General features: G+C 42.3%; 1 protein-coding gene across 1 annotated transcript; it reads left to right on the top strand.

Moving 5' to 3' along the window:
- Positions 1 to 58618: 58618 nt before the first annotated feature.
- Positions 58619 to 138181, top strand: slc8a2b (solute carrier family 8 member 2b; the record flags this gene model as incomplete). The annotated part of the gene is made up of 15 exons (XM_080429499.1): positions 58619 to 58716; positions 59347 to 59509; positions 66291 to 66428; positions 68663 to 68890; positions 73722 to 74060; positions 88004 to 88129; positions 91215 to 91410; positions 94692 to 94822; positions 101944 to 102314; positions 120342 to 120445; positions 122896 to 122913; positions 129382 to 129506; positions 134075 to 134174; positions 137373 to 137651; positions 137805 to 138181. The coding sequence occupies exons 1-15, from the start codon at positions 58643 to 58645 to the stop codon at positions 138179 to 138181; spliced, it is 2769 nt and encodes a 922-aa protein (XP_080285625.1). The 5' UTR covers positions 58619 to 58642.
- Between the last annotated feature and the right edge of the window lie 5998 nt (positions 138182 to 144179).

Here is a 144179-nt window from a genome sequence, read left to right as displayed (position 1 = left end):
TGACATAAAAAGAAAAGTAATTTGCTCACTCTGTAGCTTTGCCTCAAAAGAAGCATGAACAATTTTCTTCACCCTGCGGCTCCACATTCTCGAGTAAATCAAGTTGAGCACACTGGACCGTTCTCTCAAAGTGAGAGAATGGTCTCTCACTTTCCTTTATGGTTGAACTCTATCTGTGAATTTACAGCATCTCTCTCTCTCTCTCTCTCTTTGCCAGTCCATTCCTTATTTGATCTAGTCTGCTTTTATAGAATCCTGGTCATACCTCTATGATTTCATAATAAGCCTTGCAGTAAAGCAGTGTCCCAATACTTGACTTCATTGGGTTCTGCTTTAAATGCAGAGCTAATTAATCTGTGTTTAATCTGTGTTTCTATCCATTATGTGATGGTCTCTCTGACCACAACTTGGGGCCTTTTTAGACATAGTAGCCTAGTTGAGAACTTAAATTGCTTTGATATAAAAGAGCCTTTAAGACCTAGTTAAATGTATTAGGGGAACTCATGAGAGCACTTTACCAGGGACCGGGATGGTTTTGAGTTTTTGTGTTTGTTGTTGTTGGGGTATTTGCCCAAGTACTGAGGATAGTACTGTAAGTGGCTTAACAATCTTGTATTGAGGTTGTTTAGCATCTCAGTGTCAGACTTGATGATGCCACATTTAGCCATCATGGTTTTCATTATTGTTCGATATAGAGTAGATGGGTGCCTCCATTTCACCGTCTACAGAACTCTGCACGAAGTGCCTAGCTTACTGTATCTCGAACCTGATTAGTCAGGATTATGGTAGTGGCTTAATTATCAGCATAACCCAATTTTTGTTAATTTATATAAATTAAGATGCCGTGATTGCACGTCTTATAAACATACACGGATGTCTCTAAAATGAAGTGCCTTTGATAAATACATCAATTTTATGAACAAATGTATGAGCTGTATCAATGATTAAGCTGTATGTGCTCTAAATTACACTCGGGTGTCTTTGCCCAAACAGGCCTGATGATGATACCATTAGTTGTTGATGACACCATTAGTAGATATGTAAATAAGCGTATATTGTACATTCACGCACCCGGAGGATTTTAGTTTAGCTTGTTATTACATTTATGTTTCATTTGGTGATGTAGAGGCCACTTATTTAAATGTATTTATTGAGCTTGACGACTCATACTGTCGCAGTAAAAGGCCCAGAGGCTGGACTCACGGTTATGAAATTCAGTGAAAGAAACCAGACAGTGAAATCAATAGAGATTTAGGCTTGTCACAAGTATTACATAATTGCCTTCTCATCTCACTTCTCATTTCAATTGAACTAATTAGACTAGAGGGAACACGTCCTGACACCCCCACAAAAAACATAACCATCATCCAGACTGAATGGAACATGCTGTCTGATCTCTTTAAACACATGAAGTGAAACACAAGGTTCTTGTCTGAGGGATCAGGTGAAGACCACACACTTTACACTGTGATGGGTTATTCTGGGTTTGAGTTGTATTGTGATTTTGCTCACATATCCTTTTACCAAAATCAAATCAAATCAAAGAGAGAAACTTAATTTCTTGTACAATACGTTCCAGTACAACCATTTCTAGTATGATCAGTTATAGTACAATCATTTATAGTACAGTACAATCATTTATAGTATGATCAGTTATAGTACAATCATTTATAGTACAGTACAATCATTTCTAGTATGATCAGTTTATAGTACAATCATTTATAGTACAGTACAATCATTTATAGTATGATCAGTTATAGTACAATCATTTATAGTACAGTACAATCATTTATAGTATGATCAGTTATATTATAGTACAATCATTTATAGTACAGTACGATCATTTATAGTATGATCAGTTATAGTACAATCATGTATAGTACAGTACGATCATTTATAGTATGATCAGTTATAGTACAATCATTTATAGTACAGTACGATCATTTATAGTATGATCAGTTATAGTACAATCATTTATAGTACAGTACAATCATTTATAGTATGATCAGTTATAGTACAATCATTTATAGTACAATCATTTTTGGGGAGTGCACAAGTGGAACCAAGTGGATCTGCAAGGGTCCATTTGGTTCTTCTCGTACACTCCCAGAGTTAACAGACATGTAAAAGGGTCAACTTGGAGCCCACTCAAGGTCCCTGGATATGGACTCTTAGGACATGCTGCTTGAGAGCACCAAGTGTGGGTGGAAGCTTATCCCCTCCTGCAATGTGTTTGCAGAATAGATGTCATCTCAGCTCCTAAGCAAGCTTAGCTACTGTAGTTAGCAGATCCTCTGTCACATCACTGGTTTGAGTCCTATGCAGACCACACTTTGAGAACCACTGTGCTAGGGTGTTATAGACGTAAATGTCCCTGCTCTGAAATGGTTGTGTATAGCAGAGTCTGAACGCCAAGATCAAATATAATAGTCACACTTGTATTTACATTTTATAAATTAAAATGTTCTCAGGCTATTATTGGTCTCAATCTATTTGTGAGTTATCTGACTGAACTAATAGCATTGCTCATGTTTGTCTTGTAAAACAGTTAAGTTAATTGGGAACCATTTCTCAATAACACCATATGTCTCATTTCTCATCCCTGTTGTTGTTGTTGTTGTTGTTGAGCTGGTCCCTAGGAGACACAGATGTGCAAATAGCGACCTCTCGCCCACCATCCATGACCCACTCGAATTTACGGCTGACGGTCCCGGGCTCACATTAACAGAGCATCATGGCAAAATAACAGTGTCTGGAGAGAGAGAGGGAGACGGATGAGGAGGGAGATGGGGAACAAGAGAAAGGAGAAGGGAGAGAAAGATGTATGGGGAAATAAAAGTAGGGAGAGGGGAGAGGGACAGAGGTTGGAAAGAGATGGAGTAGGAGGGTTTCAAGGAGAGGTTTATATGTTGGGGAACCTTAATGTCTTCCTATAGGGTTTGATGAATGTCTCTGTAATTAACACGTGAAAGTGTTGGCGAAAGTGTTGGCGAAAGTGTTGGCGTCAACCTTTAGCAGGGATAGCAGGGATCTAAGACAAGGCCACTGCAACTTACACATACACACTGCAATAGTGTGCATCAAAGAGTATGTGTTTACCTCTGCGTGCACAAATCCCATTCTTTATACAGACTGTTACCCTACTGTGTGTATCAATGTAATCTTTTTATTGAGGACAAATCTCTCATCATAGGCAACATTACACGATCACACACAATGAAACTGCAGAACTGTGCCCACTGCTAAACTTTAAAGGGATATTTCACTTTCAAATGTTGGGTCATTTTATCATCTACTCAGGCTTTTGTGAGCCCCCCGGGCAGTTTTTAAGTTGCTTGATTCCGTATTGGGGTGTGTGTGTGTGTGTGTGTGTGTGTGTGTGTGTGTGTGTGTGTGTGTGTGTGTGTGTGTGTGTGTGTGTGTGTGTGTGTGTGTGTGTGTGTGTGTGTGTGTGTGTGTGTGTGTGTGTGTGTCCGTGTGCGTGTGTGTGCGTGTGCGTGCAGTGTATGTGCCTTCAGGTCACCATGTCATATCGTTGCTGTAAGGAGGAAGGTGACAGGCCATTCGCTGCTAGGGCTCCATTTCTGTGGAACCAACGTCCGCTGCAAATTAGACAGGCCACTTCAGTGTCCACTTTTAAAAGTCTTTTAATATCTCATTACTATAGATTGGCTTTTAGCTAGAAGGAATGGTCAGCTAGTTTTCTGCTTTCACTCTTATTTGTGGTCTTATTATTTTTGTATTGTTCCTTTGTTTTTAAATTTCCATCATTGAATTGCCTTTATATTTCCTGTTTAATTTATTGTAAGTGAAGCACTTTGTAAACCTGTTTTTAAAAAGTGCTATATAAATAAAGTTTACATATAACCGTTATTTCTACAAGCTCGAGCTTGTAGATCTGCTATATTCATATATTTTTGTGCGAAGCTCTTGTATAATGAAGTGGGCATTAATTTGCAAAAAATCATAAAAAAATATGGAGCTACAAGGTTTCTGCCCGACCTGCCTGTGGTGTAAAGTAACTAAGTACATTTACTTAAGTACTGTACTTAAGTACAATTATGAGGTATTTGTACTTAACTTGAGTATTTCCAAATTTCAATACTTATATAATATTGTACTTTTGCGCCACTACAATTATTTGAAAACTTAAGTTACTAGTTACTTTTCAGATATAAATTATCATATTATAAAACATACATTAACCACTTTAGCCCTATTTAATACATAGGCTATTTGAAAATAGCCGATCTACAAGCTCACAATGCGTCGCATCGTGATGCGTTGTGAGCTTGTAGATCTGCTATTTTCAAACATTTTAGTACTTTTACTTTTGGTACTTTAAGTATATTTTGATGGCAATACTTTTTATTCTGGACTTTTACTTGTAACAGAGTATTTCTATTGTGCAGTTTTGGTACTTTTACTTAAGTAAAGAATTTGTGTACTTTTTCCACCACTGTTAACGATATCAAAGGTGTTGATCTGCCAGGTCTCTCCATCTCGCTCCTCCATCTCTCCTCTCCCCCATCCCTCCATCACAATGATAAAGAGATGTTGATGGAAAGAGAGAGAGTGAGAGAGTGAGAGAGAAAGAGAGTAGAGAGTGAGAGAGAGAGATGTGCTCTTCAGGATGTTAATAGAGGTCAGGACCTTATAGAAGAACAGAGCAATCACACCATCTCTCTCTCGCTCTCTCTCTGTCTCTCTGTGTCACCTTCCTGTCTCTCTCCGTCTCCTTTCCAATAGATTACTTTCTATCACTCTCTATTTGCCTACATCTCTCTCCTTTGTGTATGTACGTGTGTGTGTGTGTGTGTGTGTGTGTGTGTGTGTGTGTGTGTGTGTGTGTGTGTGTGTGTGTGTGTCTTACTATGTGGGTTGAACTCTCCCTCTCACACACACACACACACACACACACACACACACACACACACACACACACACACACACACACACACACACACACACACACACACACACACACACACACACACAATGTGTGCGCCATTAGTAAGAGAGTTCATCTTCCGTGACTCATCGCACAGGATGATTGCTTGTGTAATTAACGGATAACTATACGAATGAGATATGACTACTGACCCACATCCCACCTTCTTCCCTTCTCTCTTTCACATCCTCCCTTTCCCACTCTCTCTCCTTCATCTTCTCTCTCTCTCTCTCTTTTCCAGTGGTGTAAAGTAAATAAGTACATTTACTCAAGTACTGTACTTGAGTACAATTTTGAGGTATTTTTTTGTAAAATGTTACTTTAAGTACATTTTGATGCCAACACTTTTGTACTTTTACTCAAGCACATTTTTTAATTCCGGACTTTCACTTGTAACAGAGTATTTCTACATTGCAGTATTGATACTTTTACTTGAGTAAAAAATTTGCTGCTCTTTTCTCTCTCTCTCCGTTGCAGTCTGCAGTTTGCCTGTGAGGCCGGGCGTTCTCTATGTGGATGCAGAGTTGAAGCAACAGCACCTGAGACAGGTGGTGAGTTGACCTTCTGCCCTCTGTCTCTGACTGGGCTTTCCTTGTTATCGCCTTCACACATGGCAACCACATGAATCCTATAGGTTAACACATTAAGACCGGGAACGCATCTCTGTCATTTTAAGATTTATTTGGCTATTCAAAAATAGCAGATCTAAAAGCGCTACGAGCTTGTGCTACGAGCACAAATCTAGCAAGATTTGTGCAAATCGTTTCCGAACTGTGCTTCTGGGGGCGGGGGGGGGGTCCCTGGAACAACCTATTTTTAGATGGGGGTCCAAATACATATACTTTTGGGTGGTCCTTGACGTGGAAAAGTTGGAGCACCACTGATATTGGTACTGATACTGTTAGGATTTAGAAAACATTTTTAGATATGTATTTGGCCGCGAACCCCCATCTCAAAATGTTTTGTTCCGGGGACCCCCATGAAGCAAAGATTTGAGTTAAACATTTTCTCTCGTTAAAAAATATATATTCAAAGATTTGCAAAAAAAACTCACTTTTTCAAAAATAGCAGATCCGCGCTATGAGCTTGTAGATCTGCTATTTTTGAATAGCCAAAGAAATCTGAAAATGACACAGATGCGTTCCCAGCAACGTCTGCCCAGAGATAGTGGAGCAATGAAGACCCTCCCCTCTATAAGCAACCAATCGTTGACAAACGATGACAATCAGGATGTGTAGAGTCCTGAGTGGTAATTACATTTTGTGTGTCAAAATGCAGTGTTCATTTATCCATTTGTAACTCAAGAGTTAAATTAACACTCGGGAGGAGAGTGTGCCCCCTTGGGCGCTTACACAAGACGTGCACTGATACTCAACCAGCTCCTGGAACCGAGAGAGAGGAAGACATCCGTCTAATTCTGTCATGGAGGGAGCAGTATGTTCCTTTTTTCTCGGGCCATTCATACTCACGTTACATTACTTATGGTCTTCAGCTTGGGGGTGCTTGGCCTCACCATATAGGGCTAGGACAGGATATTGGAAAGGTCACAAATGACTGGTCAAAAATGCAAGAAAATTTTAAGTATGTATTTGTTAGCAAAATGCCCGAATTTGGGCCATTGAACAACAGTGGATTTGTCTAGGACCTAACCCTAACCCTCAACGCTGTTTCTTTAATATGTACCTGAATTAAACAAAGCTTGGTATCTTCATGGTATCTGTATATTTAACATACTTCATGGTAATCCCATGGACCTCTCATCATGTATGTACATACTGTAATATACCTGTGCTTAAAATGCCTTTTATTTTCATAAAGAAAGTGAATAACGTAACTTATTTTGGATGATGAATAGAGTACCAGACACAGCCACAAATGTATCGAAGTACTGGAGCCGTGTGGCTTTTGTTCATTTACGCTGCTGACTGACAACTGCGTCCTAAACAGCTTGGATGGTCGAGTGGGAGTCTCTGTGACTACCTGTATGCAGCCTTCTGTTTTCATAGAATAGATATTCAGCCAAATTGTAGTTTATGATGCACTGTTGACTGAAGAAACATTATTTGAAGAGCGAACCGGAGGAAGCCACGACGCAAAATGCGTTGTTTGCACCATTATACAACGTTATACAACTAAAACGTTAATTTGAGCACTCTGGTGTGCAATGGATTACTTTGCTCTTGAAAGTTGTATTGTTCCTGCTCAAGCTGCACCCTGGATGATTACCACGACTGTGTAACTGTAGATTAATCATGTTCACATTATTGTACTCGAGAACCAATATGCACATACTTTATGCATGCATGCATGCATGAGCTTGTGGGCCTGTACAGTACATGCATGTACTGTAGTACTAGGTACATACACATACAGTGTGCGCACGCACGCACGCACGCACGCACGCACGCACGCACGCACGCACGCACGCACGCACGCACGCACGCACGCACGCACGCACACACGCACGCACGCACGCACGCACGCACGCACGCACGCACGCACGCACGCACGCACGCACGCACGCACACACACACACACACACACACACAGATAGAATTGAAAATGTACTGCCCTGTAATTTATCTAGCTTGCTGCTGTTTCATTGCAATTTTAACACCGACAGAAACCCATAATTAGCATATGTCGGCTTTAATGACTGCTTATACGTGTGTGTGTGTGTGTGTGTGTTTGTGTGCGTGTGCGCGTGCGTGCGTGTGCGTGTGCGTGTGTGCATGCGTGTGTGTGTGCATGTGTGACTGTGTGTGTGCAGTGAGAAATAAAGCATTAAGAGAATCAAACAATGAAAATGTGAAATGATGGAAAGGCCTTTCGATAAAAGCTCGTTTTTATGATGTAACATAAAAGAAGACAAGCCTGAGCTTCCAAACTTACGATTTCTCAGATATGATGTAAACCATATCAAAGCAGTTATAAATATGCCAACGCACTCCTGTAATCTATTGATAAGAATATTATGATCAATGGTACATGTCAAATGCTGCACTCAAGTTGAACAAAGCAAGTATGGAACTATGATAAGAGTCTTTCTGTACTGTGGTGCTGATGAAATCCGGACTGAAATCTTTCAAAAAAGATCATTGTCTTTCATGGTTGCCTGAAGTTGTAATGAGACATTCCCAATTTAGAAATCGGCCTATAAATTGTTACAAATGGCTTGGTGAAGAACATGTTTTTTTGAGAAGAGGCTGAACACATAATCAGGGACAGATATAGAAGATACAGTAGGGAGCTATTGGAAATGGAAAGCAAGCATGGGGCAACTACCACATCTACAATACATCTGGAGGGTGTAACATCAACAGTGCAAGAGGGCATGAGATCACTTGCAAGGATTGGCCTAAGCTGCCTTAAAGACATTAACTCATTCACTGCCAGAATAAATGCATAAATAAGGGCATGGTACGTACCACGGGCGTCGTTAGGGGTGGGCTTTATGTATAGCCCCGAATGCCATCTATCATTACAATCATGCCTTAAAACCCTCAAAAATGTTGATATTGTTGATCAAAAAGTATGCTTTGAGCCCTCCTCGCTGTCATTCAAGTAGCAGATCAAAGACGCTTGACTGTTACTTGTATGTGAGCGAGAGAGAGAGAGAGAGAGAGAGAGAGAGAGAGAGAGAGAGAGAGAGAGAGAGAGAGAGAGAGAGGGGGAGAGGGAGAGAGGGACAGAGGGACAGAGACAGAGACAGAGAGAGAGCAAGCATGCACTGTTTACAGGTGTCTTGTCTTTGTTGTCATCTGCAAACTAATTCACTATGGATATCGTCTCTGTTGGGTGGAAACCTTGTATGTCCAAAAGCGTAGCTTTTTTATTATAATTATTTTCAAAACATTTTAAAATGGTGAAAATAGACGATTTACGATCTCACAACGCCTCGCACCGTGAGGCGTTGTGTACACACTCTCTAGCTGCTAGAGAGAGTGTACTGAATTACCAGCAGGGTGCAAATGACATGTTGTAGCATGCAGATCTCTGCAGTGAAAATTAATGCAGGTTTGATTTAACATTCAGTCTTGCCTCTGTCTCTAATTGTATGTGTGAGTGAGCGCACGTGTTCCTTCATCTGTGCGTGTGTGTTTGTGTGTGTGTGTGTCTGTCTGTCTGTCTGTCTGTCTGTCTGTCTGTCTGTCTGTCTGTCTGTCTGTCTGTCTGTCTGTCTGTCTGTCTGTCTGTCTGTCTGTCTGTCTGTCTGTCTGTCTGTCTGTCTGTCTGTCTGTCTGTCTGTCTGTCTGTCTGTCTGTCTGTCTGTCTGTCTGTCTGTCACACTGACAATTCATCAGTGAATGCATGCGTGCAACATTTTTTAAGTAGGATTTTAATGGTTATAAATATACTATTTTGACGCGTAACTTTATATAATAGCCTAATAACTATTATTAGAATATCAGAACGGGGACGCTGTGGGCGCTGGAGGCGTGTCCTCTCCTCCGTGTCATCAGTGCCCATACCCTAGGTGGGGTTGGAGAAAGGGCCTTTCTGTGTGGAGTTTGCATGTTCTCCCCGTGTCCCCTAGGGCAGCATTTCCCAACCGCCGTTCCGCGGCCCTTTAGCGTGCCGTCTGAGATGCCTTGGTGTTCCGTTTAAAACTTTGAAAAAAAATGTTATAAAAATAATAATAATTAACCCGCAAAAAAGAAATTTCAACTGCCCCTAGCGGCCTAACGGTAAGGCCGACGTAAATGGCAGTGGATGTATTGTATGTAGGTACCCTCACAAAAACATGCAGTAATCCTGGTCTCTATACTGCCTCCCCCTGGTCAGCCGGGGTGCCTGATGGAGGAGAAAGGAACTGGTTGGAAAAATGTGTTCCTTCCATGCCCTACGTCCAACCGGGGAAACTCCCCCCTGTCGGGTGATAAGAAGGCTAGTTAGCTCTCATGCATTGAAGGAGGCATGAGCCCGGCTCTGGGCTCTTCCTAGGCTGGCAGAGGGAGTGTAGCGCCCAGGATTACTTAGACAATTGGCACTGGGTGAAAAAAAAATGGGGTTGCAAAATAGTGGGATAAAAAATGTATAGATATAAATATATATATATATATCAGAAATATTAAGATAATTAAGATTCTGTTTGGCCAGAAACCGTGGCTGGTGCCAGCTGCCCGGGTTGGTGTTGTCGGGTCTTCTGACCTTGTTCACGCTGATCTTTGAAGAGTTGCCGCCTCACCTGGCTGGTCGTTATGATCAGGGGCGAGGAGGGAGGGGTGTTTGGTTGTCTCTCCTGTGGTAAGAGGAGGACTGAAGGAGAACAGAGTACGCCTTCCTGATGGAACTTCATCATTGGTTCTGCTGTCTCAGCGGCAGTGGTGTAAAGTAAGTAAGTAAGTACATTTACTCAAGTACTGTACTTAAGTAAAATGTTTAGGTACTTTTACTTTCCTGGACTATTTCCAATTGTCTATACTTTTACTTCTACTCCACTACATCTCAGAGGCAAATATTGTACTTTTTACTCCACTACAATTATTTGAACATTTTACTTACTAGTTACTTTTCAGATATCAATTATTACATTATAAAACATACATTAACCACTTTAGCCCTATTTTATACCTAGGCTATTTGAAAATAGCCGATCTACAAGCTCACAACGCGTCGCATCGCGACGCGTTGTGAGCTTGTAGATCTGCTATTTTCTAACATTTTAGTACTTTAAGTACATTTTGATACCAATACTTTTGTACTTTTACTAATGTAAATTTTGAATTCCGGCATTTTTACTTATAACAGAGTACTTCTTCTACATTGCAGTATTGATACTTTTACTTAAGTAAAACATTTGAGTACTTTTTCCACCACTACTCAGCGGGCAGATAAGGAACATTACTCTTGACGACATACTGTAGGGTCACATCCAGCCAAAAAGATTAGTTCATGTCATCCCTCATGATCTCCCCTGTTGTGCCTGGATTCTGCTTCTCTCTGCTGTCATATCCATCTCTCATATTTCTGTCTAATGAAGCAGTACTGGCCTAAGATAATCCTTTAAAAAAAATGAATAGCATATGGCTTGATGTAATGAGCCTGTGTCACCATGGGAGAGTCCGTCTGTGTGGACTGTGACCAGAGCTGTTAGAATGAAGGAAACTCTGTGACTGATGGTTTAATCCTGCTTTTGACCACTGCTGTGTCTTCATTTACACTTGCTGCACCCGTGGGTACATGCTCTCTCTCTCTCTCTATCTCTCTCTCTCTCTCTCTCTCTCTCTCTCTCTCTCTCTCTCTCTTACACACACACACACACACACACACACCCACACACATACACCACCACACCCCCCCCCCCACACACACATACTGTACACCCCCACACACACCCCCCCCCCCACACACACACACACACACACACACACACACACACACACACACACACACACAGACACACACACATACACACACACACACACACACACACACACACACACACACACACACACACACACACACACACACACACACACACACACACACACACACACACACACACACACACACACACACAGAGTACATGGAGACAGAGTGGGTAACCACATACTGCACTATACGCGCACACGCACACCGACACGCACACAGACACGCACTCACAGACACACAGTAAACATGTGTGTACATACACATGCACACACGGACATACTGACCATACTGTACACACCGAGACCAAGAGGTTCAAGGCTAGAAAGGAAAAAGCAATGCATTCTGGGAATGAGCATCAGTGACGGCTCATTAGTTTTATCCCACGGCAACCCAACCAAGCAGTGATTAATGGCTTCTGTTGTGTGTGTCCGTGTGTATGTGTGTCCGTGTGTGTGTGTGTGTGTGTGTGTGTGTGTGTGTGTGTGTGTGTGTGTGTGTGTGTGTGTGTGTGTGTGTGTGTGTGTGTGTGCGTGTGTCTGTGTGTGTGTGCGTGTGTGTGTTTGCATTTGTGTATGACCAGAGGTATGCGTGCCAGTTAACGTTCCTGTGTGAGTGTGTGAAACTGGAACAGGACTTGAACCAGTGTCGCTGTTGGATGTTGGTCTCCAACGCACCAGTCCTGATCCCTGACCCTGCATGCGTCTCACTTTTTTCTCCTTTTATTTTTTTATTCAACCACTTAAACCCCATACGTTGTTGAGCGAAGTCCCTCATAGGGCTCTACACCACGTGACTTCTCTGTTTTCCCTCTACAATAAAATACATCTAAATGTTTGCTGAAAATAGCCGATCGACAAGCTTACAGCTTGTTGTGATCTTGTCGATCGTCTATTTTCTGCAAAAGTTTTCCCAGAATACGGATGCTGGGTTAATGCAGTCTTCTCTGCTCTCCCTTTCTATCTCTGTCTCCCTGGGTTGCGTGGTAGACGGGTGCAGGAGTAGTAGTGTGGTACGCATGTGTATTAGTGTTGCACAGTGGTGAGAGAAGTGCTCTGATTCTTTACTTAAGTATAAGAGTACTGTAGCAATAGCACAATGGAGAAATACTCCCTGTTACAAGTAAAAGTAGTGGTATACAAAGTATTACTCGAGTAAAAAATACAGAAGTATTGGCATCAAAATATACTTAACTCATTCACTGCCAGAGTTAAAACATCGTCTACCGTCCCCTCGCCAGCGAAAACGGCGATTTTACTCTGACCTCTTTCCTCACAGACATCGGCTCGTTACACGCACGGTCGGGGAAAAAAAAATTCAGACCTATGGCTGTTTGAATGTGGCTTGTTTTTTGAAAAACAAGCACAGAAAACTACAGAAATCCAAGAAAAATGTACTTTAACATGGAAGATGCCTAGATTTTGTTTGTTGTGTTCGTGTGATTTCTGGGTGTACTCTTCTTCGGTGGTGCTTGGATCATTCACAGGCTGCGGAGCAGCGCCCCGCACCCCCCCTCCACCAAAAAAACATAAAGTCGTCTTAAGTCGTTCTTGGCAGTGTGGGCGTTAGGACGACGTCTGAGTTAAAGTACTGAATTTTGAAAGTTTTCAAAATCTGTCAAAATCATTAAAAAATTGCAGATCTGCAAGCTCACAACGCGTCACATTGCAAGCTTGTAGATCGGCTATTTTTGAATAGCTGATCTTAAGTATAAAATAAAGCTTAATTGGTAAAGTGTGTTTTGTAATCTAAATCTGCAAAGTAATAACTGGTAGCTAAAATTTTCACATAATTATAGTCGAGTAAAAAGTACAACATTTGCCTCTGAAATGTAGCTGAGTAGAAGTATAAAGTATTGAAAAATGGAAACAGGTACATTTTACATTAAAGTAAAAGTACCTCAAAATTGTTTCTTAAGTACAGTACTTGAGTAAATTTTCTTTTCCATCCCTGGGGTTACATGGTAGACCAGTTCCAGTGTAGTATTGTGGTGCTGTATGCGTGCACATGGACTAGTGCCAGCGTAGGAGCACAGAAAGTTAAGATTTCCGTAGCTAAAACCTTTTACGTGGCAGGGTTGCTGGCCCTGCGAACAACCCTCAGCCCATTGCTGGCCTTTGGGAGGTGGAGGTGGAGTTGGTTTGTTAGTGCTCTGCCTCAATCCTCTTCCAGGCAATGGATTACAGACTCACACCACATGAGACCAGACATGTTTTAGGTTGTGTACAAGCTGCCACGGCTCGTCAAGCCCAACCAACTCCTTGCCAAATGTGGTATTTTGTTTGGTGCAGAATTCCCACTACTGGCAATGTGAGAGGAGCATGGTATGCATGTATATTAGCTTAGTGCCAGGGTAGGAGCATAGTATGCATGCTTGATTCTGATTGGTCAATCATCGCTCATTATTTCTCGATTATGACCGATGAGCTCTATAACGGACCGCTGTCTAATCAGAGACTCAGAACACCTGCTCATGTCAACCCGCGCTGCTTGGCTTTATGCTTTATCCAACATGACGGCCATGTAAACAAACAAACAATGTAATTTACAACTAAACGTTGCTCTCAAGAATGTTTTTGAAAACATTTGAATTGAGAAATAGACGATGCAATAACCGAAAAGTGATTCTATTTGATCCTCTACACTTCCTTGTTTATCGTGGCGCAACAACGCGGGAATACCAAAACGCTCGCCCCAAAACACAGTCGCCCCGGGGCAAATCCGGTGGTATTACAGGCAAATCGGCGGTACAGTATATAGAATAGGGGTGAGTGTGTTACCAAATGGACTACTGTCATTTGTTTTCCGAGGCGAACTTGTCCGCCCAGCCCAATACTTATGGAATACTTTCATTGCCGTAAGCAAGGAAATACTTTGTGTTGTTGTTACTTTTGGGTCAATTTATTTATTCAGAGTGGTTATGCACCTCCGCTCCGCGTCGGTGCATAATCACCCCGTCGGGCTTTAAATTTCAATAATGACCACCTCCTCATACATTATCCCTTGCATATTAGCCTAGTGCCAGGGTAGGAGCATAGTATGCATGTATATTAGGGTTGCACAGTAGACCAGTGCCAGGGTATCTGTATATTAGGGTTGCATGGTAGACCGGTGTTGTGTGAAGACACTTTCTGGAATTGACCCCCTCATGCATACATGGATGTATACACACAGCATAACGCCAGAAGGATTCGTTGACCTCTAAATCACAAACCATATCCCGGTACACTTCCGTCTGGGAATCTGTGTTGCATGTCTTTCCCCCTATTTGCCCTGGCTCAGTTCACTTTGTTTCTCCACACTGCAGTATCCTGTCTAAAGAAAAAAACACAATAAAAACGGATAACAATGTGCATGGCATGCATAATACAACAGAATAAGACAGCTACTGGAAGTTAGTCACTATGTAGGCCTACAGGATTGCATATAAACTTACAGTAAATACAGCATAGCTGGAGGTCAGGTGAGGGCAGTGAGAGGGAAGGCTCACTGAATGCCATATAGTGTGTAAGGACAACCGAGAGAAGAGATGGATGGAGAGGAGGCCGGTGCTAGAGAAGACAGATGCATCTGTCTGGAGATATTGCTCTCTCTGCATAAGAGATAGAGGAGAGGAGAGGAGAGGAGAGGACACAAATTGAGACAAGAGACGATGAGGAAAGGAGAGGAGAGAAGCGACGAGAGATAAGGGGTGATTACAGAAGGATTTGCAAGCTTTTGGACATTGATTGAGTACTTCTACATTGCAGTATTGATACTTTTACTTAAGTAAAACATTTGAGTACTTTTCCCACCACTGGTTTTCAGACATAGACAGTCTCTGTTGGCGTGATCAAACTCAGCGTCTAACGGGGGAGAGGGGAGTCCCAGAACAGCGCTGCCAGCAGCCTAATGAGGCAACAAACAGGAGACTTTACAGAAACCCTCTGCTTTTCACAATGAACTCAATTCACCCTTCTGTTACAGTATGGAAGAATTCCCCCTTAAGGGATCAGTAAAGTATTCATCATCATCTTCAAAGCACATAGAAGATGAAATGCAAAAACAATAGTCAAGTCGTTCACTTTCTTTTGAAAACTATTGCATGTAAGAATCCAGTGGTGGAAAAAAATGTTTACTTAAGTAAAAGTGTCAATACTGCAATGTAGAAATACTCTGTTAGGGCGCGCTCCCACCGCACTTTTATTTTACCTCTGGGGCAGAATCTGCCAATGCTTTGTCAATGTAAATGCGTGGATTCACGCAAGAGTGGATCTTTCCGCATGTCGCGCAGACCTTGCGTTTATCTGCTCTACACGACTCCATTTGAAGCATAAAACTGCTGGAGGCAGGAGCTGATTTTCCCCCTCTGTCCAATCGGGTGAGTGGAAGGCGGAGCGTCCCAAGACTCAGGAAGCACCATGGTGCTCAAGGCAGCAGGCGGTGCGGGCTACGGGGAGGGTCCTGAAAGTGAGTGACAGGTGCGTCACTCCCGTTTTTTTTAATCCGCTGGCTGCAAAAAACTGTGGCCGCGCACAACCTGCGTTTAACGCTAGCCGACCATGTTTTGGTGGGAGCGCGCCCTTACAAGTAAAACTCAAAATGTCAAAATGTACTTTAGTAAAAGTGCAAAAGTATTGGTATCAAAACTAACTTAAGTACCAAAAGTAGAAAGTACTCATTATGCAGAATGTTCCATTTCACAAGTTTTCAAATGTATAAAATGTATACAAATCTTTTGAAAATAGCAGATCTACAAGCTCACAATGCGTCGCATCGCGACACATTGTGAGCTTGTAGATTGGCTATTTTCAAATGGCCGAAATGTATATAGGTCTGAAGTGTTTAATGTATGTTTTGTAATAATAATCAAAATATACAAAGTAACTAGTAACTAAAGTTTTCAAATAATTGTAGTGGAGTAAAAGTATAATATTTGCCTCTGAGATGTAGTGGAGTAAAAGTAAAAGTACTGAAAATTACAGTACTTGAGTAAATGTAGTTACTTTACACCACTGTAAGAATCTGTCACAAATAGTTTGAGGGACCTTATTTCTGGTTATGTGGATGTGGAAATGATGTTCTCATTTAACCTGTATTCAACCCAGTCATCTCAGCAACATGAAAAAGGGAAAATAGTGTTTTCATCGAGACCTGACTAAATCTTCGGTTAAATATTTAGACAGTAATAGTATGGAAAAGTTGGGATTTCTCAGTGATATACTGTAAGCTGAAGGTATTCCCCTCTCCCTTAGTCTTCATACAGTGTGAACAGCTTCAGCTAAGATGTTTAAGTGTTAAGATGTCCTGATTGGCTGTGTGTGTGTGTGTGCGTGTGCGTGTGCGTGTGCGTGTGCGTGTGCGCGCGTGTGTGTGTGCGCGTGTGTGTGTGTGCGTGTGTGTGTGTGTGTTGGTCCATCACTGGGCCTTCAGCTTGTGGCACAACCAGCTCAGTTGTTCAGCCAGGGAATAGAATTGAAAATATTTACTCATCTAAATTGCATACTGTAGTTTCTGATTCTCTAGAATCTGAGAATAGCATGGGTATTGTTTTGCACTACCAGTGTAAGGTGTATTTTGTAAAATATGTGCAGCTGAAAGGGTGATCTCCGCTGCCTCCGTCCTGGCGGAGATAATAACTGATGATATGAGAGAACTGAGAGAAATGAGAAATGAGAACAGTAGTACAACTACATTTCTAAATGTATTTGCTTCACAAAAAGAGGTTGGGGTAAGACGTAATGACCTCTCTTCGATTTCTGACCGTGACAAGAAAGTGAGATGAGTCAATTCGACATGCATTCGCACGCACGCGCACACACACACACACACACACACACACACACACACACACACACACACACACACACACACACACACACACACACACACACACACACACACACACACACACACACACACACACACACACACACACACACACACACACACACACACACACACACAGTGAACAGAATTGTGTGAAAGTCTATTTGGCTGCTGCCTGAAGTCTAGACGGGTATTAGAACAGAACATAATGTTACAGCACCTTGCTGTGTCCCCCTCTATTTCACTCTCTACCTCTTCTCCCTTCTGTCATATCCTCCCTTATGTCTGCGTCTCTCAATCTCTTTCCCTGACATTTTCCATTCCCTTTCACTTACTGTACCCCTTTGTTCACAGAACATTACTTTTGTAGATAGTGGAAAGTCACGCTGTGATGCGTTGTGAGCTTGTAGATCTGCTATTTCAAGTGCACGACGCGATGCGCAACCAAGTATAAGAAATAACAGTGGAGACTGGAGAGTGACGACATGTGTGACATGGGTTAGTGACTGTTCAATTCAAGTATGCTACATTATATAGAAATATGCACATGCGTTCACACATGCACGCACACAAGTTTGACCCCCATCTTGTTCCTCTGAGCACAGGTCTTTGCCAGGCTGGGTGACCTACCCAGGGCTGTGTCAGTCCCGGCCACAAATCTCTGAAGACAATTACAGGCAAACAGTATGGAACATAAAAACCTTGTGTACTGAATTTAGTGCCATTTGTAGAGTTTGTGGCGCCCCTAAGGGTGGACAACAATGGAGGAGTTCAGCAGTGCAGTTATATAGCTAAAAGACAATGTGGAATACCTTTGCTACATTGAAAAAGTATAGTATCACTTCCACAGCCAATGCTAACAGCACACAAGCCCTACCACCCTCTACTGTCTGTGTTACCCTGATCCCTCTACATAGTTAAGTTCATGCACGTTGTCACGGAATGTTGGTTTCTGTTGTTAAATAGAAGAACCCACAAAGAAGAAACCAACTGAGCCCTCTATAGAAATAGACGCATTCAAATATGTGTGTGTGGGTGTCTGGATGTTTGAGCTTATCTGTGCGCGTGTTTATTAATATGCACTATACCCAAGACACCTTCATGTGTTCGCTTTCACTCCTCTGTTCTTACACCTTTCCCAGGTGTTTACTTACAGTACCATCTTTCTGTGTGATTCTCTCCATTTGTACAGTACAGTCTCTTCTTCAAGTCAGATGCATTATTTCCACCAGATGAAGATGACCTGCTGTTATTGCTCAGGGAGCCTAAAGTCTCAAAGCCCTAGAAATTGCTCGCGCGTACGTACGTGTGTGCGTGCTCGCGTGCGTGCGCTCGTGCGTACAGTACTGTACGTGTGTGTGGGGGATATGCTTCAATGTACTGTTCAGAGTAAGTTTCTAATGCATAACTGTGTGGTTACATTGCATGCATTACATCCAAGAATGTGTTTACAAACGTGTGTGCCACGTTCTTTTTCTTTTTTGGTGGTGTGTGTGTGTGTGTGTGTTTCGGGGGGACAAATGTAAGGGTGGAGGCATGCACACATTGATTTTTCAATACATATTAGATTTTTCAATACGTATTATGAATACTTGAAGTGGCTTCAATACTACTGTATTAATGTGCGCGTCTTGCCACGGTGGTTGCTAGAGATGACAAGTGAAGAGCCTCTTGTGACTATGCTTTGATCAATACATACAGTATGGGTTGGGGGAGCATTCTGGACAAAAGTCACAACAAATTGCCTGACAGAGGAAGCCGCTGACATCCTCTTTCAGTCTCTTGCAGAGTTTGGCTGGACTTATTTTTTAAATTTCAAATTCAAGATTCAAGAGATTAATGTGTCATGCTAAAAAATATATATAATAATCACAGTATTATACCAATGCAATGAAGTGATAAAGTATCTATAGCGTATCAAGGGTAAAGTGTGTTCACGTTTGCAAAGTGTAGAGCATTTTGAACAACCGAATGACCTTACAGGGTGTGTATAAACAATATCAGACGCTAGAATTGTCTACAGAATATAAAAACAGGACATCCATACATGCAGCAGAAAGGCTGGCCAGGTTATATACAGTATATAGTGCAAGTTTTTATGTTGAACTGCAACAATTCTGAGCAAGATACAGTCCAAAATCCTACTATTATGTGCAAGAGAATTGTCTATCCGGTGCCCCAGTAGCATTCCCTCCAACAGTCAAACCAGCTGGCTCATCAAACGAATTGCGCCCCCAACAGACAACTAGCCTGAGCTTCATTGATGTCCATTTAAACACCCCAAGGCCTCACCAGGTGTGAACATGCTGTGGTCAGGGTGCTGCCCGCTGGGTCCAGTCTGGTCGAGTCATTCTGTCACGTACCGGTGTGGTGAGGACCCAAAAGCAGGACAGCGAGGCATGTAGTGATCAAAACCCATGGTTGGGTGTTTTAATAAACAGTAGGTGAACAGAACTGACATTGCAAATACAAACTAACTAATGCAGTGACAAACAATGAGTCGACAAAGACTGACTGTACTGGGGAACAAGACTAATATACAGGGGTGATTACAAATCAGATACAGCTGGGGCAAACAGAAACTTAGAACCGAGAATACTAGACCAGGGAACAAAACATAGACATACAGTACAAGACCTAGACAAGACAGGCAAAGTCTGTGACTGTGGCAGGAGGAGATTTCCCGATCATGTTGAGCCCGTCTGCTCCAGAAAGACCGATTTCAAGGTATGTTGTTGTTGAAGACTTGTCATGATTCTTGTCATCTACTACTTTTCATCATAGTGAGCTACAATAGAAGAAAGTTCAGAGTTGTCGTTTTGTGTGCCAAAAAAAAATATTGAAGCAAAAAAAGTAACAAAAAAATACCTACAGTAGTAACGTAACTAGTTACTTTTATAATACAGTAACTAGTAAAGTAATACTGTTACTTTTTGAGAGCAGTAACTTGTAAAGTAATTAAGTTACTATTTAAAGTAAGTTGCCCAACACTGAAAATGGGTGAAGTGGTCCTTTAAGTCTTGTAGACAAACACGTCGCCTTCTGTTAGTTATGTTACATCTGTACCTCTGCTCTGGCTTCATGAAGGGATGGTGGCATACATGAATATTTCAGCAGGTACAGCCAAGGATGCTTTGGCTTATTTTAGAGTCTCTGTACTTTAGTTGAATCCCTTTCCTCCTGCTCCTCATTAGGAGTGGGACATAAAATCCATTCTGCGATACAGTATGTCGTCGTACTTCCTCTCGCGACACTTTATCCATACGCTGGTGCCAAGTATTGATATTTTATTACAACGCGCAAGTGCTCTGCATTAGATTCCCCTGGTGAATAAAGTGAAAACTCGCAGCACAAGACCACTGCATGAGAGCTGCCTGCTGTACTGTAGCTACTGATCATCCTCTCAGTCAGGTACAACTTGCAAACACGCTGTACTACTTTAAGAGTAAACACAGCAGAAAGAGATGGGGAAACAGACATTCCCTCGTACAACCAACCCAACCCATGCCCATTGGTTCTCAAAGTGTGGTCCGGGGACCCCCAGGGGTCCTTTGAGGGGTACCATTTAGTTAATAAGGTGTCACAATCATTTTAGCCACTTTAACCATATTTTATAGTTTGGCTATTCAAAAATAGCAGATCTACAAGCTCATATGAACTTGAGCTTGTAGATCTGTGGGGGGGGGGGGGGGGTGGGTCCCTGGAACAAAAATATTTTGAGATGGGGGTCCGCGACCAAAAACATATCATTTTGGGGGTCCTTGACATGCACACAACAGCAGAGATTCATTATAAGCCTTGCAATCTCCTTTCCATTTCCTCGCATCTCCGTTCTTGTAACATTGCTCACCAAAACATTGCTCTGCGCTCCATAGTTAATGTTATGGATATGATTTGGAAAGTGGTGTAAGAAAAGATAATGTTAAACAGAACATGATACTGTGATATTGCCGCACCAAGCACAGACACAGACTTTTAAAAGGGAGCCGTTGTAGGGGAGACAACAGAGGAGACGACACAACTCACAGCTCGCCCCGAACCCTCGCCCCGCCGGTGTGGAATGCTCGCCCATAATTTATATCATATAGGATCCATGGTTGTGCACACAACAACATTAATCTAAAATGTGTCTTACCCCTGGGACCAAAATGGGATGGGACCATTCCACCTGGAATGTTTGTCGTTTACCATACGAAGACCTGTGCATCTGCTCCAGGAAGGCTGTGAAATGATTCTCTGTACTTTAATGTTATCACAGATCGGCCGATGGAATGCTGTCTGACTGGTGTCGCTGCAACATGGACTTGTGCCGGCTTATTTGCATGTCTGCGATTGGCTAGTACTGGTACATCCCATAACGAGGCAGGAGCTAGTTAATAGTATAGATAGTATAGATCCCATAAGCTGGAAGGATAGGCGCCCAATTTGCTAATTCCAGTCTAAAGCCTCATGGGATGTGTATCCTGTAGCCCGGATGGCCGATTGCTCTGCAATTATGAATTCACAAAAATGACCGATTTGAGAAATATTCAGAAATTGATGTTGTTGGCCTGCTGGACATGAGCACAACAAGAAATGTGACACTGCTCAGTCTACTGTTGTAGATTAGCTAGTATTACATATGTAGCTGCAGACAGACACACACAAGAGTAAATGCATGAATCCCTAGACAGAAATGAAAAAGTCAGTAGTCAGGTAACTTTGGGTTAACGTTAAAGGTGAAGCAGACAGAGAAGAAATGCTTATTGAATTGTTGGGCAATAGATAAAGAGATGTGTGTGTGTGTGTGTGTGTGTGTGTGTGTCTGAGCTGTTGTTAAGCAACTTGTTATCCAAGTCCTGCTTGCGCTGCCGTCATGGAGATTTCCCTGGAGCGAGGAAGAAAATGGTGGAGAGAAAGAGAACGATAGTGAGAAATTGGGTGACAGAAAGAGAGAGACAGACAGGAAGACAGAGAGATTGGGGGAGGACAGGTGACAGCGATAGTGAGTGATAGAGATAGACAGAGACTAAGAGACAGAACAGAGAGAGAGAATGAGTAATGGATAGATGGTAAAGGAGGGGAGAGAAGAGAGAAAACAGGACAGAAAGACCTTGAGGTCCCAGGGGCTAAATGCTTCATATTTTCCAATGATGTTGCATCTGTAACATGCGCAAACATGCATGCATGCGCGCAAGCATGCACACACACAAACACACGCACACACACACACACACACGCACACGCACACGCACACGCACACGCACACACACACACACACACACACACACACAGCGCCAAGCTGGGTTTATATTGTCTCAAAATGAGCTTGAAGAGTATTTCACATCTGATTGGTTAGCTCTGGATGAAAAACAATAACAGCTCACATAGTCACCTGACTAGCAACAGGGACTACCGGTGCATGCACACACACATACTGTACACACACACACACACGCGCGCGCACACACACACACACACACACACACACACACACACACACACACACACACACACACACACACACACACACACACACACACACACACACACACACACACACACACACACACACACACACACATTTTACATGCAGACAGTTTATGAGCAATCAGTGAGGCTGTGAGCCCTGGAGTCATTAATGCAGCCTTAATAACTTTCAGGGTGAGAGAGACATCTTAGTAGTGCTGCAGATTGTGGGCTATAGGGATGTCAGTAACGGATAGATTTGCATCATTATTTGGTTAATTAACTACTATTAAAACTAGAAAAAGTGCTCCTCGGAGCACAGGTCTCCGCCAAGTTAGGTAGGTTATTGTGGCCTCCTGGTGGCGCTATAATAGGCCAATGTTTAAAGGGTTACATTTGTTCTTAGGCCTTGCACGGCAATCGGACACAGCATTCATGGTTTGAGGCATTTTGTGCAAAAAAAAAAGTTTGCTAAATTAGACCTGCTGGTGGCGCTATAACAGGCCAATGTTAAAAGGGTGGCATTTGCTCCTCAACATAGTGTGAATGTGCGTGCAAAGCTTGACCGCAATCAGACGCGTTCATGATTTGCGGAATTTTGTTCAAAACAAGCCACTACTGCAAACTTAAGATGTCAATCTTAGCCAATGAGGATGGAATATGAAAAATCAAACACATCCGTCTTGATCACATGACTATGGAGATCATGTGTACCGATTTGCGTGAAATTTGGATAAAATCGGAAGTAGTAATATAAAAAAATGTGTTTTACTTAAGTCGGCCTCCTGGTGGCGCTATAAAAGGCAAATGTAAAAAATGCAGGGCAAAGGTTTTTCCTTGACCTCTAGGGAGTGCGCATAAAAAGTTTTACACAGATCGGTGCAGTTATAGGTAAAAACACAAATCGGCCTGTTATAGCGCCACCATGAGGCTGATTTGAACATTTTCAAGTGGCATTTCTTCCTCTGCATAGTGGAAATATGCGTGCAAAATTTCAAGGAAATTGCATGCTGTGTTCATGATTTGAGGCTTTTTGTTGAAAACGAAGCACTCCTGCAAACTTTGGAAGCCATTTTTAGCCAATCAGGATAGAATATAAAAAATCTGAAAGACCCGTTTCGTTAAATGACTTTTTTTGATTTTTGGACAAAATCTGTAGGAGTAATGTCAAAAAATATGTTTTGCACAAATCGGCCTCCTGGTGGCGCTATAAAAGGCCCATGTGAAAAATTTGGGGCAGAAGTTCGGAATTGGCATCCAGGGAGTCTGTGTGCACAGTTTCGCTGCGATCAAGCCAACGGTGGCGGAGATTAGCTGCTCACAGACGGACGGACGGACGGACACAAGGACACACGGACGGACGGACGGGGTGGAAAACATACTCTCTCGCCATGCCTTTCGGCCTGGCGGAGACAATAACCAGTGGTGTAAAGTAACTAAGTATATTTACTCAAGTACTGTACTTTAAGTATACTTTTGAGGAATCTTGACTTTACTGGAGTATTTCCCATTTTCAGTACTTTTACTTCTACTCCACTACATCTCAGAGGCAAATATTGCACTTTTACTCCACTACAATTATTTGAAAACTTGAGTTACTAGTTACTTTGCAGATATAAATTATGATATTATGAAACATACATTAACCACTTTAGCCCTATTTTATACCTAGGCTATTTGAAAATAGACGATCTACAAGCTCACAACGATGAGCTTGTATATCTGCTATTTTCTAACATTTTAGTACTTTTCCTTTTGGTACTTTAAGTACATGTTGAAGCCAATACTTTTGTACTTTTACTCAAATACATTTTTAATTCTGGACTTTTACTAGTATTTCTATATTGCAGTATTGGTACTTTTACTTTAAGTAAAGAATTGTAGTACTTTTTCCACCACTGAATTTTTTTATTTTTATTTACTTAGGATAAATACAGTTGACACATATACCCAACCCTACATTTTTAAATGCATATACACAGAATAGACGACATTCATTTACGCTCCTTTAATAATTGCTTTTCCAGTGGTGGGGGGGGCATCCTCTTTGAAGTAGATCTCCACTAAACCTGGCCCATTTTCCCCAGTTTTGTCCGAGGAGCAGATCCATTCCGTTTCGTTTTTGTTGCTCGTGCTTCTGTTGTATTTGAACACCGTTTCACAAAGTTTACATGCAACTTTGTCATCGTCCTTCTTTGTGAAATGGTCCGAAACCAAGCTACACTAGTACGTTTCATTTTATTTCACTCTCGCTCTCTCTCTCTCTCTGAAACAGTAGACCACCTGGTGTTGTTATGGTGTGTTGTATATAGGACCCAAAAGTAGAACAGCCGAACCAGGTTTACAAGCAAAACGTCTTTATTAACGTTGAATTCAAAAATCCAAAATAATAATAATAATAATAATAACTTATTCCATGGCAGGCAGGCGGTAGGCGTGGAGGTACAGGATCTGAGACAGGGAGACAAGGAGTTAGAGATTTGCCGAATACAGGAAAAAACTGAGGAGCTGAGGCACAGGTCGTTACCGGTCGACAACTGAATAATCTGGCAAGGGCTGGAGTCCAGAGCCAGGGCTTTTATCTGCTGGGCTTGATGAGCAGATCACTCCCAGGTGAGCAGGCAGCTCCACAGCCCGATGATGGAATTGGAAGGTAACGCCCAGGCAGACCATCCCCACGCTCACACCGCACACACCAGACACATAGGAAACTAGAAAATGTGCTCCTCGGAGCACAAGTCTCCGCCAGCAGACTATAGCAATTATATTATCATAGCAATAACTAATGAGATACAGTAGAGTAAAAGATATATACTGTAGTTAAATAAAAAGGTGTATGTTAAAGAAATATTTATTTAAAAAAAAATGATTTAAAAATCAAAATCATATATTGTAAGCATTCATGGCTAGTCTTCGTCTTTTGTCATTTAGCGATTTTTTGTCTCTGATTAATTTCATTCTTTCTTTATGATTCTTAGCTCTGTTTAATTGAAGCAATGCTCTGTTTACATTGAAGCAATCTATCATATGGGAGTCGTCATAATTGACTGGTTTGTTCAAATACTTGTCTGTCTTCTTCATCTTCATTGTCTTGAACAGTTTCAGCAGTTGATTGGTGTGTTTGATCAGCTTTGGCCTTCTGCGCCTTTGTTTGACCAATGTTAGGTGTTCTCAGAGGGACACACACACGCACGGACGGGTGATTTGGACTAGAAGATACTGTTCCAATCAAGACTGATTGATCCTGTCTTACCTCGCTTCAAAAACGTAAACGGTTTTTTGAAGTGACACACCTATTTATAGAATTGTATTTCGTCATGCATTCCTCTAGCCAATCAAAGGCATTGGTGTCAACATATTAATACGTATTAAGATTTCGGTCTTGTTGTGGGATCAATTCAACTCTAGTCCTCTTCTGTGTTACTGTTGTAGATGAGTATGCTTTCTTAGCTTTGGCCTTCTGCGCCTTTGCTTGACCAATGTCAGGTGTTCTCAAAGGGACACACACACGCACGGACGGGTGATTTGGACTAGAAGATGCTGTTCCAATCAAGACTGATTGATCCTGTCTTACCTCGCTTCAAAAACGTAAACGGCTTTTTGAAGTGACACACCTTTTTATTATAGGATTGTATTTCGTCATGCGTCCCTCTAGCCAATCAGAGACATTGATGTCAACATATTGACACGTATTAAGAGTTCGGCTTTGTTGTGGGATCATTTCAACTCTAGTCCTCTTCTACGTTACAATTGTAGATGAGTATGCTTTCTTAGCTTTGGCCTTCTGCGCCTTTGCTTGACCAATGTTAGGTGTTCTCAGAGGGAAACACACACGCACAGACGGGTGACTTGGACTTACTGAAGGTACTGTTCCAATCAAGTCTGATTGATCCTGTTTTACCTCACTTCAAAAAGTAGGGGCTTTTTGAAGTGACACACCTATTTATAGAATTTTATTTCGTCACGCGTCCCTCTAGCCAATCAGAGGCATTGGTGTCAACAAATTGACACGTGTCACGTGGAGCTTGCCCAATGTTAGCTTGGCTAACAATGTTTGCTCACACAAAGCGAAAACATATTCTCCACCTTCGGCGGAGACAAAAAGGTGAAAACAGCCAGCCCATAACAGTACCCCCCCCTCAATGGGAGCCTCCAGGCGACCCACCAGGCTTGTCAGGATGGGCTAAACGGAAGTCCCTGACAAGCTGAGGGTCCAGGATGAAGGACCGAGGAACCCAGGACCTCTCTTCTGGACTGTATCCTTCCCAATCCACAAGATACTGATAACCCCGGCCACAGGGACGAATATCCAACAGCCGTTGGACCGTATAGGCAGGGTGGTCATCAATGATCCGGGCGGGTGGAGGGGGCTTGGATGGAGGGCAGAGAGGACTGGAGGATACTGGTTTAAGTCGAGACACATGAAAGGTAGGATGAACCCTCATAGTGCTAGGTAACTTCAATCTGACAGCAGATGGATTGATGACACGTTCCACCACAAATGGCCCAATATAGCGTGGAGCCAATTTCTTAGATTCGACTCTGAGTGGAATATCTTTGGATGAAAGCCAAACATTCTGACCTGGTTTGTATTCGGGAGCCCGTACCCGATGGCGGTCAGCGACATGACGGTTGTTTTCAGCAGAGCGTAGCAGAGCAGCACGTGCCTCTTTCCAAACCTTAAGACATCTGCGGAGGTACAACTGGACTGAAGGAACAGCCAATTCACTTTCCTGGGAGGGAAACAACGGTGGCTGATAGCCTAAAGAGGCCTCAAACGGAGACAGTCCTGTGGCAGCACTGGTTAGAGAATTATGAGAATACTCCACCCAAGCCAGATGTGAACTCCACGATGCAGGGTTGGTAGCAGTAACACACCGTAGGGCAGCCTCCAAATCTTGGTTAGCCCTCTCTGTCTGGCCGTTCGACTGAGGATGGAAACCAGAAGATAAACTCACAGTTGCACCCAATGCTTTACAGAATGATTTCCAAACCTGAGATATAAATTGGGGGCCACGGTCTGAAACAATGTCCAATGGAATACCATGAAGGCGGAAAACCTGGTGCACCAACAGATCAGCAGTTTCATAGGCCGTAGGGAGATTTGGAAGGGCCACAAAATGAACTGCCTTTGAAAAACGGTCAACAATGGTGAGTATGACAGTGTTACCTTGGGAGGTGGGCAACCCAGTGACAAAGTCAAGGTCTATATGGGACCATGGACGACTTGGAACGGGTAATGGATGCAACAGACCAGCAGGTGGACGATGTGAAGATTTTCCTCAGGCACAGACGGAGCAGGCGGAGACGAATGCCCGGGCATCTGCCTCCATGGCAGGCCACCAAAAGTGACGTCTGAGGAGTGACACGGTGCGGCTCCTCCCCGGATGACAGGCATGGTTGGAGTTGTGTGTCCATTGAAGAACCTGAGAACGAGCTGAATCAGGGACAAACAGGCAGTTAGGTGGACCATTCCCTGGGTCTGGCTGTGTTAGCTGAGCCTCCCTTATTGCCGACTCAATCTCCCAGGAAACAGCTGCCACCACACAGGAGGGGGAGACGATGGTGTCCGGACTGGTAAACTGCTCATCAGGAGTATGCTGGCGGGACAGAGCATCAGGCTTGACATTCTTAGATCCAGGACGGTAGGTAATGGTAAAGTTAAACCTCCCAAAAAATAAGGCCCAACGAGCCTGGCGAGAATTTAGACGTTTGGCTGATTGAATATAGGCTAAGTTCTTATGGTCAGTCCACACAATAAATGGGTGCTCAGATCCTTCTAACCAATGTCTCCACTCTTCCAATGCCAGTTTTACTGCTAATAGCTCCTTGTTACCAACATCATAGTTCCGCTCGGCGGAGTCAAGACTTTGAGAAAAAAAAGCACAAGGGTGCACCTTTTGATCCTGGCTGGCCCGCTGAGAGAGTACTGCCCCAACCCCTGTATCAGATGCATCAACCTCCACAATAAACTGCAGAGAAGGGTCTGGATGAACTAAAATAGGAGCAGAGGTGAACAGATGTTTGAGCTTACAGAACGCCTGTTCTGCTTCTGAGGACCAGCTAAATGGGACAAGTGTGGAGGTAAGCTTATTAAGAGGTGCCACAACTTTGCTGTAGTTCTTCACAAAGCGGCAATAAAAATTTGCGAACCCCAAAAATCTTTGAAGAGGTTTACGGGTAGTAGGTGTAGGCCACTCTGCTACCGCTCTGACCTTCCCTGGATCTGCCCTCATCTGTCCTTTCTCCACAATGAAGAAAAAAAAAAGAAAAACCTGCACCCACAGGAGAGGAAGATGAATAATTCCTGCAGTTAAAGAGTCCTTAATGTATTTTTCCATGGCCTCCCGCTCAGGAAGTCTACTAGACGGTAAAGGGGCACCAGAGAGTAGATCAATTGCACAAACATAGGGGCGATGTGGCGGTAGAGAGAGAGCCAGATCCTTTCTAAAAACACGTCCCAGGTCATGATAATTAGCAGGAATAGAGGACAAATCCACAGGTTCAGGATCAGGGAAAACAGTGACCTCTGCGGGGGCAGAGCAGATTGCAGGCAGGACGAATGACAAAATTTACTCCAGCTAATAATTGTTCCAGCAGACCAGTCAATGTGAGGGTTATGTTGCTTTAACCAAGGAGAACCCAGCACAAGGGGTGTTTGAGGAGAAACAATTATCTTGAACTGAATCAACTCCCTATGATTACCAGATAGGATCAAAGACACAGGTGCAGTTTGATGAGTAACACGGGCCAATAATCTCCCATCCAATGCATTAACAGTGAGTGGCCTTTCCAGGTGAACTAAAGGAATCTTAGCCTGGCGGGCAAAATTACTGTCCAAAAAACTGTCATCAGCGCCCGAATCAACTAGAGCCGAAAGCGGCAAAGACACCTGATTGACACATAAAGTGGCTTTGATCTGCATTCTGGTCTTGGATAGGGTTGAAAAATCTGCATGGCTCACCAGTACCCCCACCTCTACTGATGAGCCGGGTCTTTTGGTCGAATGGGGCAGGTAGCCCGCAGGTGACCCATTTGAGCACAGTCGCAGGTGGTACAGGTTGCTGTGGGCCGGCAGGAGCGGGAGGTGCTGCTGGATTGAGTTGAGTGGTTAACAGGTTCATTGCAGTGGCTAATTGGCCAATCTGATTTACCAGGACTTGATTGCTGTTAGAGAGTTCTTGCAAGGCTTTATTGTGTCGTCCCAATAGAACTCCTTGGTTCTCAAGAACCTTATGTAAATCTGGCTCTGGCTGTTCTTGGTCCATATTGTTGGCCAGATTATTCTGTTATGGTGTGTTGTATATAGGACCCAAAAGTAGAACAGCCGAACCAGGTTTACAAGCAAAACGTCTTTATTAACGTTGAATTCAAAAATCCAAAATAATAACTTAGGTAAGGTGGCTGATTGAAAGGCAGGCAGGCTGGCAGGCTGGCAGGCAGGCGGTAGGCGTGGAGGTACAGGATCTGAGACTGGGAGACAAGGAGTTAGAGATTTGCCGAATACAGGAAAAAACTGAGGAGCTGAAGCACAGGTCGTTACCGGTCGACAACTGAATAATCTGGCAAGGGCTGGAGTCCAGAGCCAGGGCTTTTATCTGCTGGGCTTGATGAGCAGATCACTCCCAGGTGAGCAGGCAGCTCCCCAGCCCGATGATGGAATTGGAAGGTAACGCCCAGGCAGACCATCCCCACGCCCACACCGCACACACCAGACACATAGGAAAAAAGGAGAAAACAGCCAGCCCATAACAGGTGTGGAAATACGTATTTATTATTATGCTTTTTATCCAATGAGCTGATAAGCATATTCTGATATTTTATGATAAAAGGCTAACCGGCTAACTGAATGACAGCCTTACCGTGGGCCTGAACAGAAGAGGTATTAATAGTAGACAGCAGTGGTGGAAAAAGTAAATTCATTTTTTACTTAAGTAAAAGTATCAATACCACAATGTAGAAGTACTCAGATACAAGTAAAAGCCTGTGTTCACAATGTTACTTGAGTAAAAGTACAAAAGTATTGGCATCAAAATATACTTAAAGTACCAAAAGTAAAAGTATTGAAAATGTGAAATACTCAATAGTAAACAAATCCTCAAAAGTGTACTTACTGTAAGTACGGTACTTGAGTAAATGTACTTGGTCACTTCACACCACTGGTAGACAGCACAACAATGAGACTAGACACAACAAGAGAACACGATGATGCAGTGATTAGCGTGGGAGTGGATAGACTCTGAAAAACAAAGTCACACCAGTGGGTGGTGGTGAAGTACACACAGTCACACAGGGGATCTCAGCTCAAACTGAATATTATGAACACACTCACCATGTGATTAGGAATGCTCTCGTGGGCAACAAAAGCTGACAAATCTAAACTTTCACCACACACTGTGCAAGTGCAGCACGTGAACCTCAGTGATTTAGTATCATCCCCTGTCCCTTAACACAGTAAGACTGGGAACGCATCACTGGTCATTTTTAGGTTCCTTTGGCTATTCAAAAAATTGCAGATATACAAGCTCATAGCACGGCACCGAGTGCCGCGCTATGAGCTTGTAGATGAGCTTGTAGATCTGCTATTTTTTTACATTTGTGCAAATCTTTGAATATATATATATTTTTTAAAGCGAACATTTGTAACTCAAATCTTATTGTCTTCTAAATCCTAACAGTTTTAAAACAAATATATATATCATGTTCATTTCAAGGACCCCCAAAATTATATGTATTTGGCCGTGGACCCCCATCTGAAAATATTTGGTTCCAGGGACCCCCCCGAAGCAAAGATTTGAGTTAAAAATGTAGATATATATTCAAAGATTTGCACACATTTCCAAGATTTTTATTTTTTTTAATAGCAGATCTACAAGCTCATAGCGCGGCACTCGGTGCCGCGCTATGAGCTTGTAGATCTGCTATTTTGGAATAGCCTAAAGTCTGTGTCATCTTAAAATGACACAGATGCGTTCCCGGTCTAAATGGGTTAAATGATCTTGATGATGGAGCCTTAAGGCGACCAGGCTGCTGCTATAACATAGTGTGTGTGTACAGTAGGATATTACCAACCACCACTCAGCCAAACACAGTGAAATAACACCCTCTGGTACAACAATACAGTGGATCTCTCTTTTTGTCTCTACCGTTCTCTCTCTTGCGTTTTTCTCCCTTTTTGTCCATAAATGCAATGCGAATCATAGAGTCCTGCATTGCCATCTGCTGTGAGCAGCATTCTGTCTCGTCTCTCTTTGGGTCATTAGAGTGTGTTTCCCTGCTGTTAAGGACCAGCGCACCATAAGGAAGTCCGTCTGTGTGCTGTGTGCTGTGTGCTGTGTGCTGTGTGCTGGGGTACAGAACACACATCATCAAGAGCAGTGACAAGATCATGCACCATATACATGGATCCTCACACACACGCACACACGCACACGCACACACGCACACACACACACACACACACACACACACACACACACACACACACACACACACACACACCTATATACTTGTGAGGACATCAACATTTTAAGACAGTCATTTCATGAATGCCATTTTAACAATTTTGTCCATTTTCAACTTTAAACCTGTAAAGCCGAAAGATTGTTGACCTTCAAGCTCACAAGTGGACTTGTAGGTCAGCTATTTTTACGTGCAAGACTCCAACTATGAGTAAATCAGGCATAATTCCAACTCTAGCCCCTAAACCTTCTAAATGTCTAATCCTTAGCCTAACCCCAACCTCAATCTTTTTCTAATTGTAAATGTATCTATATTTTTTAATGATAAAACAACAGTATTTCGTGTGAGGACCAGGACAATGGTCTATTTCTCACATTTTGCTATACTTGTGGGAACATTTGGTCCTCACAAGTATAGTAAAACTCACACACACACGCACGCACGCACGCACGCACGCACGCACGCACATGAGGATGAGTTTAACCTCTTTGTTGTTTGTTCACTTCACTGACATGAAATAGAAATACAAAGACAGATCCACGTTTTCGTGTCAAGGACCTACGGACCCCCATCTGAAAAGCTTTTGTGCCACGGACCCCCAGAAGAGAAGATCACTTTTGAATAGCCAACATATAAATGGATAAAGTCAAAGTGGTTAAAATGATTGTGATGCTACATTAACTACTTAAGCTGGGGACTCCCTGGAACCCCCCCAAGGACCCCCGGGGGTCCCCACTTTGAGAGCCACTGATCTATGACATATCGATGATGCATGACTCCACATTTGGGCAAGGTTTCAGCCCAACCAGATCCCCATGATTGTCTTCCGTTATGAAATCAAAGTTAAATATTTCACAAAGTATAAAGCATTACTGAACAAATCGCCCTGATCGGCCAGCGGTTTACGAGGTTTACTGGACAGACAGACAGACAGACAGACAGACAGACAGACAGACAGGCAGGCAGGCAGGCAGGCAGGCAGGCAGGCAGGCAGGCAGGCAGGCAGGCAGGCAGGCAGGCAGACAGGACAAGACAGACTTGAAGTTGAACATGAATTGAAGTAACTTTTGCTTTGCTTGACTGTATCTACACTTGTAAATTGTTAACCTGTCTAGTGCACATTAACCATCTGTGTCCAGACACGCAATGTATCTGTGGGAGTCTGTGCACGTGCGTGCAGCGTGCTTACCTGTGTGTATGAGGCTACATTTGCCTTCTTTCTTCAAATGTGTCTGTGTGTGTGTGTGTGTGTGTGTGTGTGTGTGTGTGTGTGTGTGTGTGTGTGTGTGTGTGTGTGTGTGTGTGTGTGTGTGTGTGCGACGTGCGCGTGCATGTGTGTGCGTGCGTGCATGTGCGTGTGTGTGTGTGTATTTCACCTGCATAGTCAAATCACCTGTGAAATTGCCATTTGTAACTCCACAAGAGTATTCAGAATCAGAATCAGCTTTGTTGTCACATCACTGGTTTACAGAAGTAAAAACGTGGGTGGAAATGGTTTTTGTGCATAGTTCTATCGTTTTTGTTGTTTCCATAGAAAAAAGGGGAAGAATAAGAAGGGGGGGGGGGAGAAAGTCAATCAAAGAAAGTTATCAAATGGACAAATGGACTTGTAAGTGTCTTTTTGGTTACATTTGTAAACTCTCAGAGGTAAAGTAATGTCAGGGATCTGTGTAATAATGGTAATGTTTTGGGTATTACCTCACACACTGTGAGGGATGGGGGGGGTATTTCGGTCCCGGCCTACAGACGGACCTTTGGGGAGGTCACACCAGTTCCAAGGTCACACCAGGTCTGCGGACAAATACATATACATTTGACATGAAACAAATTTGAGAACCACTGATATAGCAACACCTTCCTGCTTCATCTTGTTCTCTCGCTATATTTATTACTCTTCACCTACAGTTTGCAGTTTAGGTATTTAGCAGACGCTCTTAATCCAGAGCGATTTACAGTAAGCAAGGACAACACAAGATAATCATCATAATACATCATAATACACATAATGCATCAAATGCATAAAAATAGTAATCTAATAATAAGGTAATACATAAGTAAACCAATAATCTAATAATAACTAATACATACGTAAACCAAGAACCTATCATCGGCCTACATTGAAACTATACACACTATAGTCTATATTATAACATGCTATCTAAGTTACATTTTAGCCTTTGCATAATCCTGCAAGGTCGTCAGGGCTACGGCAAGTGCTGAGGTGGAGTCTGAAGAGGTGAGTCCTTCAGATTACGGGTGAAGATCGGGAGTGAGCCTGCAGTTCTAATTGCAATGGGGAGTTCATTAAATAGTTTGGGAGCCTGGAGGGAGAAGAGTCTGGGACGCGTGGAGCGTTGTCCCGGATGTTTTAGCAAAGGTTCTGACAGCTTCCCTGCGTTAGCTGATCTGAGAGGAGCGGGAGGGGTTGTAGGGTTGAGTAGACTCGTCTATTTGTATTCAGCAGGTTACCGGGAAAAAGGGCAGGCTTAAAGCATTACTTTTAGTTGTTTGTACTGATAAGAGAGATTAGGGTATCAGCATCTCCCTGCTTCATCTTGTTCTCTCGCTATATTTATTACTCTTCACCTCACACGTCCTTTCTCACTCCTCTTTCTTCTCACTTTCTTCTTTTTCCCACTACTTACCCTCTCTCTCTCTCTCTCCCTCCCTCCCCCCCTTTGCCTCTCTCTCTCTCTCTCTCTCTCTCTCTCTCTCTCTCTCCCCCTCTCTCCCTCCCTCCTCCTCTCTCTCTCTCTCTCTCTCTCTCTCTCTCTCTCTCTCTCTCTCTCTCTCTCTCTCTCTCTCTCTCTCTCTCATCCTCTCTCTCTCTCTCTCTCTCTCTCTCCTCTCTCTCTCTCTCTCTCTCTCTCTCTCTCTCTCTCTCTCTCTCTCCCTCCATCCCTCTCACACCTCCCCTCTCCCCCCTCTCTCTCTCCCTCTCTCTCCTCCTCTCTCTCTCTCTCTCTCTCTCTCTCTCTCTCTCTCTCTCTCTCTCTCTCTCTCTCCTCTCTCTCTCCCTCTCCCTCTCCCTCTCCCTCCCCCCCCCCCTAATGACTTACTTAATATCTTCTCAGACATGCCTCAGTGTGTATCAGCGGCCCAACAGTAATGAATAGTGAATGAGTGTGTGTTGGCAGTGAAAGTCTGCAGTGGTGTCTGCTGCCAAACACAAACGGTATGGATGCCGCGTTCACCCGGACTCACCTCTTGTAGTCGACTAGAGGAGATCAGGAGCACAGAGCAGGCCCTTTGTGGTCCACTTCTCTAAGTGGGGTGTTGAGCAGTGGTGGAAAGTAACTAAGTACATTTACTTAAGTACAATTTTGAGGTATTTGCACTTTACTTGTGCGATGCGACGCATTGTGAGCTTGTAGATCTGCTATTTTCAAAAGATGTTTATACATGTGAAAACTTGAAATGCGACATTCTGCATAATGAGTACTTTTACTTTTGGTACCTTAAGTACATTTGGATACCAATACTTTTGTACTTTTACTCAAGTTTTTAATTCTGGACTTTTACTTGTAACAGAGTACTTCTACATCGCAGTATCGATACTTTTACTTAAGATGATCTTGTTGAGATGTGTGCCTCCTACGTCCCTCTCCCTTCCCCTCCATCTGTCTTTGTCCTGTTGCTTTGCTTCTCTCCATCTCACTCCATCCTGTTCAGACAAAATGGTTTGCCGGGTTTTGTTGGCTGTTATCTGTAGACAATATGCAGAACCATATGGATACGAACGATAATGGATGAGAAGATGGTAAAATCCAGAGTGTTTAAAGGGATATTTCACTTTCCAAAAAATGTTGTGGTCATTTTATCGTCTACTCAGGCTTTTGTGAGCACCCCAGACAGTTTTTAAGTTGCTTGATTCAGTATTTAGATATTTGATATTCATTTTATCAGACACGCCCCCTTCCTATACAAACCCATTGTATCTTCAAACTCTATTTTAGATTCATCAGAAACACCCGTCCTTGGTTCTGGTGACTGATATTGTCCTTCTAATACGTGAGGAGACTGTGTTTTTTTAGTAACTTTTTTCATTTATTTTTAATATTTCTTTTGGAAAATGAACAAAATTAAATACAATAAAAAAAAATTATAAAATAAATGAAAAATTTAAGCAAAAAACACTCCTCATGTTTTAAGAGGGCAGTATGAGTCACCAGAACCAAGGACGGGTGTTTTTGATTAATCTAACATGTTAAAAATGGAGTTTGAAGTTACAATGGGTTTGTATAGGAAGGGGGCGTGTCTGATAAAATTTATATCAAATATCTAAATACTGAATCAAGCAACTTAAAAACTGTCTGGGGGGCTCACAAAAGCTTGAGTAGACGATAAAAAATGTTTTGAAAGTGAAATATCCCTTTAACTGTGAAAGTGAAAACAAAGCGGATGCTCGCAACTCACTTTTGAATGCTCCAAGCTTGTATTTGCGACAAACAGCAGATAACTCAGTGAAACAAAATGTCTTTGTTTTGTTTTAGTTTTCACTGAGTTAAATCTCGTTTTACTGTGTGCAATGCGGCTAAACTGGTAGGTTCTTGCCTGTGGTTATTGTGTGTGTGTGTGTGTGTGTGTGTGTGTGTGTGTGTGTGTGTGTGTGTGTGTGTGTGTGTGTGTGTGTGTGTGTGTGTGTGTGTGTCTGTGCGCGACTGCACGTGCGCGCGCCCTGCATGCAGAGTAGCGTACATTAACAGGAGGAGACGTGTGTGTCCGATTCCCATCGGGAACTCTCTCTGACTCTCTGTTCCTGTTGGCTTCCCTCACCACACACTGCACAGTGGGTGGAGCACCACCTCACAGCATACCTGGAGGAAAGGTGGACCAGGGCACAGATAAACAGATCAAGAGAGAAAAACAACAAGTGACAGAGAGAGAGAGAACAGGAAGGTGTGTGTGTGTGTGTGTGTGTGTGTGTGTGTGTGTGTGTGTGTGTGTGTGTGTGTGTGTGTGTGTGTGTGTGTGTGTGCACGCGTGCGTGAGAGTGCTTTCCAGGCCCCTGTTGGATAACAGATGCCTCATCACCAAAATGGAGCCATGCCCATGATCGTGATGCACACATATGCACGCACACACAAACACACAGCACACACACACACACACACACACACACACACACACACACACACACACACACACACACACGCACACACACACACACACACACACACACACACACACACACACACACACACACACACACAGCCACATGGAGGGGAGGAGAGAAGAGGAGAGGAGAGGAGAGGAGAGGAGAGGAGAGGAGAGGAGAGGAGAGGAGAGGAGAGGAGAGGGAGAGGAGAGGAGAGGAGAGGAGAGGAGAGGAGAGGAGAGGAGAGGAGAGGAGAGGAGAGGAGAGGAGAGGAGAGGAGAGGAGAGGAGAGGAGAGGAGAGGAGAGGAGAGGGGAGGGGAGGAGATGATGGTTGGACAAATTCAAAGACTTTGATATGATCGGCACAATTAAGTTACTGGGTCTCGATGTCCTCGCACTGTTTACCCACTCCACATGGTAAACAGCAGGTGCTGTCATCATCAAACTCTGCAGTCAAACACTGTTGGCCACGGTTCTCCCTATACACATTGAAACCCCCTGAATTATTCATGAACAGCTCTGATCACGGCGTTTCATGGATCTTTTCCTTCATCCCCCTGGAGAATCTTCTGATAATCCCCCCTCGTAGAGATCACCCAGACAGAGAGGTGTACACAACTATACCTCCTCATTAACCCTTTAAGACCGGGAACGCATCTGTGTGTCATTTTTAAGAGATTTCTTTGGGCTATTCAAAAATAGCAGATCTACAAGCTCATAGCGCTGCACCGAATATATATATTTTCAAAATGTTTTTTTTTTACTCAAATCTTTGCTTCTGGGGGGTCCCTGGAACAAAATATTTTAAGATGGGGGTCCGCGGCCAAATTCATATCATTTTAGGGGTCCTTGACATGAAAAAAGAACCACTGATATTATAGCAACATAAGTAAAAAAAAATACAAAAAACGGTTAGGATTTAGAAGACATTTGTAGAATCCCCCAGAAGCAAAGATTTGAAAAATATATATATTCAAAGATTTGCACACATTTTCCACGATTTTTCAAAAATAGCAGATCTACAAGCTCGTAGCGCGGCACTCGGTGCCGCGCTACGTGCTTGTAGATCTGCTATTTTTGAATAGCCCAAAGGAATCGTAAAAGGACACGCAGATGCGCTCCCGGTCTGAATGGGTTAATAAGTGTGTTTACTGCAACGCAGTCACTTTCCCCCAGACAAATGTCCTTGTATTCTTTGATGAAAGGAGGCCAGGGAGGGAGAATGAGACGCATGGGATATTAGAAGACAACCAGATGGAGAGAGAGAGAGGGTACATTGACATTGGGCAGTGGTGGAAAGTAACTAAGTACATTTACTTAAGTACTGTAATTAAAGTACAATTTTGAGGTATTTGTACTTTACTTGAGTATATCCAATTTGCAATACTTTTACTTCAACTCCACTACATCTCAGAGGCAAATATTGTACTTTCGCTCCACTACAATTATTTGAAAACTTAAGTTACTAGTTACTTTTCAGATATAAATTATGATATTATGAAACATACATTAACCACTTTAGCCCTATTTTATACCTAGGCTATTTGAAAATAGCCGATCTACAAGCTCACAACGCGTTGCGGTGCGACGCGTTGTGATCTTGTAGATCTGCTATTTTCAAACATTCTGGTACTTTTACTTTTGGTACTTTTAGTATATTTTGATGCCAATACTCTTGTACTTTTACTCAAGTAACATTTTGAACACAGGCCTTGTATTTGCAACAGAGTATTTTTATATTGTGGTATTGCTACTTTTACCGAGTACTTCTTCCGCCACTGACATTGGGGCAGTACAGGAAGGTAGACATTTTTCAGGGACAGGGTATGATCATACCGTTGAGATTGGCTGCACTGGTTTAGCAGAGTATAGTCTGGGGCAGTTTCAAAGGGAGATGAATGTAGCAGAGTAGGCCAGCCTGTTAGCCCAGAAGCATGGTTTCTCCTGTGGCTATAGGAGCGAGTCCTCTTTGGATGAGTGGTCGACGTTTGGCTTCCCATGTGGGAGACATTCCAGGTGGTTAAACTGGTGCAGAGTGTGTGGTGAATGTTTAGATTTGATTTGAAAACTTTTTTGTTTGTTGTCCTGATTGTGTTCATATTCAACCCCTGTTTGAACTGTAGTTTGGTGCCGAACTCACCCAGCTGCTGAGTTTTGAAAAAAATCAATGGAAATTCCCTAAGGCTGCTTGTCTCAACTGACTCTACCCTGACCATTGCTGCATTTTTAAGCACAAAAGTGTGAGAAAGGGAAAAACAGCCTTATTTCCAGAGGGTAACTGCATGGTTGACATCCTCAGGCAGAGGAAAGTCTGGACTGGAAAGGTGATTACATTTATATCTGTCAAGCTGCTCTTTTGAGCAAGACACTTGACCCCTTAATTGCAGCCTCTGGAGATGTTCCCTTGCTCAACAGCAGGCACAGTGCAATCGAATTGGACAGCTCCCAAGGAGTGGATCTGTGTAGCTGCTGTGTGAATGTTGAAGCAACTGCATGAAAAGAGCCTCTTGCAGCTCTGCCAACTTCCTTTGAAGACGATACAAAGTGTTGTGGATTCACCTCGGCCACGGTTTTCAGTCTATTTCAGAGTGGCGCTGGCACTGGTTGTTCTTAATGGTACTGTACATGGTACCATGGTGTGTTGCCTCTGATCCAGTGATTAAAGCACCAAGGCTGCAGACACTTTTCTAATCTAGACCTAGTACAGTCACAGAGAGACAGAGGCACACACTGCGAAAGAGAGAGGAAAATAGTACTGTTTGTGGATACAGGGAAGATAGAGGCCTGTCGTAAAGGGTATATAGACTTATGTGTGCTGATGGAGGCAGGGGATCAGGGGATTGTCTGGCTGAAGGATGTTTTTTCATCTTCACCAGGTGTGAAATAATTGTGCGTGTGCCGCGTGTGCGTGTGCGTGGTGTGTGTGTGTGTGTGTGTGTGTGTGTGCGCATGTGTGTGCGTGTGCGCGTGCATGCGTGCGCGTGCGTGCGTGCGTGTGCGCGTGTGTGTGTGCGTGTGCGTGTGCATGCGTAAGCCTTGCATGTGCATAAATGTTATAGTGTGTCTATGTGTTTATGCAATGCAAGCAAACATCCATACTGAACCATACTGAGCAGAAAAAGACAGCGGACAGCTCTGTCTTCAAGGGTGCATTGTGGTCGACTCGTGGCCGAGTTTGCGTGCTTTTAAAAGCTCCGACTCTGGAGAACATTTTTGAGGTCAGCCCGCTGACCTGCTTTCTAAGTAGCATAAAGTACCATGTAACCTGTCCTTGACTCACTGCTGTGTGGTTAACCCTTTCACACTCACACTGTTACTCTATCTATCTGGCACCATGGTTGCTTTCGGGCAGAAGCCTCTTATGTCCATGTTTTAACATTTAGTGTTTTTATTTTCGTAAAAGAATGCCCTACCCTACTTGTTCATGCTACAGCGTCAAACAGAAGCATCATCTGCTACTTTTGCTACTTTTGAATCCTGAAAAGTAACAGTTTTGGACATAATGAGGTTTCCACCCGAAAGTGACGACGTGTTTCTTTTATATCTCTGTATTTATTGTATGGAGTCCCCCCCCCCAGTGGTGGAAAGTAACTAAGTACATTTACTTAAGTACTGTACTTAAGTACATTTTTTAGGTATTTGTACTTTACTTGAGTATTTCCAATTTCCAATACTTTTACTTCTACTCCACTACTCCACTACAAATATTGTACTTTTTACTCCACTACTATTATTTGAAAACTTAAGTTACTAGTTGTTACTTTGCGGATATAAATTATTACATTATAAAACATACATTAACCACTTTAGCCCTATTTTATACCTAGGGTATTTGAGAATAGCCGATCTACAAGCTCACAACAAGCTTCTGAGCTTGTGCATGAGCATTTTTTGCATGAGCATTTTTTATTCCAGACTTTAACTTGTAACAATTCAATTCAATTCAATTCAATCTTTATTTCAGACCTAGGAAGATCCATATCACAATAATACAACACCACACAATAAAAACATAAAATAAAATAAAATAAATAAAAAATACTGCAAATAGCCCACATTGTTCAGTTTCTGACATACAGACATGTGCGCCAATGGTTCCACTGTCTAGAGGTGAACCTGACAGAACTGCGTGTGGGGTCCGTTATTACAGCGATTATGTCATTTACTGACTCAGATGCTCTACACATAAACCTATACATAAGGTTACGTAGCACAGCAGCACAGGTGGGTACCCCAACACTAACAAACATCTGGCTTGCACTGGAGCTTCTTGGAGCTCTCAGCAGCAGCCTCATGCAGTCATTATAGGCCACTGTAAGGCGTCTGATGCTACCTTGCCTGTAGCGACTCCAAAGGTGGGCAGTATACAGTGGTGTACAAAAGGATCTAAACAGAGAGATATTCACAGGTACTGAGCACATGCTAAATTTGCGACACAGCATGTTTGCTTGGGCATACAGCTTACGCCGCTGCCTATAGATGTCCTTGTCATCTGATAGGTCATTGGAGATAATATGTCCCAAATAAGTAATCTCACTGCACACACTAAGGGCAGTGCCAGCCAGATAGAAGTCAGGAAAGGTAGATTGTCTGTCTTCCCTACTTCGGACAATCATGACCTTACTCTTTTTAGCATTGTATTTTATATTAAAATCAAAGCCATACTGTGAGCAAATCCTCAGTAGCTGTTGTAGCCCAGCACTATATGGACTAAAGATGACCAAATCATCCGCATACATCAGGTGATTAATTAACGAGTCACCAACTCTACACCCTGTCCCACATGCATTTAACATCAATGATAAATCATTCATATAAACATTAAAAAGGAAAGGAGAAATAATTCCACCTTGACGGACACCATTGGTCACATGAAAAGGAGCAGATATTGACTTCCCCCATTTTACTCTCATTGTCTGGTGAGCATACCAGAACACCAAGATTCTGACTAAGAAACTAGGGACCCCTCTTTGTGTCAGTTTTAAGAATAACTTTTCATGATTAATGCGGTCAAAGGCCCTAGAGGCATCAATAAAAGAGACAAACATAGTAGAATTCTGCCTACTATATTTATCTAAAATCTCTTTCAGTGCAAAAATACACAAATCAGTGCCATGTTTTCGTTTGAATCCAAATTGGTTATCAGCAGACAGGATCAACCTCTCAAGTCTACTCAGTAGAATTGTCTCTAGCACTTTGGACAAAACGCTGGCCAAGGCTATTGGCCTATAGTTATCTGAGCTGTTTAGTTTACCCACTTTGTCTTTAATGACCGGCACTAACACAACAGAGAGCATAGAAACAGGTAAAAACCCATGAACAAAAAAACCTGTAAAACACATGGCAACCAAAGGACACAGTTTCTTACTGGCTAGCTTAAGATGTTCAGCTGTTATCTTATCCAGACCACAGGCCTTATTATCACCTAGCTTCAAAACTGCTTCATGAATTTCAGCAGGAGTAACAATCACCTCATCATTAAAATCTACATTTTCCACTACAACCAGATTACTTTTTACACAGTTGAACAGCTCAGAATATTGTTTCTGCCATAGCTGTGAAATTTCATCAGAACCACTCACTCCATCTAAATTTGATGGAAGAGATGTTTTACAATTGTTTATCATTTTAATTTCCTTCCAGAAATCATTCACATTATGCTTTTGTAGCTTCTTTGTCAGTGAATCTGACCTCATCACATTCTCATTTCTTTTAATAAACCTAAGGGCATATTTAAAATTAGCATTAGTGTGTTTTTATACTCAAACAGAGGGCCATGTCTGCTTTTGCCAGACTCAGCCCATCTTTTAAAAGCCATTCTAGCCTCTGCATGAAGCTCTTGGACGTGATCATTCCACCCTGGCTTAGCATTACATGCTTTTGGCCTATGTTTGATGAGAGGCCTGCTGGAAATACAGAGTGACTCCACAATAGACCAAATACAAGGTAGAAAGCTCATTACAGTGTTGAACATTTCTGCAGTTCATGTCTCGACACAATAGAGCATCTTTTGGCACCTTAATATTACCTAGCAAGGCATCAGAACTATTTACATATTTATCAAGATCTCTCTTGTTCAGTTTAGCCCAGTCAATTTTCCCTGCACTTAAGCTGTTATCCACAGGCAACAATACTGGTAAATTGCCCGTATTTACCACCACCCAAAATGGTATGTGTAACAGAGTAGGCCTACTTCTACATTGCAGTATTGATACTGTTATTTAAGTAAAACATTTGAGTACTTTTTTCACCACTGCCCCCATACAATCCTTTATAAGGTGTCAGAGGAGAAAAAGAAAGGCTACATTTTAACAACGAACAGACTGTGGTGAGAACTAAGAAGAGGGAGACAGCAATATAGCAATAATCCAGGTTTGAGGTGATGTAAAAAAAAAAAGGATAAACATTGCAGGATTCCTCTGGGCCCTACAGTAGAGGATCTGCAGATCCCTCAGCTATAATAGTGATCCCGTAGGAATTTTTCTGAAAAGTTGTCTTGGCGATTTCGGGCTCAGAGACGCAACTTGCAGACTTTCACAATACAGTGTGCAACACCCGGTAAGAGTGTAATGACTGGGCAATGAAACTTCACATGGAGTATAGATTTGGGAAAAAAAACGAGTTTTCCTGCAAAATGTCCGTGGCTACCATTCCATCGTTCTTTGAACATTAAACTATTAAGACCACTGTGCCATTTTAAGATGTCTTTGGCCATTAAAAAATAGCAGATATACAAGCTCATAGCGCGGCACCGAGTGCCTATGAGCTTGTAGATCTGCTTTTTCTTTTTTATCGTGGAAAGTTTCAGCAAATCTTTGAATATATATATTTTTTTTCTTTAACAAAAATCTTTGCTTCTGGGGGTCGCTGGAACAAAATATTTTGAGATGGGGGTCCGCGGACAAATACATATCATTTTGGGTGGTCCTTGACATGAAACAAGTTTGAGAACCACTGATATTATAGCAACACAAAGATCAAGATGTTAAGATTTAGTTTTTTTTGGGTTGTAGCAGAGTGCCGCGCTACGAGCTTGTAGATCTGCAATTTTTTTAATAGCCAAAAAAATCTTTAAATGACACGGAGGCGTTCCCGGAGTGAATGGGTTAAGAGAACGGGAATAGCAACCATCTGCGCTGCATCCAACAGCTCCTGTGGGAGAGCAGCGCTCTGTCGGCAGATTTCATTATTACTGATGCTGGCGATGCTGATGCTGCTTGATGCTGAAATTGGCAGCCTTTAGAATGGGCTTTTATGTGACATTTCACTGATCATTTTTAAAGCACATCAAGGTCAGGCCCCAAGCTATTATAAAAATGTCGACCCCATTATCAACATTTTCATAACGAGCCAGTTTGCAGCTCCTCGTCTACAAGCTCACATGTTGCTATATAATGCATTGTGTGAGCTTGTAGATCGGGCGGTTTTTGGTGAGGAGATTAAGGTGTACATGCAAATACTAGAGGACCTACAGTAGTATAGAGCGCTGGGGGACTCCGGTCACCTAATTATGTAGGATTTAAGTAGTTAAATACTGTAAATGGTTTTTAAGCCTGTTAACATAGCATAAGAAATATTCCCTATAGGCTACAGCAGGTTCATAACAAAATGTGATACATTAGGCCTACAGGTTGAATATGACATCAACGCATTTAATAACTTTTTAACTACAAGGGCCATTGCAAATGAAGTTAAACCCTGGTAATTCCCAGCCAATCCTATGGTCACTCAGTGACCACTGCTGGAAGAATGTGTTTCTGTAGTGCAGGGGTTTTCAACTGATTTTGACCCAGGGACCACCATCCTGACTAAGAGCAACCTGGGGACCACCACTATTGTGCGTGGTGGGTCCATCATAGACCCACCCCACATTCCGATATTGTCAAACTCCTAATTTCCGATACCGATATCAACCGATACCGATATATGCGGGCTTTTCCACCAAAAGTCAACTAATTGTCAGGAAACAACATCACATATCTAATCAAATAAAATAGCTATAATATCAATATAATATCTAATAAAATACAGTGATTTTGTTTGTAAAAGAAAAGTTTTAAAAAAGTTTTTAAAAAAAATATCTGAATGCATGGCCAGGGACCACCTGCAATACCTCCGCCGGTTGAAAACCCCTGCTTTAGTGTATAATATGGGCGCTTGTGTGGCGCAGTGCTAAAGTGCCTGCCCACCACCACGGAGGTTGAGGGTTCAAATCCATGGTGGTGCGTCTGGCTTTGTCGTGCGTCTATACGAACACCATTGGCCTGTGTACGGGGAGGGAAGCTGGGCGGGGAGGGTGATATTAGCATGTAATCCTACAGGCTGGGGCGGCACCTGTCAGCAGGAGGAGTTGAACGGAGGCTCTACGTCAGTGATATTCAGCTGGGGGCATTCCATATTCCAGTGTAATAATAAATCTAATAACAGATTCCTATTGGATGGTTGGTGGTACAGGATGACCATTTTGAATATGTGTCATAACCATTGATCAAAACCTGTTAATGGTTAATCAACCATTAATGGTTAATCAACCATTAATCAACCGATAACCGATAAGAATAAAATGTATAGGCTACTATTTAGAATGGAGGAATGTTAGTGACTCACTCAGGGTCCCAAATTAACACCCACCAGTACTGCAGTATTTGCAGTCAAGACACTGCTATAGGAACCCAAATGTGGGTAAATGTAATCTTTGGTGAGTAAATTATGGAGACCATCCACCACTCTGGGCGTTATGTATTTCCTAATATACTACTGTAGATCTGCTGTGCTGCATGTTGTTGTAGCACGTCTGGGGTAACTAGTTTAGGCAGGGGACCATAGCTATAAAATGACTTGAAGTTGGTGGCCACAAGGCCCGTGAGAAAAACAGTTCACGTTTAGCTGTAAACCGTTAAGAAGTGTAAGTGGTAGACAGATTCTGCTAACTGGGGCTAGTCCACTTTATACCCTGGGGTATAAAATAGGCTAGCCCAAAATACACACACTATACCATAAATAAGGTATAGTGTCCATTGAAGTTCAGGCTGTGTTAAAAAAATGGTGCCTTCTCTGCACCTTTACTGTACTGCGTGCGTACAGTGCGTTTGGAAAGATCCAATTGATATCAATGATATCGGCTGCACCAGGCGCGCGGTTACGCGAGCCCTGCATACGCAGGCTTTAAAATAGGACTGGATCTAAAAGTGCGTGTGTGTGTATATGTGTGTGTGCGTGTCACTTTGAAAAGTCTGGTGTAGATGCAACGTAAGCAAGAGTCCATTGCTTTGAGTGCTCCGCCTCAAAGCAGGTTCAAAGCATGCAACTGTGCCTGGCGGGGGGAGACACAGACGGAGGGAAGAGAAGTTCAGAGCTCGGTCTCTGGCAGATTGTTTTTAATACATTTTATGCAGTAGATATGCCATGTAGTTGCTCAGTCTTTATTGATTTCACACCTTCAACCGCTGGTTAAAATCTTTGATATCAACAGTAGTCTCTCTGGTGTTGAGTTATATTGACTAGTCCACACTCCACTCCATCCACCTCAGTGGCTGACCATGCCCACACATGTTGTCTTGTTTGATGTCCTGCAATCTGAATTTAAAGAAAAGAGAAAGGGGGGTTTCACGGCCCTTTGGGAGTGGACTGTTCAGACCTACTGTATAGAATGAGAGAGGAAAAGAGAGATAGAGTATGAGGGCAGAGAGAAAACGAGTGTGTGATGTGTCTGCGTGTGTGCCAGAATCGAGAAGTCTCTTAACTTAACATGAATTCTTAAAAGAATTCCTCTGTCATCTGGTACTAGTCCATACTAGTGCCAGATGATTGATTTAGGTAAAAGAAGTAATCACAATATAACTTAAACCCAGGATATACACGCTTATTTCCAATGAGATTTGGGAAAATGGAAAAATCAGCTTTGTCAGTCCCTGCATATGCCAATGTTTGACTTCAGATCAAATGACCGACCCACTGAGGAGAAAACCTTTGCACTGTAGTCTAATCCAGTGGTTCCCAACCAGGCAAACAAGGGCTACCTCAGGCAATTGAGCAACTCGTACAAAGTGGTATACGTGGAAAGACACACACACACACACACACATAAATGAAATAAAAGAAATCAAGCAAAGAGGCATCATATTAGACCCCTACTTGTTTTCTATTCACTTTCAAATCTGTCCACTTTATCTGCTTAAGCTCAAAACAACATGGTGTGAAAATAATGAGAGAACTGTTTGATCACTGGAGTCATAGCTATGGAGGAGAATGAGAATGAGCTCAATGTTTGGATGTGAGACTAATGGGTGGGTGTATACAGAGGCGTCAATTGGGTATGGCAGGGTATTGCAGCTGCCATAGACCGCCGAAGTCTGACGTCATTTACACATCCTTTGTTTGTCTACCTGGTTCGCAGTTTTCCATCCCCGTTCTGAATCCCATAGACGTATTTAATATCGCGTCAAATAAGAACTGTGTTCCAAAAATAAACAAATGACCACGGCGGGTTGACTCTTATGGATATGAAGCATCAACTGACGGTGAGAAAACGCTAATGTTACTTCCGCCAAATTAGTTACATTTTCGCCAGAAACAGACTGTATCAAATATAAGTGACTGACTATCATAAACTATACAGAACCTCCTCCCTGACAATAACGCCGACACGCGGTGTTTATTTTTGGACCACAATTCTTATATGAGACGATTCTATTCTGAGACGAAGATGACCCAATGTTATTCTCCATAGAGAAATTACTTCCGCAAACCTGGGGATGAACGAGTGACGTCAGGACTTCGGTGCTCTATACCCTGGCTCCAGGGGGAAAAAAATAAAATGTACCTTTAAAAATAAATCCATGAATGTCTCTGTCTATCTGCGTTATCAGCCTATAATGCAGGTGTAAGACCATTGTGTTATAGGTATAATGCATAGTTTTCTATGCATTTTGGGAGTGTTTTGGCGGGTTTGACCCCCCCCCCCCCAAAAATCTGGTTTTCGGTTCACCCTGCCATACCTTAGCTTTTGCTGAACTGACGCCACTGGGTGTATACAGTATGTGTGCATGTGAGTACGACTGCTCATACCTGTATGCATGAGCAGCAGTCATACATATGAGAACGTGTACTTCTGGGGAGTATGTCTGTCTGTGCCCTCTGCTCCTCTCTCTTATTGGAACTGTCAACAGCCTGATGAAAACTGTCTGTCTCTTTCTCTCTCTCCTCCCTCATCTTTTACTCCCTCTCTCCGTCACGCTTCCATTCTTTTAATTTCCCTCCCCTGTTCCCCGTGTCCTTTCCTAGTCGTCTCTCTCCTTGTTTGTTTCCCTCCGTCTAATTCACTCAACTTCTCATACCCCCCCCCACCCCCCACACCCCCCACACCACCCAGTGATCGATCACCCCCCTACACAAAACCTTCCCTATGTATCCATAGCAACAGACTGTGTCTGCCCCCAGAATGAATGTGAACATATTTAGGAGGCTGTTTCTGGTCTCCCTGAAGCCCCCCCCCCCCCCCCCGCCTACAGCCCACACCTCACTTCCTGTGACGGAAGGAGGGATGCCACGCGTCGTGAGGCTATTTTCAAATAGCCACAGTATATATTCCAACTTTTTGTGTTTTTTCGTAAAAAAAAAACCTCCATTAACCCATTAAGACCCGGAACGCATCTGTGTGTCATTTTTAGATTTCTTTGGCTATTGTGCCGCGCTATGAGCTTGTAGATCTGCTATTTTTGAATTTTTTTGAAAATTCGTGGCAAAATCTTGGATTATATATTTTTTAAAGCGAACATTCGTAAAATATTTAGTTCCAGGAACCCCCAGAAGCAAAGATTTGAGTTACAAATGTCCGCCAAAAAAAAGGAAAAACTAATATTTGCACAACCTTTCATGATTAAAAGAAAATAGCAGATCTACAAGCTCATAGCGCGACACTTGGTGCCGCGCTATTTATATCTGCTATTTGTGAATGGCCTAAGAAATCTAAAAATGACACACAGATGCGTTCCTGGTCTTAAAGAGTTAATACCTCCGTGACAAATCTCCCACAGCGCGCCGGAACCATATCCAGGTATTAAAATAACCGTGCATATTAACAAAATGCTTCAGTCGTGAGACGACAGAGCAATAACTGCCACAGCTGTGACTCATTCGAACAGATTACTGAGTGGGCGGGGTCTGGCTCTCAGAACACAGACCAGTATGACTTGTCTGTCAGAGGGTTATTTCTTTCGGCCATCAGAGACAAAGTTCTGGCGGCAGATGGATTATTTGTATGGAGTGGCCTGCTTGTTACAATTAGGCTCTGTTTACTTTATGTCCATGTAGCCTCCCATCTACCTCAAACACACAGACACGCGCGCATACACACACACACACACACACACACACACACACAGTCACTTACACACTCCCATTAATACTCTCTTTCTCTCTCTCTCTCTCTCTCTCTCTCTCTCTCTCTCTCTCTCACTCACACACGTGCATGCACACGCACGTGTACAGTGGTGGGAAAAAAGTACTCACATTCTTTACTAAGTAAAAGTACCAATACTGCAATGTAGAAGTACTCTGTTACAAGTAAAAGTCCAGAATTCATTTTTTTTTTTTTTTCTAAATTTTTATCCCACGATTTTGTAACCCTATTTTTTACACCCAGTGCCAATTGTCTATGTAATCCTGGGCACTACCTTCCCTCTGCCAACCTAGGGAGGCCAGGGCCGATCTCATGCCTCCTTCAATGCATGAGAGCCAACTGACCTTGTCACCTGACAGGGGAGAGTTTCCCTGGATGGACGTAGCGCGTGGAAGGAACACGTTATTCCAACCAGTTCCCTTCCCCTCCATCAGGCGCCCCGGCTGGCCAGGGGGAGGCAGTATAGTGACCAGGATTACTGCATGTTTTTTGTGAGGGTACCTACCCTAGGAGACACGGGGAGAACATGCAAACTCCACACAGAAAGGCCCTTTCGCCAACCCCACCTAGGGTATGGGCACTGATGATGTGGAGGAGAGAACACGCCCCCAGCGTCCCCTGCGGGAATCGAACCCAGGACCTTCTAGCTGTGAGGCGACAGCGCTACCGACTGCGCCACCGTGCCCCCCTAGAATTCAAAATTTACTTGAGTAAAAGTACAAAAGTATTGGTATCCAAATGTACTTAAAGTACCAAAAGTAAAAGTACAGATGCTATTTTCTTTCTACAAGCTCACAATGTGTCGCGATGCGACGCGTTGTGAGCTTGTAGATCGGCTATTTTCAAATAGCCTAGGTATAAAATAGGTAAAGTATAATGTAAATCTACAAAGTAACTAATAACTAAAGTTTTCAAATAATTGTAGTGGCGTAAAAGTACAATATTTGCCTCTGAGATGTAGTGGAGTAGAAGTACAAGTATTGGAAATTGGAAATACTCAAGTATATTACAAATACCTCAAAATTGCACTTAAGTACAGTACTTAAGTAAATGTTCTTAGTTACTTTACACCACTGCACGTGTATAGCTGCTTAATATTCAGAACAGGCACAGTGTGTGCCAGATCCGTTGAAAGAGCGCATCACGACACTGCCAATGTTTGGTCTCATGTAGTGTTTGGAATGAACTCCCTATGGCAAGCATTACTTCCACATTCTGCTTGTTCTTGTTCTTACTCTGAGCTCACTGAAACAATTCTTTTGGCAGTAAAGGATTGAACTTTGAATATTATGTATGAATGTTCTTCGTTTACAAGTCTATGGGAGTGTTGTTCGTGACTCTTTGGTCTGAGCTGGCAGTGAACTACAGTCAATGGTGTAAAGTAACTAAGTACATTTACTCAAGTACTGTACTTAAGTACAATTTTGAGGTACTTTTGCTTTACTGGAGTATTTCCTGTTTTCAGTTTCCAAAATAGCAGATCTAATAGCAGATCTACAAGCTCACAATGCGTCGCATCGCGACGCATTGTGAGCTTGTAGATCTGCTATTTTCAAATGACAGAAATATATATAGGGCTGAAGTGGTTAATGTATGTTTTGTAATAATAAACAAAATCTTCAAAGTAACTAGTAACTAAAGTTTTCAAATAATTGTAGTGGAGTGAAAGTACAATATTTATCTCTGAGATGTAGTGGAGTAGAAGTAAAAGTATAGACAATTGGAAATACTCCAGTAAAGTAAAAGTACCTAAAGATTGTACCTAAGTACAGTTTTTACTTACTTGAGTAAAAGTTCAAAAGTATTGGTATCAACATGTACTTAAAGTACCAAAAGTAAAAGTACTAAAATGTTTGAAAATAGCCTGTGTATAAAATTGGGCTGAACTGGTTAATGTATGTTTTATAATAGAATGATTTATATCTGCAAAGTAACTAGTGAGTAAGTTTTCAAATAATTGTAGTGGAGTAAAATTACAATATTTGCCTCTGAGATGTAGTGGAGTAAAAATACTGAAAACTGGAAATACTCCAGTAAAGTAAAAAATACCTAAAGATTGTACCTAAGTACAGTTCTTGAGTAAATGTACTTAGTTACTTTCCACCACTGGTGATGGTTAGTGGGCAGTGTTGGGACTTACGCGTTACAAAGTAAGTACTGTAACGCAACTGGTAACTAGTAACGTACCTAGTTACTCTTTCCCATTCAGTAACACCGTTATAGTTACTGTGATTTAAATGGGTGGGTTACTTGAGTTATTTGACTGAACTGATTCCCCCTGCGGAGTCTGTCATCTAACTTACAGGCGATGTGCTCTCAATAGTAACATGAGAAAGTGAAAGTGGCAGAGAGGAGTGATGATTGGTTAACTAGGGCCAATCAGAGACCGAGTTGGGAGGGTCTTACCTTTTGGGGGAAATATACATGTCACAGTACGTTTGGAGAACCAGTACGATTGAAGACAGAGCGCTCGTTTTTAGGCACGGGGCTCCTTCGGGGCGAGGCGGGGCTTTTCGAGACAGGGTTTATTAGCGAGGCTCGCGAGGAGGAGAAGGAGGACGTGGCGCTGCGAGGCGGGGGTTTATTACGCGAGGCTCGCGAGGAAGAGGAGCCTCCTCCTCCTCCTCCTCCTCGCGTAATAAACCGTCCCGTCCTCTCCTTCTCTCCTTCTCCTCCTCCTCCGAGGAGGAGAAGGAGAGCGCGGAGAGGCGGGGCTTTGATGCGCCGACGCGGACCTGTCTTTTGTTGTTCCCCCCCACATAGCAACCAGGAAGCTACGCTAGGGGAACCATAATATCTATGAGGGGAACGCTGAACACGCGTTCACACGCACACGCTTGTCCATGACGGAGGCGCGCCGACTTAGTGGAGCTTGAGGCCGAGGAAGCGCGCCCTCGCGCCTCCAGGCGCGAGTGCCCGCGCTGACCGGCCGATGCTCTACTAGTCGACTCAGCGCCGTTTGAGTTGTAAATAGGGACAGAATAGTTCTTTTCATGGATCACTGTGTGTGTGTGTGTCAGGGAGAAAGTAAAACAAAAGCCAGAACACAATAAAAGTATCTAAACAGTCCTGCTTTCAATAAACCAAAAAAAGCATGAGCGCGTGCGCGTGTGTGTGCGCGTGTGTGTGCGCGTGTGTGTGTGCGTGTGTGTGTGCGTGTGTGTGTGTGTGACTGTGTGTGTGACTGTGTGTGTGTGTGTGTGTGTGTGTGTGTGTGTGTGTGGCCATATATGTTTGTGCACAAGCCTGGCTTGTGGCTCCCTCTAGTGCTGGGTGGGTGGTAAAAACGAGCGCGCTTTCTTCAATCGTACTGGTTCTCCAATCATACTGTAACATACACACAAACGCAGGCAAACACACACACGCAAACTCGGCAACACGGCCGCCACCAACACACACAATGGCGAAATCATCACCGTTGAATCTGTGGCCTTCAGAGAACTAATAAGCAGAATACCAGTGAAACAGGCAAGGCCACTACAGTGCAGAAAGACGTTTAAATAAAGTAAAGTTACTTTCATAATTTAGTAACTAGTAAAGTAACTAGTTAAGTTTTTGGAGCAGTAACTAGTAACTATAACTAGTTACTTTTTAAAAGTAACTTTAACACTGGCCTACATGTATACACAGAGAGAGAGAGAGAGAGAGACATAGAGAGAGACTAACCCTAGTGTCTACAAGCTCACAACATGTGACGTTGGAAAAAAGGAGGGTGCCAAGGATAGAGCCCTGGGGGATCCCAGTCAACGTATCAAGTCAAAGTACGTTAAGGGTTTAAGAGGTTAAAACGGAAAGTAATGCATGGTACATTAGCCTCCATCGGATGGACGGATGGCTGGATGGATGGACGGAAGGACGGAAGGATGGATGGATCATGAGAGTGATGCAGGAAGAGAGAACAGGTGTTATCCCGTCTGTTCATTCGCAGGTCTCCTATGGGCACTCTAATCTGATCAACTGGCAGAAACAATCTCTCGCTCTTCCTCCCCCTCTCTCTCTCTCTCTCTCTCTCTCTCTATCTCACTCTCTCTCTCTCTCTCTCCCTCTCTCTCTCTCTCTCTCTCTCTCTCTCTCTCGCTATTTCTCTGTTTATTTCTCTCTCTCTCTCTCTGTCTCTCCCACACACACACACACACACACACACACACACACACACACACACACACACACACACACACACACACACACACACACACACACACACAGCACACGTACGCGCGTTTACACACACTGAAGACAGGCTGATGGAGTGATCTTTTATGGAGCCTATTGTGTATGTGTGTGCGTGCATATGCCCGTGTGTGTGTGTGTGTGTGTGTGTGTGTGTGTGTGTGTGTGTGTGTGTGTGTGTGTGTGTGTGTGTGTGTGTGTGTGTGTGTGTGTGTGTGTGTGTGTGTGTGCGTGGATCCCTGGAAGCAGGATGGATGACAATAAAAAACAGTGACATTTTGTGAATAGTCCTCACTCCTGCTCCCCATGGCTTGTAATGGATTCTGCCAGACACACACACACACACACACACACACACACACACACACACACACACACACACACACACACACACACACACACACACACACACACACACAATATTGTACTTTTACTCCACTACAATTATTTGAAAACTTTAGTTACTAGTTACTTTGCAGATATAAATCATTATATTATAAAACATACATGTGTGTGCGTATGTCTGGCAGTGTGCGTATGTCTGGCAGAATCCATTACAAGCCATGGAGAGCAGGAGGGAGGACTATTCACAAAATGTCACTGTTCTGTTGTCATCCATCCTGCTTTCAGGGATCCACGGGCGCACACACACGCACACACACACGAGCATATGCACGCACACACATCCACATAATAGGCTCCATAAAAGATCACTCCATCAGCCTTCAGTGTGTGTAAACGCGCGTACATTTTGAATTCTGGACTTTTACTTGTAACTGAGTATTTCTATATCGCAGTATTGGTACTTTTACTTAAGTAAAACATTTGAGTACTTTTTCCACCACTGGTTGAAAGTGGTTAATTCAATTCAATCTTTATTTCCCCAAGGGGGATCCATACCACACTAAAACACAATTCAATTAAAATAAAAATAACCACCATGTTCAGTTTCGAACATACAGACAAGTTCGAACATACAGACAAGTGCGCAGAGTGAAGTACTGAGCACATGCCAAATTTGCGACACAGCATGTCCCCTTGAGCATACAGCTTTAACACTGTCTATATATGTCCTTGTCATCAGAGAGGTCATTTGAGATTATATGGCCCAAATATTTAATCTCACAACAGACACTAAAGGGCAGTGCCGGAGAGATAGAAGTTAGGAAAGATTAACTGTCTGTCTTCCCTGCTTCGGACAATCATCATCTTATTCTTTTTAGCATTATATTTTATATAAAAAACAACACCATACTGTGAGAATGTACTCAGAAGCTAAGACCAGCAGTATATGGACTAAAGATGACCAAGTCATCCACATACATAAGGTGATTAATTAGCGAATTGCCAACCCTACACCCTTGTATCACATACATTTTAAAACAAAGTAAATATAATCATAAATAAATCATCCATATAAACATAAAAGATAAATAAAAAAATAAAAAAATAAAAGGAGACAAGATTCCACCCTGGCGGACACCATTGTTCCCCCGAAAGGGAGCATATTTAAACATTTAAACAACAGCATTAGTGCGTTTTTTCTTTTCAAACAGAGGTTCATGTCTACCTTTGCCTGACTCTGCCAATATTTTAAAAGCCTTTCTGGCCTCTGCATGGAGCTCTTCAACATGGTCATTCCACCCTGGCTTAGCATTATACACTTTTGCCCTATGTTTGTAGAGAGGCCTGCTGGAGATCCACAAGAGATTCATACAGGAACATAATACACTACAGTATTAATGAATAAATTAATGCCTTTTCCTCATGTTCACTCTTTATACTTCTTTTCTTTCCCTCCGCCTGCATTTGTGTTCTGTTCTATCATTGTGTCTCTGTGTGTACGTATACTCCTGTTGACATTTGACGATAGCGAAATATAGCAAGTCCATGTCCTCTGTTTAAAATGCGTCATCCCTTGACACTCATGAATACTGTTTTCACAAGCGCCCACGCATGGCTCCACTTACAGCCCAAGGACTCGGCAAGAGCTATTGTATGACTAGTGAAAGTACTTCATGTAAGTGTTGCGCTCCATTGACAATGAGTCATATTTCTTTTGGGCCAGCGCTCCGCCAGCCCCACTGAAAGAAAACGTTTCAATGCCAAGTAGCGTTATCCTTGAGTAAGTACTGTATATGTTCTAAAGCGACTACACAGATGAGGAAAAATATAACTGGAAATGTTTCAGTTTCATTTAGAATTAAAGAGAGCAAAAGATACAGATAAAGGAGAAGATAAATAATCCGCCAGCCGTGATTGCGCGTTGCGTGCTGTAATGATAGAAAAGCCGGCTTGTGATGCACAGCAGTAGCTGACAGACAGGATAGTGTATCAACCATGTAATCGCAACATCCCAGGTTCAGTTCCACGGTTTGACCGCTTAACCTGTTGTTGGTTGGCTAGATTTCATACCCTTTACTCTAGTCATTCATCATTTACGAGTCGTTTTGGATGAGTGTCTGCTAAATGTCTAACTTGTAATTGTAAAATTGAGAGCTCTCTGTAAACTAAATAAAGAAGAAAGAACCTTGCCATAGAAATCAGGTTGGTGAAAGTGAATAAGTTTGAGGATACTGCCACAGTGCCACAGTAATACTCTTTCGTTCCCATAAATGACCATCAGTGTGTTATTTGCACCTTTAACTCCCAGGAGCTGCTCAGGGGCTGCTCAGTGGCTAACAATGCAAGGTTAGCCAAGGTTAGCCAGGTTTTACTTGGCAGCTATACTTTTGCCTGTGCTGGGTCAGGACTCAGGAGCAGGTGTGACTGTATGAAACACGGCATTGCTGAAAAAAGAGCTTGCGTACTCAGCAAATGTCTTCCATAGATACTGTAAAATGTCAGGGTGAATAATTATAAAGCAATATCTCTCCCTATTACGACCAACACGGGGGCTCTGCAAGGGAGCGTGATCTCACCGGTATTATTCACTCTGTACAGTGTACACGAGTGACTCAGATAACACCTGTATTGTTAAAATTTGCCAAGCTATTGTTGGTCTGATTGAGAGTAACTTCCTTTAGTTGAACATTAAGAAAACTTAAGGAGGTTATATTTGATCTTATGACTAGTGCTCATGATGCACACCAGCAAATCATTGATGGGGATGAGGTAGTGACTGTGGAGGAATACAAGTACAAGTACAAGTACTGACATGGAATTCCAACACTGATGCCATCTATAAGAAAGGTCAGCAGAGGCTGCATTTTATGCCCACACTGAGACAAAAAAACGTTTAATGGTACTCTTCCATCGATCCTTCGTGGAGAGTATATTAACTTTTTGTTTTGTTTCCTGGTATGGCTCATTATCATTGGTTCATAAGAACAAACTCCATACAATCATCAATGTATCCAGCAAGATAGCTGGGGTGCGACTTGAGAGTATGGCAGCAATGTATGAGACCCGGGTGCTTAGGAAGGGGAAAGCTATTGCGAGGGATAGAACTCACCCGTTATACAGTCAATACCGCCTTTTAACATCAGGACGACGGTACACAGTGCCAATGTTGCAGGCCAGGGCTTCAAGATCATTTGTCCCTACAAGTATAGGACTCCTGAACAAACAGGCCCCATCTCAGTTCTGTGCATAAAAAGTAATGTGATGCCTTTTGAATTATGACTGGTAGCCTTTTCTATTTTCCACTCTGTAAGAGAGGAGCTGTGTAGCGCTGTCAATGCATTGTGTGATCTGTCTATGTATTGTGAATTTATGTCTTTGTGTTTGTTTTGTGTTTTTTTTGTATCCTGATGGCTGCTTGGTACAAAATGAATTTCCTTAAAGGAGAATTCCGGACAAATTAAGTGTTATCTTTGATGTCTCGTTACTCACCTACCGATGTGAAAAGTAGCGTTCTTTTTTTTCATATATTCCCCTGTCGTCATTTTTTAAACACCCTCCGTTGTTATAATGGGAGCGTGAGGGTTAGTGAAGTTCGTCTATTATAACCGACGCAATGTTATTTTTTTCTCTACTACGATTCATTGTAGAGTCTCATGATAGTCAAACATGCGCTGAAAATTCCTGCGAGCCTGCCGTTAATGGCGAACGATTTAACACTGGTTGCTTGTTTCCAGAATCTGGCAACACGAGTTGCCAGGTTCTGGAAGAAACAAGCAACCAGTGTTAAATCGTTCGCCATTGACGGCAGCCTCGCAGATAGTTTCAACGCATGTTTGACTATCATGAGACTCTACTATGAATACTAGTAGTGAAAAAAACAACTTTGCGTCGGTTATAATAGACGAATTTCACTAACCCTCACGCTCCCATTATAACAACGGAGGGTGTTTAAAAAATGACGACAGGGGAATATATGAAAAAAAAGAACGCTACTTTTCACATCGGTAGGTGAGTAACGAGACATCAAAGATAACACTTAATTTGTCCGGAATTCTCCTTTAAGGACAATAAAGCATCTATCTATCATAGATACACATAACTAAAGTTATACACAAATCAATAACATAAAATGTGTGCTGCTATTATCCTGAAACAACACAACACTAAGCAGTTATTTTATTTTTGGAAGTACAGGTTTTTACTAGTCAGGAGGTACTAATCTTTCTTTGTGCTCTCTCTTTCTTTCTGTCTTTTCTTCAAGGTGAGCTAGTCCTGCCACCCCCTGGCAACTTGGCCCTGCCCCGTCTCCCACAGACCTCGGACTAGTCCTCCTTCGTCTTCCTCCGCCTGGCCCACACAGCTCCTCGCGGCCTCCCGGTTCCCAGCGCGCCCTCCACGATGTCTCTCCTCTCCTCCTCCTGCTTCCACTCCTCCCTCCTCCTCTCCCTCCTCGTCCTCCTCTTCTCCCTGCCTCCGCCATGCCACCCGGAGTCGCAGCGCGGCGACGGGCCGCCCAACTTTTCCACGGACCTGCCCTCCCCGTCGTCCGCGTATCCCGCCTCCTTCTCCCCCTTCTCCTCCTCCTCAATGAGCTACGGCAACTCCTCGCAGGGGCCTGCAGGCGCCGTGACGAAGAAGAAGAAGTGCGAGGAGCCGGAGGGGTGTGTGCTGGAAATCTGAATGGGGACTCAGTCAAACAAGATAGACAAAATAAGGCAGAGACACGTTCACAGTTTAAGAAGGATGAGTGATATATTTTGATATCAAAAGGAGTTCAGAACTTACAATTCAGCACAGAATCGCATTGGAAAACAGACCTAGTTGAACTCAGTCACACACTGAATGGTTCAGGTTTAAATACACCCGGCATCAAACACTTCTAAGTTCCCACAGCACATAGAAAAGCCTTCCGTCACATAAACACCTGGCCTGCCACTCCCAGCCATAGACTAGTGTAACAGAGTGGTTCACTACCTCAGCCTGATGGCCTGAAACTCTAATATCTCCCCCGAGCGATAGGGATATCCCTTTGGTTTAGTGGTTAAGATGTTGGCTTTGCGCGTGGGAGACCGGGGGTTCGAATCCCGGGCGTTACACTAGCTCTTTTGTTTATCACCCTAACATAGTGACAAAAGGGATGCAGATGGTTCTAGGAGCCGAGATGTCTAGAGCAGGGTGAAGTCAGGTGACCAGGGGAAGAGGGAAGTTTCATTCAACTCAGACATGATTTCATTTAAACAAGTGGTTCATTTACGATGTTCACTTGACTTGATCACATCTCTTTGACACAGGTGTCGGCCGGGAATCCTGCTGCCCGTCTGGCCGGGCGTGCCGGGGCTCGGCGAGCAGGTGGCCAGGGCGGTGATCTACTTCTCGTGCCTCATGTACATGTTCCTGGGCGTGTCCATCATCGCCGACCGCTTCATGGCGTCCATCGAGGTCATCACCTCGCAGGTGAGGAGGAGGGGGAGAGGGAGGTGGATGGACAGATTGATGGGCGGAGTTAGGGCTGTCACGATGACACATTTTAAGTTGACGATTAATTGTCACTCAAATAATTGCGATTAATGTGTTTTAATTGTGTTTTTGAACATTGAACATTGGAACATTATGAAGCACTTTGGCTTCTTAATCAAAAAATGCACAGGGCAGATATGAAAAATAACTGAAATATACAAAGAAATGATTGACATATTTAATAATTTTATACATGTGAAAATAGCAGAAATAGCAGATCTACAAGCTTACAGCGCGTCACGAAGTGACGCGCTGTAAGCTTGTAGATCTGCTATTTCTGCTTTTTTAATATTTGAAAATGTGTGATAATTTTCAACATGGAAACGATTATGCAAAAATAATTGCGATTATCCCAAATAATTGCGATTAGACGATTATGTAAGCATTGTGACAGGTCTAGGTGGAGTGGGGCTGGATGGATGGATGGATGGATGGATGGATGGATGGATGGATGGATGGATGGATGGATGGATGGATGGATGGATGGATCATGGGTCTCCAACAGTTCTGTTCTGTAAAACAACTGCTTGGTTAAGAAAGGGATTTCAAACCACCTACAGCAGTACATAAGTGGTGACTAGTAGTTGACGTCGATACCCCCAGGCCAGGAATCCATTGCAAAGTCGTCTGTTTATTATTCAATCATAAATGATTGATCAAAGTCTACTGTTGTTGGAGCAAATGGAGGCTTTGGCCTGCATTGTGTGAGAGGCACAATGCATCGAGCCTGTTGCTATAATCAGGGTACAATCATTGTCCGAGAACTGCAAAGCAAGGCCTATTTGGGCTCCTTAATGGGAACAGTATAGATTTCCATCTTGGTCCATTTATCCTGCGTGTCGGAGAAAATTGATCCGTCTTTTTCTTCAAGACAAGGAGAAGGAGAAGACTCTGGGGGAAGGAAAGAAAGTGAAATGGGACTGACAGAGGGAGAGATGGAGAGACAAGCACAGTGATAGAGGGCTAAAGAAAGAGAAATACGGAGAGAGGGAGAAAGAGAGACAGACAGAGGAAGAGAGTATGACATACATCTCAGCAGGGAAAATGGAATCGCAGCGTGTTGTGGTTGCGTGTTATATTCTGCCAGAGAGCCAGGGAAAGGGAGAAAGAAATAGGGAATGGGGATAGGTCGGTCTGTGTGCGTGCGTGGAACACATACATGTGATTTTTATATAATGTATATATTCAGTCAGTAACACTCACGTCATAAGTACATTTAACCATTTACTGCTAACAAATGAAATACAGTAACAGTTCAACCTGGCGTTAATGGATCCGATGTTCCCTATTCTTGTATTTGTTTTATTGAGATTAAGTTAGGAATAAGGTTAGGTTTAGGCATAGTTTTACTGAGGTTACATTTAGGAATAAGGTTAGGGTTAGGCATAGTTTACTGAGGTTACATTTAGGAATAAGGTTAGGTTTAGGCATAGTTTTACTGAGGTTATGTTTAGGAATAAGGTTAGGTTTAGGCATAGTTTTACTGAGGTTAAAGTTAGGAATAAGGTTAGGTTTAGGCATAGTTTTACTGAGGTTATGTTTATGAGTAAGGTTAGGTTTAGGCATATTTTTACTGATGTTAAAGTTAGGAATAAGGTTAGGTTTAGGCATAGTTTTACTGAGGTTAAAGTTAGGAATAAGGTTAGGTTTAAGCATAGTTTTACTGAGGTTACGTTTATGAATAAGGTTAGGTTTAAGCATAGTTTTATTGAGGTTAAAGTTAGGAATAAGGTTAGGTTTAGGCATAGTTTTACTGAGGTTACGTTTATGAATAAGGTTAGGTTTAGGCATAGTTTACTGAGGTTACATTTAGAAATAAGGTTAGGTTTAGGCATAGTTTTACTGAGGTTAAAGTTAGGAATAAGGTTAGGTTTAGGCATAGTTTTACTGAGGTTACGTTTATGAATAAGGTTAGGTTTAGGCATATTTTTACTGAGGTTAAAGTTAGGAATAAGGTTAGGTTTAGGCATAGTTTTACTGAGGTTAAAGTTAGGAATAAGGTTAGGTTTAGGCATAGTTTTACTGAGGTTACGTTTATGAATAAGGTTAGGTTTAGGCATAGTTTTACTGAGGTTAAAGTTAGGAATAAGGTTAGGTTTAGGCATAGTTTTACTGAGGTTACGTTTATGAATAAGGTTAGGTTTAGGCATAGTTTACTGAGGTTACATTTAGGAATAAGGTTAGGTTTAGGCATAGTTTTACTGAGGTTAAGGTTAGGAATAAGGTTAGGTTTAGGCATAGTTTACGTAGGTTACGTTTAGGAATAAGGTTAGGTTAAGGCATAGTTTACTGAGGTTACGTTTAGGAATACCTGGTGGCGACTGTTTCCGAGGTCACCGGATTTGACCCGGGGCGAGCGTGTTTTTGGGGCGAGCGTTCTTGTATTCCCCTAGCTGGGGATTGGAGGAGGACCAGTGAGATTTGCTGTGTGAGAGACATCAGAGGACAGGAAGCAAAGAGAAGCTATAGAGACAGCTAGAAGAGGAGAGAATACATGGTCATTACCGTGGTGTGATGTTAGTGCTTGGCACTCACTCAGGCCCGGATTGGCCGTCGGGAGGACCGGGACTATTCCCGGTGGCCTGCCTCCTTAGTGGCCTGCCTGGCTCCCCAAAAAAAAAAAAAGAAAAAAAAAAAATGTTTTTTTTTTTTTTTTTTTGCGTATCAGGTCAGGCCAGCCAGCCACAGCCAGCGCGGCGCTTAAGTGCTGCAGCAAAAAAAAATCTCTCCTAAGCTCAGGCCAGGCCAACCACAGTCAATTTCAATTCAATTCAGTCAGTGTTGATTGCAGCTCAGTGCAGCTGCGGGCCTGCTTGCTGGCCTGACCCCCCCCCCCTGCTCTCACACTGCTCTGTGACCAGAGGGGTAGGGATTGGTCAAAATGACGACACTGAACGTTTTTTTTTAAAGAATCAATACGTGATTGGTTTGTTTGGCTTTTTGGCCCGCCCCTACACCCCTGCGCTAACACACACAGCAAGCCAGCATGGTCTGTGAGAGGAGAGGGGCGGAGCTAAGGAAGAGAGGAGAGAGTGCAGCAGTCAGAGAAAGAAAAAACAGCTGGATGGATTTATTTGACAAAATAAATAAATAAACTAGTGTAACGTTACGTTATATTATGGATCCCAACCCCAACCCCATTCCCTCAAAGTCAGAGAAAAAGAGGGCAGGTGGAGCTGAAAGGGAAAGGGACAAGACAAAAAGAGCCAAGGAAGGAGCTAAATGTTACAAACTGACTGAAATGTTCAGAGCCCCCAGCGTGCAGTCATTGCTCCAGCAACAACAAGTAAGTTTATAAACACTGGTTCTTCTCAGTGGTGGAAAAAAGTAGGCTACTCTACAAATAAAAGTCCAGAATTCAAAATGTACTTGAGTAAAAATACAAACGTATTGGTATCAAAATGTACTTAAAGTACTACCAACCAAAAGTAGAAAGTACTAATTTTGCTGAATGTCCCATTTGCACAATGTATACATCTTTTGAAAATAGCAGATCTACAAGCTCACAATGTGAGCTTGCAGATCTGCTATTTTCAAATGGCCGAAATGTATATGGGGCCAGGGCTGAAGTGGTTTTGAAATAATAATCAAAATATACAAAGTAACTAGTAACTAAAGTTTTCTAATAATTGTGGTTGAGTAAAAGTACAATATTTGTCTCTGAGATGTAGTGGAGTAGAAGTAAAAGTACTGAAAATTGTAAATACTCCAGTAAAGTAAAAAATACCTAAAAATTGTACTTAAGTATAGTACTTGAGTACAAGTACTGTACTTAGTTACTGTACACCACTGATTCTTCTCAACATACGTGTGGATTGGGGTAGTCATCAGGGACATCCCAGGGGAGCTTGAGGAGGCCAGATAAATGATTGATATTATTGATAGGCTATAAGAACACTTTGTTCCATTTTGTACCCTCAGACTTAGACCCTTTTAATAACATGAACACCAGTTGACATGGCTTTTCTTATAGCTGCAACAATAACAACCTTGGTATTAGTTGTCAAAAAAGCTTTATCCATTGTAGATTTATTTTGCTGTCTGCTGCAGTGCTGTAGATTGTCTGACTGTTTTCTTTTGTAGATCAGATGATAAATTTCTCATGTGAAATTGTTGTAACTTAACTGTAAAGGCCCCCCAAAGGCTAATAACAATAACATCAGATGATACATTTCTCATGTGAAATTGTTGTAACTTAACTGTAAAGGCCCCCCAAAGGCTAATAACAATAACATCAGATGATACATTTCTCATGTGAAATTGTTGTAACTTAACTGTAAAGGCCCCCCAAAAATAAGGCCCCCCCCCCAAAAATGGGGCCCCCCCAAAAAAAAATTCGCGGGGTGGCCTGGGTGGGCGTGTATCTCCCGGCCGGATTTGGAGCTCCACTCCGGCCCTGCACTCACTTGCTTCTAACGGCACTCTAAACACAGTGTACTGCGGTAGATAGAGTGTGATACTTCACAAACTCTGCCTAGAACAAACCGTTCCCGACAGCAGGGTTATCATAGTTAACTAAATAATGGAAAGTAGAATTGACAAAACATTTTAGTTATCTGAGATAAAAAATTAAAACAAGGCTTTACAAAAAACAACTAACTAACTGAAACTGTATTGTGTTGATAAAACTAATTAAAACTAAAATCATAGAGAAAATGTCCTTAGTTTTGTTTATATCCAATATGTTTCTTTATAAATGGTGAAAATGGTTAATCTACACGATCACGTGTCACGATAAGTGACATAACTATTTTAAAAAGAAATCAGAGCTTTTTTATTCTTGCCCCTGATTACCCCATATTACAACAAGTAAGACGCGCGAACGCGGGAAGCGAACGCAGCTCGAAAATAACAATAAGAAGAATCGAAAGGAATGAGCAATTGTAGAGAAATGGGTGGTACAGTGAAATTAGTGAGAACAGGGCCGCCACAAGAAGGCTCCATACCGCTAGCCCCATTTTTTTTTGTCTTTTTTAAATGCCCTGCAGTTAGATGTTGAGTGACTTAACCCCTACCAGTCATGGGATTCAAACCCATCACCTCCCAGGCAGGCACTGGTTACTTTCTTTAACCACCAATTAATAACCACGCATGATATATGTACAGTAGGAAATACAGTACACATGCTAATCTAATGTCACTATGCAGATATGTCACCAAGATACATATTTTCACAGTACATGCGGCCCTTGTGCACTGAGTGTTCAAGGACACTATCATGATACATTGCACAGGGATGGCAAAATGTCCTTGTATTAGAATAGATAGACCCGTATTGAAACATCTCTGTTAGAGAGAAAGAGTGAAATGAGAGAGAGAGAGAGAGAGAGAGCAGTGAAAAGAAAGAAGAAAGAAAAAGAGGGAATGTAGAGAGACAACAGCAATGTGTTAAAGAGGTGTCTGCGAAGAGTCTGCGAACATTCATCCATCCATCCTTTTCAGGGTCAATGTAAATGAGTGTGTGTGTGTGTGTGTGTGTGTGTGTGTGTGTGTGTGTGTGTGTGTGTGTGTGTGTGCGTGTGCGTGCGTGCGTGCGAGTTGAGCTTCTACTGTAGAAGGCTGAAGTATGATTTATGACTGAAATGGAAGACAAATATTGTAATATAGATAGGGGAGTAGAGCACTAAATGAACTGCTTAATGTGTTGAATATTATGCTGTATAATATATAGAGACAGTAATCTATCTCTATCTAGAGATTAATGGAGCATCTGGTCGGTTAGAAAGAGACTGGCCAGGAACGCTAGGCCATGAGCTTGAGTCCAACAATAGCCAATACATCCATCCCTGTCAAAGTGTCCTTGAGCAAGGCAATGAACCCATGACTTGCTCCCGGGTCCCCCTGGGGGGCTCCGTCAACCTTGAAATCGTTGCTGTGTCAGGTAGAAACCTTGTACTGTATGTCCAAAACCCTTCCTTTTTATTATTGTTTTAAAAAACATTTTAAAATAGTTAAAATAGCCGATCTTGTCTGCTATTTTAACTGCGTTTGTGCGACTACTTGTATGATGGAGTAGTAGCGCATTCATTTACCAAAAAACATAAGAAAGTTGAAATAAGGAGATACAAGGTTTCTGCCAGAACTTCTAAAATGTAGTGGAGTAGAAGTAAAAGTACTGAAAATTGGAAATACTCCAGTAAAGTAAAAAATACCTAAAAATTGTACTTAAGTACAGTACTTGAGTAAATGTACTTAGTTACTTTACACCACTGCATTCAGCAGTATCAAAGCAGAAACCTTATATCTCCTCCATATTTAATTTTTTATACTTTGTTGTGTGACAGTGTTGCTAAAAGCAGCAAAAATATCTACAAGCTCACCACGTATCACATCGCAACTCAACCACCACCATCACCATGAACTTGTACTGTATCGTCTATTTTCCCATAATGGGGACGTCTGGTTGAAAGTGCTTAGGTCAGTATGTGGGTTTTTATAAATATTTAACCAAGGAAAAATATAAACAGTAGCTTGTGAATACATAATAACCACATTGCATCCATTGGAACACAGGTTATTCTTTCCATTTCCTGAAAAGTAACGGTTTTGGGCATACAGGTTTCCGCTGCGATGAAATTGTCGAACTGATCATGTACTGCGCACGTGTGTATGTGTGTGTGTGTGTGTGTGTGTGTGTGTGTGTGTGCGTGTGTGTGTGTGTGTGTGTGTGTGCGTGTGCGTGTGCGTGTGTGTGCGTGTGTGCGTGTGCGTCCAACAGGAGAAGGAGGTGACTATCACCATGCCTAATGGGGAGACGACTGTGGCGACGGTTCGAATCTGGAATGAGACAGTGTCCAATCTGACGCTGATGGCTCTGGGCTCCAGCGCTCCAGAAATACTGCTGTCTGTCATAGAGGTATGCACATATACACGTACGCACGCGGGTGTGTGTGTGTGTGTGTGTGTCATATCTTTACGTACGTGTATGCAGGCTCATTTAGGCTTACAGCTCCCTCCCCAGCTCTCGTTCTCTCTCCCTTTCTCTCCGTCTTTCCATCTCTCCGTCTCCAGCGCTCTTCTTCTCTCCCTCGCAGTGGTGGAAAAAGTACTAAAATTCTTTACTTAAGTAAACGTATCAATACTGCAATATAGAAATAGTCTGTTACAAGTAAAAGTACAGAATAAAAAAATTACTTGAGTAAAAGTGCAAAAGTATTGGCATCAAAATGCACTTAAAGTACTAAAAGTAAAAGTACTAAAATGTTTGAAAATAGCAGTTCTACAAGCTCACAACGCGTCGCGATGAGACGCGTTGTGAGCTTGTAGATCTGCTATTTTCAAATAGCCTAGGTATAGAATAGGACTAAAGTGGTTAATGTATGTTTGTTTCTTAATATCATAATTTAGGTCTGAAAAGTAACTAGTAACTAAAGTTTTCAAATAATTGTAGTCGAGTAAAAGTACAATATTTGCCTCTGAGATCTAATGGAGTAGAAGTAAAAATATTGGAAATTGGAAATACTCAAGTAAAGTACAAATACCTAAGAAATGTACTTAAGTACAGTACTTAAGTACTTTCCACCACTGCCAGCTCTCTTCTTCTCTCCCTCGTCCTTTCCTATTCTTTGTTTCTCTTTATTTGTGATTCTCTCTGGTCAATGAAGACAAATACCCCTACCGCAAAGATGACAGCAAGACTTCACATACGGTAGTATCCTGCCACTGCTTTGCACAGTAAAATTCTGTCAAATTGAGCTCTGAAAGTATACGTGTATATTCTTTTCACAGGTCACATTAACGCAAACCACACTAGCTTATAGAACTTCTGACTTACGTTTATCAATGTAATATGTGTAGGCTAGTAGTGATGCGCGGGCCGACCCATAGCCTGCAGGTCCCGCGGGGGCGGGCGGACGGGTTATAGATTAATGACGCAATTATCGCAGGGCGGGCGAAGCGGGTCGACTCACGGAAGAAGAAAAAAAACACCAACACACACCTTCTCTCTTGCGTGAGCGTGCGCTCTCTCTCTCCCTCCCTCTGCCCCCCCCCCCCTCTCTCTCTCTCTCTGGAAAGCAATTGAATGGACTTGCTTGTGTGTTTGTTTGTTTTTTGTCAGGTTGCGGCGGTACGGGCTGGGTCGTTGATTTGTATTCATTTTCACGGTACGGGTTGGGGCGGGTTGGGCTCCCGTGCGGGGCGGGTGGGGCGGGTTATGAAAAAACCTGACCCGTGCATCACTAATGTGTAGCACAATGGACACTCCGTCTCTAACCGGATCTAAGGATCTTTATAATCTTCTCCAATAAGAACAAAACTACTTCACAAGAACAATGTTGGGGTAATTAACTCTTTGACTGCCAGAGTGATAGTGTAATATTGTCACCCCACTGCCAGCGAAAAAGAGCGATTTTACTGTACCTTTGAAAGATCATGGAATATTCTCCGTGACCTCCGTCCTCACGGACATCGCCTCATCACGCGCACAGGGTTGTCGTAGTAGAGGGGGGGGATGTAAAAGCTTGTTTTTGCCGTAAAGCAAGAGGAACAGAGATATAGGCATCTTTCCACAGGAAATAAACAGGAAGTAAACGAGATTATTATTATTTTTTTACTTTTACCCGGGTTAATTCCGGGTCTGACGTCATCTGGCAGTGAAAGCATCATTCCTACGGTTGACAACAACGCCATCTGGTGGAAAACCACTGAAAACACAAAATTGCAGAATCCGCAGGCAAAGAGTTCAGAGATTTGTTGAAAAACATATATTTCTAACACGCACAGATGATCAACTACTGTATAATGGAACTTGAGTGAGTTGGCATTCCCTGGTTTTACACAGACAAGACATGACAGTGACAGTGATACACGTACAGTCTTTTCCGTTGACAACATCCAAGTGGAAAAAAAACGTTAATCGTCAATCGAGTTCCATTTGTCTTTCTTGCTGTCACTATTTCACTGTCATCCTTCAGTCTGTACAAGTTTCTCCGAGATTCTCCAGCCTGGTCTCCCTGATGTGTTGTTTACACAAGCCCATAGATCTGTTAGTTCTTATCTCCTTTCACCTGTCTTTCTGATCGTCACATCCCACCCCTCCCTCCCTCCCTCCACACACACACACACACACACACACACACATCCCTGCAGGTGTGCGGACACCACTTCGAGGCCGGTGAGTTGGGCCCAGGGACCATCGTTGGCAGCGCCGCCTTCAACATGTTTGTGATCCTCGGGATCTGCGTGTGGGTGATCCCCGAAGGGGAGACCAGGAAGATCAAACACCTGCGCGTCTTCTTCATCACCGCCTTCTGGAGCATCTTCGCCTACATCTGGCTCTACCTGATCCTGGCCGTCATTTCACCAGGAGAGGTGGAGGTAAGAGAGAGAGAGCATGGCTGCAGTGCAGTGTTGATTTCGTCGACTACCTTTTTTCACTGACGAAAACTAAATAAAAACTAAGCTACGATGACTAAAACTAACACAAATAAAAATCTTGACTAAAATGTTAGTGAGGAACGAGTGGATAAAAGATCCAGTAGAACTAAAAGACAAGTCATTTTATGTTTCGTTGCGCTCAGGTGTTGCGCTCTGAAAATAGCAGATCTACAAGCTGCGCTGCGACGCGCTGCGACCCGCTGCGACGCGTTGTGAGCTTGTAGATCTATTTTCAGCATGCAACCAAGTGTAAAATCAGCCATTACGACGCTATCAAGGCACCGCCAAAATACATTTTAGTCGACTAAATCAACTGTAGATTTAGTCGACTAAAATCTTACGATATTTAGTTGACTAAAACTAGACAAAAACTAAAACGTTTCAGATGACAAAAATATGACTAAAACTAAATGGATTTTTTTTCAAAAGACTATGACTAACACTAAATCAAAATTTGCTGTGAAAATCAACACTGCTGCAGTGTGCACAATGTCAAGTCATGTCCAGTAAAGTTGAGTGGGGCTTGAAGAATTGCGAGGTTGGTTGGTCGTTCAGTCGGTCAGCCCGACAGTCCGTCCAAATCTACTGGCTGAAAACTGGAAAAATAAAAATAAAAAACTGTTCCTTCATGCTCCTAGCATCTCTCTCCTAGCCTGGTAAAGCCCCTCCCTCCGGAATTCTCATTTCCATTTGATTTCAGGAGTGAGTCTGGCCTGAAGGCTTATCTGGGCGTTTCTTGCTCGTCCACCAAATGGACTCTCCAATCAGCGTCCTCGCTCATTGTTTTGTGATTGACAGCTGAGGTAGGCCAATCAGGTGGAAACCGAGTGGTTCGCACATCACTAATCAATACACCTTTCATACAAGCTGCTCATTAACATCACAGACAAACCAATTACTCCTGGTGATAATCACTGCAGCCTAAAGTGGCTTAATTGGACATCAAAGGGCCACTTGGACATCAGAATCAGAATCAGTTTTATTGTCACATCACAGGTTTACAAGGTAAAAAAGTGGGTGAAATTCTTTTTTGTACATCGTTCCCATCGCAACGTTAGTTTCCATAGAAAGAAGAGGGGGGGGGGAGAAGAAGAGGGTGGGGGGTAAGTGGGAAGGAGATCAAAACAAGAGAGCAACAGAAGGCCAGACAAGTTATCTACATATTTACAAAAACCTGAGATAATAAAAACTAAAAAAAAGCTAAACAAAACTAAACTAAGGTGCCTGAGCATAGCAGCAATGTATTGTATACTGTGCATGTTATACTTATACTGTGCATGATAGACAGTGGACGTTAAGGTGCTTAGAGGAAAAGGAGCACAATAAAAAAGACCACAAAAAAAAGTCAGTGCGTTATACAAGGGATTAAGGTGCAAAAGGTCAGTGCGTGTCCACCTAGAGTGGACTGACCCTAGTATAATCCGCAAGTAGCTCCATGAGAGAGTGCAACAAAAAGTCATTTGTACCTGGTGTAGTCCACAGGTGTGTCCGAGGGGGGGCTAAAGTCCAAGTCATTGTCCCTAGTATAATCCACAGGTGTGTTCAGCAAGAGCCAGAAAAAAAAGTCTGCGCTGCCTGTTGTCAGGCTGCTGAACAAGGCCTATGCCTCATTCAGGCTTATTCCCCATTCAGCATTCTGACAGCAGCCGGATTGAAACTACACCAGTATCTGGTGGTGGAACTCTTGATACTGCGGTAGAGCCCCTTGCCCGGTCGCGGTCGTTGTAGGGGGTTGAACAGTCTGTGACTTGGGTGGTGCTTGTCCTTGATGATGCGCTTGGCTTTGAGCACGCACCGCTTTTTGTACAGTTCCTGGAGCGCTGGGAGCTCGATTCCCATTATCCGCTCTGCCGATCGCACTACTCGTTGTAGGCTGATCTTTTCTCGGGCAGTGCAGTTCCCGTACCAGGCCGTGACACAGCCTGTTAGGATGCCTTCGACAGAACTGTTGTAGTACAGCCTGAGGATGCGACGTCCTACTCCGAGCTTCTTCAGGCGGCGGAGCCAGTACAGTCGCTGCTGAGCCTTTTTCCTCACGTGTGTGGAGTGCGTCTCCCATTTGAGGTCCTCCTCGATGTGTACTCCGAGGAACTTGAACTCGCTGACCCTTTCCACTGCAGCACCGTCGATGAGGATGGGCGCATGGTCTCTCCATCAAAGCTACATTACTCCCGCCCAGCTCCAGCCCACAGCCAAATTGCTATATAGGTCTGCAGGCCAGACTCACTCCTGAAATAAAATACAAATGAGATTTCTGGAGGGAGGGTTTACCAGGCTATCTCTCTCCTAGCATCTCAAGTAATTTTTTTAGGTATTTGTACTTTTTATTTCCAATACTTTTACTTCTACTCCACTACATCTCTGAGGCAAATGTTGTACTTTTACTCCACTACAATTATTTGCAAACTTTACTTACTAGTTACTTTTCAGATATAAATTATGATATTATAAAACATACATTAACCACTTAGCCCTATTTTATACCTAGGCTATTTGAAAATAGCCGATCTACAAGTAGAATCTTGTAGAAGTAAATTTTGAATTCTGGACTTTCACTTGTAACAGAGTATTTATAAATTGCAGTATTGGTACTTTTACTTAAGTAAGAATTGTAGTACTTTTTCCGCCACTGCTCTAGCCCAATACAATACTCAATATAGCTGACCAGCCTTTTATGAAGGAGAAACCTAAATGGATATCATGCCTTCAATATTCTCAGTGCATCATGATGCACATCAGTTTAGTTGGATACAAGCCTTCAACCGTTACCACATGTGCAGACGTGTAACTAGCGGGACGCAGACCACGCAGTTGCGTTGGGGCCCATAGTCATTTGGGGCCCACCCGTGCCCCAGGATTGCGACAAAAACTAAAAAATCTCCATGAATTCAATGTTTCATGGGGTGTGTAATTGATAGGAAATAAGTCATTTTTTGGGTGAACTACTCCTTTAACATAACAAGCATAACATTTATAAAGTGGGGTTGTGTCATTTGGAGACATCTATCCCGGTGCATAGCAACCAAAACCAAAAATGGAACTAAATACAAGCGTGCTCCTTTGCTGCACGTCGGTTTACCTGGTTCAAGCAGGTGGGCGGTAGATGGTGCGAATTGTGGTCCTCATTGACACCAAAATTGCAGTGTGCTGTGCCTTTCCTCCCACATAGCCGCACAGCAAGTCCCCGAAATAACAAAACATAATGCCGGTGAGGGAAAATGTCGCCACTGCAACTCAGGAAATTGTCAGTTTGTGTGTGCCTCACGCCATTGCGCCCACCCCTAAATAGGACTAAAACTTAAGAAGAGAGTCATCTGATTTGACGTGTAATGGAACAGTATAGTACCATCAAAGCGTCGCATCGCGATGTGAGCTTGTAGATCTGTAGATAAATAATTCCAACATGATAAACACAGGCTTTTGGCGATGTTCTTGACCTGTTCATCTCATTTCAGAGCAGGATAAAAAATGACATATTTTTGTCTTGAGAGTCAAGGTTGTATGTAGTTCAATGTGTGAAATAAGATGAACCTTTTATCCCTTCATTCCCATTCAACTGGAGAAAATGAAGAGCCTTGCATTTATTTATTTCCATAGCTGCGTGTTGACATTCATTCATTCTCGAGGTCGGCTGTACTTTTGATTACAGCTTACAGGAAGCCTTCCTAACCAAAGTGCAACAATATTATCAGCTAGAGCAGACCATCTCTCAGCTTGGCTACAGATGTAAACTTTTGGTTTTTATCTTTTTGTAGTCTAGGACAGTGTCTATCAACCTTTTTTGTGCCAAGGCACACCTGGCATAGCCAAAAAATCCCAGGGCACACCTAGATATACGGTATATATATATATATAGAAAAAAAGCAAATGCAAACAAATATTTCTGTTTTTGCATTATTCAGACATGCAAACTTGTAGCTTTTCAGCTTCCACTAGCCGTTTTTAATCCAAATAGGGCAATAGTGTGACACCTGACCCGAAAAAAACTGCATGTTGTCACCCTTTTCACCTCGGGGCTGTTTGCATGCCTGATTATTATTATTGTTCAAAATTATATTTTTTCAAACCTTCTTCAAACGGCGCGGCACACCTCAGCAGTAGCCCCGGCCCAAAATTGGGACGTTTGCCAGGGTTGATATACACTGGTCTAGGACACGTGCACAAGTTGGTTGTGAGGGGCCTGCAAATGGCCGGCCTCTCCAAAAGGAGGGCTAAACAATTAGCAAGGTACTGCTCAATATCAGCTATTATAGGAAGCCACTCAATTTGGAGGAGGCGTTGCTTCCTTTACCCATGATTGTTGTCCGCTGTGTTCGACAAGTATGCCATCTTTTGTTTTGTATGTAACAATGCTCTGCTTCACATGCACTTTGTAACTGGCTGTTTTCCCTTCATCTGACTGTTTATGTCCTTTGTACATCCTGTACTTCTTATTATGTGGACATAAATAAATATTTCGTGTGTGTGTGTGTGTGTGTGTGTGTGTGTGTGTGTGTGTGTGTGTGTGTGTGTGTGTGTGTGGGTGTGTGTGTGTGTGTGTGTGTGTGTGTGTGTGTGTGTGTGTGTGTGTGTGTGTGTGTGTGTGTGTGTGTGTGTGTGTGTGTGTGTGTGTGTGTGTGTGTGTGTGTGTGTGCGTGTGTGTTTCAGCTTGTTTACAGCAGCCTTATGTTCACTCCACGTTTTGACTGTTCCTATGAAAGAAAGTGGATTGGAAGTCAAGCAATACTCCTACCTAATACCTCATGTGTCTCATCCATTCATTGTCCTCTAGGTGTGGGAGGCTCTGGTGACTCTGCTATACTTCCCGGTGTGTGTGATACTCGCCTGGGTCGCCGACCGCCGCCTCCTCTTCTACAAGTACATGGGCAAGCGCTACCGCGCCGACAAGCGCCACGGCATCGTCGTGGAGACGGAGGGCGACCTGACGCCCGTCAAGGGCGGCGGCATGGAGATGATCATGGACGGCAAGCACGGGAGCACCATCGTGCCCTCTGAGAACTGCGGGGCGGGCTCTCAGGACGGGCTCACCACGGCCAATAGCGTAGGGGCCTCTAACAGCACCATGGTCAACATGGAGAGCACCAAGGAGCTGGATGAGAGCCGCAAAGAGGTGAGGAGAGAGAGAGAGGATGGAGAGAACGAGGTGTGGATGAGGAGGAGAGAGAGGGGGGGGGGGTTTAGATAGAGGGATGGAGCGAGGTCAGAGTGGAATTTGAAGAAGGCCAGAAGGTAGAAAAGGAGGTTGGGATGATGGAGGGAAGAGGCAGAAATTGAATAAAAAGAGAAAATGTGTTTATTGAATGTATATGTAGTGTATATGTTGTGTGTGTGTGTGTGTGTGTGTGTGTGTGTGTGTGTGTGTGTGTGTGTGTGTGTGTGTGTGTGTGTGTGTGTGTGTGTGTGTGTGTGAGAGAGAGAGAGAGAGAGAGAGAGTACTGATGGTAATATTAGTAAGAGAGCAAAAAATATCAAATCATGTCAGTGAGTTTAGTTTCAGTGAGAGGAGGAGAGTGGAGAAATGGAGGGATGAGAGAAACTGTGCGTGGGAGAGAGAAAGGAAAAACACTCAGGTGGGCTGTTATCAACACTTGACTCCTTTGGGCAACATTTTGTCAACATTCAACGACTCTGAGAAGCCTATTTCACAACGCTGTGTTTATTCTCTGTTACCTCTGACAAACATATGGTGTTGTTAAAGTGCAGAGCAAAATAGCAGATGACTTCCACATATGTGACAGTTCTAGAGGTGCTAATAGAACACTAAGGAGAGCGAAACAGAATAACTGATTCTGTCAGTGGCTGAGAAATATACATAATGATAATTATTACAATAACATTTGTGATTATCTGTACTTGAATGCTCTTGTACATTATTGTCCTTTCCCCATTGAAGTAGCCTGCTTTAAATAGCTGAGGGAACACTTTTCTCTGTTGTTGTGATTCCATTTGAGACCATAATCATTTCCATACTGGTGACAGCTGTTCTAACAGAGTATTTGATGATTGGCCTTAATGTTGCCTCCTACTTGGCAGAATTGACACACATAATTACAATACCCTGATTACAATGACGTTTCATATTTTGTACAGTTTACTTTAGACTAAACGATATGCTTTTAACTCTTATTTATCTGTATCTGGGCATCAATGTATCCATCTATTACAGGTTAAATCGGGGGGGGGGGGGGGGGGGGGAGTTTGAAGAGATCAGTTAAGGACGCACGCACACATTCACTCACATAAGCACAAACATTCACTACATTGAGATGCCCAGAGCAACTACAGTCTTGTACTGTAAGTTATCGAGCAGAAAGCTGAGAGCTGTAAATACTAGATTTGTTATGACAGCACAAAGAGATGGAGGCCGGAAGGCGGTGACAGACGGGAGATGGAGAAGAGATAAGTCGGGGGCCGGAGACGTGGCCGAGGACAGAAACAATACGACACGCAGGGATGAGGAAAGAGACTCAGAAATGAAAGCTGACGGAGTTATAATAGCCTTCAGAAAAATGAAATAAATCTACATTCGGTCCATCGCCAAGGCTACTTGGCATGGTGAGGAGCAGCGTCTGACCTGCTAGGAGCTCTGGCAGAGAAGAGAGCATTCACCAACACATAGAATCTGATAAAACTGTTCTCTCTGCTGCTGGCATCCCTTCTGTTGTAAAAGAAAAAGATGCAATATATCTTCCCAGCCTGATCTCCAGCCTTTTTAGTATACATTGCACGGACCCAGTGCATGTCATTCCGTGCATAGTTGCCTAGAAAACCCGAAATTCCGTGCATATGTATGGCGAGTCCCACGGTGGGCGTAACCAGTTGCAACCCGGAAAAACCCAGAAGCAGAGCAGTGGGGAGGATGATGGCGCCGTGGAGAAGTGGAGGGCTGGCCGTCGCGCTACCTTTGCAATTGTTTGCAGTCTTAGTGGTCACTTTAGGCACACATAGTGTAAGATGTACACACACATACGATAGGCAAACATTACTGAACATCAGAACGACGATCGGTTACCGTTCTCCGGAGTTTTCGGCGGTTCCTCCGTCGGAGATTGTTGCCGACGCGTCTTCCATTGTCCTGCCGCTGATATCAACACCAGCGAGGCGGAGGAGGAGACGCTGGCACCGGGGAAAGCGAGCTGGAGTCCTCGTTCGGACGAGAAGACGCGCGGATAAACCACCGCTGCCGTCCATTCTACTGTCCAATGTTCAGTCCTTAGAGAACAAACTTTCGGAGCTACGGGCGAGAATCCATTTCACTCGGGAGATGAGGGATGTTAACATCTTAGCCCTATCAGAGACGTGGCTGGACGATTCACGTGAAGATTCCATGGTAGAACCAGCTGGATTTTCCATCTATCGACTGGATAGGTCGTATGCTCTATCCGGCAACAAACACAAAGGGGGCGTGTGCAATGAGTCTGTGCAATGATACGCCAATCATGGTGCAGGAATGTGATGCCTCTGAAATCTTTGTGTTCTCCTGATATAGAGTATTTAACACTACTACTACGACCAATATATCTGCCCAGGGAATTCAGTGCAATTATACTGTCAGTTGTCTACATCCACCCCCGTGCAAATGAAGAGGCTGCACTAAAGGAACTGTATGGGACAATTAATGATTTGGAGTCTGCTTATCCTGATGGCTGCTTTATTCTGGTGGGGGATTTTAACTCCTCCAACCTGAAAAAAGTCTTCCCAAAATATTACCAACATGTCACGTGTAACACACGAGGGGAGAGGGTTCTCGATCAATGCTGGACGCCTTTTCGGGAGAGTTATAGAGCCCTACCACGTCCACCATTTGGTAGGTCGGACCACAACTCGGTCCTACTACTCCCCGCCTACAGGCAAAAGCTCAAACGGGAACCAGCCAGCGCAAGAGAAGTCCGAATCTGGTCTGAGCAGGCTGATTCTATGCTGCAGGACTGTTTCCAACACACAGACTGGGAGATGTTTCGACACGCCTCTGAGAATAACATCAATGAGTACTTAGACTCAGTCGTTGGATTCATCAGTAAGTGCATAGATGACGTTGTGCCACAAAAGACAATAAGGACCTATCCAAACCAGAAGCCCTGGATCAACAGCGACGTCCGTGCTGCGTTGCATGCACGGGATGCTGCTTTTAGATCCGGAGATCTGGGTTCCACCCGCGCTGACCTCCAGAAAGTCATCAGGAAAGCTAAACGGGAGTATAGAGCATCGCAGTTCCCGCCCACTTCCTGGTTTTTCGTGGTGCCGGAAGGAACAACTCAATGCATTTTTCCCATTGACATTTCCAAAAATATTTATATCTATTAATTTAAGCCTCGAATCAAGCCATCATGACATGACATGAATCATGACCATAAAACGTTTTTTTCTGTGATTTTTTAAATTTTATATTTAATTATATGATATACTATATTTAATAAATACCCTTTGTTTTGCCGTTTTCACAAAAAAAAAATCACAGAATCAAACGTTTTATGGTCATGATTCATGTCATGTCATGATGGCTTGATTCGAGGCTTAAATTAATAGATATAAATATTTTTGGAAATGTCAATGGGAAAAATGCATTGAGTTGTTCCTTCCGGCACCACGAAAAACCAGGAAGTGGGCGGGAACTGCGATGCTCTATAGTGCTAAGCTGGAAGACCAGTTCAAGAATGGGGATGCGAGGAGCGTGTGGCAAGGGCTCCGGGAAATAACGGACTTCAGAGGGCGACCCAGAAGCACTGAGCGCCCCTCTGCCTCCCTCCCAAATGAGCTGAACTCCTTCTTTGCACGGTTCGAGACAGACGGCACCAACACAAGACCACCGGAGCCTGCACCACCATAGGAGGTCAGCCCATTATCCATTTCGGAGGCTGATGTGCGTAAGGCCTTCATGCGGTTGAACACCCGTAAAGCGGCAGGCCCCGACGGCATACCAGGCCGTGTGCTCAAAGTCTGTGCACACCAGCTGGCTGGTGTGTTTACAGACATCTTCAACCTCTCCCTCTCCCAAGCTGAAGTTCCTGAAGGCTTCAAAAGGTCCATCATAGTCCCAGTCCCCAAGCGTGCTAATACATCATGTCACAATGACTGGAGACCTGTTGCATTGACACCAATCGTTAGCAAGTGCTTTGAGAGGCTGGTAAGAGATTACATCTGCTCTGTACTGCCCGCTACGCTGGATCCATGGCAGTTTGCATACCGGAAAAATAGATCAACCGAGGATTCAGTGGCCATGGCTCTCCACACCGCCCTCAATCACTTGGATGCGAGAGGGAGTAACAACAGGTACGTGCGGATGCTGTTCGTGGACTTCAGCTCAGCCTTCAATGCAATTGTCCCTGCAAGACTAGACACGAAGCTCAGAAACCTAGGCCTGCACCCGACCATGTGCAGGTGGGTACTGAACTTTCTGTCGAACCGTGGTCAGGTGGTGCGGATGGGTAACATAACATCAGACCCAATGACCCTCAATACCGGTGCACCCCAGGTCTGTGTGCTCAGCCCCCTCCTTTACTCCTTGTACACCCATGACTGTATGTCCATGCACGGCTGCAATACCATCATTAAGTACGCCGACGACACTACAGTCATGGGGCTGATCACTGACGCCAATGAGACGGCCTATAGAGATGAGGTCAATACACTGGCGCTGTGGTGTCGGGAGAACAACCTAGCTCTCAACGCGGGAAAGACCAAGGAGCTAATTGTTGACTTCAGGAGGCCAAGGAGGGAGCACACGCCAATCCACATCGATGGAGTTGCAGTGGAGAGAGTCAGTGGGTTTAAATTCCTCGGCATACACATTGACGACGACCTTAAGTGGAACACTCACACCACTCATGTGGTGAAAAAGGCACAACAACGCCTGTACTGCTTACGGCGCCTGAAGAAAGTTCAGGGTCAGCCCCCGTATCCTGAGGTCCTTCTACAACTGCACCATCGAGAGCATCCTGACGGGTGGTTTCATCGTATGGTACGGGAGCTGCACTGTCCTTCAACAGAAGGTGGGGGGCACGGTGGCGCAGTCGGTAGCGCTGTCGCCTCACAGCTAGAAGGTCCTGGGTTTGATTCCCACAGGGGACGCTGTGGGCGCTGGGGGCGTGTTCTCTCCTCCGCGTCATCAGTGCCCATACCCTAGGTGGGGTTGGCGAAAGGGCCTTTCTGTGTGGAGTTTGCATGTTCTCCCCGTGTCTCCGAGGGTAGTTAATACCCTCACAAAAACATGTAGTAATCCTGGTCACTATACTGCCTCCCCCTGGCCAGCCGGGGCGCCTGATGGAGGGGAAGGGAACTGGTTGGAATAACGTGTTCCTTCCACGCGCTACGTCCAACCAGGGAAACTCTCCCCTGTCAGGTGACAAGAAGGTCAGTTGGCTCTCATGCATTGAAGGAGGCATGAGCTCAGCCCTGGCCTACCTAGGTTGGCAGAGGGAAGGTAGTGCCCAGGATTACATAGACAATTGGCACTGGGTGTAAAAAATAGGGTTACAAAATCGTGGGATAAAAATTTAGAGAAAAAAAAAAAGAAAAAAAGAAGGCACTACAGAGAGTAGTGCGGTCAGCCCAGCGCATAGTCGGAGGTGAGCTTCCCTCCCTCCAGGGAATATACGAGAGGCGATGCGTGGCCAAGGCTGAAGGGATTGTTGGGGACGTCCACCATCCCAGCCACAGCCTGTTCAGGCCAGCACTGCGGCCGAGGCCAGGCAAGCGGTATCTCAGCCTTGCTAGCCACACACAAAGACTATGGAGTACTTTCTTCTTGGCCACCATAAGACTTTTGAACACACACTGAACACTACATGGCCCGGACTATATGGCCATATGTCTGTGGCTAATGTATTAGAAAAAGTTTGAGAACCACTGAGGCGCATGCGCACGCAGCGACCGGCAGCGCGAGTGTAGTTTGGTTTGTTGTTGTGTGTTGTTGTGTGTTTTTCTGTCGTTCTACGTTTTTTTTGTCCAGGCTGACAACGGAGCCTGTGGTGCATCATTAAGTGCATCATTGTTTAAGTCAACTTTCTGACAAACTTCCCCCCAGTGTGGCTCGCATTTAGCCTAGATCTGGGGACGGTCGCCGACAGGAGTTACAGAGACCTGCTAAACGGCTAACGGCTAGCCGCTAAACTAGTCGGAGCTAGGCTAACCGAGGGAACTTTTCTTCTCACAGAGCCTGAACTCTCTAGCCCTAGAGCAGGAACTCTCTGTCGGATCGGTTTGGACCTGGCCTGGATAGAGCCATGGATCATCTACGCGCCCTGCTTTTGGCGTTACTGGTGTTTCAGCTTACATGGAGCCTGGGACACTCACTACTGTCTCCTAATCGGCCAGCTCGAACCCGGTACACCACAGAACAGCTACTTCGCTGGAGCAACATTCAAGAGTCACCCGTGGACCTGATCCGGCCGAACCCTACGGAACTACTGACACCCTGCGACCCTTCCGGAGCCCGTTGGACGGGAAAACGGGTCAGAAAGCGGGGGAGAAGAGGAGGCACTCGCCTGAGGAAAACACAGCCCCTTTCCCGCATCCCGCTACCTTCCATCATCCTCTCCAACGCGCAGTCCCTCCGGAATAAAACCGATGAACTGCACGCTCTAACCCGCTGTAACCACGACTTCAGGGATTCTTGCATCCTAGCCTTCACGGAATCTTGGCTATCTGAACGTGACTTGGCCACCGATCTGGAGATCAATGGCTTCGGTACACCCTTTCGTATGGACCGGGACGCCTCAGTTACGGGCAAGTCAACTGGTGGGGGGGTATGTTTGTATGTTAATGAGCGTTGGTGCAATGTTAAATCTGTCATTGTTAGAGAGAGTTTGTGTACCCCTGACGTTGAACTGCTCTCTGTCTCTCTGCGGCCAGCATATCTGCCGAGGGAGTTCCCACAGATATTTATTACAGTCGTATATATACATCCAAAAGCCAATGAGGCTAGAGCCTGTGAGCAGATTCTCAGGGTTGTACAGAAACTACAACTGATCTCCCCTGACGCACCAAATCTCATCCTTGGTGACATGAACCATGTGTCCCTGAAAAAGACTCTCAGAGACTTCCATCAATACGTAACATGTCCGACTAGGTCCAACAAAACCTTAGACATGTGTTTTGGTAATGTCAAGGACGCATACAAATCTGTACCCCTCCCTCCCCTGGGGGCTTCCGATCATAACTGTGTGCACCTTTTTCCCGTTTACCGCACTGCTCTAAAACGTGGTAAAGTGCAGAGCATCCGCATTAAGAACTGGAATGATAACAACGCCTGTGAGACCCTCCGGGGCCTCTTTGAGAGCACAGACTGGGACATGTTCTCTGAGTCCTCTGCCGACATCAATGAACTGACAGATGTTGTTACTAGCTGGTCTTTGTATTGTGAGAACATTGTTATCCCTGAGAAAACCATCAAAGTGTACCCAAACTCTAAACCATGGGTATCTAACTCCCTTAGATCTCTTTTGCAGAAGAAGAATAAGGCCTTTAAGGAGGGAAACACAGTAGAACTGAGAAGTATACAAAAAGAAATTAAGAGAGAGGTATGGGCTAGTAAAAAGATCTACAAGGAAAAAATCGAGAGCCAACTTAGAGCAAATAACCTGGGCTCTGCCTGGGATGGTATGAAAACCATAACAGGGCTGAAAGAGAATGGCAGGAAAAAGGTCATATTAGCCAATTACAACTGTGACCAGCAACTGGCTCAGAGCCTCAATGATTTCTATGTTAGATTCGACACCCATGATTTCAGCGGAAATCACTCTGAGATCAGGAATAGACTTCTGTCTGCCCCCCCCTCCAGATCTTTCTTTGATGAGCAGGATGTGATCAACTGCTTCAAAAAATGTAACCCTCGTAAAAGTTCAGGCCCGGACCACATCGGTGGCCGCTTACTAAATACCTGTGCTGAACAATTAGGTCCCATTTTTAATTATATCTTTAAACTATCTCTTAGCCAGCAGAGAGTACCCTCCCTTTGGAAACGGTCCACTGTTGTACCCGTAGCCAAGAACAGCAAACCAAAAACACTTAACGATTTCAGACCCGTGGCGCTTACTTCCCTGGTCATGAAACAGTTCGAGAGGCTCATCAAGTCAGAGCTTGTGGCTAAAACTGAGAGCCTTCTAGACCCTTTGCAAAAAAAAAAAAGAGAGGTGTCCAGGATGCAACTGCCACTCTTCTTAACCTAGTTCTTAAGCATCTCGAGGGCAGTAAAAAGCATGCTAGGTTGCTTTTTGTTGATTTCTCTTCAGCGTTCAACACGATCCAGCCCCATGTTCTGGCTGAGAAACTAATGAACACCTTCAGGGTAGACCCATGCCTGGTGGGCTGGATCCTTGACTTCCTAACTAACAGATCCCAATGTGTAAGGGTGAATGACATAATGTCTAGCCTTTTGTCCACTTCCACTGGTTCGCCACAGGGCTGTGTTCTTTCCGCTTTCTTGTTTATTTTGTACACGGATGACTGTCGCAGTAATCACGACAACCGCTTTATCATTAAATACGCGGATGACTCAGTCATTGTCAGCCTTCTAGACAATGACGAGGTCGGACATGGTCAGGTCACAGAGGACTTCTTGTCCTGCTGTAGTGACGCGTTCCTTGAATTGAACATCTCAAAAACAAAAGAGCTCTGTATTGACTTCAGACGTGGTCCCCATCCCACCCAGAACACTGATATCCGTGGCCAGCCGGTGGAAATCGTAGAGATACAAGTAGCAGCAATAACAATAGTAGCAAATATAATAGTGTAAGATAGTATATGATAATATAATATAGTACAACAATAATGTTTATACAGTATATAATGGTATGATATAAGAATGTTAAGATAATATGCAGTATAGTGGTATAGTGTAATGTAGCAGAAATCCACGGTCGTGCTCCATGGAGAGGCCCGGTCCGCAGTCACACTCTTGATCTGCAGCTGGGGGTCCGTAATAACAGTCCATGGAACTGCGAAGTGGGAGATAAAAGAAACTCCGGGGAGCGGGTCCCCGGATGTGGAATTAGTGACAGGCCTTACTGGAGCGTGAGTCCGTACAGCGTTCACTTTGTTTCATTACTTCCTCTACAGTCCCACCTGTTTTCACAGGCAGCACTCGGACTGAAGTGCCTAAAATGTAAGATTTGAGCCTTTTCTTTAATGTAGGTCACAGGGTGCAAAGCGCAGAACAAAACACGACAACGTGTCGATGTAAGGTCACATGTTCGTCAGGTCATGGCCTGATGAACATGTGACCTTACATCGAAACGTTGTTGTCGAATTGCTCCAGTGCCAATTCTTTATTCAGTTATATGCGTCCGCTCCTGAGACGCACCGGGACAGCCTGATTTCGGCTTGAGGCGCGGTGGAATATCCCTTTAATCCTGCCTAAAATGTAAATGTAAAAATGTAAATGAGAGTGAAGGCGTGGAGGTTGGGGAAGTAAATGGGTTTTGGTGAGTGCTTGTTTGTCATCACTAGGAGTTATCGGGTGTCCCGCTGCAGATGGGTGATTGAATCAGGCCCAAAAACCCCTGCAGGAGCCTCAGCATTAATATGATCAACAGCAGACTCTTCAATTACTCCCCCACATAGCAACTCCTATTTCAACCACTTAACCCATTCAATCCGCGGAACGCATCTCTGTCATTTTAGGTTTCTTTGGCTATTCAAAAATAGCAGATATACAAGCTCATAGCGCGGCACTCGCTAGATCTGCTTTAGTTTTTTTAGGTGAAATTTTGCATATATATTTTTTAAAGCGAATATTTTTAACTCAAATCTTTGCTTCTTGGGTGGTCCCTGGAACAAAGTATTTTGAGACGCGGGTCCGCGGCCAAATACATATCATTTTGGGGGTCCTTGACATGAAGAAGTTTGAGAACCACTGATACAGCAACTTAAAGGAGGAGTTCACCCAAAAAAGTACTTATTTTCTATCAATTACACACCCCATGAAGCCTTGATTTCATGGATTTATTTTAGTTTTTGTGGCATTCCTAAGACAATAATTTGATGACCGTGTGTATTTCCGGTAGGAGACACAAATAATCTACTTTGTGTCTCCTACCGGATACATTAGCCGGTAGGAGACGGGAATCAAATTATTAGCTTAGGAATGCGACAAAAACAAAAAAGAATCCATGGATTGAAGGCTTCATAGGGTGTGCAATTGATAGAAAATAAGTAATTTTTTGGGTGAACTCCTCCTTTAAGTTTTTTTTTCAAAAAACGGTTAGTATTTAGAAGACATTAGAATTATTAAGACACATTTTCACGATTTTTCGAAAATAGCAGATCTACAAGCTCATAGCGCTGCACTCGGTGCCACGCTATGAGCTTGTATATCTGAATAGCCAAATAAATCTAAAATGACAGAGATGCGTTACCGCATTGAATGGGTTAAAGGCATATCAGCTAATGAGTGCACCAAGCCATGTGCTAAAATGTGAGGAAACCAGCTTATTCCAGTTGGACGACTGATGTACTGCACTGTGCTTAACCTTCCACTCAAATCATGTCACATATAGTTTGTCACTTTGAGTACATAGTAAACTCCTCAGAGTTACAAATCGGTAAATTAAGACTGAGGATTTTCCAGTGTCGCCCGTTGGGCTAATATGGAGCCAAATATCGTTGCTGTCGGGCAGAAACAAGCTAACTCCATTTTGACGCTTTTGCATTTCTCCCATAAATCAGTGCTATTGAACAGCCTTTACGTCTGTGTGTTGGTAAAAACAAATATTGAACCAATGAAAAGCATTAAAAAGCGCTTCTGACAAAACCAGCTAACTCCACTGGATCCTCAAACTTTCTGCTAAACCAGCTAACTCCACTAAAAGGGGGTGGAGTTAGCTGGTTTTGCTGACTCCAGGCTCCACCCCCTTTTGACCTCCAACCTCATTGTGAGCTTGGAGGTCCATTTAATTCAGCTGTTCTTATCAATGATGAACAAAACCTCCTAACTGAAAAATGTACATTTTGGAGTTAGCTGGTTTCTGCCCGACAGCAGAGAAATACTTTAGGTCAGTTGTTTGGACTGCACTCACGAGCCATGGAATCAGAGGAGGAAAGTAGTAAGAGGAAATGCTATTTTAAATTCTGAGGAAGTCAGCCAGAAATGAAAACAACATTTACATGTCAACTTGTATTTACTGAAGTAACAAGAAAATGTCATAACTTTCTGGCATCTGGAACAGAGTATTGCTCTGGTGCAATATTCTTTCTTTCCTTTGTCGTCTAGCATAACTTCATGCTGCAGGGCCAACTGTCCTTGGCATAAAATACTGTGCATTAAATATGTCAAGATGTCTATTTTATTAGTCGCCTACCCTATTTTGGTGTGTTAACGTGGCCACTCCTTAAAATCAGGGCCGGATTAGCACTATGTGGTGCCCCAGGGCGACCTCAAGGGCGACCTCAAGTTGAAATTTCAGTTTTTTTATGGATTTTGTTAGTTTTTTTCCGGTTTTTGGTTACTTTATTTCAGTTTTAGGGTTAGGGTTATGTTATTTCATTCTTATTTAAAAAAATTCAGTAACATTTGACCAGGAGTGTCTATACTTTCAATTAAGTACTGGGGTTGAGTACTTTGTCATATTGCATTCAAGTCACCGTTGAAGTGTTGCTCAAGCCATACTGCATAAATGAAAAGGAATCTGGTTAATACCAAAAAATTGTTTTTCTTTCTTCTGTGCTTTACAGCAGTGGTTCTCAAAAGTGGTGTCTGGGGACCCCCAGGGGTCCTTGAGGGGGTTCCAGGGGGTCCCCAGCCAAATGAGTTAATATAGCATAAAAATCATCAAATAACCACTTTAACCCTATAAGCTCACAACAACGCGTCACGTTGTGACACGCTGTGACACGCTGTGACACGCTGTGACACGCTGTGACACGCTGTGACACGCTGTGAGCTTATAGATCTTCTATTCAAGAAATGCTGTGAAAAAAATCATGAACAAATGGAGACATTTGGAATATTTTTGAAACATTTTAACAACACAAATCTTGTATCTAGGGGGGGGGGGGGGGGGGGGGAATCATTTTCAGATGGGGGTCCGTGGCCAAATGCATATTGTTGTTCGATGCTTCACTGCATCATTGGAACACTGAAAAAAAAAAGGCCAGAACCAGTTTGATTTGTAGAACGTCACGCCGCATCACTTTGTAGCTTCATGTTGCTGGCTACAATTGAAAATGACTGGTAGCCTGTCACCATGTCACCACCACGCAACATCTGCCCCTAAAGGCACGCACGCACGCACGCACGCACGCACGCACGCACGCACGCACGCACGCACGCACGCACGCACGCACGCACGCACGCACGCACGCACGCACGCACACACACACACACACACACACACACACACACACACACACACACATTCACAGTTCCCTTCTTTGGCCTTATTGCAAGCAACAGTGAAAACATACTTGAACACACAGACACTTGATTTTGGGTGGCGATTTTAACTGTCTAGTTGATGCCAAGGACAGGCTGACAACTAGTTAGGCTGGACTCTAGTACAAAGTCACTGATGGACTCTTTTCGCACCATGAACCCTAGCCTAGTGGTTCTCAAACTTTTTCATGTCAAGGACCCCACATTGACACTTATTAGCCCGTGGACCCCCATTTGAAAAGACACGCCAGGGACCCCCATAAGAGAAGATCTTTACGGCTCTAGCAGTGATTCTCAACCACTTTAATTTCAAGGACCCCAGTTTGACATGCATTAGGCCACGGACCCCCATTTAATGGCATTTCTATCTCTGGGACCCCAATTTATATTGTAAAATGAATGTTAATTTAACTCAGAGAGTGTACAAATGGAACCAAATGGACCCCTTAGGGTCCATTTGGTTCCATTTGTATACTGTCGGAGTTACAGACCCATAGGGTCCATTTGGTTCCTAAATATCCATCATTTAGCTGGGGACCCCCTGGAACTCGCTCAAGGACCCCTGGGGGTCCCCGGACCCCACTTTGAGAACCAATGCCCTAGGCAGAATGGGTATACATGGACCAAAGGCCGAACCCACTCTAGGATCGACTTTCAAAAGGTCGAAAGTCTCGCTGTTACCCCGGTGTGTTTTTCTGACCATTCAAATATTTACTGTTTTTTTTACAGAAGCACAGTGAAACCCTGTGTGATTAGCAACCATCAGGGGATCGATCATACTGGAGATAAATATTATGTGGTTCTTGAAATATTAGTCAGAATGCTTAAAATTTGCTGGCAGAAGCTACAGCCTGTTTTAGAAAACCCCTGGCAGTGAATGTGTTAATTGAAACAATGTTTACAGGTCTGGAAAAATGTAAACTCTCCTTTCATGCAAAATGCTCATAAAGACGTGGCCTGGAGCACAGTACACGACTGCCTCCCCACAAGGGCCTGTTTGCATGGAAGGAGATGCTCCAGAAGCAGGTCCTGGTTAACCGACCTTTATAGGGACCCCACAGCCAATGACATTATGTACGGTGAACTACACTGTAACAACAATGAAGATTGGGTGAGATGGTGGGCGGTGATCAAACTGCACTATGGATGCCATCTAGAAATGTAGAAATCTGCTTGTTTAAAAAAAAGGTTTAGTATGCCCTAAGAGTCTGTGGCTAAACTAGCCGTGACTATATCCTTAGGGACCAGACCAAATTTTAAAATAGAGAATGAATGAATTATGGAAAGTGGGACGACCTGGTTTGGTGTATGACATTTTAACCCATTAAGACCTGAGGCGATTCTTAAAAAAAATCTAAATCCTAACAGTTTTTTTTTTTTTATTCACGATTTTTCAAAAATAGCGGATCTACAAGCTCATAGCGCGGCACTCGGTGCTATGAGCTTGTATATCTGCTATTTTTTAATAGCCAAAGAAATTTAAAGTCACACAGATGCGTTCCAGGTCTTAATGGGTTAAAAGATGTACTGTCTGTAAAAACTAAATGTAAAGTGTATTTTAGTTTTGAACATGCTATGATTATTTGTATGGATTAACTGGTTGTAAAATGTTCACTAAATCAAATAAAATGTCTAAAAACTGAAAAGTGAGTAGCTAACATACCACACTGTCCTCACCCCTCTAGGTGATCCGTATCCTGAAGGAACTGAAACAGAAATACCCGGATAAAGAGCTGGACCAGCTGGTGGAGCTAGCCAACTACTACGCACTGCTGCATCAACAGAAGAGCAGAGCTTTTTACCGCATACAGGTACAGATTAACACACATGAACACAAACACGTGCACATACAGTATACTCAAGATGAACTTTCACTGACTGTAGTAGTGCAGGCACGTGCGTGCACACATACTGTAGGCACCAACCAGTGCCCAATTTACCCTTTTTCAAGCCTACATAATACCCTGTTTTGCCAAAGTTAAGGAAGTATTGTGGAAATTTTGAAATTCATCTCATGTGAAATCGGGCTCTGATCTTGTGTGGAGGAGGTTTTGGTGTTTGAAATTTTACTATAAACATATCTGCCAACTCCACCTGTTAACCCTGTGTCCCCGTGATAATGAATGAATGAGAGAGAAAAAAATGAATGAGAAAACTGTTCGCTTATCCTCTGTTCTGTCGATGGATTAAAGTTACAATCTTGTGGCCCGGACGGCTGGTGTATCAACTAAAGGCATAAAAAGGCATACAAAGCTTATTTTTAGTTGCTTATCAGGCAATGCCAGAACTTTTGCTGTCTCTCCCATTGGCATTCCAGCAAGTTATGCTTATTTTTTTGCTGGAAAGATTCTGGCACTGTAGTGAAAACACAGCTTAATTCTCTCATATGTCTCTTGGCGAACCACAGTTGCTCTCCACTCTGCTCTCATTCAATCCAAAGGCTATAGGCTTCGTCAATTTGTTTTCCCCTCCTGGTAAGTCTGGATTTAGTAAGAATCAATGGAACTGGCATGCTCAACTCAAACGTCTTCAGAATATGATGAAACAGACCTTCCCCTTCATGTGGGTGTGAAATCTGGTTTTAGGAAATGGCTAGCATGTCTGTCTCGTGAACTTCATGCCCAAAAGTGTGAACTTGCTATAGGTTCCGTTTATAGGCTAAATCATTCAAAGACCTTCCTCTACGTTTCTGAAATGTGGGTACGAAATCTGCTTTTAGCACGTCTATCATGCAGGTCACAGTCACACGCAAAATTGCTAGGTTCCGGTAATAGGCTTTTTAAAGGGTTAATGGGTCAAAATGATTTAGGCTTATCTATTTATCATTATCAAACATATTTTTTACTATTATATTAAGTATGTACACATTTACTTGACTGGGTCTATATTGTTTAGCTTCCCTGGTTTCTAAATTTGTTACTGTCCTCGCTAGTAATAAATAGGCTATTTCCTTCTGTTCAGTTTATAAGTTCAAACGTATTCATTTGTGTGTGTGTGTGTGTGTGTGTGTGTGGGTGTGGGTGTGGGTGTGGGTGTGTGTGTGTGTGTGTGTGTGTGTGTGTGTGTGTGTGTGTGTGTGTGTGTGTGTGTGTGTGTGTGTGTGTGTACACACTCCCTGGATACCACAGCAGAACCTCTGCCCCACATTTTTCAGATCAGCCCGTCATAGCGCCACCATGACGCAAAACCCATTTTTTATCCAAACGTCATGCAAATCGGTACACAGTATCTCTATAGTCATGTGATCAACCCGGATCTGTCCGATTTCCCATATTGCATCCTCATTGCCTATGGTTGACTTCCAAAGTTTGCAGGATTGGTCCGTTTTGAACAAAATGCCTCAAATCATGGACGCAGCTTGCGATTTCCGTCAAATTTAACAAACACATTCCCACTAGGCCGAAGAATAAATGCCACCCTTTTTCACATTGGCCTGTTATAGCGCCACCAGCAGGTCTAATTTAGCAAAACACATTTTTGGAACAAAATGCCTCAAATCATGAATGGAGTGTCCGATTGCCGTGAACGACCTAAGAATAAATGGCACCCTTTTCCCATTGGCCTATTATAGCGCCACCAGGAGGCCACAATAACGTACCTGACCTGGCGGAGACCTGTGCTCCGAGGAGCACTTTTTCTAGTTTCAATTGTTTCCCACAATGCAGACATGGAAGTAACTCCTCACAGTACCTACAGTACCTGAGATAGCCACAGTTGGGCAAAGGAGAGGAAAGGCACTGAGCTTCTTCAAGTGTGTTATTTAAGCAATAATACACAAGAGGCAGTGCTATACTGTAAGATCCTAGGCCTACCAGTACCAATATAATTCATGGTATACTGTAGCTCGACCTTGAGTGCATTTCGTATTCATGCGTTTAACTATAAATATATGATTGATAGTGATGTGCCTGTTTTCAGAGTGCTTGGAGGCCAGTCTGGAGCTACAGTATGTGAATATGTGATGACATCATTTGCATATGTCTATGCAAAAACCACAGACAGATACAAAGAGATGTGTGGAATTTATAGATAGATACTGTAGATGGTTATGATGAAAGTGTATTCCGCAAGAAAAATTGTTATCTTTCATTCCTTTCCATTTCTAGTATATCCAGGTCCTCGTTTGTAGTGGGGGAAACCCGTTGATTTGACCCATTTGGGGCAAACTGATTAGTTCAATGCTGATAGATTTGGCAAATATACCTTTATAGAGATGATGGCTGAGTGCTGTTATGTTGGCACTCAAGAATGCCTCTCAGTCAATAAAAATATTTTGACTGTGGTATATTGTGGAATAATGATAACTGTCATGATTCTACACATTCAAAATGTAGCCTTTGCTTTGTAGCCTGGTAAAAAAGAGGGAAAATTCTACTTAACCAGAGTGCCGCACTATGAGCTTGTAGATCTGCTAGAAAAATCTTTTTTTTTTTTGCAAATCTTTGAATATATATATATATTTTTTAAAGCGAACATTTTTAACTAAATTTTTGCTTCTGTGGGATTATAGAAATGTCTTCTAAATCCTAACAGTTTTAAAAAAAAATGTCAAGGACCACCCATAATGGTACGTATTTGGCCGTGGACCCCCATTTCAAAATATTTTGTTCCAGGGACCCCCAGAAGTAGTAACAGAGTTAAAAAATATTCGCTTAAAGAAAAATACATATTCAAAGATTTGCACAAATGTTCACGATTTTTCAAAAATAGCAGATCTACAAGCGCTACGAGCTTATATATCTGCTATTTTTTAATAGCCCAAAGAAATATGACACAGATTCTTTCCCCGCTCACACACTTGCTCTGTGCGCCTCTATGTCTGCGGGGCGGCGTCTGGATTTGAACCTGGTCTATCTCATAACCCTCCCTCCTCTGTCTCACCCTCCTTCGCTCCAGGCCACCCGCATGATGATCGGCGCCGGTAACGTCCTGAAGAGGCACGTGGCCGACAATGCCCGGCGCACTGCAGCGGTAGACGAGGAGGCCCCCGAGGAAGATGACCTCGGGGTGTGCAGCCGCATTGCCTTCGAGAGCGCCCACAGTCAGTGCATGGAGAACTGTGGCGTCCTCACCCTGCCCGTGGTCTGTCAAGGTACACCCACTGCTATCTTAGTGTTAGTCTGCGTAAATACACAGGCAAAATCCTAGGTGTTCATTTAACCCATTTTGGGCGGGAACCCCTATTTGTAACTATACCTTTCAGGACGGGAACCCCTTTTGGGGGGGGGGGGGGTTGCTATGTACAGTATAACAACATACTTTTTTAAAAAATGGGTCAAAGGGAGGGTAAGTGATATTTTTGGTTAAAACAAAAACGTTTTGTATTAAAAGGTTAAGGCGCTATGTTCTGATAGTAATCATTGCTATAGAGTGTTTGTTCAGTCTCCCCGTCTCTCCAGGTCTTTAATAAACAGAAAATACTCTTTCAGGTAGGTGACAACATTTCAGCCAATTAGGAGAGAGTAGGCCTACCCATTTATCAGCTTCGTTTTTATAGGGTGCGTTCGAAAATACAGCACTGAGCACACTGGCCAATACAAACTAATAGGCGAGTGTGCTCCGGTGCGTAACGCACCCATAGTGTTCAGCTCATTTATTTGTGTCATTACTTCCAATTTCACTTGTTTAATCTGTATCCTGACTGAGTTCTCTATCCTGATTGGATAAAATTGGTATCCTGACCTGAAAATGCATTTTCTGTTTAATAAATAGCTGGAGAGACATGGAGACTCCTGTTACTGAACACTATAGCAATGAGTACTATCAGAATATAGAGCTATTTAACACTTATTTTGACCTTAGAAAATCACTTACCCTACCTTTAACTTTGAGAGTGTACTAATGTGACCAAGGTTACCTTTGTAACTAAGCGCCACTGGCTCTCAAATGGATAAATGACCACTGCAGAGACTAGGGGTTTCCACCGCGGTGCATCCGGTTTGCCCGGGCATTCCAACAAACACATTTGGCCGTGTTCGCAGGAGGGAAGCCTGGCGGAAAGGGCGTTTTTTGTGGCTGCACTAGAAGCTCTCGGTGAAGCTCCACACTGGCAGGTGAAAAGACGCACCAGACAATTCCATGTGTAACGGAGGAGGCACGTGGTTTCAATACCAAGTGTGTGGGCAAATCAGAGAATTTCTATAATGACTAAATTGGGCAAAAAAAATAACCAAATAGGATAAATTAACACTGTGGATTTTACGCTGTACCGAGTCGACATAATGCTGATAAGGAAGACTAACTGGGAAATTAAGTATAAGTATTATTAATATGCACTATGTCATCATTGCTCCTTTTAAATGTCTGATGTTTAATGTTCATGCCAGTTTTATTTGTAATTATTTGTATCTTATTATTCTGATTTATGGTCTCGCTGCACAGAGCTTTTGGGTATAATTCGAGGTTCTTAAAGGAGAATTTTGGACTAAAGTTTTCTTACCTTTTCTATGACGTTATATCTTAGGAAGAATGGTACAGTAGAAAATTTTCATAACTCCACCCCTGAGCCGCCACAGCTTAAAAGGTCCACGGATAGGCCTTAGGTTAGATCACATATTTTAATAGCTTTTTTTGTTGTTTTTTTTGGTGAGATCTGACGTTCATAGTGACAGAACACTGTCCCACACTGTTTTTGGTTGCATAGTGTTCTGTCACTATGAACGTCAGATCTCACAAAAAAAAGAAGCTATTAAAATATGTGATCTAACCTAAGGCCTATCCGCGCACCTTTTAAGCTGTGGCGGCTCAGGGGTGGAGTTATGAAATTTTTCTACTGTACCATTCATCCTAAGATATCATAAAGTCATAGAAAAGGTAAGAAAACTTTAGTCCAAAATTCTCCTTTAATGTCAGTATGATCAATTCATTTCTGTGGCCTTCCTTCTGGCTTTTTTATGACTTGTCTTAGTTTTTTTTTTATTGGGTTCAAGACCCCTTTCTACTCCAAAATGAGTCTTTTGAAGCAAAAAGCAAAGATCAGCTGAACATACATGCACATTATATTTATATTGGCACTGTGAAAGAGTATATTTTAATATATCCTGACAGCTTTTGCTTGACTACAGAATAGAGAGAGTAAGGAGGTTAACTCAACAACAAAAGCTTGTAGAAAGACAAGATAGGCTCACTGTTGCTGCAGACAGTTCAGAGAGTTCAGTTTCAGATTGTTTCTTATTAGAAGTGGTGCTAAAAGTGCTGCCATCTCCCTTTCACGTGTGTAAATAAAAGAAAGAAATCAGATGGTTTAAATTGTTTAAGAATCAATGGATAGTTATAAAATACAGCCACGTGAATTCCCCATTCCCCACTACGCGATATTGTCAAATGTTCCGATCTAGACGCATTATGCTAAACTTGATACATAAAGTTCTGATAAAACTATAATAACGGATCATCAATATGCAAGGGACAACTTAAGGGATAGTACATAGGATCTTGTATATTGGTACAGCAAATTAGTTGTTACAAAAATAATGACTAAAGTTTAGGATGAGAGAGTTTCATTTTATCACTCTGTTACCCCACAAACTGTGCACAATATTGAGCACAGTTTGTGAAGCCTACCCTGTCTATGTTTTGTCTGCTGATATCCTAAAACAATCAGTTCAGCAGTTGCCTGGTATTCGGAAGGTCCCTGATTCAGTCCCCACTACTTACAGAAATATGTTGATGTGGTGTGCCCTTGAGCAAGACACTGAACCTGAAACTGTTACCCGAAACTGTCCGATAGCTGTCCACTGCTCCTAATAGGTAGGATATGTTGAATGCAAAGGGCAAGCATGAACTTTCCCCTATCCCCAAAAACCCAACTCAGTCCAGTGGTCCACGACTGGAGGTCAACTTCTCATCTGTTGCATGGCCATAGTTTAGGCTCATTTCCCTACTATAATTTCTCCTCCGCGTCATCAGTGCCCATACCCTAGGGGGTGTTGGCGAAAGGGCCTTTCTGTGTGGAGTTTGCATGTTCTCCCCGTGTCCCCTAGCGTAGGTACCCTCACAAAAAAACATGCAGCAATCCTGGTCTCTATACCGCCTCCCCCTGGTCAGCCGGGGCGCCTGATGGAGGGGAAAGGAACTGGTTGGAATAACGTATTCCTTCCTCGCCCTACGTCTAACCAGGGAACCTCCCCCCTGTCAGGTGATAAGAAGCGGCTTGCTAGCTCCTCATGCGTTGAAGGAAGCATGAACTCAGTTCAGGGCTTTCCCCAGGATGGCAGAGGGAGAGTAGCGCCCAGGATCACTGGGTGAAAAATGGGTTACAAAATCGTGGGATCATTTTTTCTTTTTTAAGATAAAGAAATATAAATAGTGTAATATATTTGTCTCACAGTAAATAGCTGCTGCTCTTATTAAAATTCTGCAATTCCCTTTAAGGCGGCCTGGGAGAGAGCACCTTCTACGTAGACTACAGGACAGAGGACGGATCAGCCAACGCCGGGTCCGACTATGAGTATGCTGAAGGAACGTTGGTGTTCAAACCTGGAGAGACACGCAAGGACATCAAGGTGAGTAGGAGCAGGAGAGGAGGAGGAGCTGGAGGAGATATAGGAGGCGTGAGGTAGAGAGAGAGAGGAATGTGGGGAGACAAAGCAGCCAGTGTGGAAGAAGTACTTTTACTTAAATGGACTACACCATGAATTTTTACTTTTTCTTCTTTTTTGTGTGTTTTTGGTCTACCCCAGTTTGAACACTCAGGCTTTCACAGAAAAAAATATATATATTTTTTCTTTATTTATTTTTTCTTTATTTGTTCTTATTTATTTATTTTACTTTTTCCACACAGAACCAGGAGATAACATGCATACAAACTGGCTCAATAGCACCCCGTGCCAAACAGGACAATGTGGTATTGCAGGTGAAAGTGCTTTATAAGCCAGAGAGAAGTTAGTTGGAATGAGTATATCTGAGGCTTGATTTAGGCTCAAACCTTTTGAAAAACGTTTGAGGGACATAAACAATATGATATTAAATATTATTATTATTTTTTTAATTCATGGTGTAGATCCTTTAAGTAAGAGTAGCAATACCACAATATAACACCAAACAAGTAAAAGGCCTGTGTTCAAAATGTGACTCGAGTAAAAGTACAAAAGTATTGGCATCAAAATATACTTAAAGTACCAAAAGTAAAAGTACTAAAATGTTTGAAAATAGCAGATCTACAAGCTCACAACGCGTTGTGATGCGACACGTTGTGAGCTTGTAGATCTGCTATTTTCAAATAGCCTAGGTATACAATAGGGCTGAAGTGGTTAATGTATGTTTTATAATATAATAATTTATAACTGCAAAGTAACTAGTAACTAAAGATTTCAAATAATTGTAGTGGAGTAAAAGTACAATATTTGCCTCTGAGATGTAGTGGGGTAGAAGTATAAAGTATTGAATATTGGAAATACTCCAGTATAGTAAAAATCACACCCAGTGTGAAGTGAGCGGTGTTATTTAGAAACAACAGTGGTCATCACAGTGATGGAAGCTCACTTTAAAAAAAATGATTTTTTGAAGTGCGTGGTGCTATTTATAGGGTCTGAATAGTCAGCCAATCACGGTACGGCGAAAAGGGTGTGAATAGAGTCCGCCAATCACAGTACAGGGAAAGACGAATTCCCAACCCCACTTATAGGAGCGGCTACACCGCTCAAAAATGTCTGCCAGCACCAGAGATTTTGGAGGATTAAGCGAGACAGTTCGCAATGTTCCGTTCACGTCTGCTGGAGATATGCCGACGTGGAGAGAATATTCTGTAGCTGATTGGGAAAGTCTGCACATTTTTGAAGACGAGACTGTGATGAGTGAAGTTGTTCCGAACACTCCGGAGCTTAAATTAATCACTTCTAGGTGCGGAGAAAAAAAATCAACATCATTTAGTTTTTGCATATTAAAATGGTTTAATATTATATTTTGTAAAACCTAGCCAAGTCAGTTGCCTCAGTGGTTGAGATATTGGAAACAGAAGCTGATAGGATTTCTGTTTCAGGGCCGTGCACAGGTGTATTAATGTGAGGCAATGCTCAGCATATAAAGTTGCTGTTTCAATATCTTGTTCAGAACTTGTTCAAGAGATCAGCAGAGCCATCGTCTCTGCCAGGTGTGTGCATGTGTGCCGAGCACGGCGCGCGCGCAAATTTACATTATATTTTTTCCCGGGTTTGTTACTTTTTTGGGGGGGTTTTGTTACTTAAAGTCGGTTAATTCGGTTAATTCGGTTAATTCGACCTATGGGCGGAGGCGGAGCTAGACAGCTAGTAGCTACTGTAATGGTACTGTAAATCTGGCATAAAAGAGATGAAAAGAGACAGACAACGTCCCAGCAGGACAGGCAGAGAAAGGGGAAGGTGGAAGTTACTGTGAGGCACGGAGGAGATAAGCAATACGGCTTGAACTAATCACAGCTTTAAGCCATTAAGACCGGGAACGCATCTGTGTATCCACTTTAACCATTTTTCAACCACCTTATACTTTGGCTATTCAAAAATAGCAGATCTACGAGCTCATAGCGCGGCAATCGTGAACATTTGTGCAAATCTTTAAATATATATATTTTTGAAGCGAAACAACGTATTTTGAGATGGGGGTCCGCGGCCAAAATACATATAATTTTGGGTGGTCCTTGACATGAAAAAGTTTGAGAACCACTGATTATAGCGACATAAGTAATTTTTTTTTACTGTTTGGATTTAGAAGACATTTGTAGAATCCCCAGAAGCAAAGATTTGAGTTACAAATGTTTGCTTAAAGAATATAGGTATATTCAAAGATTTGCACACATTTTCATGATTCTTCAAAAAAATTGCCAAAGCATAAGATAATGGTTAAAGTGGTTCAAATAAAAAAATTACAGATGCTTTCCCGGTCTCAAAGGGTTAAATTGAAATCAAAAGAGCTTTAAGTTTTGTCTAGCTTGTTAGCTACACTGTATAGTCACAAATGAGCGGGTCTATTTGGTTACATTTGTGCCCTCTCTGAGTTACAGATGGATAAATGAACTCTGATGGTTATAATAGCAATATAGCATGTTGTCCAAACATTTTCAAAGTTCTCTGCCTCTATTCACTAAATACTTTTTCTTATTGTAATCTATTCCACCTTTTGGAGCAGTAAAGAAACATTTGTTCGCAGATGGAAAATCACAGTGAATGAGACACACAGTATAGGAATGAGGTGATGACATTACTCATTCCTGATCAAAATACAAATTGCTGTTCAAGAAGTTGTGCAGCATTGCATCTGAAGAGACATTTTAGAACCAAATTATCTTTTGGTTTTTTTCTTAAACTGAAGGACTGACTGAATAAACCAATCCAATTAGCATTCATGCTTTGCTGCCTGAATACTAGGAAAACTGAGAGGAATGAACGCAAGAGTGAGCCGTGTGTGATCTCCCCTCAGATTCCCCGTCAGGTGTGTTTGATCAAAAGATCAAACGAAATGCATTCCGTGGATTTCGTAGATAGGAAAGAGATGAGATGACGTGAGATCAGAGCGATCGCAATGGCAAGAAAAATACATTACACAGCAGCTTGGTAAGTGTGGGTCGTTAATGCAGAGACTATATGGACTACAAATGGGTTACACATCTACTATCTCTGAAAAGACGCGACGAGGCTCATTGAGTCCATTCCAAAGGTCACCGTTGTTCATTTCAGAAGAATACAATTGGGTTTCATTGATCGTCGTGCCTGAAGACAGCGGCAGAGAGACCAATTTAGGTGGAATTGCTCACTCTCCTGCTAGAGCAGTTATTCTGTTCAGCTGCTGTATAATCATCCCTGTGGCACTCGTAGGCAGTGGTGGAAAAAGTACTCAAATGTTTTTCAAATGTGCTCAAGTTGTGAGCTTGTAGATTTGCTATTTTCAAACATTTTAGTACTTTTACTTTTGATACTTTAAGTACATTTTGATACCAATACTTGCGTACTTTTACTCAAGTAAATTTGTTATTCCGCACTTTCACATGTAACACAGTACTTCTACATTGCAGTATTGATATACTTTTACTTAAGTAAAACATTTGAGTACTTTTTCCACCACTGTTTGGTTTTGAAACACTTACATTTACATAAATCTCAAGTGCACCTCAAGTACGCGTTTTGCAGCAGGCTGCATTTCCCTATGGCCATGTCTGCCAGGGGCTGAGAAACAGACATGCATAAAAATAACGTCAAGTACCACTACACTTTATATACAATTGAAGCTTTGAGTTGTAGTGTACTGTAGGTGTTAGGTAGTGTTGATTTTGACAGCACATTTTGATTTAGTTTTAGTCATAGTCTTTTGAATCAAATTCCATTTAGTTTTAGTCATTATTAGTCATCTGAAATGTTTTACTGTTAGTCTAGTTTTAGTTGACTAAATATCATAAGATTATATGTATTTTGACGGTGGCTTGATGGCGTCGTAATGACTGATTTTACACTTGGTTGCATGCTAAAAATAGCCGATCTGCAAGCTCACAACGCGTCGCAGCGTGACGCGTTGTGAGCTTGTAGATCTGCTATTTTCAGAGCGCAACACCCGAGCACAACCAAACATAAAATGACTTATCTTAGTTCTACTGGATCTCTTCTCCACTAGTCCCTCACTAACATTTTAGTCTAGTTTTTATTTGTTGATGGAATTGTCAGTATATTTAGTCTTAGTTTTAGTTATCATAGCTTAGTTTTTATAAAGTTTTTATTTAGATTTAGTCAGTGAAAAAAGGTAGTCGGCGAACATTTTTTGTCATAGTTTTAGTCGACGAAATCAACACTGGTGTTAGGCAGGCAGACAGCCCTGAACAAAAATGGAATCATGAACTCATTTTAGTGTTTTATTGTCGGCAATATAAGGCGTAGGGAAGCTGGGGAGTGCTGTTGTTTATGTTCGCTCTGCCTGGATGCTACATTATGTTATTTATGAGTGGCAGAAAAGCTTGTATCCTTAACTCTGTTGTAGCGCTCCTCTCTCCATAATGAGGATCATTTGCACTTTAGTTTCGAAATCCAATATACTGTAGGCCTATATATTGCAATTATATTGCAGACATAGTCATACAGACAACTTTAATGGGAACAGTGTCTTGGCCCCATATCCAAGTTAAAACTCAAGCCACAAACCTCATGTAGGTGGTGGAAATATCTCTTGGAACATGGCACAGGGCCAATTTTACAGATACTCCAGGAGCATTCCGTGAAAAGTCTCTGTTGAACAAAATGGGATTTTTTTTTACAGGGGTCTGTAATTGGTCCCACCCTTTTTCCCTCAACACCAAATCTCAAAAATAGCTGATCTACAAGCTCAGCTATTTTGAGGAATGTTTGCCTATTTTCGGCAGAATGTTCCCCTGTTTCTGCCAAATGTTCAACTATTATGAATATTTGGTGCGAGGGTTTATGTGGTTAAATATAGAAAGAAGAAGAGAGCGGGGATGTTGGTTTTGTGGTACCTAATATCAGTTGTGGAAAGTACTGTAACTAAGTATATTTACTTAAGTACTGCACTTAAGTACACTTTTGAGGTATTTGTACTTTACTTGAGTATTTTCAATTTCCAATACTTTCTCATCTCAGAGGCAAATATTGTTTGCTTTTACTCCACTACAATTATTTGAAAACTTTAGTTACTAGTTGTTTTTCAGATATAAATGATTACATTATAAAACATACATTAACCACTTTAGCCCTATTTTTTTACCTAGGCTATTTCAACTTGTAGATCTGCCAATCTACAAGCTCAGCTATTTTGATGAATGTGTGCCTATTTTCTCACAATGTTCCCCTGTTTCTGCCAAATGTTCAACTATTATGAATATTTGGTGCGAGGGTTGATGTGGTTGAATATGTAAAGAAGAAGAGAGCGGGAGTGTGGTTTTGTGGTACCTAATATGTGGTGAGTTGAAGATAAGAGCTGTGTCATTTGAGAGTGCACGGAGGGATTGTGGGAATTTCTCTCTAGTTTACACTTCTCATTTCAATGCACCTTCTAAGATCTGATGTTGAAGTCTTGACGTTATGAGACCACATTTCTAGATGTCATCGCTTGGCCTGGAAATGGCTGTTGGGCTGCTCCAGCAGCCTCTTTCAGAATCACAATCAGAATAATTTTTATTGCTATATGAGTATTTTGTCATCTGGGATCGCTCAGAGAGTAGAGCTACCCGCACCGCTGCGTGTGCGAACCAATCAGCGGCTGCTAGGGGCGGGATCTTGGCAAGACCGGATGTGACGCCATCGAGAAGCGCTTATTGCGTTGTAGTTCTTTCACGATTCATCATGGTTGAATAGTATATAAAAGAACTACTGCTGGCGCAGCTACTATACGTCATGTAGACACATCAATATGATTGGTTGATAGACGGTGATAGACAGGCGGTCCCATCCAATCACCTGCCAAGTAGCTTGAAAAAAGGGACCGCCGTCTTGCAGCGATTCTGCTACCGGGGTCCCAGATGGAAATTATGCTGTGAAACAAAATGTGTGTCGCAAGCTTCTTCCATCTGGCAGAGTCAGGTTAGGTATGTTGAAAGTATGTTGAAAGTGTACACAGAGGTAGCATATAATTTACATCCTGCAATTAACTTTTGTGAGTCAATAAATGAATTATTGCACGTTATTATAACACATCAAATGTACTGACACAGAGGCAGCTATTCATTCATATTGTATTCAGGATGTGTGTCTGTGCTCGTCGATTCTGTAAAAACGGATTTGGGAGAGCCCACACCTGTCTACTTGATGCATCCTGCCACAGCCAGTTGTTAAGAAACTCCATTTGAAATGACAAGTGCGACGGTAGCCTCTGGTTATCAGTCTGCCAAGGGAGATGACTGGCGCTTGGCTCTGCTCTGTGCCTTGTGTCACACTAGTGTCAGCTCCTGTCTGTTCACATCCATCCATCCACACACACACCTAAACATCCCTCAAAGCAAGCGCACACACATGTTCATGCTCAGACTCAAACACAACCATGGTAGGCTTGTGTGTACGCCAGTGGTTTTCAAACCTTTTTGTGCTTACAATGCAAACACAGCGCACGTGCGTGCGTGTGTGTGCGTTAGCAAGATAACTTGAGAATTTTCATGAGAGAGGAGGATCAGTAGACTGTCTCAAAGCGATGATTCATCTTTGGGTCAAAAAGGTCAAATATCAAGGTCACCAAAAGAATTCTTACGGACAAAATCTAGGTCATTGCATGTACTCCTACGGGCTGGGGGCGGTACCTGTCACCTCGGAGTGTTGGGCGGGAGGAGTGGGACGAAGGCCCTACGTCCTCCCGGTGGGGGTTCCTCACTGGCAGGTGAGTCAGTCGGATACAACAGCAGTGACAACACAGAAATATGTGTGGCCTGTGGGGAGGAATTCATTGGCATAACAACTAAATTGGGGGAAAAGGGGGGGGGGATTATTGGCTACTCTAAATAAAACACTTCATAAAAAAAGGACAACATCGAGAATGGATGGGTGGATTTGAATGACATTTGGGGAGAATGACCAGTGGACTGCCCTGAACAGATCGTAATCTTTTGGGTCGAACAAGAGACGTTTTGTTACAGGCAGGGTTTTCAATTTGCAATTGAATATGAACGTCATTCCTGCCATAACACCGTCTTTATATCTCCATTCCTCCACCTCTTCTCTGCGTCCAGGTGGGCATCATCGACGACGACATCTTCGAGGAGGACGAGCACTTCTTTGTGCGTCTGCTGAACCTGCGCGTGGGCGACGCCGAGGGCATGTTCGAGAGCGACGACGGCGACGGGCCCAAGGGCCGCCTGGTTGAGCCCCTGGTCGCCACGGTGACCATCCTGGACGATGACCACGCGGGCATCTTCACGTTCGGCGAGCGCATGGTGCGCGTGAGCGAGAGTGTGGGCACCATGGAGGTGGCGGTGGTGCGCAACTCGGGCGCACGCGGCACCGTCATCCTGCCGTACCGCTCCGAGGCGGGCACGGCCAAGGGCGGCGAGGACTACGAGGACGTGCGGGGAGAGCTGGAGTTCACCAACGACCAGACCACGTGAGTGGGAGAAAAACCGCTTGATTTTGCTCGTGTGCTAAAATCAGTGGTGGAAAGTAATTAAGTACATTTACTTAAGTACATTTTGTAGTTTTTCAATATTTTTACTTCTACTCCACTATGTCTCAGAGGCAAATATTGTACTTTTATTCCACTACAATTATTTGAAAACTTTACTTACTAGTTACTTTTCAAATATAAATTATGATATTATGAAACATACATTAACCACTTTAGCCCTATTTTATACCTAGGCTATTTGAAAATAGCCGATCTACAAGCTCACAACGCGACTCGTTGTGAGCTTGTAGATCTGCTATTTTCAAATATTTTAGTACTTATACTTTTGGTACTTTAAGTACATTTTGATGCCAGTACATTTGTACTTTTACTTTTAATTTTTAATTCTGGACTTTTACTCATAACAGAGTATTTATATATTGCAGTATTGGTACTTTTACTTAAGTAAAGAAGTACATTTTCCACCACTGATCTAATGTCTATTACAAACAGAAAAAAATATGTGTTGTTGACTGAATGTCATGACATCAACTTCATCCCCTTGACACTTGGCTAAAAGTCATTGTATAATCATATACTAATGATCATATCAATGATAAACAGTTTGATTTGTTTTTTTTTAAAGAGGCGTTGTGAGCTTGTTGATCTGCTCTTTTTTTGTCCTTTGCCCCAAAGGTGAACGCCAGGGTTAATTTGGATAACATACATCTATGATATATGGTATATGAAACGTATGTGTTTGATATTATCAAACATACAAATATCCAACAATTGACAAAAGGAAATGCATGTATTTAATTCAGTCTGACAAGAAGCAGGTATTAAAAACAAAACAACATAACATAAACATGACTGACCAGGGGGGGGGATATCATAAGCAGAAGTATGCCCCCCATCCCCCCAGCAGCAAATTGAGCCCTGATGATAAAGTCCACATTCAAGTTCAAGTCTTTTAACCCTTTAAGTCCGGGAAGGGAACGCATCCGTGTGTAATTTTTTTTCTTTTTTTCTTTCTTTGGCTATTCAAAAATAGCAGATCTACAAGCTACGCTATGAGCTTGTACTGTAGATCTGCTTTCAAAGCTTCAAAGATTTCCAAATCTTTCAATATATATATATATTTAAAGCAAACATTTTTAACTCTGTTACAACTTCTGGGGGTCCCTGGAACAACATATTTTGAGATGGGGGTCCACGGCCAAATACATATCATTTTTGAGAACCACTGATATTATAGCAACACACGTTTTTTCATTTAGAACATTTAGAAGACATTTGTAGAATCCCCAGAAGCAAACATTTGAGTTACAAATGTTTGCTTTCAAAATATATATAGACCCATGATTTTCCACGATTTCTCCAAAAAATTGCAGACCTACAAGCTCGTAGCGCGGCACTATTTTTGAATAGCCCAAAGACATCTAAAAATGACACACAGATGCGTTCCCGGTCTTAACGGGCTAAAGCGTTGATTTGAACGCAAGGAAAACAAAACAACCCATTGACTGGCTGGCATCAGTGCACACAATGTCAACGCAGAGGCAGAGTCTACAGCTTATATAATATTACACTGACAGTATTAAACAAATGCTGCATCCTAGCAGCAGGGCCTCCCATTCACTTCACTTGATTGCACTCAGCATGTGTCTGTGATCACAGCATGTGCTCCATGCACTCTGTTACGAGTAAACATCCGGAATTCAAAATGTACTTGAGTAAAAGTACAGAGGTATTGGTATCAAAATGTTCTTAAAGTACCAAAAGTAAAAGTACTAAAATGTTTGAAAATAGCAGCAAGCAACAATAGCAAGCAACAAGCTCGCAACGCGTCGCGATGCCACGCGTTGTGAGCTTGTAGATCGGCTATTTTCAAATAGCCTAGGTATAAAATAGGGCTGAAGTGGTTAATGTATGTTTTATAATGTAATAATTTATATCTGCAAAGTAACTAGTAACTGAAGTTTTCAAATAATTGTAGTGGAGTAAAGTGCAATATTTGCCTCTGAGATGTAGTGGAGTAGAAGTAAAAGTATAGATAATTGGAAATACTCCAGTAAAGTGAAAGTACCTCAAAATTGTACTTAAGTACAGTAGTTGAGTAAATTTACATAGTTACCTTACACCACTGCCAGCGGCCGACCATGCTGTTACTTTGTTAAAACATTGTTTCCTAAATCCTGGTCTCTATACTGCCTCCCCCTGGTCAGCCAAGGGCGCCTGATGGAGGGGAAAGGAACTGGTTGGAATAACGTGTTCCTTCCACGCGCTACGTCCTACCGGCGAAACTCTCCCCTGTCAGGTGATAAGAAGGCTTGTTAGCCCTCATGCATTGAAGGAGGCATGAGTTCATAGCTCTGCACTCTCCCTAGGTTGGCAGAGGGAGTGTAGCGCCCAGGAGTACTTAGACAATTGGCACTGGGTGAAAAAGAAATGGCGTTACAAAATTGCGGGATACACATTTTTATTTACTTAATTAAATTTAAATATATTTAAAATGAAAAAATACTTTTTTATATAATATTGATATCTGTATATATATAATATAATATATATAATATTGATAATTCTTCCCTATAGCATAATGTCTCTGTAAAGAAATTCTCTCCCTCCCTCCCTCTGCCTTTCCATCGTTCTTCAGTGGTCATCATGGGACTATATTGATATATATATATATATATATATATATATTTATGTATTTATTTATTTATTTTTACACACCACACATAGACAAGTACAACAACAACCAAAACCATACAAACACAGCAAGCCAATCCCTCCCTCCCTCCTCCCCCCACACATACAAAACAACAAGACAAGAAACCAAACAATTAGAAGACAACAACCCACAGACAGGAGAACAATCAATACATATACATCAGACACTGACAACAACAACACCGAAACCACCAAACAAAACAAAAAGAAAAAACACTAAATTGACATTACACCACTTTTAACTGCTCATTAGAAAGGTCAAGTTCTCAAGTGCTGCAATACCAGGCCCTGTATTCCAGAGAATGTGTTAACCCATTGAAACCGGGAACGCATCTAGTGTAACCACTTTAACCATTATTTTATAATATGGGCTATTCAAAAATAGCAGATATACAAGCTCATGGCACGGCACCGAGTGCCGTGCCATGAGCTTGTAGATCTGCTATTTTTGAAAAATCGTGATTTTTTTTGCAAATCACTGAATATATATAAAAAAAAATTAAAGCTAACATTTTTAACTAAAATCTTTGCTTCTGGGGGGGTCCCTGGAACAACATATTTTGAGATGGGGGGTCCACGGCCAAATACATATCATTTTGGTGGTGCTTGACATGAAAAAGTTTGAGAACCACTGATTATAGCAACATACGTTTTTTCAAAAAACTGTTAGGATTTAGAAGATATATGTAGAATCCCCAGAAGCAAAGATTTGAGTGAAAAATCTTCGCTTTAAAAAAATATAAATATATATAAATCTATATATTAAAAGATTTTACACACATTTTCACGATTAAAAAAATATATATATATTTTTGAATAGCCAAAGAAATCTTAAATTGACACAGATGCGTCCCCGGTCTTAATGGGTTAAATGACATATCTATATGTCAGCATCACTGATGTTTTTTTCTGCTGTGCTCCAGTGAACTGGAGTTCTGTCGATATCAATATAGTCCCATGATGACCACTGAAGAACGATGGAAAGGCAGAGGGAGGGAGGGATGAACAGAGATATTATGCTTTAGGGAAGGAGAGTATACGAGGGCATGTGAGGAGAGCTGTAGTTACCTTTCTCCAAGGAGGTCGTCCGGAAGGCATAGAAAAGAGGCAAGAAAAGGTCAAGTGTTGGTTATTGTTGTTGGTTGTTCATAGAATGTCAGCCCTTCATCACCTCTACTGTCGTCTTGTGTTGTTTTGGGGGTGTTTCTTTCTCCTTGTCGCCCCCCTTCCGATAGAGGCTATGCACGTGACATCATCGTACCCGGAAGTTATGCCGGAACGCCTACTGAGTGGCAAAAAAATACTTTCTGGCCTTGACAGCCCATACATCCAAACAGAAAAGTCCTATTTGATTGTATTAAACAACGTTAAACTCAACAACATGGCAGCTGTACGGAAAGCTTGAATTTTGAGACGCGTGAACGAAAGCGTGAACGTAACAGTTTCAAGAATTGAACGAGTTCGTTCGCATTTCGCGGCAACGCACTACATCTTTTGAACGAATCGATCATGAACGACCCATCACTATCCTGCTGTACTTCACTATCTTGCCACTTCTCATTCGCTGTCCATAATACATCAAGGCCAACCTACTGGGAGCATAAGCTCATCACTGCTGGGTTGTGTGTGTGTGTGTGTGTGTGTGTGTGTGTGTGTGCGTGTGCGTGTGCGTGTGCGTGTGTGTGTGTGTGTGTGTGTGTGTGTGTGCGTGTGCGTGTGAGTGTGTGCGTGTACGTGTGCGTGTGCGTTTGTGTTTTGCACTGTTCGGGTTACTAATTAATGGTTGATTACAGTGGGAGTTTAGGAGGCCTAATTAGCTGTAAAGGAAACTGGATTACCAGCAATTAGGGTAGAACCTGTCTGTCTGTCTGTCTGTCTATCTGTCTGTCTGTCTGTCTGTCTGTCTGTCTTTCTGTCTGTCTGTCTGTCTGTCTGTCTGTCTGTCTGTCTGTCTGTCTGTCTGTCTGTCTGTCTGTCTGTCTGTCTGTCTGTCTGTCTGTCTGTCTGTCTGTCTGTCTGTCTGTCTGTCTGTCTGTCTGTCTGTCTGAAGTGATGTCCATTAACACCAACACACATGCATGCATCACTATAAATAAGGAGGCGGTTTAAGTCGTTGAGGATGACTTAGGGTACCTGGGAAGTCTGATTAGTCAGACCAATGGTGACCAAAAAGACTTCCAGCACAGAATTGGGAAAGCCCGCCCCCATCTACACAAGACTCCATAACATCTTGCAGTCCAACACCTACAGCCTCAAAACCAAGAACCGCTTGTATAACACCTTGGTCAAGCTGGTTCTACTGTATGGCGTGCTGACTGCTGAGTGCTGACGAGTCAACAAGTCAGGCCATTCCATAATGACCGCTTGAGAAAGGTGTGTCATATATTTTGGTCCAATAAAATATGAAATAAGGAACTCAATTAACCCATTAAGACCTGGAACGCATCTGTGTCACTTTTTGATTTGAGCTAAAAAGCATTATTTTACACTTTGGCTATTCAAAAATAGCAGATATACAAGCTCATAGCGCAGCACCGAGTGCCGCGCTACGAGCTTGTAGATCTGCTATTTTTGAAAAATCATGAACATTTGTGCAAATCTTGAATATATATATATATATTTGTAAAAAAAAACATTTGTGCAAATCTTGAATATATATATATTTGTAAAAAAAATGGGGGTGGGCAGAAAAACCAAATGGGTGGGCCCAGGCCTACCTATGCCCACCCATGGCTACGCCCCTGCAACAAAATCACTCCCCTGAATTTCCCTGAACAAGTAAAACAATTAACACAATCAATCAAGAACACTAATCAAAGTGCAAATGCAATCCGTTGTGCAAATATGTTATTACAGACCAGGCCAGTCCACACCGATGCAACTCTTCGCAACCATAGAGGTATAATATAACTAGAGGGCGGATTGCCCCGCCCCCAGCTATCATTTCAATGAATGTGCTCAGTGGCGTTTTGAAGCACCCGGAAGCCTGCCGGAAGTAGAATTATTGAGTCGTTTTTGGACACACCATAGAGTTATGAGCATGTGCACTAGTGTCCTTTTTGCGTCCTACGGCAGCCCGGTTGCCAAGGAATGAACGCGAGATATTTATTAAATACACTCGAGATGCCTATTTATATGTAAATGCATATGTATTTATGTACTATAATATGTTTACATATTTATATTTATATATATAAATATCTCTCAGTATGTTTTGCTCGTGCATGTATTTCTCCCCGCCTGCAGTTCCAGCCTTGGCCACTGGGGTGGCGGCTTCAATGTTTCTCAGCAACTCTGGGGGCTTGCTTGCAACGGCCATTGGGGATGATGGTTGCAAGCAGTTGCAAGGAGTTGCATTGGCAGTGGTGGAAAGAGTACTCAAATGTTTTACTTAAGTAAAAGTAGCAATGCTGTAATGTAGAAATACTCTGTTACAAGCAAAAGTCCGGAATTACAAATTTACTTGAGTACAAGTACAAGTATCTGCATCAAAATATACTTAAAGTACCAAAAGTAAAAGTACTCATTGTGCATTTCAAATGTATACAAATCTTTGGAAAATAGCAGATCTACAAGCTCACAATGCATCGCATCGCGATACATTGTGAGCTTGTAGATCTGTTATTTTCAAATGGCCGAAATGTATATAAGGCTGAAGTGGTTAATGTATGTTTCGTAATAATAATCAAAATCTACAAAGTAACTAGTAACTAAAGTTTTCAAATAATTGTAGTGGAGTAAAGTACAATGTTTGGATCCGAGATGTAGTGAAGTAGAAGTAAAAGTATTGGAAATTGGAAATACTCAAGTAAAATATAAAAATATTTTACTTAGTTACTTTCCACCACTGTGCATTGGTGTGGACTGGTCTTTTAGTGCGTTCAGTGTTCAGACTTCAGACTGATTCTGCCCCAGTGTGTGGGTTGTGGTGATTCTGCTCTCTAGTGTTTCTCTGTACTGTGTTTTGAAGCGCTGGTGGGCAGTAACAGGGTCACAGAATGATGTTAGAGGCCCTGCCAGGCATCAGGCCTGGTAAATGTCCTCAACTGCCAACAGCTGTGTCCCAATTATGTTTTGGGCCATCCTAGTCTCACGTAGCCAGACAACTATTCCACAATCTCTGAATGCTATATAGAGTCTGGAACTACAACTCCCAAAATCAGAGAGAGGAAACTGGCACTTCCGTTCACGAAAATATATTTTAAAATATCTTTACATTTTACTTTTTAATTTCCATTTCTGCTAAGCAGCAAGCTAAATATACTTAGATGATTTGTATTTATATTAGGATAAATTTGCGCGACTGTAAAGACGAAACGGAAGTGGGGAGGAGGCTTCACATCCGGTTTATATTCTGATCATGATCAGAGCTTCCGAGTCCCAGACTGTATGACCGGAAACATTAGCCCGGAGGCAATTCAGAAAAATCGTGCACTTGGTGACAAGTTTTTGATTTTTGGCATGCTGTTAGATATGGGCATAAGGTTTTCAAAAACCATCGGATGCAAGTTGGGATCGCCCCCTAGTGGTCTGTTTCCAATTAAGCCATTATTAGATAGGTGTGGTTGAAACCCCAAATAATTGATGGAAGAGATTTTTCAATGGATTCTGTTACTATTGGGTATGCTTAATAACATAAAAAAAAATAGGAAAATCGAACTTTTAGAAACGCATAATTTTCAAGTTGGTGTCCACGATGGCTGGCGGGAGCTTAACATGCTTATAAGCGGGGAGGGAATATATAAAAAATCATAACAATTGTGCACTTGGTGACAAGTTTTTGATTTTTGGCATGCTGTTAGGTATGGGCATAAGGTTTTCAAAAACCATCGGAAGCAAGTTGGGATCGCCCCCTAGTGGTCTGTTTCCAATGAATCCAATATCAGAATCAATCAGAATCAATCTATATGGTTGAAACCCAAAATAATTGATGGAAGAGATTTTTCAATGGATTCTGTTACTATTGGGTATGCTAAATAACATACAAAAAATCTAGGAAAATCAAACTTCTGGAAAGGCATCGTTTTCAAGATGGCACATATTCCCTCCCAGTTTATAGGCATTTTAAGCTCCTGGCATTTTAATTCAATTCAATTCAATTCAATTTTATTAAAGTGTCAAATCACAACAAGTTGTCTCAAGACACTTTACATGTAGAGAAGAGACCCGACATCCCACCCTGAGCAAGCAATTTTGCGACAGTGGCAACGAAAAACTCCCTCTTAACTGGAAGAAACGTCAGGCAGACCCTAGGCTCTAGGGTGGCGGCCTTCTGCCTCGACCGTGTCGGGGGAAAGAAGAGAGAGAGAGGGAGAGACAGACAGACAGAGGAGAGACAGAAAGAGATACAGTGCAAGTAGTAACAATAACAATAGTAGCAAATATAATAGTGTAAGATAGTATATGATAATATAATATAGTACAGCAATAGTGTGTATGCAGTATATAATGGTATAATAAAAGAATGTTAAGATAATATACAGTATAGTGTAGTGGTATAGTGTAATGTAGTAGAATGTCGTGCTCCATGGAGAGGCCCGGTCCGCAGTCACAGTATTGAGCCGCAGCTGGGGGTCCATGGACCTGCGACGTGGGAAATAAAAGAAACTCCGGGGAGCAGGTCCCCGGTTGTAGAATTAGTGGCAGGCCTTACTAGAGTGTGAATCTGTACAGGGTTAATTACGATTGTACCAATGGGACACAAACCCACACAACCAAAGGGAGGACGAGAAAAGAGAGGACGAGAGGAGAGAGGAAAAGGGGGGGGGTGGGGAGGGGGGGGGAGAGGATGACTATAGGGTGACTGAGTCTATACACTTCGGCTATAGGCTTTATCATAGAGAAAGGTTTTTAGTCTAGTATTAAATTTACAGAGTGTGTCTGCTTCACGGACTGAGACTGGGAGAAGGTTCCACAGCTGAGGTGCCTGAAACTTAAATGCTCTGCCTCCTGTTCTAATTTTTTGGGGGTTTCTTGGAGCTGTAAGCATTTTTTCATACTGTGGACGCAATGGTGTTCTGGCTGGTTTATAGGGCTCGATGAGTTCTTTGAGATATACTGGTGCCTGTCCATTGAGAGCCTTGTATGTGAGGAGGAGAACTTTAAACTCTATTCTGTATTTAACCGGGAGCCAGTGCAAAGAGGCCAATGAAGGAGTAATATGATCTCTTCTTCTGGTTCCTGTCAGTATGCGCGCAGCGGCATTTTGGACTAGCTGCAGGCTATTTAGGGACTTACTTGGGCAGCCTGATAATAAAGCGTTGCAATAGTCCAGCCTAGAGGTAACAAATGCGTGGACAAGTTTTTCTGCATCATTTTGGGACAGAATGTGCCTAACTTTTGCAATATTACGCAGGTGAAAAAAGGCATTTCTTGAAATTTGTTTTATGTGGGACTGAAAGGACATATCTTGGTCAAACGTGACTCCCAGATTCTTTACAGTGGCCCTGGAGGTCAAGGTAATACCATCTAGGTTAAAATTCTTATCGGCTAGTTTATCTCTGAGGTGCTTAGGGCCAAGTACAATAACTTCAGTTTTGTCCGAGTTGAGGAGTAGGTAATTACGGGTCATCCAACTCTTGATGTCTATAAGACATGCTTGAAGTTTAGCCAGTTGATCTGTTTCATCTGGCTTCATCGATAGATATAATTGTGTATCATCTGCATAACAGTGGAAATTTATAGAGTGTTTCCTAATTATCTCACCTAAAGGAAGCATATATAGAGTAAATAGTATTGGTCCAAGTACAGAGCCTTGTGGGACTCCGTATTTAACCTTTTCGCGTAATGAGGGTGTATCGTTAACGTTTACAAATTGAAATCTGTCAGAGTGATAGGACTCAAACCATTTCAATGCAGCACCCTTAATGCCAACCAAATGCTCTAGTCTCTGTAACAAAATATGGTGATCAATAGTATCAGTATAAGCTCCCGCCATCTTGAAAATTATGTCTTTACAGGAGTTTGATTTTCCTAATTTTTTAGTATGTTATTTAGCATACCCAATATTAACAGAATCCATTGAAAATACCTTCTATAAATTATGTGGGGTTTCAACCATATACTAACCTATCTAATATTGGATTAATTGGAAACAGACCACTAGGGGGCGATCCCAACTTGCTTCCAATGGTTTTTGAAAACCTTATGCCCATACCTAACAGCATGCCAAAAATCTAAAACTTGTCACCAAGTGCACAATTGTTATGATTTTTTATATATTCCCTCCCCGCTTATAAGCATGTTAAGCTCCCGCCAGCCATCGTGGACGCCAACTTGAAAATTATGCGTTTCTAGAAGTTTGATTTTCCTATGTTTTTATATGTTATTTAGCATACCCAATAGTAACAGAATCCATTGAAAAATCTCTTCCATCAATTATTTGGGGTTTCAACCATACCTATCTAATATTGGATTCATTGGAAACAGACCACTAGGGGGCGATCCCATCCGATGGTTTTTGAAAACCTTATGCCTAACACCATGCCAAAAATCAAAAACCTGTCACCAAGTGCACGATCTTGATGATTTCGGCTGAATTCCCTCCAAGCTATTTGAGGAAGTGATCGAGTTCGTTCACATTCACACAAAAGACTGAATCATTCAAAACGAATCGTTCATGAACGTCACAACACTTTTCATCACCCCAGCCACAAAACCGTTCACACCACTGCTGCGACCACAGCCAGGCAAGCGGTAGTCCTACCGGTGCATCAGAAGCAATTCCAGAGTCTTAAGCCTTGAGATCAAATGTTGAGTGCAAATAAAATAAAGTGAGGAAATTGCTCCTGTCAAACGTACTAAATATCCTCAGTACCACTAGACCTATTTATTATAAAGGCCAAGTGTTATGTGGATGTTTCAAAGCAGAGTGCCTGAGTGTGTGTGATTGTGTGCTATTGATTGTAACACTGCTGGGTTAACACGCTGGCAGCTTTATTGACAGACACAGGGCTAGCTGAGACAAACCAACCCAACAGACAAACTGGCCCACTCCAAACCCCAGCTATATGCCCTGAAAGGGCATTGGAGTAGCATATATTGATTTCAATATCAGTCTTATTGCTGTAACTGTTCTATTGTAGCTTTTTATTGCCGTTCTATCTCCTCATCCTCAACTAATGTAATGATTTGCCTCTTTTTCATTTTCACGCCGCATGACTCCCCACCCAGTAACGGCCAGTGGGCATTGATTGTATCTGTCCATCACACACACACACACGCACGCACGCACGCACGCACGCACGCACGCACGCACGCACGCACGCACGCACGCACGCACGCACGCACGCACGCACACACAGTGTTCTTTGCTCTAGTGCTTCTCTCTTCCTCCTCACTGTGGTGCGGGTGCCATGTTCGTCTGTCCCCTCCATCTTCACTCTCTCATGAAACAATCACCTCTTCCTTGTTCTCACTTTAATGTGACACCACCCCCTCCCCTTTCCTTCCTTTCTCTCTCTCCGTATCCTGCTTCTTTTCCTCCTTCCACCCCTCACCGTCTTTCCCTCTCTCCCTGTATCCCACCATATTTCACTCCCTCTCTTCCTCCTCTCTTGCACCTCACAGCCATTTTTCTCATCTCTTTTCTTTCTCTATTCCAGTGGTTCCCAACAGTTTCTGGATCAGGGCCCAATTGAAAACCTCAAAAGCGAACCACCCATCTGACCACTTAATCTGACCACTTATCAATGGAGCGTAAAAAATGGCTTACTTTTTGCCTTAAATTTGCCCGTAAGCCAACGTCCAAGTGAGATTTATCAAAGGATCCTATATAGCCAGAGTTACACTGAAATAAAGCAGTCATTCCCTGTGAGACTCGGGCGGGCTCGAATTTTCTATCCATCCGGCTGTGGACTGCACTCAAATGGACCCAGCTTGTTAAGTTATTATGGGGCCATGTTCACCCTGACTTTAATCATCGCTATTGTTGAAAAGACCTGATGAAGTCGCCCATAGAAGTGATTTTGTGAGATAAATAAGCAACCAGGTCTATGAAAACAAGCCCAAAAGAAGCGACTAGGCCACATGAGCGCTTTAAACCGGCTATTTGAAAATAGCAGTTACAAGCCCACACGTGTCGCAGTGTATATACACTACACCATATACGCATATTATATATATATATATATATATATATATATATATATATATATATATATATATATATATATATATATATATATATATATATAATTATATATATATATAGTTCCTTATCAGTATCACATTCACTCATTGTTCAAGGTTTTAAAGAAAAAAATACCATGAAATTTTAGCATAAATGTTTAATATTAATGTTATAACATCTATGAAATCTCAGTGTTTTGCCAATTATTTGGGGACCCTTTTGCAATACCCTCACAGCCCACCAGTGGGCCCTGGTCTACAGGTTAGGAATCGCTGCTATATTCTTCTTTTATTCCCCCCCACCCCCTCCAAGTTTCCCCCACCCATCTCTTCCTCCCTCTTTCATTTCTCTCTTTTCATTCGTGAGTTGATGTTGTCTTCTGTCTCCGGGGAGATGGTTGACACAGTGACATTTCTTTCAGTGTGTCCTTTAGAGACACCGAACAGGCCTCTGAGGACTAGAAATGTACCCAGCCATCATTCACATCCACACTCCATTCACATCTAATGGCCATCATACATACGGTACACAGAAAGGTGGACAAAAACCTGAGCGTTTTGCTGCCATCTCAGCTATTTTGGCTGATAGCGTATAGGAGCGAGCAGGCGGGGGCTCGGGGTGTTGCCCAGGGACATGTTGACATGACAGATGGCTGTTGTACAGTATGTGTTGAACCTGTAAAGCCTAATTTGTGCTTCGTCAGATGGCCCTGCCGTGCAACAGCAATTACGTTTAGTTTAGTTTATTTTTCAAAATGTTTATCCCATGATTTTGTAACCCCATTTTTTTACAACCAGTGCCTCCTTCAATGCATGAGAGCCAACTGACCTTCTTGTCACCTGACAGGGGAGAGTTTCCCCGGTTGGACGTAGCGCGTGGAAGGAACAAGTTATTCCAACCAGTTCCTTTCCCCTCCATCAGGCGCCCCCAGCAATTATGTTTATTGTCTCCGCCAGGCCGAAAGGCATGGCGAGAGACATAGACGATTTTTGCCTCTGCCACCAGAGGCGGGGGGCAAAGGAAATATATGAACATATATTTTTTATATATGAAACATATGTGTTTCTCATATGTGACATTTTTCGGAATTGGCCGCCTGCATATATGTCTCTACATATATGTACATATAAATCCATATATGTGGACATAATATAAGCTATACTGTATGAGACATAGATTTCCTATATATTCATATATATGCACATATATGTGGATACCTGAATATGATGTATAAGCAGAATTTATTCTGCATATACCAGCCATTTATTGGCATATTATATTCATATAACTCATATAACAAACACATGAAAGCCCTTAGTTTTCTACTATAGTTCATGCAAACCTGTTGCTATGTGGGAATATTTGAAAATGACATCTGTGTCATCTGTGACATCTGTGTCATTTTAGATTTCTTTGGCTATTCAAAAATAGCAGATATACAAGCTCATAGGCACTTGGTGCCGCGCTATGAGCTTGTATATCTGCTATTTTTTAAAAATCATGAACATTTGTGCACATATTTGATTTTTTTTCTTTTAAGCGGACTCAAATCTTTGCTTCTGGGGGGTCTCTGGAACTAAATGTTTTACAAATGGTCGCTTTAAAAAATATTTATTCCAAGTTTTGCACAAGTTTTCACGATTTTTTTCAAAAATAGCAGATCTGCAAGCTCATAGCGCGGCACTCGGTGCCGCGCTATGAGCGAGCTTGTATATCTGCTATTTCTGAACAGCCAAAGAGATATTAAAATGACACAAATGATGCTTCCCGGTCTTAAAGGGTTAATGATTGTTCCGCTGGACTTAATCCATACATCTGTGGCGCTCACATCAGCACCGCCCCCATTCTCTCACTCTGTCTCTACTACACTACTTCTGTGTTCACCCATCACCGGCTTTGCCTCCTCTGTTCTCTCTCTCTCTCTCTCTCTCTCTCTCTCTCTCTCTCTCTCTCTCTCTCTCTCTCTCTGTCTTTCCTCTCATCTGTTACTTAGCTTGCTTTGATTCCCTTAAGGCCTGATTATACTTTCCACGTCTAGGGTCCGTGGACAGCAGGACGTGAGATGTGTTGTGATTATCCTACAATTTGAACTCTTGCTTTCAAGAGCAAGAGCAACACGTTGCACTCAGTACAAGGCATGTAATCTAATATTATACTATATATATATATATATATATATATATATATATATATATATATATGGACTCAATGTCCATCATATCAGCCCATGTGGTATGCAGCCTAACCATGCAGCTATCTGGTTGCCCCAAGTGCACAATAATGTTATTTAAAGGTAGGGTAAGTGTTATATTTTTTGGTTAAAACCAAACGTTTTTGGTTAAAAGGTTAAAGCACTATATTCTGATAGTATTCATTGCTATAGACTTAAGGTCCTTATACACCGGGGCGATTTTTTCATGCGAATAATGCGTTTTTTTTTTTAAACCTTATAAAGTCAATGCAAGCGTACAGCGAAAAAGCGAAAAAGCGAAGCGAAAAAGCGTCTTTTAATTATTCGGAACGAGTCCTAATTGTGCGTATATTCTCATATTCGCCGGTGTGTAACCAACCGCCTTTAGAGTGTTTCAGTAGCTCCCTGTCTCTTCAGCTCTTTAATAAACAGAAAATACATTTTCAGGTAGATGACAAAATCTCAGCCAGTCATTACTTCCAATTTCACTTGTTTAATCTGTATCCTGACTGAGTTCTCTATCCTGATTGGATAAAATTAGTATCCCGACCTGAAAATGCATTTTCTGTTTAATAAAGAGCTGGAGAGACATGGATATCCCTGATACTGATCAAATACACTATAGCAATGAGTACTATCAGAATATAGAGCTATTTAACACTTATTTCAACCAAAGAAAATCACTTACCCTACTCTGAACGTTTAAAAATAGATTTTAGCCACTACTTTTAGCCATTTCTTTATTGTGTATATTATATATATATATTATATATATAACACCCACAGGATAATAGCCATGAAATGGTTTTTCAGTTCAGCAGTTGTATCTACCATACGTATGGTATTGTTATTGCGCAGAGAACACAATCTTAAATGTTTGAGACACACTGCCTGTGTGTGTTAATGCCCCTATGTGGGCGGACAAGAATGCATGTGAGGGAATACCCTCTGTGACTTGGTTGTGGTGAACAAATAAAGAGTTACATTACGAAACACTAGAGCCAGCGTTCTTTAAAGAAAAGGAAAAAACAACACAAAGTGATTGCCGGTCTGTAAAGGGAACACAGTAATGGTTTACTGGCACATTAAGATATCTCCTTACTGATTAGTTAGTGGTGGAACCATGCTTCAACCCGCTGAGCTGCACTGGGAATCGAACTCTTGCGGTAAATGTGGTTAAGAGTAGATTATCATCTGTCTCTCTCCTGTCCACATTATCTCTTACTCTGCAGTCTCTATTTGTCTGTCTGTCTGTGTCTCTTTCTCTCTCTCTCTCTCTCTCTCTCTCTCTCTCTCTCTCTCTCTCTCTCTCTCTCTCTCTCTCTCTCTCTCTCTCTGTTCTCTCTCTCTCTCTCTCTCTCTCTCTCTCTCTCTCTCTCTCTCTCTCTCTCTCTCTCTCTCTCTCTCTCCATCTCTCTGTAGCCCTTTCCCTTTACTCTGAATTATTGATCCTACTTCCTGCCTCCTCTGATCTGATTTAAACACCAGCTGGTCCTGATAAGAAACAATGCAGAGGGAGTCCGCCAATTGCCTGGCTCTATAGACCAATTATTTGTTTACCAACATTGAGACTGGACGCACTGCAGGTGATTGTTTCATGCAATCAATTCCCAACACATTGTTTCGGGGTGCTCTGGTTTCAGTTCATTCAACCTCCTCTTGTGTGTTGACTAGTGAGGCGCGTCCTAGCGAGACATGACAGAATGGGTTTCATTTGGTGCCGGCCTGCGCGCGCATACTGGTTCTTATCAGTGTGACGTCGTCTGTTAAGGGGTCTATACTCTGTGTGTGTGTGTGTGTGTGTGTGTGTGTGTGTGTGTGTGTGTGTGTGTGTGAGTGTGAGTGTGCGTGTGCGTGTTTGCGTGTGTGCGCGTGTGTGTGTGTGCGCGTGCGTGCGCGTGTGCGTGCGTGCGTGTGTGTGTGTGTGAGTGTGGGTGCGTGCGTGTGGTGCGTGTGCGTGTGCGTGTGTGTGTGTGCGCGCGCGCGTGTGCGTGTGTGCGTGCGAGCGTGTGTGTCTTGAGTACATGTGTGCTGTATGGTGTGTTTGTGTGTACATGTGTGTGCTGTATGGTGTGTTTGTGTGTACATACGGTATTGATTGAGCAGTTTATTGATAATTAATTCAAAAGGATAAATACACAAGAAAGCCCGTAGGCGTGTTTCCATTGTGGTCCTTTTGGGGAAGGGGGGCAGGGAGCAACAATACATTACAAATATAAAACAAGGGCAAAAAACGAAATACCTTATTTTTTTTTGCCCTGCCCCCCTTCCTTTTGGGAAAGGGGGGCAGGGAGCAAAAATACATTACAAATACAAAACAAGGACAAAAAACAAAAAAACTAAACAAAAATGTAACAAACAATCTGAAACTTTTACTCTAAAAGATCAATACTTGGTTTAAACTTTTGGTCATATTATTGGCCAACCATTAAAACAAAAATAAAGGTAGGAAGGTAAATAATTCCACTGCCGAGTATAGGAAAGATGTTTTTTCCCATATTGCTGTCAAAACGGCAGGGCTTAAAATCAGTAGGGCTAGCTCTGGTGTAATGCCTGAGTGTATCACTAACCTTGGAAAAGTAGTCACGGAAATATTTGGGAGCTACATTACTTCTAATTCTGGGAAATAAACCCATTTTAAGTTTTTAAAACTCCTCCACTCTAAGCCACCCAAGACTGGTGAAGTGGGCAGGGAGAAGATGAGTTCTAGGATGCAACTTAAGGATCACTCTAACCAATTTATTTCTGAGAGGTCTGAAGTTTCTTCTTAAGGCTCATAGAAATGCCAGTATACCAAGATGTACGGGCATAGTCAAAGTGACATTGTACAAGAGCCCCAGCAAGGATTTTCTGGGCGTTTCTATCTAGAAGGCTGGCTATTCTAGCAAGAAATGTTGTTTGACTTGAAACTGTTTGTGCCGTACTCTCTCCTGATGGCTTATTATCCAAAATACACCCCAAGTAAGTAATGGATTCCTTGGCTGTAACTTTGAACCCAGGAGACTTCAGTTTGGCATTTGACCCAAAAAGAATGGACTCAGTTTTGCCGAGATGGAGAGACACTTTTTTGTCTGCTAAAGCAGACACTAACCTTAAGAAGTTCAGCACTTAGTAGCTTTTCCACCTCTGTTTTCTCTTCATGAGAGACAACTAAGGCTGAATCGTCCGCAAAAAGAAATAAATTACAGTTGACAGCTGACTTCATGTCGTTAACGTACAACAAAAAGAAAAGGGTTCTCTGTCCACCAAGTAGGACCTCACCCACTGAAGTAATACACTGTTAAAACCCAAAGCCCTGAGTTTATTCAAGAGAATTTACGGTATCGAAAGCCTTCTGAAGATCTAACCTCACCATTCCTCAATATTTCCCTTTATCCACCTCTAGTCTTATAAAATCTGTTAGATAGAGCAAACAGGTGTCGGTGGAGTAGGACTTTCTAAAGCCTGATTGATTGAAAATCAAACAAGAGGTATTGCTGTCAAATAACTATTAATTTGCTCATGTATAATCCGTTCAACAACCTTTGAGACGAAACATTACATTTATATAGGTCGATAATTTCCAGGATCCGATTTGGCTCCTTGTTCGATTGATAAATTGATTAGGTAAGTTATGCAAGGAGCAATAACTTCAGCTTCATCAATAAAAAACTGTATGGTGTGCAGACATCACTGTGCTTGTCTACATTTTCCCTTTTTTCTATTACAGAATACGGTTTAAACAGAATTATTCAACACGTGTGTCTCACAGTCTTGTATTGTGTGTGTGTCTCTGCGTGTGTATTTTATTAAAACATTTAGTTAGAGGATAAACCCCTTGAGATGCATCATTATGTGACTCTGTGTGTGTGTGTGTGTGTGTGTGTGTGTGTGTGTGTGTGTGTGTGTGTGTGTGTGTGTGTGTGTGTGTGTGTGTGTGTGTGTGTGTGTGTGTGTGTGTGTGTGTGTGTGTGTGTGTGTGTTTCTGCAGTCAAACCCTCCAGATCAGGATCATTGACGATGAAGAGTATGAAAAACATGAAAACTTCTTCATCGTCTTGGAGGAGCCACGCTGGCTCAAGAGAGGAATCTCAGGTACGTCTTTTCATTTTGTCACATTTTCTTCATCTAGGAGAGTGTGTTTGGTTGCATAGTCATGTGTGCTTCCTCATCAGTGCACTACCTGACTTCAAAATCGGCATCTGGGTCAGTTGAGGATAACGTGCCGTGGTAGTTGAGGGAGAGAGAACATTACTAGCAGTGGTGGGAAAATGTACTCAAATTCTTTACTTTAAGTAAAAGTACCAACACTGCAATATGTAAATACTCTGTCGCAAGTAAAAGTCCAGAATTTGAAATTTACTTGAGTAAAAGTACAAAAGTATTGGCATCAAAATGTACTGTAAATGTAAAATATTTGAAAATAGCAGATCTGCAAGCTCACAACGCGTCGCGATGCGACACGTTGTGAGCTTGTAGATCTGCTATTTTCAAATAGCCTAGGTATAAAATAGGGCTAAAGTGGTTAATAATGTTTTATAATGTAATAATTTATATCTGAAAAGTAACTTGTAACTAAAATTTTAAAATAATTGTAGTGGAGTAAAAGTACAATATTTGACCAAAACACCACTGGCGGGAGGAACAGTTTCTGGCTGTATTGTTATGTATTGCTATGTGCATCTCAAAGATGTTTACGTAAATCCTGGAGCTTTCTTAGTAGGAGCGTAACACATAGACTACACCACACACACAGGCGCACACTCGCGCACACACACACACACACACACACACACACACACACACACACACACACACACACACACACACACACACACACACACACACACACACACACACACACACACACACACACACACACACACACACACACACACACACACACACCGTGTGCAAATGAATTCACATGCAAGCATAATCATGCATCCATGTGCACAGAGACTAAGGGCGGCTTCACACTGAATCCGTTTGAATCAAACCGTTTCCGAGTACGTTTGGCTGGCCAGCATTCACACTGGCCAAGACTCGAGACCATTTCATTTAACAGTAATGGTAAATATGTGCCTCATGGGGGCGCTGTGGACTATGGGGTTTTGGGAGATTGAATGTCATTCACAGAAGAAAAGTCACTCTAGAGTGAATAATAAAGTTTGACTGTGTTCCTGACGTTGTCTTGAGTTATAATAACAACAGATCAACAATACACAACCAAAGCAGTGTGTGCACTGGTCTTTGATATTGGCGTCACGGACGCATCCTTGGTATGACGTCACGGACTAATCCTTGGTGTATTTATCCTTATAAATACGTTCGCCACACATGTGTTTTTTGTTTATTATTTTTCACGGCTCGCGCTACTCAAACACTAGCGGGATTATTATTTCTTGTCAACATTCAAGTAGAACTATGAGAAGGTATAACCCAGCTAAAATAATGCGTCATTATAAAAAATATATAAATGATATATGATTAGCAGTCCACTTCCTTCTCTTGGTACGGATGGATTCACACTGCCACGTTCCGTTCCCGACTCCGCAGCAATCGGACCCGAGACTACCTCCCAAGGTGGTTTCGGGTACGGTACAGTGATGCGTTACGGGGAACGGTTCGCTACGTTCACACTACCACAACATCTGCCATGTGGTCCGGGGTGCGCACCCGGGACCATAGTGTGAAAGCGCCCTAAGAGAGCGCATTATTTTCATGGGGAATAGACTAAAAATTTAGTAAACTCAAATGAAGACAGAGTGAGGAACTTTTCAGATTTCAGAAGACTTTTCCTTCTTCTCTTCGGTGGTTTGTCAGCCGAATGCCAAGAAAACCAGGCCAAGACAGAGCACACCTTTCAGTCAGAGGCTATAAATGCACTCATTTGTGTGAGACAAAGACATTAGAAAAGCATTTCACACCGCTGGAAGCGATCAGAGCGTGCTAATGATAAATGTGAGCATGAGTCCTGAAAAAGGTGGAGAGGTCGGAGTGTTGAAGGGTTTGTGTGTGTGTGTGTGTGTGTGTGTGTGTGTGTGTGTGTGTGTGTGTGTGTGTGTGTGTGTGTGTGTGTGTGTGTGTGTGTGTGTGTGTGTGCGCGCGCGCGCGCGTGCGCGTCAGAATGGGCCGTAAAGAAAGGGAGAGAACGAGGGAGTGAAATCGATTGACTCCAAAGGGCACGGTACAATGAAAAGAAAATAATTTTTTATTAGTGAGGAGTATGTTTTATCTTGACATCTTTTTCTCTCTCTCTCTCTCTCTCTCTGTCTCTCTCTCTCTCTCTCTCTGTGTGTGTGTGTGTGTGTGTGTGTGTGTGTGTGTGTGTGTGTGTGTGTGTGTGCGTGTGCGTGTGGGTGGGTGTGTGTGTGGGTGTCTAGTTTTATATTCATATTGGATGCTGAAATGTATTGCTGTTTTATTATCTTGTCGCTAACTGGCCGAAAGACTGTCACTGATATGATTGATATTTATTTCTCCCTCTCCTCCTTTCCTCCTCTCCTCCTCTCCTCCCCCGACTCCTTTTTCTCCCTCAACAGCTCTGCTTCTCAGCCAAGGTAAGGACATTTACACTTTACAACTATAACTTCCAGGGTATTAAAGCTTCACTCCAATCACATACCAACTAAAAAAACTGTTGACCTTGGTCCATATCAGTCGATTTGTGCAGTGGTTCTCAAAGAAGGGTCCTTGAGGGGATTCCATGGGGATGAACACAGGTAAAAAAAACACTTACCAGATAATAATAATAATAATAATAATAATAATAATTTAAACTGCAGCCATATCTATCGTGGATATTTTACACCACTGATGGTACACTGATGGTTTTATTCCAGACCACTGATAATGGCGTTTGTTTATCCCCACTTGGTCCAATAATATTGGCTCTGGCACATCACTGGCCTCTCTCTCTCACAGTCTCTTGTTTTTGGGATGAGATCAGCCTCATGTGTCACCCTCCATTTAAATCACAGCAGAGCCTCCCTGACACGAACACATAGAGAGCTCTGTGTTAATGGAATGGTTAGGAAATTAGTTCTGGCTTAATGAGCTCGGCACCTCGCACGCTACGGCGTGTAAAAAGACAGTTTTGCCTTCCTCCACCCCAGTGCTACATGAATCACAGTGGTGGAAAAAATACTGACTTTTTTTAACTTAAGTAAAACTATTAATACCGCAATGTAGAAGTACTCTGTTACAAGTAAAAATAACTGTGTTCAAAAATGTTACTTGATGTGTGTTTTATAATATAGGCTAATGATTTATATCTGCAAAGTAACTAGTAACTAAAGTTTTCAAATAATTGTAGTGCAGTAAAAGTACAATATTTGCCTCTGAGATGTAGTGGAGTAGAAGTAAAAGTATTGCAAATTGGAAATACTCCAGTAAAGTAAAAAGAAATCCTCAAAAGTGTACTTATAAGTACAGTACTTGAGTAAATGTACTTAGTTACTTTACACCACTGGTGAATCACGACGTATTTGCAGCCTTTCTGACATAAACGAAGTAGTGACTTTCACCCACATGAACCGTAGTGTCCCTATTATGGGCACGTCGTATTAGGTGAACATTCGGTGAAAATAGGCAAACATTCAGCAAAAATAACAAGACCTACCAGCTCACAGCACAGTGCTATAGAGTTTTACGTTGATAAGGAGTGGATTGTATCATATCTGAACTGCCATTTGGTTACTTTGTATTCCGAGATAGAGCAGGAGATTAAATGGGAGGACGTTCTCATGAGCCGTGACAAATGAGAGAGAAACAGATGAGTTTTGGCAAAAAATAACTCATTCATTAGGATCTAAGCCAAACATTATGAACTAAAGTGCAGTGGGGTGTGTCAGATTATCATCCATTTATGTGGAAATACCTCTTGGATGTGTCGTATATGGTCCCATTTGATCAGACAAGAAAAACACTATTCCATAACTATTCCCTAAGTGCAAGAATGAGAAGCATCCAGTTTGAATCCAGAAATGTATTTATTTCCATAAACGTGACACCTGCGTTGTCAATCCACAGAGTGTACCTGAATCACCAAAACATTGCACTTTATACAGACAGACATTTGACATAGGACCTCCTCCCAGTCCTCCTTCTTGACCACTCACAAACTAGCTTTTAGAAACAAAAGGCTTCTTGGGCCAGCCTTCTCAATCGGCACAAGAAATTTGCATCTTGACTTGGTTTAAGCTGGCTCCAGACCAGACCGATTTTGGGCCGACTTGGCGTCGGGAAGCGTCGTATATAGTCGTCCAGTCGGTTAGGGGTCCGTCGGGGGGTCCGTCGGGACCTTTTCGGCCGACCCAGAGCCGACCGAACATGTTCAGCTTTTTGGCCGACTGGTAGAGCCATGGGGTGGTGAAGACGTGACAACAAAGGGCTGTCGGTGTTGCCAGATTATGTGAGAGAAACAAGCGACCATGTCTATGAAAACCTACATTCACTGTTTCTCGTTGTCGCCCCCAGAGAGAGAGATTGATTGATTTGACCTACTTTTGCGCTGTGGTGATGACGTAATTTATTGGGAGCAGGTGTGTAAGATGCCATTAGTATAAACATTTTAATTGGCTTTCATATACTCTTAATATATTTTTTTCAAATTAGATTTGGCCTTATAGATCGAAATGTGCTCGGTTTTGGCTATTTTCTGGGTGTTAATTTCAATAAATTAATTAATGTATTTATTTTTGATTATTCGAATAACCGTTTTCAAAAATGTTGTGTCAGCAGTGGTGGAAAAAGTACTCAAATGTTTTACTTGAGTAAAAGTATCAATGCAATAGATGTACTCTGAGTCTGTTACAAGTAAAAGTCCGGAATTCAACATTTTCTTGAGTAAAAGTACTAAAGTATTGGTATAAAAATGTACTTAAAGTACCAAAAGTAAAAGTACTAAAATGTTTGAAAATAGCAGATCTACAAGCTCAGAACGTGTGCATCGCAACACGTTGTGAGCTTGTAGATCTGCTATTTTCAAATAGAAAAAACGCTGGGAACATCAGGGAAACAAGCCCAAAGTCGCTTATAATAAGCAGACCTGGCAACGCACAGCAGAGGGCACTGTTTTTCCTTTTTTTTTGGCCTTTGGTTCCCAGATTAGCATCTCAATGGGGCAAGTCGGCTGACAGACTAAATGCCCACTTTTGCCAACCAAATACCAGTCTGTTGCAGTCTGAAGTAGTCTGAAATAGTCTGAACGAGTCTGTTTGGTCTGGAGCCAGCTTAAGACATGTGACAATTTATTTTATCCCTTATCTATAAAACTATACTTTTACACAAGCTCATATTATGAAATCTTTGTTTAACATCTTATTAGCTTCAAATTAAGTCCACACACATTATACATTCACAATTGCAAACAGCAGTTAGAAATACAATGAGTCAACAAAGACAACAGTTACTTTAAGACAGAATATTTTCCTTAAATGACATTTCTCTTTGTTAACAACACAAGTCATAGTTATCCAGACTTTAATCATTTTAACTACACACTTAAGACCTAAGAAAGAAGAATAACCAAAGTGTATATATTTTACTGTCATCTTGACCTGGCTTCCAATCATTCACTACACATTTCCTGTCTGTAGCTGATCGGCCCAGGAACGAACAATGATTACTCTGATTAGTTTAAATGAATACAAAAGCCTTCTTCTGATAATCAAGACAAGACAGAGGGTGTCAATGCCTCTGAACCAAGAAACAAAAGGTTTATCAAAAACGACTGTTGTGCCTCTCACCTCTTACCTGGACTCTACAATGGCCAGGAACTCTGAACTGATTGCATTACAGCTGAGCCCACACAAAGGTCTCTCCCAGTACTCAGTTCTAAGTACAAACCCTCAAGTATTTGACCAATTAAATGGAATATCATGGAAATATGCTTGAAACGATACTTTTAGTCCTGGATATACCATAGATGGAAAGCTCGTAGCGCGGCACAGATGAGCTTGTAGATTCGGTATTTTTTGAATAGCCAAGGAAATGTAAAAATGACACAGATGTGTTTAATGTGTGTCTTAATGGGTGAAAAGTGAATATCTGTGTATGATTGCATGCACTGACCACCCCCCCCCCCCCCCCCCCCCCAGCGGGGGGGCTCTGTGGGTCCTCCCTCAGAAACCTTTTTTTAACATAGTAGATGTAATTTCCTGTGTTCTTGGGAAATTGGGGAGTTTAATACCAAATCAAGGAGGAATCAGAAGGAGTCCAGAAAGAGATGTGGTCAAAATCAAAGAGACTCCTGGAGGAATCCAGGAGGGTTGGCAGAAGGTTGAATTTAGAGGCAGAAATCAAGGGAAAGTGCTCAGAGACCTCTACATAAATACAGCTGAAATGTTGAAAAATGATGACATCCCGGTATACCGTATAGACTCGTAATAGGCAGAGAACGGGAGAATGGGGGCTGGGTAGATCGTCCGTCCGGTGATGGTTTTAAAATATGGATACTGAGCTTTCACTCTGAATGACAGCAGGCTGGTACAGCTCAGGAAGACAGAGTATGTCTGTGTCTTTTTCTCTAGAGATACATCTACCTGCTCCCTGTCGCCCATACACACATGCTTGCTCTCGCGTGTGCGCCCGCGCGCGCGCGCGCACACACACACACACACACACACACACACACACACACACACACACACACACACACACACACACACACACACACACAATGTTTTCCTTCTCTGCACATTTCATACTGCCTCCAACTGTCTTCTCTGTCTCTTGATCTTATGTTTTAGCTGAAAGGTTGACAGTATGAAAAAAAAGGTATACTAACATGAACATAGAGAAGGCCTGGGGTTCCACCAGAGCTGTTTTTGCATCTTTCAGTCCAGTCAAGTCAAGTTTGAAGTCCTGAGGAGTCACGCCTTATAAGTCTCAAGTCTCCAGCTATGCCCATCTCCATAATAAAACATCCATCCCAGCTTGGCAGTGCCCAGCCAGTAACCAAGTTTAGTCCAAAGAAATGCTACAGAATGGCAAGGCAGAATTGTGCACAATAGCAGTAGGCTAAACTACAGTATAGGCCTGTGATGGTGATACATTTAAAGTTGCACTGTACTTTGAATAAGCCAGCACTCCGGGTTTTACGCGGGTCAGATTTCTTTGGGCTATTCAAAAATAGCAGATCTACAAGCTCATAGCGCGGCAGCGAGTGCCGCACCATGAGGTTCTAGATCTGCTATTTTTGAAAAAAGAATGCGAAAAATTTAGCAAATCTTTGAATATGTATATTGTTTTACTGTAAAGCGAATAAAATATTTTGAGGTGGGGGTCAAAATACTTATCATTTTGGGGGTCCTTTGACATGAGAAAAGTTTGAGAACCACTGATATTATAGCAGCATAAAAAAAATGTTAGGATTTAGAAGACATTTGTAGAATCCACAGAAGCAACGATTTGAGTTACACATTGGCTTTAAAAAATATATATATAAAAGATTTGCCAAAAATGTCACGATTAAAAAATAAAATAAAATTTGAATAGCCAAAGATTGAATAGCCAAATAAATCTAAAAATGACACAGATTCTTTCCCGGTCTAAATGGGTTAAAGCAATCAAGTCGCAAATAAGTCTTGTAGCAGAGGAGTCCAAGTTAAGTCTCTGAAGTCCCTGATTTTGGCAGCTTAATCCCATCTCAAGCGTACAGCTCTACATTCGGTTGGTGTGAAATTGTTTTCTGAGGTCATTTGGGGTTTTAGAGAATGTGAACTGCTGGACCTTAAACACCATCTCTTAGAGACCTCTTAGAATATTAATATGGCTGCGCTTCTTTTCTATTAATTTAAGATGAACTGTAATTGGTGTATATAGCTGCTGCTGGTCGTTTTGGCAGTAGATCGATAGCACAATCCACACTGCGTATCGATATTAATTCCCCTGCTACTCCATGCAGACAGACTCACAAATGGCTCTGGGTGCTATCTCTTTTAACCCATTTTAAAGATGTCTTTGGGCAATTTATATAGAAAAATCGTGAAAATGTGTGCAAATCTTTGAATATATATTTTTCAAAGCCAACATTTGTAACTCAAATCTTTGCTTCTGGGGGATTCTACAAATGTCTTCTAAATCCTAACAGATTTTTGAAAAAAACGTATGTCGCTACAATATCAGTGGTCCTTAAACTGTTTCATGTATTTGGCCGCGGACCCCCATATCAAAATATTTTGTTCCAGGGACCCCCCAGAAGCAAAGATTTGAGTAAAATATATATATATATATATAAATATCTTAAAGGGTTAAGCCCTCTATACAGATGGCATAAGGTTCACCGTGGGGCCATAAAGGAAGTTACTTCAATATTATGAGGACACTCTAGATGTAGTATTTTAAGAGCCCAGTGGAGGGAGAGATGGTAGCATGTCTTTCGCCGTGTCCATCCTGAAACACTGTCCGGTCACTCTCTGGTGTGTCTAAATAAAAACTATTTCGTTCATGTTCACGGCAAAGATCTGTTTAAATTATTTGTTCTAATGATTCGTTCATGTCTAGTGAAAAACAGCTCAACTCGCACAGCCCATCCTCCCGTCCTGTGTACGGGGAGGGCGTGAACGAAAGCGCGAATGTAACAGTTTCAGGAAGTGAACGAGTTCGTTCACGTTCACGGCAATGAACTTAGTTCTTTTGAACGAATCGATCATGAACGCCCCATCACTATACCTAGACAATAGACATATGCTCCAGCTTTCATCTCCCCATGCTCTTTGTCTACTCAGCATGAGCGCACACACACTCTCTCTCTCTCTCTCTCTCTCTCTCTCTCTCTCTCTCTCTCTCTCTCTCTCTCTCTCTCTCTCTCTCTCTCTCTCTCTCTCTCTCTCTGCACACAAGCTAAATACAGCTCAAGATAAAATGCTGATTAAAGCTTGATTATTGATAAAGTGATGACCTGAAAATATCTATCTATGTGCCATGTGCTAGAGTCTCTCTCTCAATCTCTCTCTCTCTCTCCCTCTCTCTGTCTCTCTCTCTCTCTCTCTCTCTCTCTCTCTCTCTCTCTCTCCTCCCTGCAGAAGGAGCAGACGGCCAGCTGAGCGCTGAGGAGGAGGAGGCCAGGAGGATAGCTGAGATGGGGAAGCCCATCCTGGGAGAGCACAGCAGACTGGAGGTGGTCATCGAGGAGTCCTATGAGTTCAAGGTATTACCGTAGATTCATTCATTAAACCAGTGGCTCCCCAATAGATTCATTCATTAAACCAGTGGCTCCCCAATAAATTCATTCATTAAACCAGTGGCTCCCCAATAGATTCATTCATTAAACCAGTGGCTCCCCAATAGATTCATTCATTAAACCAGTGGCTCCCCAATAGATTCATTCATTAAACCAGTGGCTCCCCAATAGATTCATTCATTAAACCAGTGGCTCCCCAATAGATTCATTCATTAAACCAGTGGCTCCCCAATAGATTCATTCAGGGCCTAAATTAACCCACTTCCAGAGCGTTGTTTGTGGTTCACAGTTATCGACTGGACTCTCTCTCTCCCAGACCGCTAGCAATTGTATATAAAATCTTGTAAAGTAAAGTGTTCCCCTTTAACACATTAAGACCGGGAACGCATCTGTGTGACCACTTTAACCATTATTTTATACTTTGCGCTATTCAAAAATTGCAGATCTACAAGCTCATAGCGCGGCACCGAGTGCCGCGCTATGAGCTTGTAGATCTGCTATTTTTGAAAAATTTTGTGAATTTGGGCAAATCTTTGAATATTTTAAAATTAACATGTTTAACTCAAATCTTTGCTTCTTGGGGGTCCCTGGAACAACATATTTTCAGATGGGGGTCTGCGGCAAAATACGTATCATTTTGGGGTCCATGACATGAAAATGTTTGGGAACCACTGATTATAGCAACATACATTTTAGTATAGAAGACATTTGTAGGACCCCCAGAAGCACTGTCAGAAGTACTGTCAGTACGAAAAATATGCAGTGCTTTTCTGGTCACTTTATACACGCGTCCTCCATTATGGCGTTTCACATTCTTTCCTTCCCCATGTCCCCGCAGTGGTGGAAAAAGTACTCACATGTTTTACTTAAATAAAAGTAGCAATACTGCAATGTAGAAATACTCTGAAAGGGCGCGCTCTCACCAAAAGTTGGCTGGCCGCTGTTAAACGCAGGTTGTGCGCGGCCACAGTTTTTTGCAGCCAGCGGATTCTAAAAAAACGCTGTGACGCACCTGTCACTCACATTCAAGACCGTCCCCGTAGCCCGCACCGCCTTCTGCCTTGAGCACCATGTTGCTTCCTGAGTCTTGGGACGGTCCGCCTTCGACTCACCCGATTGGACAGAGGGAGAAAATCAGCTCCTGCCTCCAGCAGTTTTATGCTTCCAATGGACAAGTCGCGTAGAGCGGATAAACGCAAAATCCGCTCTTGCGTGAATCCACGCATTTACATTGACAATGCATTGGCAGATTCTGCCCCAGAGGTAAAATAAAAGTGCAGTGAGAGCGCGCCCTAACGGACTATTTTTATATTGCAGTATTGATAATTTAAGAAAAACATTTGAGTACTTTTTCCACCACTGGTTGCTGGTCAGGTTACGTAACTTTACTCCATTATATACCCTTTCACACACCCCTTGTACCAATTAGTTTGAATTATTCAAATTATTCAAATTATTCAAAATATGAGTTGCATCTGATACAGTGCATCACCTCGCCCAGGGCATGCAAAAATCAAACCCTCCTAGGCTTTGGTGCAATTTATGCAGCCTGTGTATTTTAATTTAGCAAAGCAAATACCATCCGCTTTTGGCTCTGATTGGCATCTTTACATACCTCCATTCTAAAAAGGTTCACTCAACCCATTGAGACCTGAAGCCGATAAAAAAAAAAGTCTTCTGAATCCAAACAGTTTTCTGATTAACGTATGTTTCTATATCAGTGGTTCTCAAACTTTTTCATGTCAAGGACCCCCAAAATCAGAGCCGTCTGGGAGCAATGCGGGGCCCTGTGCGAAGTCGCGCGCGCGTGCGCGCCCCCATCCCCGCGCGCGCGCGATTTTTTGGCGGTTTTGGGCGAATATTTCCGAGTTTTTGGTGGTTATTTGCGGTTATTTCTCGGTATAACTCTTACTAAACGTGAATCTGTTCACTAAAAAAAAAAATTATAATAATAATTTTTTTTTCGTTTTTTTTGCGGGGCTCCCCCAAGCGCGGGGCCCTGTGCGACCGCACCGTTCGCACTACCCTTCCTGCGGCCCTGCCCAAAATGATATGTATTTTGCCGCCGCCCCCCCCCATCTCAAAAGATTTAGTTCCAGGGGACCCCATGAAGCAAAGATTTGAGTTAAAAATGTTTGCTTTAAAAAATATATGTATATTCAAAGATTTGCATACATTTTCACGATAAAAAAAAATAAATAGCAGATCTACAAGGCTCGCTATGAGCTAGTAGATCTGCTATTTTTGAATACTAGCCCAAAGTATAAAATAATGGTTAAAGTGACACAGAAGCTTTCCCGGTTTTAATGGGTTGAACACATGAAGAGAGTGGATCGCTTTGTTTACTAGTTTAGTCTTTGAAATGTACAAGAATGTCAACATTCTCGCCTAATTAGACATCAGAGACATGGATGGTTAATCAGAGAAGCCTTCAACATCCCCTGTGTGCGCCGCGGTGGTCTTCTTTGTTGAATTAATCAGGTGTTCCGTGTTCCTCCCTCCATTAGCTCCTATAGGGAGGTTTATGCACCGACGGGGCTACTCATAATGATTTAACCCATTGAAACCGCGGGAACGCATCTGTGTAACCACTTTAACCATCATCTTATACTTTGGGCTATTCAAAAATAGCAGATCGGTGCCGCGCTATGAGCTTGTAGATCTGCTATTTTAGAAAAATCGTGAAAATGTGTGCAAATCTTTGAATATATATATATAAATTTTTAACTCAAATATTTGCTTCTGGGGGTCCCCGGAACAACATAGTTTGAGATGGGGGTCCGCGGCCAAATACATATCATTTTGGGGGTCTTTGACATGGAAAAAGTTGGAGCACAGCTGATATAGCAACAATAGTATTTCAGAAAAATGACATTTGTTGAGATATTTGACAGAACAAATGTTCGCTTTAAAAAACAAATATTAAAAGATTTGCACAACTTTTCAAGATTTTTAAAAAAAACAGCAGATCTACAAGCTCATAGCGCGGCACCGAGTGCCGCGCTATGAGCTTGTAGATCTGCTGTATCTCGTTTAATTAAAGTAAATAATGCACCTGCGGCGAGGAAGCAGGATAAGACAAGAGAGGACGCAAATGAACAAAACAACTGCAAATGAACAAACTAAAAGATGAGAGCAGCTCCCTCTTTTCTATTCATCTACCTCTCCTTTCACTGCTCTCCCCTCTTTCCGTCGTTCTATCTGTGTGTGTGCGCGTGTGTGTGTGTGTGTGTGTGTGTGTGCGTGTGCGTGTGCGTGTGCGTGTGCGTGTGCGTGTGCGTGTAGAAGTCCGGAATTCAACATTTACTTGAATAAAAGTACAAAAGTATTGGTATCAAAATGTACTTAAAGTACCGAAAGTAAAAGTACTAGAATGTTTGAAAATAGCAGATACAAGTTGTGCGACGCGTTGTGAACTTGTAGATCGGCTGTTTTCAAATAGCCTATGTATAAAATAGGGCTAAAGTGGTTAATGTATGGTTTATCCGCCTATAATTCCACAAACCTCTGAGACCAAACCGCGACGGGACACGCAATAACCCCACGTTTGCAACTACTTTTGCCTGCGCACTTCACCGGGTATGGACTAGTTATATAATAATTGATGGCAAAGTAACTAGTAACTAAAGTTTTCAAATAATTGTAGTGGAGTAAAAGTACAATAGTTGCCTCTGAGATGTAGTGGAGTAGAAATAAAAGTACTGACAATTGGAAATACTCCAATAAAGTAAAAATACCTCAAAATTGTACTTAAGTACAGTACTTGAGTACATGTACTTACTTACTTTACTAGGTACACTAGGTGTGCGCGTGCGTGCGCGCGTGTGAGTGTAATAAAATGCAACATCCCTGTCCCAAGTCTATTGACCCATTGTTGCAATAAAATGAGCTCTGTCTCATATGATTTGTGGACTCACAGAGCTGAGTCGGGGCAATAATGCAGTTCAGGGTGATTGACGCCCACTTTTAGTACCTACAGATCAATGTCAGTGGATTGAAAAGCTCTCATTGCCAAAGCACAAATAGGAGGATACAATCTGTTGAATTAAATCACATATGAAATATGAATGCAATGCATATTTCATTGAGATTAGATGTACAGTATATGGTGTGGGGGATGGTGGAACATCATCATTATGATTTATGGTTTATGTCTGTGTGTGATACTTGGGCATTTGTATACAATATGTGCAGTATGAGGTTGAACTTTTAGAAATATGGCACACTTCTTTTTTTTCCTTCCCTTTTTAGTCATTAAAGGGATAGTTCACCCCACACTTTTTTCCTATCGATTAGTCACCACTTAGTTACTTTCCACCACTGCCCATCTGTCATCTTGGCATAATGTGACAGCAGGATGCTACGAGTTGCATCATCATGTTGACTCAGTGGAAGACTCCCCATCTGAAGAAAGCGATGGTGACATTCTAATGAGGCCTCGTTAGTGGCTCCGTCTCGTCTTAATTAACTTGTCATATAGGTCCTGCGCTCTGTTTGCTCGCTGATTAATGGTGTTGTGCTTTTTTGATTGGCAGAGCACGGTGGACAAGCTCATCAAAAAGACCAACCTGGCACTGGTTATTGGCACCCACTCCTGGAGGGAGCAGTTTGTGGAAGCTGTCACTGTCAGCGCAGGTGAGGAGCGGGGTGTGTGTGTGCGTGTGCGTGTGTGTGCGTGTGTGTGCGTGCGCGTGCATGTGCGCGTGTGCGTGTGTGACTCGTAAGTTGTTGTTTTTTTTGTTTCACTTTCACTTTGAGAGTGTACAAATGGATAAATAGGTAACAAAGTAACACATTAGCCCTATAAGCCTTTTTAAATTAAATTCTATCTCTCATGGCTAAAGCATTCCATTTCAGTCAAACATTGTGGAGTGTTTGGCTGTGCACCTCATTAGAAGCTCTGCATTTACAATCTCTTCATTGATCGAGGTCAAGGTGGTACTTAAATCTAGAAAGAAATCACAAATTTACTCTCTACTTTTTTGTTGTTGTTGTTTTGCCATACTGACATTCACAACGTTTTTGAAGTAGATACTAGACATCCTTTCTTCCCCACTGATCCTTTGTTAATGAAACTCTATTACTACTGCCCTTAAGATACAAACTTTCATCCCTCTAGTTTCTTTTTTATCTTTTTTTTTTGCCGTAGGCTACAGCTATTTGCATCTTTTTAGAAGTAGATGTCATCCCACTGATCTTTTGTGAAGGAAACTCTATTACTACTGCCCTTCAGATGCAATCTTTCATCTTCTTGTCTAGTCTGATATTGAACCAAGTAATTGCAAATCACATGCATGGATAATATGGAGTTGGTCCCCCCTTTCCTATAACATTTACCAGCTGTAACTTTGGGTCAGCCACTGATGGTGGCTGATTATTGCCCGGCTTGCATTTGATGTTCCAATTCATTCCAAAGGTGTTGGATAGGGTTAATGTCACGGCTCTATGTCAACGGGCCTGACAATTAAGGCCCGGCCCTAGTAACTGGGCCCGAAAACACCCCAAAACCGAAAATGTGTCATTATGTGCGTAATGTCCTCAAAGTCACACATCCAACAAGCTTTGAACTTTGACCTTCCGTTCCAGAGATAATGGCCAAAACATATTGAAAACGGCCACTTTCACAGATTTTCGATCGCCGATTTTCGATTGAGTTTTGGACATTGTCGCCCGTTTGTCTTTAATAACACGGGCAAGGAAATAAAGTTCACTTTGAGCTGCATCCAACACTTACGTTTAGGCCGCTAGGGGCAGTTTAGTTTAGTTAGTTTTTTTCAGAGAACCCGAGGCTCGGCCCGGCCAATTAGCATAGATTTTGGGCCCGGCTCGGCCCGAAAAGGTCGGGTCGGGTAGGGTCGGGTTTGGGCAGAATTTGAGAACTCGAGTGTCAAGTTCTTCCCCGCTGATCTCAACAAACCATTTGTTTATGTAGAGGTGTGGGGGGCATGGGGCAGGAAATGTCCTTCTGCAAACTGTTGCCACCAAATTGGAAGCACACGATTGTCTAGATTGTCATTGTAGCTGTAGCATTGAGATTTCCATTCACTGGAACATCGATCAGTAATTAGAAACACTTAATAGAAAGAGTGTCCACTGACTTTTGGTCATAGTGAACATCCCTCTAAAATAAATATACTATATATCCCACGATACACACAATATACATTATGTGTCAGTTTTTTTTTAAAGATATTTCTTGGGGCTTTTTCTGCCTTTATTGATAGTACAGGAGATAGATCGGAAACACAGAGAGAGATGGGGAGAGACATGCAGCAGAGGTCGTTGGGATCGGGAGGCGAACCTGCGACGCGCTGTCAGGCATTAGAGCCTATGTATGGCATGCGCCTGGACCGCTAGGCCAGCGGGAGCTCCGTACGTCAGGTTGAAGTGCAGTGTCACCCGTAAAACCATAGCCCTGGGTAGAGTATTGGCTTCTGTGACTTGCTCACGTGTACTATCACAGTATCAGCTGTAATGCCATATTGCAGTGAATGAAACCAGCCCTTCAGCTGTGCTAACCGGCAACCTGTCTCTGAGAATTATACTATATCTGAAGTAATGGTGGGTCTTTGCCAGTTGGATCATTTGTTAATGCAAACTAATTAGTGAGGGGCAACAAGCCACCAAAGCTTTACCACCTTTTTTCCCCGGGTATACCATTCCTGTATTTTTAACCAATAATAAGCAGTGGTGGGGAAAGTACTCACATTTTCTACTTAAGTAAAAGTATCAATACTGCAGTATAGAAATACTCTGTTACAAGTAAAAGTCCGCAATTCAAAATGTACTTGAGTAAAAGTCCAAAAGTATTGGCATCAAAATGTTCTTAAAGTACCAAAAGTAGAAAGTACTTATTATGCAGAATATCCCATTTCAAGTCTTTCAAATGTATACAAATCTTTTTAAAATAGCAGATCTACAAGCTCACGATGTGTCGCATCGCAATATATATACAGGGCTGAAATGGTTAATGTATGTTTTGTAAATCTAAATCTGCAAAGTAACTAGTAACTAAAGATTTCAAATAATTGTAGTGGAGTAAAAGTACAATATTTGCCTCTGAGAAGTGGTGGAGTAGAAGTAAAAGTATCGGAAATTGGAAACACTCAAGTAAAGTACAAAATCTGAAAATTGTACTTAAGTATAGTACTTGAGTAACTGTACTTAGTTACTTTACACCACTGGCAATAAGTAAGTTATGAATTATAGGACACGCCTGTGTACTCTCTGAGCACATAATACCCTCACTCAGGCTGTCTCTCTGTCGTAATTAACCTTTGCAGGTTATACATGAATTTGTGATAGTAACAAGTAACAGTATTAAGAGCAAGAAAGTGGTCCTTGGATGATATGTCGTTTGCAATGCAAGCAGCGCCCCCTTGTGGACTGACAGGCTCATTGCCAACAGCAAACATTTCACAAAAATCTAAGTACTTTATGGCAGTGGTGGAAAAAGTATTCACATATTTTACTTAAGTATGCATTGTGAGCTTGTAGATCAGCTATTTTCAAATGGCCGAAATGTATACAGAGCTGAAGTGGTTAATATATGTTTTGTGATAATAATCCAAATAAGTAACTAGTAACTAAAGTTTTAAAATTATTGTAGTGGAGTAGGCTACAAGTAAAAGTATTGGAAATTAGAAACACTCAAGTAAATACCTCAAATTTTTACTTAAGTACAGCACTTGAGTAAATGTACTAAAGTATGTAATTAAGTAAGTAAAGAAGTTACTTTCCACCACTGCTTTATGGTTATTAAACTTGTCAAAGGGGCTCTATCCAAACGATCTATCCACAATGTCTCTCTCGCTCGTCTTTTCCTCCGTACAGGCGACGGAGACGACGACGACGACGAGGGCGGCGAGGCGCGCCACCCGTCCTGCTGCGACTACGTCATGCACTTCGTCACCGTCTTCTGGAAGGTTCTGTTCGCCTGCGTGCCGCCCACCGAGTACTGGAACGGCTGGGCCTGCTTCTGCGTCTCCATCAGCGTCATTGGCCTCCTGACAGCCGTCATAGGGGACCTGGCGTCCCACTTTGGCTGCACGGTGGGGCTCCGCGACAGCGTGACCGCCGTGGTGTTTGTCGCTCTGGGAACGTCCATTCCAGGTGATACTATAGTGCAGGGCCAGACTTTTATACAACGTGTTTGTGAGTGTGTGTGTGTGTGTGTGTGTGTGTGTGTGTGTGTGTGTCCACACGTTTACATGCTTACTCAATTCTGTTCTCTCTTTGCCCTTCGCTCTCTCTCTCCTCTCCCAGACACCTTTGCCAGTAAAGTAGCCGCCACACAGGATCAGCACGCGGACGCGTCGGTGGGGAACGTCACCGGCAGCAACGCCGTCAACGTGTTCCTGGGGATCGGCGTGGCTTGGTCAGTGGCCGCCGTCTACTGGAACATCCAGGGCAAACCGTTCCTGGTGGACCCGGGGTCGTTGGCCTTTTCCGTCACCCTGTTCACCATCTTTGCTTTCATCTGCATGGGCGTGCTCTTGTTTCGGCGACGCCCCTCCATTGGCGGAGAGCTGGGCGGTCCAAAATCGGCCCGCGTGCTGACATGCATGCTCTTTTTTGGCCTCTGGTTCCTATACATCCTCTTCTCCAGCCTGGAGGCCTACTGCCACATCGATGGCTTCTAGAATGAAATCACACCGCTACGTACACAGATATCTTGACCCTCGTACATGCGTCCATTGTTAGACACACCACATCTCATCTGTTTGGCAGCCTGAATATGTCCTATAGTCTTGAATCTGAAAAAAGATTACAGGCAGTCTTTACTACTGATATATGAATCCTGCAGACATGCTATGGCCACTGAGCCATTATACCTGTGTAAAAATGATTTGCATCTTGACGAAACACATAATTGATAACTGACATGGTCATGGACTCCGGAAGGCATTGGAAAGTGTTTGTGATGGAACAGAAATGTGAATACAAAGCAACGGTAGCAGAGACATTTTTTGAGGAGAAAGAAAATCTTGTAAAGTTGAAGTAAAATAGAGAGTAAGGAAGTTGTATGTAAGGAGTGATGTGATATTTTAGCAGCATGCCACCCAGATTGGCTTCACTGAAAGGGGTTGGGCCAAGTTGTGTTTTGAAGTTTTTACAGAGTGTCATCATTTTTATGTCCACCATGATTTCGTTTAGACCAGAAGGATCAGTCTACAATGGAAGGCGTCGTTCAAAAAGAAAGCAAGATTTTTACCAGAGAGGTGGAGGTGAAACAGATCTGCGGATACCAGACATGAAACAATAGAAGTAAATGGTTGATACAGAGAAAGCATCACCACCCACTTTCACTCAACACAAAAGGATTTTTGCAACTGCATACCCTCTCAGTCCCACTGGCCCCTCCCTTCTACTCACCTCTCATTGTTACAGCTTAACTTTTCTTGAATAAGGATGGAGCACCATTTGACCAACAAAAAAAAAGAAGAAGAAAGAAAAAAGAGTAGAATGTTTACAATGACAGAATCCAGTCTCAAAGTTCCATTATTGTTTACTGTGATGGACAAATGATACAATGGTGAAGGTCATCTGACATGGCATATATAGAGGGAAGCAGCTTTCCACACTGCGCTGTTAGTTTACATACTGTATAAGGGCGTAGATGTTCCTCTTTTCTATAGATACCAGAGTGATGCTATACCTGTGAAAAGGTCTGACGGGTTTGGAAAACTGGATCCACCACAATGCACATAGACTATATTGGCTACATATAACATGGAAAGACTCAGAGAGCACTCTCAGAGTCCGGTGAAAGAAGAAGAAAGAGCAGTCTATGGTACAACTGATCGATTTGGGGAGATTATTATCTGAAAGGGGGAGAACCACGTGACACGTGACCCTTTCTTGAAACACCTCCTACCCCTGACTTTGGTTTCACTGCCGGACGGTCTGGACTCTGGAGATCTCCCAAAATATGTTTGCATTTCTTGAAAATATTGAAAACGTTGCACATTTTTACGAGTGCTGGAGCTGTGCCTGAGTGTTGATAGATAACGATTTAGCTCTGTGCTGGAGGTGTAAATATGGTTTTATGTCTCACCTCACTGGCTTTACTCAGTGGTCAACTTGTGGTCCATCAAAGTGCGTTACTGTCCACTGAAGCCAGCAAAACAGCAGTCCCCTCCTCAGCTCTAGCTGAGGTAGTGATTTACAGTTGGGTGGTAATATATTACATATGTAATATTGTTACAACAATGATCTGGTCTGAACTGAAGTGAAAATGAAACAAAACACAACATATAGTGTAAATAGGTGATTACTTGATGGACATCATTAAAGGGAAAGCGGTAGTGAGATTGTAGATTATTTTTTCCTTGGGGGGGATTATAGAAAGCTAACATCATTTACAGATGTTGAATTAGTAGTTGAGAACAGATAACTTGAAATTGCAGCCTACAAATTATTATACATTCTTAATTTAGTGGCATATGCAATAGATTAGAGTAAAGTAAGGGATTACATTACAGATTACAATGTTGACCAGGTAATCAGTTATCTGCATTGGCTACATTTGAAAATTAATTGCACAGCCCTTGTACATAAACAGCTACTTTGAATAACACTGTAAACTGAACCTGTTTTCTGTGCAAAATAATAACTTGTAATCTAGTTTGACCCAATATGGAAAACCTAGGACAAAATCCACTATTGTTGTTTGGTAATTTTCCTTGAGGGGGCAGTATAGGCTCTCAGTGCATGCTTGTGCATTTTGTAACCAATCAACCAGTGTGATGGGTAGGTCAAAATAAGCAGTGGTGGAAAAAGTACTCAAATGTTTTACTTAAGTAAAAGTAAGTATCAATACTGCAATGTAGAAGTACTCTGTTACAAGTAAAAGTCCGGAATTCAAAATTTACTTGAGTAAAAGTACAAAAGTATTGGTATCAAAATGTACTTAAAGTACCAAAAGTAAACGTACAATTTTTTTTTAAAATAGCAGATCTACAAGCTCAGCTTAAGGTATAAAATAGGGCTGAAGTGATTAATGTATGTTTTATAATGTAATAATCTATATCTGCAAAGTAACTAGTAACTAAAGTTTTCAAATAATTGTAGTGGAGTAAAAGTACAATATTTGCCTCAGAGATGTAGTGGAGTAGAAGTAAAAGTATAGACAATTGGAAATACTCCGGTAAAGTAAAAGTACCATCAAATTTTTACTTAAGTACAGTACTTGAGTAAATGTACTTACTTACACCACTGAAAATAAGTCTCCTGTGATCACAAATATGTTTCCTATTTCCTTTCCTTCATTTATTCTATGTTAAGCCGAGGGGTAGTCATGACTCCACTGATGGATTATGGTATGTCAATATTTATACCTGTCTGGCAAGGTAGACATTTAGCCAAAATACATATTACCAACACTCCTGAGTTACCAGATACTGTGGGAAATAACTTAAAGACAAGAAAGGTCTACCAGTATCAACCAGTGTACATAAATACATCCCTCTGGTTATATATATTTGCTCAGTGGACAGTAAACTATCAATTATGACTTAATGGATGTGGATGTTTTCAATTCAATGCTCTATATATGTTTAGGAGAGAGGTAAGGAAAGAGAGTGTAAAGTGTTCTGTACAATATGATGGGTGGAAGTGACATACATGAATTGATCAAAATGGAGTAATTTGATTTAGTGGCGTCGGATCAGCAACTCAAAGTCTGAATCCTTCCTTTAGAAACATAAAGCATCTAAAAGGTTACTCTGGCAACCAGTAGTTTTACATTCATGCAGTCCAATTCAATGAGTTTAGTTTGTGATTAACAGTGTCTTATGACTTAGCAGTGAATTGATCATTTCACATGCACTTTCATCAACTCTGTTTTTATGATTATGTTTTTGTTAATTCCACCCTTCATAATGTGATCTGTTTGTAGCCTGATTTATGCTTTGGCAACGAAGTGTTGTGCAATTTGACGCTTGACATCAACAAAGCTTTGTCGCCGAAGCACAAATCAGGCCATCTGTGTTGCCGTTTGTTTAGAGAAAATCTACAATGTGATTTGTATAACTTTCCTAATGAGTCCCGTTTGGACCACATTGAACCTTTAGTTGTGTTGCACTCCTGTCAGTAACAAGCTAATACTGTGGCATGTGCTGAGAGAGTAATCTTTGTGATAATGTAGAAGCATTGTTATGGCATTGCTGGATTCGACAAATATGCGTAGAGGGTCAAAACAGTTAAATCACAGTGTTAGTTTACATTCAAGGGTTAAGCCTCAAAAGGCTATTATGTTGTAACTTTTAATCAAAAGTCCTGGTGATAGAATATCAATCTCCACCAAATTGATGTCGATACAGCATCATACCCATCCAATGCCTTATAAAAGACTAGTTAAAAATGCTAGTATTCAAGCTATCACATGTGCAACTGTACTGTATAACATCTGTACAACTGTAGTGTAGGCCTATGCTGTTATGTCTTCATATTGTTTGATATTGAGTTATGCTATAGATTGGGCACCAGGGGGCTAACAATTATTAGCGTGTGCAATGCCATAAGTGAAAATCTGAGAACTATGATATACACAGTGTTTACAGTGGTAAAGTTGACTGGGTGATCATGAGCTCAAGTGGCTTGTGTATCTGGGAATATCTCTTCACACCAACACATCTCTTGTTTTTAAATGTGTCGTCAATGGAAAAGAAGCATTATTCTGTAAAGAGGAGAGCATCTTTTGGACACATGCAGGAGCACCATTTGACAGAACTTAAATTGATCAAATTTGCATTGTAACTGATTTTAATAATTTCCCAATGACAGCTTTATAAGGATCTTCTGGGTTTCTTTCCATTAGATTGAATGGAATACCTGCACAAAGTGATGCCTCTGGTATGTGAAGCTCCAGAACTGATGACAATTTGATCATAACTGATCAGCACGATAGAGACAAAGAAAATAGGGCACATGTTGCATTTTTTTATATATGTAATACTGAAAAAGAAATCCCCTGACTTATCTTTCAAAATATTTTACTGGTTAGAAAGAAATTCTGTTTTCAGTTTTTTTGTAAAACCTTACAAAAAACTCAATAGTTTCTCAGTCAATATTATCCCCTATAAGCAGCTGTTGTTTAGGTACTAGCTAAAGGATAAAAAATGATCTATTAGTGGTTAATTCCATTGGTCAATAATAAGTCAAGTTCTAATTTTATAAACCTGGTTAACCCTAATGTATTTTTAAAAAAGTACCTTAATTTATTTTTATTTTTATGCTGCCAGACATATTCTAAGAGTAGATGTCTAATTAGTTTTTTTTAAATAGTGCATATCTCATTCAGAAATTAAACCTTTAAAATGCTCTCTTTTAAGCGCCCAGCGATCTGCAACCAATGAATAAGTTATTCAAATTATTATTATTATTATTATTATTGTTATTGTTATACATGATAAAATCAACTGGTTTACTCAGAACTAACTTCTTCACAAAAAAAATTTTTTGTATGTTTTGCTCACAGACATAGTGGATTTCTACACTATGTCTACAGAGGTCACTGGTGGTAGATTAGTATAGATTGTAGCATTATTGGATTTAGCGTCTTAGATTTTGATAATTTTTCCACAATGATGAAACCCCCTTGATCTGTTCAATTCAATGTAGCCTACATAAGCATAACCTCATCTATTACTTTGTGCGCAACTTGTTTTATGTCTACTGAAGATTATTTATATCTCTTCTCACAAGATTATTTAGATTATTTATTTAGATATTTATTTATTTACCAAAAGATTATTTATCTATATGTAAGCTGCGCCACAAGTCCTTGAGGCACGCAACTTAGTGTTTAGTTCAGGGAGCGTGGTTTTAATGTGCAATACAGAAGAAGAAATAAATGGTATATTCAATAACATCTTTGAAGAGAAGTCATAGCAGTAGGAGGTAAAAAGAAAAATAACTGTCTTTTTGCTCCAGGGTTTGTTGCTCCTTCCTCCAAATTACAAATATTTCAAAAAGTCTCTCATGTGACAGTAAAAGTATGGGTCTTTATGAGCAATGGATGTCAGTTAAGATGGTAACTATAGGAAGAATGTGGTTTGACTGGCCTACCTACAGTATGTAGACAACTGGAACTTCATGTACCCTCTAAGGGTATCGTAAAAAACAATTATAGATTACACATAACATGCAAATTTGCCTGTCTACAGTAACTCTTGTGCAATCTAGACCAGAGGTTAACAATCTGTACAAAATGCAGAGAGCACCACTGGTATAAGATGCCTATTGTACCTGCTCCCGGTAAATGTGACCTGCACCTAGCTCAGCACACAAAATAGAACTGTCTACATTGTCCAGACAATGTCCTGTGTTTTGATAAACTTCTGTACTGTCTGGTTTTGGCCTTTACTGTTCTGTAGCTAAGATGTGATGTCCCCCTTCGTCCTGTGTTTGTTTCCCCCCCGTGTTCCTCTGCGGATGCATGATGATTCCCTTGTATGTGTTAGCAGCATGGTCTACTATGATGGACGCCTATAGGCACATGTTACTGGGTTGAATCCTGTGGTCAGTCTCTCCCAAACCAGGCTCTCATTTTGTGACGTAAGCAGAGCAAGAGACTTGTTTTCTCTCCCTCCCTCACGCACACGCACACGCACACGCACACGCGCACGCGCACGCGCA

This window comes from Gymnoscopelus braueri (assembly GCF_963280865.1).
Source record: "Gymnoscopelus braueri genome assembly, chromosome: 5".
Taxonomy (NCBI): Eukaryota; Metazoa; Chordata; class Actinopteri; order Myctophiformes; family Myctophidae; genus Gymnoscopelus; species Gymnoscopelus braueri.
Note: the sequence above shows the minus strand (reverse complement) of the source record. Positions and strands in the feature narration are given on the sequence as shown.